General features: G+C 49.4%; 8 protein-coding genes and 1 long non-coding RNA gene across 14 annotated transcripts in view; 4 read left to right on the top strand and 5 right to left on the bottom strand.

Moving 5' to 3' along the window:
* Window positions 1–14714: 14714 nt before the first annotated feature.
* On the top strand, window positions 14715–30321 carry STK38 (serine/threonine kinase 38). 2 transcript variants are annotated; one of them, XM_064399160.1, is made up of 14 exons: window positions 14715–14872; window positions 16639–16771; window positions 19170–19221; window positions 19366–19488; window positions 20434–20517; window positions 21203–21326; window positions 21744–21898; window positions 23431–23533; window positions 24082–24143; window positions 24681–24798; window positions 25159–25282; window positions 25972–26067; window positions 26315–26409; window positions 27204–30321. In XM_064399160.1, the coding sequence occupies exons 2-14, from the start codon at window positions 16641–16643 to the stop codon at window positions 27332–27334; spliced, it is 1398 nt and encodes a 465-aa protein (XP_064255230.1). In that variant the 5' UTR covers window positions 14715–14872; window positions 16639–16640; the 3' UTR covers window positions 27335–30321. The 2 variants fall into 2 exon arrangements, with proteins under 2 accessions (XP_064255230.1, XP_064255229.1); XM_064399159.1 differs by lacking the exon at window positions 14715–14872 and adding an exon at window positions 15715–15864.
* A 2950-nt stretch (window positions 30322–33271) lies between these two features.
* KCTD20 (potassium channel tetramerization domain containing 20) lies at window positions 33272–61464 on the bottom strand. 4 transcript variants are annotated; one of them, XM_064399161.1, is made up of 9 exons: window positions 58840–58923; window positions 57802–57926; window positions 40108–40304; window positions 39185–39461; window positions 38051–38153; window positions 37419–37539; window positions 36273–36470; window positions 35715–35825; window positions 33272–34291 (listed from the first exon to the last, which is right to left on the bottom strand). In XM_064399161.1, exons 2-9 carry the CDS (start codon window positions 57864–57866, stop codon window positions 33999–34001), a joined length of 1365 nt encoding a protein of 454 aa, XP_064255231.1. In that variant the 5' UTR covers window positions 57867–57926; window positions 58840–58923; the 3' UTR covers window positions 33272–33998. The 4 variants fall into 4 exon arrangements, with proteins under 4 accessions (XP_064255231.1, XP_064255233.1, XP_064255234.1 ...); XM_064399163.1 differs by lacking the exons at window positions 57802–57926; window positions 58840–58923 and adding an exon at window positions 61370–61464; XM_064399164.1 differs by lacking the exon at window positions 57802–57926 and having other exon boundaries at window positions 58840–58914.
* Window positions 61465–63015: 1551 nt separating this feature from the next.
* ETV7 (ETS variant transcription factor 7) lies at window positions 63016–70591 on the top strand. The gene is given in 7 exon segments (XM_064399223.1): window positions 63016–66082; window positions 66342–66506; window positions 67187–67294; window positions 68104–68292; window positions 68570–68712; window positions 69036–69136; window positions 69569–70591. Coding segments are annotated over 7 exon segments (1008 nt in total). The 5' UTR covers window positions 63016–65895; the 3' UTR covers window positions 69684–70591.
* Window positions 70592–74255: 3664 nt separating this feature from the next.
* On the top strand, window positions 74256–79017 carry BCL2L14 (BCL2 like 14). Of its 2 annotated transcripts, none has more exons than XM_064399221.1 (6): window positions 74256–74508; window positions 75573–76306; window positions 76853–76987; window positions 77457–77518; window positions 77802–78059; window positions 78568–79017. In XM_064399221.1, exons 1-6 carry the CDS (start codon window positions 74501–74503, stop codon window positions 78613–78615), a joined length of 1245 nt encoding a protein of 414 aa, XP_064255291.1. In that variant the 5' UTR covers window positions 74256–74500; the 3' UTR covers window positions 78616–79017. The 2 variants fall into 2 exon arrangements, with proteins under 2 accessions (XP_064255291.1, XP_064255292.1); XM_064399222.1 differs by having other exon boundaries at window positions 74267–74508; window positions 78571–79017.
* A 3980-nt stretch (window positions 79018–82997) lies between these two features.
* Window positions 82998–96138, top strand: PNPLA1 (patatin like phospholipase domain containing 1). The gene is made up of 9 exons (XM_064399076.1): window positions 82998–83341; window positions 86095–86327; window positions 87793–87858; window positions 93856–94068; window positions 94491–94551; window positions 94630–94770; window positions 95021–95114; window positions 95368–95481; window positions 96002–96138. The coding sequence occupies exons 1-9, from the start codon at window positions 83140–83142 to the stop codon at window positions 96003–96005; spliced, it is 1128 nt and encodes a 375-aa protein (XP_064255146.1). The 5' UTR covers window positions 82998–83139; the 3' UTR covers window positions 96006–96138.
* A 4747-nt stretch (window positions 96139–100885) lies between these two features.
* On the bottom strand, window positions 100886–102595 carry LOC135286198 (omega-hydroxyceramide transacylase-like). The gene is made up of 3 exons (XM_064399212.1): window positions 102393–102595; window positions 102252–102312; window positions 100886–101808 (listed from the first exon to the last, which is right to left on the bottom strand). The coding sequence occupies exons 1-3, from the start codon at window positions 102576–102578 to the stop codon at window positions 101645–101647; spliced, it is 411 nt and encodes a 136-aa protein (XP_064255282.1). The 5' UTR covers window positions 102579–102595; the 3' UTR covers window positions 100886–101644.
* A 202-nt stretch (window positions 102596–102797) lies between these two features.
* LOC135286199 (uncharacterized) lies at window positions 102798–105919 on the bottom strand. The gene is made up of 3 exons (XR_010350656.1): window positions 104643–105919; window positions 103817–104037; window positions 102798–103143 (listed from the first exon to the last, which is right to left on the bottom strand). It is a non-coding gene; the product is annotated as an uncharacterized LOC135286199 (long non-coding RNA).
* A 9120-nt stretch (window positions 105920–115039) lies between these two features.
* On the bottom strand, window positions 115040–116820 carry LOC135286212 (omega-hydroxyceramide transacylase-like). Its single transcript, XM_064399229.1, has 3 exons — window positions 116618–116820; window positions 116477–116537; window positions 115040–116033 (listed from the first exon to the last, which is right to left on the bottom strand). Exons 1-3 carry the CDS (start codon window positions 116801–116803, stop codon window positions 115867–115869), a joined length of 414 nt encoding a protein of 137 aa, XP_064255299.1. The 5' UTR covers window positions 116804–116820; the 3' UTR covers window positions 115040–115866.
* Window positions 116821–125608: 8788 nt separating this feature from the next.
* LOC135286158 (omega-hydroxyceramide transacylase-like) overlaps window positions 125609–128732 on the bottom strand; it is a 3594-nt gene continuing 470 nt past the window's right edge. The window contains exon 3 of the mRNA XM_064399166.1: window positions 125609–128418. Coding sequence (XP_064255236.1) covers window positions 128252–128418 — 167 coding nt within the window. The 3' untranslated portion in view covers window positions 125609–128251. The remainder of the gene's footprint in view (window positions 128419–128732) is intronic.

Genomic DNA, 128732 nt, shown 5'->3' with positions numbered 1-128732 from the left:
CTGCTGTAAGGCGGAGTTTTTGGTAAATTTTATGTCCAGGCTTGGCTTGGCTTACTGAGGCACAAAGGACGGAACTGATTTTTTTTTTTTTTTTTTTTTTTTTTTTTGCGTTTGAGAAAACGAGAGGATTTGAACGAGGAGTTTCAGTCACAGATACGCAGTGCTGTTGATGTGCTTTGCCAAACTCATTCATACCTAATATTTGTACATACAACATGAGTTTTAACCTCTAATTACACAATTAACTTGCTCCAAAGGGTTTCCCTTTTATAACAAACCTCCTGATTTCAGTTATCAGGTAATTCAAGAAATCCACCCAGGGTTGCTGCTGCAAAAACCTCCCAAAAACCTCCCCTCACAGCCAGGCTGGGTTTAATCCAGACTTAACTCTTTGCCATGGGCCAGAGAAGACAAACTTATCTGGTACAGGTATAGTTAATAATACTTTAAATCATATAATATGCAAAAAGGTATTTTGAAGTACAAAATAATGCTGGTTGACTCTGCTTTCCAGGCAGGAGCTGTGCTGAGGATGGGAGGTCCTCATCTACCAGAATTCCAGAAACCCAACTGGAATTAAAAACAACCAGCTGATATAACTAATTGGAATTTTCAAAAATCTTTTGCGGCATCTCCCATAATTTTAAGAGCTTTTTCTCAGTAAAATCCTCAAAGGATCAAAACTGGCCAAGGGACAGAAACACAACAATGATTTTGAGGTAATGACTGCTCCAAAGTATCTTAATTGTGTATACAGTTACGTGAGAGTTACCTGCCTTTAATTAAGGAAATCTAATCCATTGTAATCTAAATTAGCTGATGGCTAATTTCCTGAGGCAACACAAACAAAGGAAATAATTTGAAGGTTGGAGCTGTTCAGCCATTTCACTTTGTGACTTCTTTGAGAAGGTGATTTCCAGCACTCACCTCCCTTCTCCAAGGGGGTTTGCAGCATTCCCGGACCCTCCTCACGTCACATAATGTGCATTTCAAACATGATTTAAGTTTTGCAACAATGGATATTTAAAAAAGAAACAGAACAAATATTAGAGAGCAACTTGGACAACCTTGTAATCCTAACATCACTTTTAATTTCATACCAAAGTTACACATGATGTATGAAGATAATTCCAGGTGACAGACTTGGGAACAAAGGATTTATGCAGAAGTCAGCTCACCTGCTGCAAAGCAAACAGAGCACTAGCACATGTCACCTGCTCTATTCAAGCACTTCTTCCCTGGGGTTAAGCCTGTCACCACATTTTATAAATCACAGTCCACAAAAATCACATCATCCAAACATCATCTCTTTTCAGTTTGGTTTTGGTGTTATTCAGAAGCTGAACATGGCCCACCACGGGGCACAAGGCAGAGGTCAGAGTGCTCAGCCAAATTCCCAGAGCTGGGGTTGGGATGTGCCAGCACAGCCACACAACTCTTGTGTCATTCCAAAGCCAGTGCTTTGATTGAGACCCAGATCTGGTCCCCAAACCAGCCCTGTGCATGTCACATGTGGTGGAAACTTTGTGCTGCATCACTTCCCTCCTTCCATGGTTGTGAGTGTTTGGAAAATCCTGCTGTGTTTGGAAAATCCTGCTGCATTGCACTCACTTGTGTCCAATGTCACTGGTTAAATGTTTTATAAACCCCCAGACCAGGATCCAAGACCACACTGCTCTGGAGTAAGGTGTTCCAGTCAAACTGTTGTCGTGGTTTCTGAGATTTCAGTCTCAGAGGAAAATGAACACATTCTAGATGTTATGATTTCGAAGAAACCTCAGCTGTGTGAGCCAAATTTAAGGGATCACCGAACCACAGAATATCCTGAGCTGGAACGGACCCACAAGAACCATCAAAAATCTACTCCTGGCCCTTCACAGGACACCCCAGAATCCCACCAAGTGACTGAGAGCATTGTCCAAACTCTCCTGAAGCTCTGAAGACAGATAATATTTACCGGAGACAGATAATATTTACTGGAGAACACTTCTATCTGCAAGAGGATCTCTTAGAGCTGCTCCTCAAGCAAAACCAGACACCAACAAAACCAGTTATTTACTGGCACGGTTCTGCCCACAGAAAGGCAGATGTGGGAAATGTCAGTACTCAAACACAACAGGAACTGGTGGAGGGGATGCATCTTCAGTCAGAAACCAACTGCACACGGGCACATCTGAGCCTGCTGTCACGAGGTTCCTGTGGATTCGCCCCATTTTCGCATCCTGCCCATCCTGGCCAACCCTGCTGAAAGCTGTTTTCTGAAGAAGCAGCCTGATCTTTAGATATATTTCAGTGCATGAGTTTATTCCCACACACTCTTCTGTTTAAAGGGTACAAGTCCTGTATTTCCTCACTTTTAAAACATATTTTTACACAGTGAAAGCTTTTCTCTCTACCTCAGGCTTCATATAAAGAGAGAGGAAAACAACAGACTGTAATTTATATGTCACAGACCTAAAGTAAGGCACAGCACCAAGCACAGCATGTCCCCAAGACTCAGCACTTGGGGATTAATCAGTGTGACATTTCTTTACTTGGATGACATTAAATTGCTCTTCCTTCATCCTCACCTTTCCAGGTGTGAGGCTTCTGCCACTGTTGGGGTCTCATGTCTAAGATATTGACAGCACAGTGACATTCTCTTGCAGGGACAGGTGCCAGAGAGCTCCTTTTCATGGAGACAGGGCCTGTGGCACTGGGAGACATCCCTTCTTCTTGTGGTTTCTTTTTTTGTGGTTTTTAATTTTTTTTCTTTCTGTTTTTGTTTTTATTCAGGTGATGTTTTCAGGAGAGTTCTGCAGCACTGTGGAACCTGGGATAAGCTCAGAGACTCCACTGGGTGTTACAGAAGCTGCAAAAGGGACCTGAGGCTTTGTCTCAGCTTCACCTGGATTTGTTTTGCACAAATAAAATATTCCATCTGGAGACTATTTGGGGCAGAAAAGAGAACCAGCTCCAGGCTTGGCTTCAGGGTAGGTTTTGCTTGCTATCATGCTCAGACAGAGCTGTGAGTCCCAGGAGCTTCTGTAGATCTGGCTTGAAATCAGAAAATGGAAAATGAAAACAGTGAGCCTGAGTCACTGCTGTTCAACTCTAATTTTAATTCCCTGGAAGATGGGAGTTTTCTCCGGAATGACGCAGTACACAGTGCATAGGAGCCACGATTTCAAACTGCTCCTGGAACAGTTTTCCCCCTCCCAAATGTGATTGCTGGCACCTCTCCAGATGGCACAGGACTGTCCCCAGTGACATGGAGGTGACACAGAAGAGCTGAAAGCACCCAGAAGGGAGGGGAAGCCTGGAACTCCCTCCTGGGAGCTGAACTTCACCTCTTGAAATGGTTATGGGAGCTGTGGGTCTGCTGGCTCCTTCCCTGGGGACACAGAGCTGGAGATGCCCCTGGAGCACCGAGTGCAGGTGTGATGGTGCCAAAATCCTCGTGGTTTGCTGCGAGGTGTCATTTGCTCTGTGTGTGAGTGGGGGAGGCCAGGGAGGGCACACAGCCCTGCTGCTTCTCCAGCAGCTCGGGGCAGCTCTGTTTGCCCTGAGCGTGGTCAGAGCGTTTCCTCTCGGCAGGGCGGTGCCCGGCTCTCCACACAGCAGCTCACAGGATTTCGGGTCTGCTGGGCTAAGAGCAGTAAGGGAAAAAAAAAACCAAAAAAAACACAGCCCAAAAATAATGATAATGAAAAAAGAGTTGATGTTTTCGTCAGGGAAGCAGGAAGACTTCCGGAGCCCACACTCCTGTTACTGGTGACTAACAGAGAACAGCACACGGAAAAAATTCCTCAGAGCTCTCAGCCCTACAGATAGAGGATCCCTTTGATGCAGCACAGTCTTTGTTTAATTAAGTTTTCAAATCCCAGGCCAGAGGATCCCCCTTACCCTAACGAGGTTATTTGCACATTTGCTTTGCTTTCTGTTCCCTCCCCCAGTTCCTTCTTCCCCCTCAGCTGGGCCTCCAGGCTTTCTCTTCCCTTTTCTTTCATGCCCTGCAGCAGGCCATATTCCCTTCCTCCCCCACCTGGCTCCCAGGGGAAAGGACTGGAAAGCAAAACAAAAGACTCACTCCCTGGGAAACTATAATTGGCACAACCCTCCTGCTCCAGAACTCCTGCTGAAGGTGAGGGAAGAGCAAAAGGCCCTCCCTGGAAAGGCCTCCCATGCAGGGAGCAGGAAAAGCTGGATGTTATGAATAAAAAGTTATCTATTTTTTTTAGGTTGCAGAGTTAAAAACAAGTCAAACCAGTGCTGTTAAGTTAGTTTCATTGTTAAGAGTTCATCTTCAATTACCTGTTAATGGTTGGTGATTAACCATTGTCCCCCTGATGCTTGCCAGGGAGGGACACCGGGACCCTGCAGGTACCAGGAGAATGGGAGTGGCATCAGAGCTGGTGTGCAGATGAGAAATGCATTGCGCCCCGAATTTTGCAGTTTTCCAGGAAAACCCCTAAGAATTACGAGCCAACATAGAACTGAGTGACCTAGGTGACGTCTAAGGATGGGAGCATAGTCCAGTGCATGCTTGGATCCTTTTTGCTTCTCACCCTAACCTCAAAAGATGCTGATTAAAGAGACGCCCTGGGGTGTTAGACAAAAAAGGGGGAATCTGCTGCTCTCCCGTGAGGACGGAATCCCCAGCTCTGCCTGCAGACCAGCGGACACAGCTGCATCACCCTCCTCCTCCGTGCCACGCCTGGGAGCATCGGCAACATCGATTTCTCCCCACCTGAGCTGATTCTTCTTAATAAAGGCATTAAAAAGGAGAAAGATCTCCTGCCCATTTATTTCACCGGAGGGAGGGAGTGAAGGCTTTGAAGGCAAGGCTGAAACCTTTGATGGCTCCAAGCATGCTGTGGAGGAGGCCCTGAGGGACCAAGCTCTGGTCAGCCCCAATCCCTCCTTACCTCCTCCTGCACCGCTCAGGCCTCTCACAGAAGTCAACTTATCCCAGCTAAAAATACCCCCTGGGAGTTCTGGTGGTACGATTTCCCCCTGTGGCATCAGCACTGACCCCATCCCAGCTGGGAACATTTCCTCCTGGGTGAGTGCCTGGAGAGTGCAGTGGACACATTTTATGTTCTCTTTAGAAATGCTGTATCTCTCGTGGATAGAGAGTAACCCTGGCACAGTCTCACCTTGGGGAAATGTCACAAAGTGATGACCATGGTTATTCTGACTTCTGAGTCCTTGGTGGAAGGACAAAGCCATGGCTGTGTGAGATGCCACAAAGTGATGACCATGGTCATTCTGATTTCTTCCAAGTTTTTGGTGGAAGGAAATGGCTGGTGGAAGGGGAAAGCCATGGCAGTGTGCTATGACCACCAGAACCCTCTCCAAGTGCCCCTGTCCTGATCCCACGTCACCATCTCTGCTTGAGGTCACTCAGTTGGTGTTTTTCCAGTGGATATGCTATAACTGCTTCCAATGAAAGCCCATTGTATGCTGGAGACTTGAAAAGTTCATGAATGAATTGTCCCAGATGTTTCTCACAGGACTTTGGCCAACGCTTATTAATCCTTGAAGATGTAACCAAGGGATCCACAGTGGATAATTTGGTGTAACAGTGTAAGTGCTGCCCTGGAGACCCAGACGTGAAGCTGGGCCCTGATCTACCAATATTTAACGAATGTCAGCCTTAATTGGTGACACACTCTAATTGGTGAAGCTCTCCTTAATGATCAGGAATCAGGCAATGAAATCAGGAATGTTTATTGGGTGTCTCGGACACTGTGGGTCTCAGACAAGCTGCCTTGAGGAACACAATGAAAAGCAATTTGGTGTCCATGGGAGATGGAGAACAGAGGCTGTGAAGCCCTGTAAGGGGCCTGTGTGTGCAGGACAACGTGTCTGCATCCACCTGAGCAGGAACACAGCCCTGTGCCTGTGGGAATGGAATCCATGGCTTCGGAAATCACTGAGCACATGATCTTTGCAATCCTCCCAGAGGTGACAAATACAAATACATTCACTGTCTTTCACTTTGAGAAGCGGGAACTGGTCTTCTTAAGTAGTTCCAGCCTAATGATCCAGCCACATCCTGAGTATCCAAATTCTATTGAAATCACCTGCTTAGAGGTCATACAGTGGATATAAAACCTTGTGTGGTGTCAGCTTGCAGGGTTTCAAAACATATTGGAATTTGGCTTTTTGCCTGTATTACCACTTACACTTTTATTGTTTAGCAAGTTTCTCCCATTTTCCAAGATTTCAATTTTTTTTTTTTTTTTTACTGTACAATCAACAGATTTAAATTAAATTTGTACTGAATGTTAAAATCCAGTGGAATCTTATTCTGGTTGCCCAGAGCAGCTGTGGCTGCCCCATCCCTGGAAGTGTCCAGGGCCAGGTTGGATGGGCTTGGAGCAACCTGGGATAGTGGAAGTTGTCCCTGCCATGGCAGGGGTGGGATGGTGGGCTTTAAGGTCCCTTCCAGTCTAACCATTCTGGGATTTTATTATTCACCAGCTCCTGAGATTTTCTGTGAGTAACTTGAGCTTGCTTGAACATGTCCAGAGAAGGGGAACAAGGCTGGTGAAGGGCTTGGAACACAAGCCTTGTGAAGAATGGCTGAGGGAGCTGGGGTTGTTTAGCCTGGAAAAAAGGAGATTCAGAGGTGACATCACTCTCTCCAACTCCCTGAAAGGTGGCTGTGGTCAGATGGGAGTCTCTGCTCCCAGACAACCATGGACAGAACAAGAGGACACAGCCTCAAGCCGCACCAGGGGAAGTTTAGGTTGGACATCAGAAAAAATTCTTAACTGAAAGAGTGATTGGGCACTGGAATTGTCTGCCCAGGGAGGTGGTGGAGACACCATCCTGGGTGTGTTTAAAAAAGCCTGGATGTGGCACTCAGTGCTGTGGTTTAGTTGATGATGAGGTGTTAGGATATAGGTTGGACTAGATGATCTTAAAGGTCTTTTCCAACCTGGTTCATTCTGTGATTCTGTAACTGGGCTTTGCTGACTGTACATTGCAGGTGTCACCAGTACTGTTAATTTAGATCCTCTTACCCAACTCAGGGTCCACACCTGAGCCATGAGAACAGAAAAGGAGCAAAATCTATTTCCACACCAGAGACACTCTTCCTGATCAGCCCTGGAACAGTTGGATATCCCCTGTCCATCATCTTGGGGCAGAGCAAAGCTCTGTTAGAATCAAAAGTTCTCACAAAACAGGAGAGACTGCAAAGGAAGAAGAAACTGCCTGCAAAGCTATGATCTTGTCCTTAGTCAGAGCTGAATATTTTAAAATCCAAGATTTATTATTGCTGGAGCTGTCTCATCTCCCTGGCACAAGGTCTTAGTCACAGAGGGCTGTGCAGCCCATTCCCTTTGTTCCTGAGCTCTCTGGGCTGCTATAAAAGGTGCTCAGGGGCACTCGGTGTCACTGCACTGGAGCATCACCACAGGCTGGCAGGAGACTCTGCAGGTCAGGACTTCCCTGGGACCCAAACACCACCATCAGTAAGTGCATAATGTTCCTTTTGTAGCTGGGAGATGCTTTTAATTAATGTAGAGTTTAGTGTTGATCACAGTAGCAAAGTGTCATTTCTTTATTGTGCCTGAGCAGTTCTGCATTAGCATAACTTCAAATGTCCCTCAGCATTTAATACACACATCTCTATGTATATTTATGTGCATGTATCTGCATTTAATACACATGTTTCTCATCAGAACTAATACCCACTTGTTATTTCACATCTAGTTTGATTTCTGCATATTGCCCAAGAAAATTACTCACAAATTACTAGGGCAGTATTATTAAGAACAAACTTGTTACAAGCAAACACAGAACTGATGTGTATTTATGTTCTATTAATGTATAATTTGCTTTATTATCCAGCCACTGACAATATTCAAGTTAGTATAAAGACAAGTCTTTTGAGGAGATGCTGAGGTTTTTTTATTATCCCAAATTTCTTCTGCACAGAAAGAATTATTCCTACAAAAAATTGTACAGGAACTTGTCTTTACTACTCTCACATAACAATTTAAATGCTACAACTTTAGTTTTGTTGTCCCTCCAGGTTTTGATGTAACAATTAATACAGGAATAAAGGGAGCCAATTGGCTGGAGCCAATCCTAAAGCAGTGTTCAGTCATTAGCACCAAAAATGCAAAAATTTTAGGGCTAGATGTGTCAATAAAGGTGTGGTGGGGTTGAAGGGGTGGGTAGGTATGGGTGTGCCAATGCCATGAGCAGATCTAGAGCTGGATGAAATGATAACATAGATTAAAATAATAATTTTTAATTGCACAATTATATCTTCTAGTTGTTCCTTCCCTAAGCCAGAAATCCACTTCTTCACAGAAAAGAAATCCAGCATCAGTCTAATATAATCCTGGATATTTGGGTGTCAGCACTTGTCTTGCTCATGGAAAAGGTTGTGTTATTGAAGGCCCAAACCCCAGGGCTGTGAACATGTTTTAACTTGATATTCCTGCTCCACCTTAAATACCTTTTGTGTTTCTTGATTTTCAGCAATCCTGATCTTTGTGTCAAATTGCTGTGAAGTTTTTTGATCAGGAGAGTCTCTTCCAAGTCCTAAAATTATTTTCTGTGCTTGCAAATGCACAAGAGTTCAAAATGTTGAGAGGCAGAAGTGGGAAAGGAGATTTAGGACTGTAAGCAAGGAAATGCAGAAATATCCTGTAAATCCTGTCCATCCTTTCCTGTGTACTTTACAAATCCACGGATCTGGGATGATGTGGGAGGTCCTGGGGTGTTTTACCACAGCACAATTCTCCATTCTCACCCCTGCTTAAAGGCTGAAATTCATTTTGTCAGGTGAAAGCAAGAACAGAGAAAAAGATTTCTGATCACATTGTCAGCTTCTGGTCCTGTGGAGCTGATTTAAAGAAGAGAGAAAATGTTCCTGCCCCAGAGATCTCTGCAGACAGTTACATTTTTGGCAATTCTTTTTTTTGCTTGTTTTGCAATGGGCCAAGACCTTGAAAAGTAAGTAATATTACCTTTTTTCTTCATTGATATCATTAGAAAACTGCTCAGTTTTGATTTCATGGGCTGTGTTCTGCACTGCTCTTAGATACTCCAGGCATGGCAGAAGAAAAATTTGATGTATTTGATACAGAACCATTTTACCTCACCCTCTCTGCAGTATAAAATTAGACCAATTGCATTTTTGGATGTGTAACATGGACCACATCTCAGCTGTCACTTTTCAACACAGTGTGGCAAATCACATAAGGATGTTCAACAGAAGCCATGGAGATGGCACATGAAATTCCATATTTAGGTTCCATTCAGATCCAAATCTGCAGTAGGAGCCTATAGCTGCAGTCAGATCTTATCTAAGCAGCCTGGAATCCTGAAACATTTGCATCTGAGATTTAGCCTGCCCTCCTCAGTCAACAGTTGACTCAAAAATTTTGCTGTATCTGAACAAAATAGGAGTTTGGTTTTATTTCATGGACATCAGTGATTTCAGGCAAATCACTCCTGAGTTTCAACTCTGGAAGGAAAGAAACAAACCCAAGAATTCTGTAACACTGAGGTGATGGAAAGGGAGCCTTATTCTGCTATTGAAACCTCTGAAAAGAATCTAAATTTGGGAAAGACCAAACTGTCAGTCTCCCCAGTTTAGCTTCCTTAAGAAAGAGGAGATTCAAGGCACAGCTTTGGGAACAGCACAGCATTTCAGCTCTGTTGGAATCTGAAATGCAAGGAACTCTCAGAACTTTGGGCCTGCAAGCCAAAGCTTAGAATTAAACACAGGATTTGATCTGAGACTTTAGAAAAGGCTTCCAAACTGAGGTGCTAGAAGTGAGAATGTGGATTTATAGTTTAAAGCAGAGACACATTAAACTAAGTAGAAGAAAGTTTAGAGTTTTAGAGTAAAGTACTGTAGGTTTGTATGTCAAAACATAATTGGCTAAGAAAGCTTACACTGTAGCATGAGTCCATAAGAGGAAATATTTAAAGATTAAGTAAAAACCATAAATATCCTTGTTGACAGTGTTTTATTAGTTAATAAATCCTTAAAAAGTCTTATAACTAGAGGTCTTGAGACTTTCTGAGCCTTCTGAGTGAAGATGTGACCCAAACTAACCCTTCCTGCCTATGCAGAAGATTAAAAAAAAAAAATCACACCATCTAAAACTACTAAAAAGTCCCATCTCTAAATTAATTCAAAATTCCTTTAAAGTCCCCACAAGCATCCCATCTGCAGGAATCTTTAGGCTTCCTGACAGGCTGCTGGAGCCTGAGGCACCTCCAGTGTGTCAGAACCCAGGACATCCCTCTGGGTGCCCTGGATGGCTCAAAATCCTGGCAGGGGCTCAGAGACCCTGGCAGGAAACCAAAGACACTTGGGAATTCAATCTCAACCCATGGAGCAAATTACCAACTTTATATGAAGAATTGCAAGTCACAAAAGTTTAAGTAGCATAACAGTAGTTGTCACAGGGTGAAAGGTGAAATTTTGAAGAATTTTACTATGGGGATCTAGGGGACAAGATGGAGGGATTTGGGCATTGTCCTGTCCTTCTTTCTTCTTCTTCCTAGCTTCCATCTTCATGGAGATGGTGGCACTTTGGGATTGGTGTAGAGTAGGAAGTCACTGTCTAACATAGGTATAACATATAACACAGGTGATAGGTATTGGAACATAACTGTAAATATCAAATATGTGGTTTGTAGAATAAAAGACAACACCAGCCCCGCGGGAGTGCAGTGTGCCTCAGACTGACCTGTCAGCAGGCCAGACAGAAAATGTTTTAGATAAGAAATAATAAACAACCTTGAGAATGTGAGCTGAAGACTTCTGACTTTTTCTTCGACAGTTGGGTTGGGGAAAAGAGGCTTTTATCACAGCTCGGGTCCTGTCTTGGCAGACACCCCATGTGTGAGGACACGAGGCTTGACTCCATTTTGCTCAGAAGGCTGATTTATTATGTTATGTATTGTACTAAAATACTACATTAAAACTATACTAAAAGAACAGAGAGAGAAGAAGATCAGAAGGCTACAAAGACAAGAATAGAATAGGAATGCATAACAAAATCCTGTGACTGCTCACAGCCTTGGCACAGGGGGCTGTGACTGGTCACTAATTGAAAACAATCCACATGGACCAAGGGAAGATGCACCTGTGGCATTCCACAGCAGCACACAGTTATTGTTTACATTTCTTTCCTGAGGCTCTCAGCTCCTCAGGACGGGAAAAATCCTAGCAGAGGATTTTTCATAAAATATCATGGCTACACTCGGGGTCACCTCGACCAGAGGCGATCCCGAGACAGCGCTGCTTCCCCAGCGCAGAGAAGCGTCGGGGACCGATGGATGCAAAGCAGCATCCCCGGCCTGACTGGCGTTCCTCCCCGCAGCAGGAGGGCACTGACCGAGCACCAGCTGCTGCACGACAAGGGGAGGGCGGTGCAAGGGCTGAAGCGGCTGCTGTGGCTGCAGCACGCCCTGGGTGCCGTGCACACCGCCAGCAGCCGGGAAATCCCGCTGCCCAGCGCCGGCTGGGACGTGCAGAAGAGCCGAGATCCCTCCGATTCCAACAGCAGCGAGGGAGGTGAGGCTTCCAGCCTGATGAGGATTCCAGCTTCCAGCCAGCTGCTGGGACCGATGGAAGCTCAGGGCCTGCTCCCACTAAAGCAGCTGGATGGGAGGATGCCAGAGGGTAACTGGAACCCACAGCGCCTTTTCGAGCCCCTTTGACCACTCCCAGCAGTGTCAGCCCAGCGTCTGTGCCTCGCTTTGCACGGGCACTGCTGGAGGGAACAGCTCCAGAACAAAGGGGAACAGCAAAATGAAAACCCTTAAGGGCACTCACTCCTCCAGGTGTTCTCAGAGACCCTCCCACAGAGGGTTAGGGTCAGGGTTAGGGTTAGGGTCTTCTCCCATCTGAGCACTCTGACTGTGAGATCCAGAACTCCAACAGGTCCCCTCTCTTCCCCCACCAGGGCCCTCCATCATCCATCCCATCCCCATCCCATCCCCATCCCATCCCATCCCATCCCATCCCATCCCATCCCATCCCATCCCATCCCATCCCATCCCATCCCATCCCATCCCATCCCCATCCCCATCCCATCCCCATCCCATCCCATCCCATCCCATCCCATCCCATCCCATCCCATCCCATCCCATCCCACCCCACCCCACCCCACCCCACCCCACCCCACCCCACCCCACCCCACCCCACCCCATCCCATCCCATCCCATCCCATCCCATCCCATCCCATCCCATCCCATCCCATCCCATCCCATCCATCCCTCTGGGATGTCTCAGGGATGCTGCAGCCAGCTGGGGCTCCTGGAGCTCACCCTAGCAGGAAGTTTGGGTCATTAATCTGCACATTCACAGCCCAATGTTTTGACCAAGAACTTTAATACAGGTTCTCTTCCATTCACACCTGCCTGCAGCAATTTCACACTCTGCTCTAGTAGTCATTTTTCTTATACTGGAATTACAAAGGATTTCCCCTGCTCCCTCAGTGCGCACACTGTTTTAAACATCTCAGACCCTCAGGTTTTCCTTTGTTTTCTCGGGTAGAAGTTGGCAGTGGTCCCCATTCAGCAAAGCCCCAGACACCCACCTTGTTCTGCTGGTGGAGGAGATGAGAATGAGCTTTCAGGGTCCCTCTTTGAGCCTTTTGTTCCACACTTCATTTTCTTTCCTCAAGTGAAATAATCTCCAAGAGATCCCACAGCAGCAGGACAACAGATTCATGAGGCCACCTGTGTGTCCTGAGAGGTACCACTGGATTTTGCTGTTCACCTTTGATAACAAACAGATCATGTCTGTCTAAGCAAAGCAAAGTCCACTTTAACTGTAAAGTCAGTCTTTCAGAAGTTAAATCTGTGATGTGTGTTACAAATATATCAGCTTTTCCATTGTGTAGGGACGCTGTTTTAAATCCTGAAAAATTTCCTCTGCTGCTGATAGATTTCAACTGTGCTGAGTGTAGTTCTCAGTGATTAAAATGTAAATAATAAAAACCCTTTTCACCCTCTTAATTGCACCTGGTTTTTAAGGTTTTTTTTGGTTTTTTTTTTTTTTTTTTTTTTTTTAGAAATGTAAATAAAATGAAGCACAATGACATTTTCCCAATGTCTCCACACATCTGGGATGAGTATGGGATCACATTTCTTTTGTTATGTCATTCCTCACAGCTCCCTATTAGGTTCTCCAGTCAAACCATTATTGAAGCTGATGGTTTCAGACATTTCAGATGAGTTGGGAAGAGCGAGATGAAAATGGGTTGTGCAGCCCAAGCTGTACAATGAATTTGCTTAGCTGGGATGTGAGAGCTCTTCCTCATCAGTCAGAGGATGGAGCCCTGGGCACCCGACTGTGACAGCTCAGACCTCTGGGAAATGATCCTGTCCTGCCCAGCACACTGTGGATCAGCCTCTCCATCCTTGTAGATGCAGTTCCCTTGGGGACTGAGGGGTTTTTCCTTGATCCCTGAGAGGCAGAGGTGGCTTGGTGGCCTCTGTCCCTGGCACACCTTGCTCCTGTGGTATTGGGTGATGTGTATCACCCCTGTGGGGATGGGAAAACCAACCTCCCCTCCACGGTGAGCCCAGGCTGCGTGCTGGGAGCAGGGCACAGCACCACTGTGGGAAGGAGGGACGTTGGAAAGGCAGCCAGGACAGGGTTTCCACGCTGGGAGGAGCAGCCCAGGAGCATCCTAGCAGCAGGGCAGTGTAGACACACAGTTTGTGGTCACTGGGAGAGGGGCTCATCCCAGCAGGCTGCAGCTGTGCAGGCCAGGTGAACACTGCTGAAGGTAATGAGCCATGGAGTGCCCAGGAGCGCTGATCAACCACACAGGGGAAGGAATCTGTGGGGCACAGGGCATCTATAGGGCAGGATCTATGGGACAGAAGGAATCTATGGGGCAGACAGGATCTAGGGGGCACAGGGGATCTATAGCACAGGATCTATGGGGCAGACAGGATCTAGGGGGCACAGGGGATCTATAGCACAGGATCTATGGGGCAGACAGGATCTAGGGGGCACAGGGGATCTATAGGGCAGAAGGAATCTGTGGGGCAGAATTTCAGGATCTATGGAGCAGATGGAATCTATGAGGCAGGATTTCAGGATCTCTGGGGCAGACAGGATCTATGGGGCACAGTGGAGCTATAGGGCAGGATTTATGGGGCACACAGGTGCAGTGCCTGTACGGTACGGGTATAAAGGGTTGCGCTGAAGAACAAGAAAGGGCAGACTCTCGCAGCCTTCTGAAGCGACCTGATGTTACTCTGTATGAGCAGACGCTTGAAGCCTTCTGCTGTGTTACTCTGTACGGGCGAATTAAAGCACGATTCTCTGCGTATCGTGCACGTCCCAACCGTGCCACACGCTGCCACACCGACACCGCCGGCGGGCCGGCACCCCCGAGCTGCCAGCGCGGGCGCCTGCGCCCGGCCCGGCGGAGCGCGGGGGCCGAGCCGGGCCGGCTCCAGTTCCCTCAGCCGGGCCCGTTCCGTTCCCTCAGCCGGGCCGGCTCCAGCCCCACAGCCCGGCCCGTTCCGTTCCCCACAGCCGGGCCGGCTCCAGCCCCCCAGCCCGGCCCGTTCCGTTCCCTCAGCCGGGCCGGCTCCAGCCCCACAGCCCGGCCCGTTCCGTTCCCCACAGCCGGGCCCGCTCCGCTCCCCGGGGCTCAGGCGGGCCCGGCGCAGGCGCGGCGGGCGGGGGCGGGCGGGCGCGGGGCTCCGCCCGGGCGGGCCGGGCCGGGCCAGGGGCGCCTGCGCTGCCCCAGCGGAGCCTGGGCCGCCCGTCCCGGCCGGCTCGCTGAGGCTGCGGGGGGCTCCGGCGGTCCCGAGCCCCCCACCCGCCGCTCCGCGGCCGCCTCGCCTGCAGCTCTGCCGCCCCTCCCGGGGGCTCCGGGTAAGCCGCTCCCGCCTCGTTCCTCCGGGCGCTCCGCATCCTCTCCCCGCCCTCCTCTTTCCCTCTCTGCCTCGCTCCCCGCGGGCCCTTCGCCGCTCCGGGGAGCGGGGGCGGTGTGCCGGGGGCTGCGGGCCGGGGCTCCTCGGGGCCGCAGGGTCCCCGCTCCTGCTCCCGTGCCGGTGGCTCGGGCCCCCTTTGTCCGCTGCCGGGGATGCTGCCGGCCCGCTCGGGGCCACCGCGGTGCCACGCCGGTGCCACCCCCGGCCGAGCCCCGGCCCCGCTCCGTGCCCATCGGGGGCTCCGAGCGCCCATCCCGGGTAAGGGCCCCGAGCACCAACAGGTGCTTTGGCACCGATACTTTCGCTTTTCTTCCCCTTGCTTTTTTTTTTTTTTTTTTTTTTTTTTTTTTTTTTTTTTTTTTTTTCCCCTGGACTCCTTTCAGATAATTTTTCCTGGTTTGTTCTCTAGGCGGTGAAAACCGCCCGTGGCTTTTACACCTCCCACTCGCAGCCGCAGAGTGTCTAGCCCCATCTCCGGGGGTGCAGCTCCCCCATCTCCGGGGCGCAGCCCCCATTTCTGGGAGTGTAAGCACTCATCTCTTGAGTCTAATCCCATATCCAGGGGTACTCTCAGAGTGTGACCCCCCCATTTGTCTCTGCTCTTGCATAAAGCCGTGATTCCGCCTCACATAAAGCCGTGATTCCATCTCAAAAGTCTCCAGCTGGCGATGGTCACCAGCTCCTGTCCCACGGGAGCCTGTGAAGTCAGCACACACGTAACTCCTGTCTGGGAAGGAGGAGGTTGGCAGGGCTCCGTGGTGATGCCTCGTAAAGGTCTGCAAAAAGTGAACAGAAAGAGTCATTCGAGTGTGCTGGCAGCGCCCAGGGTTATAAAAACGGGAAGTGTCTCACCTATTTTGTCTGCAATTTCTAGTAATAGTTGCAAAACTCTGTTACCTTACTGCGAGTTGTGTGGTGCACAGGAGAAGCAGGGTAAGGTGTAATTGTACATTTGAAATCTTTGGGGTTTTTTAATGTATATCTGGAAATAGAGGTGGGGTGTTAAATACACTGAATCTGCTACTGTTTGGGGGTGCCACACTCCAGTATTTATAAACTGTATTCTCAGAAACAGAATATTAATATATATATATCTTTCTTAGAAATAAATATGTCAGATACTTACACTAGGATTTGGGTTTTTGGATATTTTTTAAACTACAACTTGTTCAAAGGCAGTGATCCTCTGGATTTGGCTGAATTTCTGTGAGAAAACATCTAGTAAAAGTGCTTAAGGGCAACTAAATGCCCTTTTTGTTCATTCCTCAGTTGCTCTCTTATTGGGATGACTTTCAGGATTTAGATAGATTTCACAGCAGAAGAGCCAGTGGAATTATTTCTGCAAGGGTTATGGGAAGAATAACTTCTGGATTAGATGTTTCAGTGTGATATTCCTGAATTTTGAGCATTCATTAAAGATAGATTGTGGTGGGAGCAATAAACATTTGCAGTGCTGGCTGAAATTGTGGTTTTTGAGGCACAAAGTTTCTTAAGTTTCCTTCCCTCTAATTTCAGATCAAAAAATGTTCAAAACAGGAAGTTTGACTTGTACCTTTTATTTTGTAAGACTTTTCCCTGCTTAGCTTAGACTGGTGGTGGTTGTTGTTAAAATCTGAACTCTGTGATTAAGCATCACTTAATGGGTATGGATTCTTGTTTGAAGATTATTTGTCATTTATAATGTTTTCCCTTCTCCTTTCCTGCCAGCCATGGCCATGACAGGCCCTACACCGTGCTCATCCATGAGTAACCACACCAAGGAGAGAGTCACAATGACAAAGGTGACATTGGAAAACTTCTACAGCAACCTCATAGCTCAGCACGAGGAGCGAGAGATGAGGTAAAAATCCTTCTTGTTTCCCTTCCATACTGGTTAGGAGCCAAACTTTATATTGAATTGATTTCATTTTAAAAGCAAAAAGAATAAAATTACAGACTGGGTTGTGTTGGAAGGGACCTTAAAGCTCATCCAGTTCCACCCTTTCTCATGGCAGGGACACCTCCCACTGTCCCAGGTTACTCCAAGCCCTGTCCAGCCCGGCCTTGGGCACTGCCAGGGATCCAGGGGCAGCCCCAGCTGCTCTGGGCACCCTGTGCCAGGGCCTGTCACCCTCACAGGGAAAATTCTTTCCCCAATATTCCATCTATCCCTGCCCTGTGGCAGTGGGAAGCCCTTCCCTCTTGTTCTGTCCTTCCAGAGCCTTGTTCACAGTCCCTCTCCATCTCTCTTGGAGCCCCTTCAGGCCCTGGAAGGGGCTCTGAGCTCTCCTTGGAGCCTCCCCCTCTCCAGGCTGAGCATTCCCAGCTCTCCCAGCCTGGCCTCAGCCCTTGGAGCATCTCTGTGGCTTCCTCTGGACTCTCTCCAGCAGCTCCAGCTCCTTCCTGGCCCCGGGGCTGCAGGTGGGGTCTCACCTGAGCAGAGCAGAGGGGCAGAATCCCCCTGAAATGCTGCCCATGCTGGGGGATCAGCCCAGGGGCACGCCCAGCTCTGCCTCAGCAGCACCCCCAAATCCTTGTGCCATTCCCTGGATTTGTGCTGGGATTGCCCTGACCCGTGTGCAGGTGGGCAGTGCAGGGAGCCAAGGAGGGGCTGTTGAGAGGAGTCACTCAGTGCTGGGACTGACCTGAGCCTGGGCACCTCTTTAAGTCCAGTCCAGCAATGGACTGCCCTGAGCTGTGTGGCTTAACCTTGCCTGGAACCCTTTAATTTGCTGAATATCCTCAAGCTGTAGCACTGGGACTTCTGCTGTTCTCCCAGCTTGCCACGGTGTCTATAACCAGAATTTGGAAAATGGTTCAGTGTTGGTTTGGCTTTGCTGCTTAACAAGCTCCCCAGGGAGCTCCCCAATGCCTGCTCACTGCAAGAGCTGCAGAAACAAGGAAGCAATTTAGAAATAAATACTAACGTGCAAAGGTATTTGCTTCAAAGCTTCTGATGAGTAAAGAGAGACTGAGGTCCAATTCAGGTGGAAAATATCACTGATTTAATTAGTTTCTTTCTCCTCACACAGCTCTTACCTTTAAAATTTATTTACTTATTATGAGCCCTGTTGTGTATTCCCAAAAATGTCTTTTTTTTTTCTGTTTAGGATCAAGGCCTTGTCTGAACAAACAGACTGGGCTTTATAAGTTACATGTTTTTTGTAACAACACATGTCTGTGGGTGTGTAATTTGGAGTTTAAACTGTGTTGACACTGTACCCTGAAGTGCAGATTGACCCTGTTAGGGATATTTGGGGGAATTTCAGCATGGCTTTGGCATCACTCAGTCCTGCTGAGCTGTTTAATTCTGTGTATTGCACAGACTTTGCTGCTGGAGTTGCTGGGTTGAGTGTGGGTTGGGGTCACTGGTACTTGAGCAAGGGCATTTTCATTGTGCCTGATTCTGAAGTGATAACCCCAAATATTATCACATCACAGCAGCTGCAGAGAGCCCCAGGAGACAGGAGAAGGTTCTTGCAAAGAATGACTTGCAGAAAGAGAAGGAATTTTTTAGATTTGTAATGTCCCACACCACCAGGCCCTGTTCAGCCAGCTGTTAATGTGACTGGCACTGGGAAAAAAGTTCCCAGAGGAGAATCATTACAAACGTCCCCTGAAGTCATTCCCCTTCTAAAGTCTTGCTTCCTCCTTTCTTTTCTTCCAAATAATCCCTTTGTACTAAGACTGTAAATATTTCTGATTCTTTAAGGGGCACATCATGTACAGACAAGTTTCCTCTTCCCAAATATTTTGAGTATTTCAGGGATTAGGAAAGCTAAAATAACTTTTCTCATCTTGCATGTGAACAGTTTGAGATGCAATTTTAGATGTGTTTAGATACCAATTCTTCCTGGAATAAGTGAAATTTTGGTGTTTAAATGCTTCTTATGGCTCTGGCCTGAAGTGACTTGCCAGGCTGTCAGAGAGACACGAACAGAACCCAGATCTATCAATTTGTATTTGTGTTCAGCAAAAATGTACTGCATAACTTGTGGAACTCAAGGCAGGTTTAGTTTATTAAAATCAGAGAGGACAGGGTTGGAATTATAAAACTGGATAGCAGATTCTTCAGAATTAATTTCCTGTCTGAGTCTCTTGTACATCTTTACCCTCGTAACTTGCTGGCACAGAGCAGAGGCTGTGGATATGTGCACCTTGTTAAGAAACAACATTAATGATTCAACCTGGGGGTTTTTTCTGATTTAATTTAAAAAGCAAGGTTAATGATTCAACCTTTATTTTTGTCTCTGCTCTAGACAAAAGAAACTAGAACAAATGATGGAAGAAGAAGGCCTGAAAGACGAAGAGGTAATGAATATGGAAAAACTATCTTAATGGTTAAATACAAGAAATTTTCTTTTTCTAAATGGAGATCTGGGATGTTTCCTTGGAATTGCTGTGGCCCTGTGGAACCCACCTGCAGAGCTCTGACTGGGGTCTCTTAAACTCTAGAAAAGAATCAGGAGGTCAGCACATGCACAGAAGGAGACGGAGTTCCTTCGCCTGAAGAGAACCAGGCTTGGACTGGAGGACTTTGAGTCTCTCAAAGTCATAGGCAGAGGAGCATTTGGAGAGGTGAGTCCAGAGAAAATGGCTGTGTGTGTTTTTAACTGGCTCTGGTGTTTGTTAAAGACTTGCTCAGTTTATATAAAAGCAAAAGGAACAACCACAGATTGACTTTAGCCGAACAGTCACGTGCAGCTTTTTTTTTACCTAATAAATGCTGGTTTCCTTTAAAGGAAACAGAATGATGTTGAAAATGATCTGATGGACAGCTAAATATAGGTTTGCAGTGGGTTTTAAAGGTGAACTTCTGGGGCTGGACTTGGGGAGGGGTGGAGGGCCCTTGCAAAGTCTCTTCTGGTGGTCTGAAGGGGCTTTGGACCACCTGCTTTAGGTGTTGTCTTTTTTTCTGATTTAGAGATGGGGTAATTGAGAGGTGTTTTAAAAACTTTTATTCTGTTTTTAGTCTCATGTGAAGGGTGAGACAATACAGATGTTATAATTTATGCTATCACAATCAGAAGTTAACTATTTGTTACTTACAATAAGTGTTTCTTGGTCTATCAGTTTTTGCTACCCTATGTTGTAAATGCTTTAAAGCTAGTTATCTAAAATTATTCTTTGTGGGTCTTACTACAATGTATTTATTTTAAAACTTATTTCTAAATCTGTTTTTCTCTCAACAACGTTTATCCTATTCCATAATATTTCTAAGTTAATATTTCTTATCTCAAAGTTTACATACAAATGTATACTATGTGAACTTTCTATTAGATTTGTAGAGAATTCTTAAAAGTTTATTTCCTACAGGTGTGAATCACTTATGGTGCCCTGTAAAAATAACAGCAGCTCTTAGCATTAACTGGATTTTCTGCCATTGCTGTGCACTGTGTGATGCTTCTTTTGTTTTACAATCTGAGATGATTTCATGCAATGGAAGCCAGGGGCTTGATCGCCAGCTTTGTGAGGAGCTGTGCTGGGAGTGCTGGCTTTGATGCAGTCTCTGTGTGCCCCCAGGTGCGCCTGGTGCAGAAGAAGGACACGGGGCACGTTTATGCCATGAAGATCCTACGCAAGGCTGACATGCTGGAGAAGGAGCAGGTGAGGAACACCCCGAGCAGGAGCTGTGCCGTGCACCACTCGGGGTGTGTGCAGAGGAGGAATAGGCTTCTGTGCTTTAGTAGCTAACAATTCTGGGGGTTTTTCTGTCTTTTCTTATAGAGGAAATAAGTCAGAAAAATCTCTGAAGTCACACTTCTTTTCTAGTGGGCTCTTTCAACACAAAGTCCTGTGCAAATGATTCAATGCAGGCTTCAAGGCCAGTGTTTTACTGCACTTCTGACTTACAGGATTGCATGTAAATATCAGAGATAGAACTGCTGGAATTCAGACTCAGAGACATAAAGCAGCAGCATTTAACATATTTAAGGCTTTCCTTTGCTAGTACTTCTGGGTATATAATGATCTGGGACAGTCACATGTTCAGCACTGGGATGAAGCTCTTGTATTTTTAAAAAGAGATCTAATGATTAGGTGTATTTGTAAAGAATTGAGATTTTTGTATATAGGATTTATATAATGTATAGGTTTACTAGGTGCATATATAATAGGTATAAAATATATGTATATAATCAACCACATGTTGAAGTTCTGATAGTGTTTCTGCCCTTGTGCAGAAATTTGTCTTTTGTCTTCTCAATATTCAATGCTGTTCAGAATAATAATTGAATTGCCTGTGAAATAAATGCATTTAATAAAACTCACCCAATGCACTGTGTCTGTCCAGGTTGGCCACATCCGTGCAGAACGGGACATCCTGGTGGAGGCAGACAGCTTGTGGGTGGTGAAGATGTTCTATAGTTTCCAGGACAAGCTAAACCTCTACCTGATCATGGAGTTCCTGCCTGGAGGTAACTCTGGAACACAAGGGCTGCCCTCCTTTTGTTTGGGGATTGCTAATTCCTTCATTACAAACGCAGTCTGGGACTAGAGTGCACGTGGTGTTTGTACTGTACACCTGGAAGGGAACAAGATTTCTGCTTTTTAGGGTACTGAAGTGTTTGGGCAGGCTTGAGGTTTCCTGTTTGGGTCTTCAAGCTGCAGGTATTTAAACTTAGCTTTAATATTCTTCTATTTAAACTTGGCTTGAATATTCTAGTTCCTACCTTTGCTGTGCCCTGGCTGTCTATAGAGCCAGAGCATATCCAGGTTTGGCAACCTCTGACCTGCTGATTTTAGCTGAATGCAGCAGAAATAGCTTTTTTTCTATAAATGTCTTCAAACTCAGTGAGAGTGGAGCCCGTGTGTTCACCTCTGGGGGTTTCCAGGTGACATGATGACGTTGTTGATGAAGAAGGACACTCTGACAGAGGAGGAGACACAGTTCTACATCGCTGAGACCGTGCTGGCCATTGACTCCATCCACCAGCTGGGATTCATCCATCGTGACATCAAACCAGACAACCTCCTCCTGGACAGCAAGGTATGGGCTGGGGAGGAGCCAAGAGGCCTTGTGATTGCTCATATTGACCTGAAGGGGTGTTGACAGTTGTGGAAGAAGATGGTGCTTCTTTATTTAGCCCTGTTCCTTCCAGCTTTTGAGGGATGTGTCTGCCAGATTGCCTGGGAAAATCCCCAAAAGCCAGGAGAGACCCCAGCTCCACTCAGACCTTGAACTCTTCTGACAGCTGTTTAAATTATTTTTGGCTATTTCAGATGCAGTTTAAAGCACGTGGTTTCAGTTCCCTCTTAGGCAAAGCTGTTTCCCTTTTCTCTCACATCTGTTACACTCCCACTTGCCAGCTCTGGTCCTACCAAATGTGAAGGACGTGGCTGTTCCAGTAGCCAGGCTGAGAGTGGAGAATCCCTCAGGATCAGGGTGTACCCCTGAGGGCTGCCCGGGCTGCCTGGTTATTGCAGGCACTTTGCAGAAATCCCAGTTGTTTCAGTGCCCTCCTGTTGCTCACTCCAAGTTTGCCTAAAATCAAGATTTCTTGGAAAGAGTTTGCCAGCAGTAAATAAAGGCTTTCCCACTACTATGCAATGCACTGTTGGAATTACTGCAGAATCCCAGGATGGTTTGGGTTGGAAGGGACCTTGAAACTCATCCTGTTCCACCTTTCTGCTGTCCCAGGATGCTCCAAGCCTGTCCAGCCTGGCCTTGGACACTTCCAGGGCTGGGGCAGCCACAGCTCCAAGCAGTGTGCCCAATTCAGAATGTTCACCTCTAGACATGACTACATTTAGGACTTTGAGAAGGAGGTATATTTTATATATACACTTCTAAAAACTGCTTGTAGTCAGTGTGGTCACATTCTGCACCAGAACAGATTCAATCCCTGAACTGAGGGTGATTTTTATCTCCTGGGGCCAATACACAACCCAGGGCCTGCAGCTGCCTCTGGAGATGTTCCCTTTCACCCTGAAGGGGTTGGGAACTTGCAGAGCAGAGGTTTCCTGAAGTAAGTTGTCACTGGGCTTTCTCTGTGGAGTAGCAATGGAAGTATTGATGGCTTCATTCCCTGTACACATCCAGTGTGAGGTTTACACAAGGAGGGCAAAGGACATTGAAGGGAATGGAGCTGGGGAAGGGTCTGGAGCACCAGGAGGGGCTGAGACACCAGAGGGGGCTCAGCCTGGAGAAAAGGAGGCTCAGGGGGGATTTTCTTGCTCTCCCTGACAGGAAGGTGCAGCCAGGTGGGGATCAGGCTCTTCTGCCATGCCTCAAGTGAAACAACGAGAGGAACTGGCCTTAAGATGTGCTGGGGAGGTTCAGATTAAATTTTAGTTTGTTTTTTTTTCACTGCAGGAGTGGTCATGCATTGGAATAAATTGCTCAGGGAGGGGGTGGAGTCACAGTCTCTGGAAGTGTTCAAGAGGCATCTGGATGTGGCACTTGGGGACATAATTCAGAGGTGTTGATGGTGGTGTTGGGATCTCTTCCAACCTTGCTGATGCTGTGGTTTACTATGATAATGCCTTATATATTTTTTGTTTTGTTTCGTTTATTTCTAGGGCCACGTGAAACTCTCAGATTTTGGTCTGTGTACTGGACTGAAGAAAGCCCACAGGACAGAATTTTACAGGAACTTGAATCACAGTCTTCCCAGTGACTTCAGTAAGTTCTTTGGCTCCAAAGGGTATCTGGTTGGTTGCTCTTGGGTCCTGACAAAACTCATTTCAGTGTGAGGGTGTGGCTGCAGTGAGGAGTCTAATAATCAGCTTTACATCTTGAGGTGGATTTTCATTTTCTGTAAAATCATTTCAGTTACTTTAAACCCATTTTCATTTCCAGAAATCTGTCTCAGAGACAGACTCTGTTGTGGCCTTTGCATGTGTAATGAATTGAGAACTCAGTGAGTTGGTAGCTGCTGCCTGGATCTCAGGTGTTACTGACATGAATAAACCAGCACAGTCTCTGAATATCCAGGATTATTCTGGATGGGAGGAACTTGGATCATGGAGTTACATCAGCCCTGAAAGCATGGTTTGCTCATGAAAGGCTCAGTTAGATATTGCCCATATTTCATAGGTTTGGAAGTTCTGAGAGATTTAGGTTTGGGGTATTGACACACATCTTAAATGAGACCTTTAGTGTAATGGTTTGGGGGCAAAATATATTGGGTGAGCAGGAGGATTCAGTCACAGCTATTGAATCTCCTTCAGCTTTCCAGAACATGAATTCCAAGAGGAAGGCAGAGACTTGGAAGAGGAATCGCCGGCAGCTGGTGAGTAGGTTCCACCTGCTTGGAGATGTTCCTGCTGAGGTGTTGCATCCACGTGGAACATGGATTTACATGAAGTTTTGAATGCATCTGAGTTCTGGACAATCCTGAAAGGAAAAGATTCAGGCATTTTTTAAAAAGAAGAGGAATGACTCTAGTTTGTCCTTCATCCATCTGCTGCACAGCTGTGACATATGTGCTAGAGATAGCACTGCCATAATTATTTACATGGATATCTGAAGTCTCCCAGCCAAAACTATCAGTTCTTGCCACTTCCAGTCTCACAAAGGGCTGCTGACCCATTCCAAGGTGACCCATTCAGGACAGTGTTACCCTTCCCTGTTTTCCTGGTGCTATTTTAAGACTCTATCACGTGAAGATGTTCATTTTGTCTTGGAAGAAAGACTTTAAACACCTTTGCTAAAGGATCTCAGAGACAATCTGGTGTCTTCCTCAAAATAATCACTGTTGTATAAATTCCTGTCTCTCCATGTCAGGCAGTTTTCCCTGCAGATACATAACTGATGGTGTTTGTTCCAGGCTTTTTCTACGGTGGGAACCCCAGATTACATTGCTCCTGAGGTTTTCATGCAGACTGGATACAACAAGCTGTGTGACTGGTGGTCCCTGGGGGTCATCATGTACGAGATGTTGATTGGTAAGGAGCAGGCAGGGCAGGCTGTGGGTGGGAATGGTGGAGCAGGACATCATATTCATAGAATTCATCTGTATTCATAGAATCCCAGACTGGTTTGGGTTGGAAGGGACCTTAAAGCTCATCCCTGTCACCCCCTGCCATGGCAGGGACACCTTCACTGTCCCAGGTGGCTCCAAGCCCCATCCAGCCTGGCCTTGGGCACTTCCAGGGCTGGGGCAGCCACAGCTGCTCTGGGCAGCCAATTTCTGTGCTTGGGGTCAAATTCTCAGAGCATCCACTCCTTGCCTGGTCTCTGAGGTGTGTTCTGGCTTCAGGAATTAGTTTTGCTCAATCTAAGATTATATTTTTGTTTCTTTTCAGGTTATCCACCATTCTGCTCCGAGACCCCTCAAGAGACGTATAAGAAAGTGATGAACTGGAAGGAGACCCTGACATTTCCTCCAGAGGTTCCAATCTCTGACAAAGCAAAGGATCTTATTTTAAGGTGCCAGCCCCATGGTTTGCCAGTTCATACAGCACTAACTTTCTTGTCTTGTCTCTGTATTCTGTGCCTCTCATGGCTCGTTCCACATGATGCTACAAACTGTTACACACATGCATCAAATGCTGAACTCCTTGTCAAATACTTTTGTCTCTCAGGCCATTTAGTGGTTCCCTGACTAAACTGTGCTAAAAAGGAGCTCCCATGGAAGTGCTACTGGCAAAATATTTCTGCTCCTTATTTTGCCTGGAGGCTTCTCATGGAAGGACACAAGTTCAATCCTTTTGACAGAGCTGACTTCTTGCAACAGCAATGATTTTGCCTTTGTATGCACTGGAGCATACAAATGTATCCCAGTGCTTGCTGACTCATTTGTACTTCAGGATCTATTCTCAGGACAGAAATATAAATGTCTGGTTTCTTAGGCTTTATATGTTCTCCTTCTCTGCTCTGGTCCTGAAATAGAAAGGTCACATTATCCTGTTGTGAAGGAACAGCACATCTGAACTGTGGCATTGGACATGACATTCCTGTACATAACTTTGTGTGTTGGTTTTGCTGTGGAAGTTCTTAGTCTGCTCCATTTATATGTTAAGAAACTGCAGCAGTATCAGTTCAGAAAGCTGTTCCATTTCTGATGGAATGCTTTCGTTTTCATTCTCCCTTCATTTTCATTCTTCCTTCCATCCCAGATTTTGCTGTGAATGGGAGCACAGAATTGGTGCATCTGGTGTGGAGGAAATAAAGAGTAACCCATTCTTTGAAGGGGTTGATTGGGAGCACATCAGGTAAGATGCTTTGCAGAAAAGCAACTGCTCTTCTCTAGGGGCTGCTCAGGCCAGCCCTGGTCTGCAGCAGGGAGCAGCTGACTGGCATTTATCACATCCAGCTGTGGGTGAGAGCCTTTTGTTCTCTACCTGAAGCTTGCTGAGGTTTAGGTACCTTCAGTCTTGATTCTGTTAAGAAATGAAAAGGGGCTGAACTCTGCTTTGTCTGCCTTTGAAATCTCAATGCTTCATCTGCTCTTCTTGGCAGAGAGAGACCTGCTGCAATTTCAATAGAAATTAAGAGCATTGATGATACCTCAAACTTTGATGAATTTCCAGAATCTGATATCCTTAAACCAACAGGTAAATGATTGTTTGATTCTCTGTGTAAACCTTCCTCTTCTCCTGTAGAATAATCCTTCCTGTTAGTCAGATTGTACTAGATGCTGATTTTGGTTTTTATCATGACCAAATAGCTTGGAAGCCTCGTGGTGCAGGGGTGCAAGCTGGAATTTGGGTTCCAGGAGATGCAGGGAGTTGCCTGAGAAAGGGCAGCTCTCAGAGGCAGCAGAGCTTCCAGAAAGTTCAGATCTCAGCAGGGCTGAGAGCCCAGTGCTGCCAGTTCCCCTCAGAGCTGATTCCTGCTGGCACTTGGGGTGGGGAAGGGTGGAACTCAAGGGGATGTTTTGCTGTGAATCTCTGAAGCATCACAGCATAGCCACACATTTGCTCAGTGAGTTTAAGAACAGAATCCCAGACTGGTTTGGGTTGGAAGAGTTTAAAGCTCACCTCACTCCGCTCCCCACCATGGGCAGGGACACCTCCCACTATCCCAGGTTGCTCCAAGCCTGTCCAGCCTGGCCTGGAACACTTCCAGAGATTGGAGCATCCACCACCTCTCTGGGCACCCTGTGCCAGTGTTTCACAGCTCACACTGTAATAAATTTCTTCTATGTGGTCTGAATCTACCCCCTTCTAGCTTACAACCCTTGTGCCATGTCCTGTGTCCCAGCAGTTCTTTCCTGGGGTTGAAGCATGAAGCTACATCTGCATTTAGGATATTTTTTCCTTTAGAAACATTCATCCAGTGTTTTGTATGAAAATAAACTCTGCAGCTCCAAAGGATAATTAATTCTGTTTCTTCTATGTCTTCCCAGTGGCAACAAGCAACCACCCAGAGACAGACTACAAGAACAAAGACTGGGTTTTCATCAATTACACCTACAAGCGTTTCGAGGGGCTGACGGCCCGAGGAGCAATTCCATCCTATATGAAAGGAGGGAAGTAACACAGCTTTTCCTGGGACTTCTGAGCCATGGAATTCTCTTGCTGTACTTTGGGTTTATACCCGTAAAAGAACTTGTTCTTTTTTTTTTTTTTAAGGAAACTTGAGGGCTGTCAGCTCTTGGAGGAGACTTCAGGACCCTGTTTTGTTATACACCTTGTTGTTATTAAGGATTTTTTTTTCCCTGCGCCATTGAAAAATTCCCCATGTTTGCATCATCTCTGCTGCCAGCACCTTTTGCTGCTTCAGGAGCAAGAGTTTTTTTTATATTCTTTGCCAGACTGTCCAGTCCATTGGGAAATGAGAGCAAGCTTTCCCTTTGGCATTGCAAAGCATGGGATTCCATAGGATTGCATCCAGTCCTGCATTAAGTGACAAACTCACTCTGCCAATTCTGCCAGCACTGTTTGCCCAGCAGTCGAGGACTCCAGGACAGAGGAAACAAAGCAATAATTGAAGCTTGAGACAGACAACTCTCCAGGAAACTGTCTAGTAGAAGGAGACAACTCGGATTGCCTTAACCTTACTTTGTAGTGCTGTTTTGATAATGCTCCCTGGAAGCCTCTTCAATAGCATTTCTCAGCTCTGTCACTGTGGCCCCCCGTTCTGGTGCACTTTACTTTTGGTACTAAGTGACCCTCAAGCCATTTAATATTTTTTCTAAATTAAAAAAATACACAACACTCTTTCCTTCCTAAATAGTGGGAAAATGGGCCATTTCCTCCACCGAGCGCTGAGTTTTTGGTTACTGTGTGTCAGGATGGATCCATAAACAATGCAGATAAACTACAGCTGGTCACATAAGTGGGTCTGGAATTAGAGCAGAGGGAGGGAAATTCCAGGATCCTGATCCTTGGTGGGCAAGTTGTGCACAGCTGGGCCAGCTCTGAGGTTCCCCAGGCTGGCTGCTGCTGTTTCTCTGCTGCACCTCCAGTGGTTTAAAGGCCAAAACCCAACTTTTGTGGCCTTTTTGCTGTTGGTTTGGAGCAGAACAGGATCAGAGTGTTGCTGATGGAGCCTGCCTGGTGTTCCCTCACAGAGCTGCCCTGCTGCCCTGGCTGTACCACCTGTACCCAGAGTGTTCCATGGATGGTGCTCATGGGGTCACTTTTGGGGCACTGGAACCCAGCGTGTCCACTCGTTGGCTGTTGCCTCCTCTAATTTATAGAAGTACATTCAGTTCTGATCAGGGTCTCTCCAGGAGAGCCCCAAAGTGCCTTTCCTTGCCTAAGCCTCTCTCAGAAATGACGGCATTTTGGGAGGGAGGATTCTGCTGAGCTTTTCCTAATTTGTTTTTCTAATCATAAGCTCCATGTTGTGCCCATGTGTAGTTAACTCTGCACTTCCAGAGGCAGGTGGCATTAACCCTTGGGCCTGCATGGTTCCATTCTGGAATTTACAATCAGATATCAAAAATACAATTCAATGAGTTTTCTAAAATGGTGTCTCAATTCAAATTGTCTTGATTCCTGCAAACTTCTCTTGGTGCTGAACACTAACTCTGGAGTACAAACAAGACAAAGCTCCAGTGATATTACACAGGAAAAAAAAAAAAGGCTTCCAGGTCTGTTTAGTCCTGACTTTCTCAATTAGAAAATGAAACAAAATGGATTTGTAGTGGAATTTTTTTTTACATAGGTGTTTTTAGGGAATGTTTCCCCAGGTGTCTCTTGACTCGAGTGCCATCCTGAAGGACTGGTGGGGACTGCCAGCACTGCCCAGAACTGGTCAGGGTCCTCCCCTCACCACCCCTGTGCTTTTTGTGCATGTCCTACGAGTTTGATTGCCATAAGCAGTTCAGGCAGCAGTTGGATCCTAGCAAGCTGAAATGCAAAGCCAGCCTTAATCAGAATTCCCAGGATCTCTGTGGTCAGAAGGGCTCACTCGGGTGAATGAGGGCTAAGGGAAGGAATGACTTACAGGATCAGGCTGTCATCAGCTCGTCCCCACACCACATTCTGCTCCTTTTTGACTTTGCATGAAGGACTGATACCAGCTTCTCAAACTGTTCCATCCTTATCCTGCAGTTTCTTCTAGCCATTTAAAAATGTTGCCTTATAAACCATTGGAATTAATCTAAGACCATTTTTTTTTCAATTCCTAACAGCTTAGTTACTGCCTTAAAATAAAAACAAAAATCAAAATCCTTTGAAGCTGCTGTGGATTAGGAACAAATGATTTTGAGATAATAGCTGCATTCTTAGCCCTTTACTGAAAGGGACCAGCATTTTTATTTATAAATACCAAAGATGAAGAAGAGAAACAATTTTAAGTTGTGGTAAGTTGCTGTGAAAAACCAACTCTCTAGTACTGTGTATTGTGCATTTTTAGTGCTGTGTTTGAAGTGGGACCCCTCAGGTGTGTCCTGGAGTCCAAGGTGAAGTTTTCAATGGCACGAGGAGCAGTTGGGTACCTCATTCCTGTTGTCTTCCAGCAAAAGTTGGATGTCTGAATCCAGTGCTGCTGGACACACCTTTGCAGTGGGAGGTTCTGTATCCCAGGTGCACTGTAAGCCTGCATCCTGTTCCAGTTTTTTTACCAACATTAGGGAAAAAAAGTGTCTCTTAGAGTATCTCCTTCCCAGGATCCATACTTCACTGCTAACAGGAAGGATTTTGTATGCCTGTTACATCTCCCATGGTAGCCAAATGTTTTTACATTTTTTTGTGTTTTGAAGTTCTTAGTATCTTTACCTCTTCTTTTTATTTTTTAAGCTGCAGTTGCTGGATTTGTAGAAGTAAATCTGAATTTCCAATGGATCTGAACACTTTATGCTGCCAGTTCATTTCTGTATCATGCCTAGCACAAAGCTGCACTAAGTGTTTCTTAGCACTGTGCCCTGACTCTGCCTTAACCTCTAAGTTGAAAAAGTGTTCTGTAAATATTTAAAAGCTGTTACAAAATTGCACTGTACAATTTGGCAGGTGTAGTCAACTTTTTATGGAGCGATCTCATTGTGTTGTGTAAATAAAATCCTCTTAGTAAACACACCCTTGTTGTTATGCTGTGTTTTACAAACAGGAATCAGGGAATCCTGGAATGGTTTGGGTTGGAAGGGTTTAAAGCTCATCCATTCCCAGCCCCTGCCACGGCAGGGACACCTTCCACCATCTCAGGTTGCCCCAAGCCCCATCCAGCCTGGCCTTGGGCATTGCCAGGGATCCAGGGGCAGCCACAGCTGCTCTGGGCACCTGTGCCAGTCCTGCCCACCCTCCCAGGGAACAATTCCTTGGCAGTATCCCATGTATTCCTGCCCTCTGACAGTGTCCAGGTCCTGATGAAGAGTCCTCCACTTTTCCTGTAGCCCCTCCAGACAGTGGAAGGTGCTGTGAGGTCCTCACACAAATCCCACCTTGTTTGAAGTGTCAGTGCCCTTGCCTTCATCAGGAGAAGCCTGGAAGCACACCCAAGGCTGAAGATGGAAATCAAAGCCAGACCTGCTCCAAAGCTGTTTTCTTCTGAAGACCAGTAGGTAAAAGTGAAGAACACTTTTTACAGCACTGACCAAAACCACTGGGGCTTGTTAGAGATGCTGCAGTCCGTGGGGCAGGGAGTGTTGTCTGAGCTGCCTTAGAGCATCACTGCCATGAGCTGTAGGGATGAAGGAAACTTTGAGCTCCTCTCAGCACAAATGGTGGGAACACCTCCCTGCAAACCAGGCTCTGATGCCAAACTGCTCCTGAGACTTTGGAATCACAACCCACACTTAATGAAGCAAGGAAACAAAACCTTGTTGCTCTCTATGCCCTGCCTGTTCTACTCCACATTTAAAACAATTTTTAAAGGAGCCAAACATGTCAGAATTCATACTTTAATAGAGAAACCATACATCTGAGGTTCATACACAGCACAGGAGCACTTCAGTACATCTAGAGTAAGACAAAAGTTGACCTTGTACTTGAAGTAGGTGACTGTGAGAGGAGGAAAAGCAAACACTTTTCAAATTTAATTCAGTGTTCCAATGGAACTCGCTCTACTAACAAAATTTAAAATCCAAAATTATTAATTACTTGGGAAAGCCAGTAAACTACAGTGGGTAAGTAGTAAAAACTGCATGGAAATCATGGGAGCTGGATAATTTGCATTCCATGCTGAAGGTCCAGGGAATCACAAACTCTACAGGCACTGAGAGCCTGTAACTCCCAAGGGGGGCTGCTGCAGTTGAATAAACTGCCTGAATGCTTCCAGAGGCCACACTGACCCTGGGCTCAGGGACACATCAGGTGGGATTTGCTTTGGCTGGACTTGGTCCTTTAGCTGTCAGATCCCAAAAGGTGCTGCTGAGGTGCCACTCCCAGCACCTGATGCCTTGACACAGTCCTGAGTAGGACTCTGAACAACACCCACACTTCAGTCTTCAGAGCAGAACGTGTGGAACCCCCAATTCCAGCTCAGCTGGGCAATACCAACACTCATCTACTTAAACCTGAAATAAACAGACACTGGAAAACACAATCACAGAGCCTGGGGCCATCACTGCTGGGCACTCAGGGCCTAGGGACAAGTTCCACCACTGCTGGGCTCACAGTGCTTCTGTTTTCTGAGGAACAGCTCATCATCAAGGCAAGGACTGGTGCTGGTCTGGCCCCTGGTGGAGGTTCATGGTCCATGTCTCTTCCTTTCTCTACCACACAAACAGCAATTCATCTGGAGCAACAATGGAGTGTCTGCATGTGACCCCAGCTCTGAGCAGCCACCAAAGGACACTTCTCTCCACTGAGCCAACGACACACAGGGAGGAGTTTTCAAAAGTAGTCAAGAGAAACTTAGGCATCTGAACACCTGGGATACTTAGGAGCTCCTGAAATATTCCCACAGGCACTTCTTTTTAGAAGAAATCTATTTGCTGCACTTGGGAAAGAAGCTAAGAATGGAAACACTGAGAGAATGGAACTTGTATCCATACCAATGGAAACTAAAATGTGCCTTGGCAGAGATTTGTTACTTGCAACTAAAAATTTCTGCTTGATCTTGTTATGTTACTTGCACTGAAAACCACAAACACCTTGGCAGCAACCAGCAGCAAACTTCACTGCTCAATCAACCATGCACTTGGCAGTCAGAAGGAGAACAATAAAAATTTGCTTGATGTTGCAGCCTGGCAAAAAAGGATTAAACTTTCTAGGGCCAGACTGACACCTAAACCTCAGTTTTGCCAAGTCTGACCAGATAACAACACATGCAATGCAGGTTTCAACACCTTTGCCAGAGCACTGACCTGCCCAGCCTTGTGAGGAGCTCTGTCTCTCTCCTTCTTGAATGGTTTCAGCCTTTCTTTGCACCAGCACCATGTTTTAAAACTCTGGTTTGGGTACACAGAGCCTTTACAAAGCCATCAGAAGGGATGGCTTTGTGAGGCAGCCCAGTTCTGAGTGCCCTCAGCTCAGCTGGGGCAGTGCAGAACGTGCTGTGTGCTCATCAGGGGTTAAACCAGCTCCCACAGGGAATTCCTGCATGTACCTCCCACAGGGAACTCAGTGCTGCAGGAGCAGGAGCAGTGAGGCTCCAATCCCCCTGAGCTGAACCAGCCTGGAGTGTGCCTGCTCTTACAGTCACAGCTTTGCTGTTCCTGAGCCCAAACTCCCAGAGCCTTACACAGACCAGGATAACACACTCAGAGCACCAAAGGACAGCTGTTCCCAGGTGTGTGCATTTTTCTCTTCTTAGGGTTGGTTTACTATTGGTATTTTTTACCTGCCTGACAAAAATGGTTCAGTCAGTTCCGAACTGGGAAGAAAGCAGCTGGATTTTTAAAGCTGCAGCAGCAGCTCCTTGGAGAGTCTACAGCAATTCTGACTAAGGTTGGTGAGACCAAGGATTTTACTCAGGTAGTAAACTGGGAGCTCCTCCATTGGCTTTATTTGTCTTAGCAGGGGGATGGAGAAGACAACTCAAAGTCTTCAGTATGCACAGTCACCTCTAGAAAGCTTCTTACATCTATTTGGATATTAACAGATTTCTTTTATTGGTAAAATATCAGGTACAGTCTCTTTTGGGTTTTCCTTCAGCATGATCTACTCATTTTACTGAACTTAACAGAAAATATCCCTAAAAACAATGATTCCATCTCATGAAGAAGTACAGACAGGGAATTCCTGTGAATATTCTTCCTATGGAACTGGTTCCTCTTTCCTAGGGCAGCAGCACACCACGCTGGATCCAAAGCCAGGTGGCAGTGCAAACAGATTCCTCCATGCTCAGGGTTTGCTGTCACACTGTGCTACATTTCTGCTGGTTGATATAGAATATCATTTGTCCTGCTTTGATGTTCACTCCTCTGTAACTCACAAAAACAAAGCTGTGCCTAATGGTAAAGGAAACCTTTGTCTTGACAGGCCCAGGATTTCCTCTCTCATGTCACACAAGACGTTTCCACACACTTGTGCTCTTCTTTCAGAAGTTTAGATAAAATATTCAGCACCCACAATCCGGAAGCCTTTGTAGTAGAAACAAGAAGTCATTTCTTTTTGTCTGAGCAGACGTTGCTTTTGATTGCACAATTAAGACTATGGAGTGTGGCTCTTTTATTAACATGCTTGAAATATGACAAGGTAGTAAGAGCATGGACGAGGATAAAGCACCTTGCAGGAGTCTGTGTCCCAGCAGCTGGGATGACACTACGCCGAGAGGCTCCCACATGCAGCAGGACTCTCCACCCTGAGCCGCGCTAATCCGGGAGATCGTTAACAACCATTTGGGAGAAGGGGGCGTTCAGCCTGTCCAGTTCATCCACTTGTGGGGGGTGATGCATGATAACCTCGTGGTCCTCTGACACATCATCCCCCACCGTGACCAGGTTTGTCAGGGATTTGCTCCGAACGCACTGGAAATCCACGTGGCGGCTCTTGCCCTCCTCCTTCTCCCAGGACATCTGGATGAACGGCCGCTGCACGTAGTTGTAGATGACCTCGGAGCGGCCACCGGGCCTCCTCTTCACCTTCTCCTTGCACGTGGGGTACCCTGGAACACAGACAGCCACTCAGTTCCGCTGCACCTCCCTCACTCACCAAGGGACAACAGGATTGCAGAACACACAGGCAGGAGTGACTGTGGGGTCCGGGTGGGAGATATGCACAACTCAGCAGACAAACGCTCAGATTCCACATTTAGCATTACTGGCTTGCAAAATACTGTTTTGTTTTCCCCTGAAAAGGAGTCCTGGAAGGCCAGGCATCCTTCAAGAAGGAATACTTAAAGCTCCAGGAGAAGCTTTGGAGCTTTAAGCTTTGGCACATCCCCATGTGCCAAAAGATGAACCAGTGAGGATGAGAAGGAAAAAGGGCCAGATAAATCAGGAGGGCTATGAGGATGTCATGAGGTTATGTGGGGAGAAAATGAGTCAAGGCTGAACATGAGCCCAGGCGGGCAACAAGGCCATGGGCACCTGGGCTGTAGCTGCCATAGTCTGTCCAGCTGGCCCAGGGCAGTGATTGTCCCCCTGTGCTGGGCACTGCTGAGGCACCTTGAGTACTGCACTCAATTTTGGGCCCCTCACAAGGCAGACATTGAGGGGCTGGAGCGTGTCTAGGGAAGGCAATGGAGCTGGGGAAGGGTCTGGAGCATCAGCAGGGGCTGAGGGAGCTGGGAAGGGGCTCAGCCTGGAGAAAAGGAGGCTCAGGGGGGACCTTGTGGCTCTGCACAACTCCTGACAGGAGGGGACAGCCGGGGGGGCCTGGGCTCTGCTCCCAGGGAACAGGGAGAGGATGAGGGGAAACAGCCTCAAGCTGTGCTGGAGGGGTTTAAATTGGACATTATGGAAAATTTCTTCACCAGGGTTGTCCAGCCCTGGCACAGGCTGTCCAGGGCAGTGGTGAAGTCACTATCCACAGAGGGATTTAAAAGACATGTGGATGTGGCACTTGGGGATGTGGTGGGCTTAGCAGTGCTGGTTTAATGGCTGGACTCAATAACCTCAGAGGCTTTTTCCAATCTAAATCATTCCATGATTCCCTGACAAGAGGGTGCAGCACTGTGTGCAGGCAGCCTGCAGGTGCTGCACAGCACCAGCCATTCTGTGAGCAAACACAGCTACTATAAAAAGAAGTCTCCCAGGACAGAGCACAGCGTTCTCTAAGCTCCCTAAGGGAAAGCTTGGATCAGCAGGTGGAGGCATTTGACTCCTGTTTCCTGTTTACTCATTCCTAAGGAGACAAGTCCTTCTCGTACATGTTATGTACCTTTCACTTTCCTTTAAGCCCCCTGGCCAATTTCAGTGGAACACAGTAGAGGTAAAAGAAAAACACGCCGAGTTTTAACTGGCTTCATAAAGATAGATGTAAACCACAGAGTAAACAAGGCAATGCCTGGAGTCCAGCAGAAAGCAGGCTGTGCTGGCTGTGGAGTCACCTGGGGATGCACTTCCCTGGCTGGAGCAGCACGTTACCTTCGATGCCAATGCGAATGTTCTTCAGGCCCCGCTCCTTCAGCACGGCTTTTGCCACGTCCCGGTTCTCAATGTACTTGAAGAATCTGTACAGCTTGGAACTGTAAAGGACTTGAGAAATAAAAGGGGTGATTAGAATCAACAAATAGGAACCTGCTTCTGGCATGCCCTGCTGTGCCAAAAGCCAGGTGTGGATTCCAAGGATGACTTCAGGTGTCTGTTTTCCTCACTGGGATTAATTGCACTTCCTTTTGGGAGGCACAGATGCAAATCACAGTCTCGATAGACTGGGTGGTGACGGGAGTGTAAAGCAAAGAATGTTGCCTCATTAAGGAGCCTAGAAAAGGCTTAGGGAGAGGCAGAAACAGGAGGAAAAGTGCAGTGAGTGCTGGGATCAGCTCTAACTAGCCAGGCATCCTGCCTCCAGCAGCACCAGCTCATGCAGAGCACACAAATCAGGGCTCCACGTGCCAGCATCTCCTCCTGCAGGAAGCCAGTTTGGGAATGTGTCCTTTCCTTATGGCTGGGTGGGTGTGGAACAGAGTGCAGAGCCCTTACTTTGAGAATACTCCTCTCCCATGGGAGGTGGATGATCCTCATCCCAGTCCACGGTGTCCTCATCGGTCAGCACCACGATGTGACACTCCCGCTCGCCCTTCCGCGCGCTGTCCACCATGATGGGCAGGATCAGCTCCTCCAGGTAGCTGTCAAACTGCTTGTGAGCCCCATCATTGGAGAGCTCGTGTAACAGAGCACCTGAGGAGACACAGAGCACAGCAGCTTTGCTGCAGCATGAAAATATCTCAGCTCTGCACTTCCCAGATCCATCCGAGAGCACAGGCAGAGTTCTTCTTCAGACAAAATGCTCAGCATATGTTCAGACACATCAACAGCCTCCAGATCCAGAACTGGCAAAGTCAGAAGTGCAGACTGCATTTCAAATGGGATGCAAATTGCACTGCAGAACCATTCCATTCCCATTAAAAACCCACCATGCTCTAATCAATACAGTGAAACAGTAACAGACTGAATAATTAATTCATTATGATACTTAACTTGAATTTCCAGCAACAACCTCTGCCCTTGAAAGTATATTTTGCTGTCTTCCCTGTGAAGGCAGCACTCACCAGAGAACAGGGCAGGAAATTCCACCCACAGCCTGTGTTATGATACCACACACCCCATTTCAGTAAAGTGCCTTGCACAGACCTGCCTGTGTTAAAAGTACTTCTTTTTGCCAGCATGCCCACCAAAAAGCTGCTCCCAATCAAATCCCTTCATGACCAGGAATTCTACTGCTCTCCACACATTTGGTATCCTTGGTTCCTGCTCTGCCCATCAGCCTTTATCTTAAATTATTCATGATTCTCTGGTACATTTTGGATAGGGGTTATAATCCTGCTTTTAGCCTTCATTTTGTTGGCAGTAACAGCAAGCTCTGCTCAGCCTCTGTTAGAAAAAGAGGCTAAAATGTTTATAATTTGCTTTTGGAGCAAAGTGCCTGTGTTCTGTGTTCTGAAGGATTCGGTCACTTTGGATTGAAGCAGGCAAAAGGAAGCTGTTTAAATGCAACTTGAGCCCCAGTGAAATCCATGTGTTCATGCTTAAACTAAAGCTCAAGACTAAGAACTGCACTGAATCAGGATCAGAGTGCTCAATGTCCTGCAGATGATCTCCTAAGAGCCAATTTTTCTCCGTACTTACTTAAATCTTGACATTTGATTGTGTTGAAATCAAAGTTTATGCAGAGGTAATCACATGTGTCTCGAAGGTCTGGGATGGAAATCCCATCAGGGCAGTTAATGATTCCAGTTTTGTAATAATCCTGTGAATAAAAGGACATTTTTTGGAAAGAAAAATTATTAATATCTTGGACTATGGTAATTCCTGATTAGTTCTTTATTTTGTTTACTAATAGTGGAGAGATACTGAAACTATTTATAGCTCTGTGCACAGTAAAACAGCTCTGCTTGCTCGAGAATCTACATCTTTTTGCAGATCCTCTAGGGTCTGATAAATGATGAGCTCCAGTTAAAACTTTTCCATGGCACAGGGTTTCATAATATCATAATAAGCAATATGTATTTATATGCAACCACAAGTTCAGGATACAGCTCAGGAATTACAACAGCAGGACACAAAAAAGGTAAAAGGCAACACAAGCAAATATCTGAAATGCGGACTAATACCAAAGCTATGTTTTTTCTTTAGAAATCACAACGCAAAATGTAAAATGAGAATGTTCCAGGGAGTGCAGCTGCCTGGAGATGACTCAGCTGTGCACATGTGACAAACAGATATTTTTCTTTTCCCCCCACCTGCAGAGCTGCCCTTACCAGCACGGTGCGGAACACGGCCGAGCTGATCCCTTCTGCGATCTCGTACTCGCCCTTCTCGTTTGGCCGGGTGAAATTGTATTCTCTGCCTGGCCCAAACATTCTGGAAGAGGTAAGGAACAGTGTAAGTGCACAAGAACATTGAAATGCATTTATTCCAGAGACAAACAGGTGCACTGGGGTTAAAAAATTTTTTCCTGTGAGGGCGAGGAGGGCCTGGCAGAGGCTGCCCAGAGAAGCAGTGGTTTCCTCAGCCCTGGAAGTGCCCAAGGCCAGGCTGGATGGGGCTTGGAGTAACCTGGGCTAGTGGAAGGTCCCTGCCCAAGACAGGGGGTGAAATGAACTGAGCTTCAAGGTCCCTTGCAGCTGAGGACATTCCAGGATTCTGTGATGAAGCCCAGCAGGGACACAGATACAGTAACTCAAACCTCCACTCCAATCTCTTCCTTAGTAAATAAGGACAAGAGCTGGCTCAGGCAGGCCTCTGTTGCTCTGGCTACTGCACTCCAAGGAACAAGCCAAAGGAACAGATCATTCAGTCCTGGGGCAGAAAATCCCCTGGCAATAAAGCCCTTGCACTGACCTATTCCAGATAACTCCACATGACTCTGGATGCCTTGTTTTACACAATAACCCATGCAAGGGTCAGTGACCCAAGAGAACCCTTTGGCCAGAGAGGTGAAGTGCTGGCAATACAGCACAGAGGAGCTCTTGGTGCAGCAACAGGCTCCAACCTCTCAGTAGGAGCTGAGTGACTTCTTTTTTGGAGAGTATCAAGAGGTGGCAGAAGGAAGGGATGGAGCATTATCATATCCCCCATTCAAGAAGAAGGTTATCAGCTGCAGACAGATGTTCAGCTGACACACCAGGCAAACACTTGGGGAGAAGGAAAAGGAGACCACCTTTGGCTAAAAGTGTGCATTTTTTGATGGACACGGACTAAAGGGAGACTTATCCAGAGAACCACCAACTCTCCATCTGGTCAGGTCTTCCAGGACTCATTCACAGCCAAATTCTGACTGAGGTCACCACGTGTACAGATGAGATCACAAAACAAACATTACATGTTTATTCCATTAAAAAAAGTTAACATTGTCTTGAGGTACTACCTTGAAGGCAAGAGAAGTGACCCACCTTCCCAGCATGGTGTCAGGGTGAGCAGTGAAGATCTGGGGATTCACTGCAAAGCGGGTGCCATCCACCACCAGGGTCACCTTCTCTGGAGCTACTGTCTGGGAACTGCTGCTTGAAGACAATGCACAGCCATGGCGTTCCTGGGTATTAAAATATTCCATCTGTCTCTTATTTCCATCTGGGATATGGCAGTTGTGAGGTTCTTCAGGAGCAGACAGCATGCTACAGATCTGGGGATTCACTGGGCAAGTGTTGTGTCGGCATTCAGAATCCAAACCTGAGGGACACAAACAAACATTGTGAGGGGAACAGAGAATTTATTGAAAAACATCATTTCATAGTAACACTTCCTACTGAAATGAGAAAACTGAGTCATGCAATAATTAAGGATGCCATAACTGTCAGGGTGATGTTAGATGACATAAAACTAGACTGTTATTGAACTGAACCAGCAGCTGGATGTTTTGGTGAGCCATGGTGCTTAATGTTCCCTGTTAAAGCAAGATGGATTCAGCTGAAAAGGGCAGGAACCCAGGCATTAAACAAGGCCAGAAATGCAGACCCAGTCTGCTGGCAGGACTCCCACAGGAAGCTGAGCAGCAGCACACACCTCACCAGAGTGGTGTAAGGCAGCAGTGCCCGGTGCCAGGCCGTGGTGGGCACACAGGACTGCCCAGATGCCTGCAGTGAATCTGTTCAGGGCCAGCTCCAGGCTGGCCAGGGCACTCCTGTGGGATGGTTTTGCCAAGATGCTGAACTCTGCTGTGAACTTCTGACCTTTGCAGCAGCCTGGCACAGGCAGGGCACATACTGCCCAGTGCAAACTGCCCGTGATACTAGAACATTTTCCAAAATATTGCACCCCTTAAAGCCCCAAAAATAATCTCCCTCAAAGATTACGAGGTTGAGGGCATTATCCTTACCCTCAGTCCTGGGAACTGCAGGGCTGTGACCTCCTAACACCACAGAACTTTTTTCTGACTCATGGGCTGCTACAGTTCTGTTTTCCACAGGACAACTGGACTCCAGATTCCTCAACCAGTCTGTGCCCCCAGCACAGTTCCCATTCATGCTGGGCCTCCGTGCTGTGAGGAGCTGGTGGCGTTTCCTAAGAGAAGAGCTGCAGAGAGAATCCAGGTTGTTAGTTTGGGAAGAAACTCCCAAGCAATGAAGTTAAAATCTCTGTATTTGGTACTACAAACAAGGTCCCCCAGACTCAAAAGGCATTTCTTCAGGTATTTAACTGTGTTTCAGAGGCTTATGGCTATGCCCCTACCCCCACCTGGGAAGAGGGGAAAAAAAGATTTTAAAGTAATCAGGGGTCTATTAAATCTATTTAATTTATAGATCTTCACTTTTTTAAAGCTAAGTCTAAAGCCACTGATGTATTTACATCGCATGTGTGTTCCTGCAAATACCTTCCTGGCAACTCCTCCAGACCTCTACAGCTCTTTAAAAGTGTTTATATTCCTCTCAGTCCTGGCCAAATGAGCTCTATAACATGGTTACAGCCTGAAATGTAACATTTTCCCAGTTAACAGCTCAGGCATTGCCTCTTAACCACTCTGAGGTTTGACCAGGAGGTTCCCTGCTCCCAGTCATTGCTTGGTTTTGGTTCTTTATTCCTGATTTATGCCATGCTGTCACACAGTGCTCCCCCCAGTATTTAACCCCTACAGTGCCACAACAAACACCTGGGTGGTGCAGAGCAGCCATGGCAGGAGCAGCCCCACACAGGATGCTTTAACCACTGCCACTCACATCTGGAATGCTCTTCCAGCATATGCAGAGACACAGCTTCCTTTTTTTTCCAAGTAAAATTTCTTCCTCCTTCAATCTTTTAAGACCCACTTCACTCCTTTCTATCTCCTAACAGATCAGATCTCTTTGCTGTCTCTTTCCCTCATTCTCTCTGGCATTTGCTTTGCTCTGGACAAGAACCAGCTCTCCTTTCTTGGCTTCAAGTGTTTTCCTTTCACTCTCTCACACATAAAACACCAATTTCCTCGTTAATGAATTTTTCCAATTTCCCCCCTGCAGAACAATTGTCCTGTGTCTTTCCCTTGGCTGCATGATGAGTGCATGGCCTGCAGGTGCCATCCCTGACGCCTGGCAGAGACAAAGCACATAAAACACAGCACTAATAAAACAGCAAAATGCCAAGTCAGAGTTGCTGAGTTTTCTGGCCAGCACCTGCTGAGGTTGAAGGCCTTAATGAGCAGTTCAGTAGTGGGTTTCAAGCTCATTGTTACTGGCAGTCTGAATTAAGCATTTTATTCCTAATGAGAATTTAAAAAATGAGTAACAATTCATTCCTTTGTTCTGTAAACCCAATTCTAAGTTGCCAGCATTATTATATCTGTATATTTTTAGAAAATCTGCTGTTTAAACACCATGTGATGGTCATCCAAAGGAAGATTTTTGCCAACAACAAAACCATTTATTTTTTTAAAGGCCATGGCTGGCAGCACAGTGACACAAGGAGCCCCCAAGGGTGATCTCAGTCCCAGCAACCTGAACAGCACCCAGAGCACTGCCTTGCCCTCTGCCCTCACCAAAATACCCAGTGTGGGAAAACTCCCACTCCCCACACCTCCAGGCTGCTTTCCTGTCCTGGCTGCCTGGACCCTGGAGAAACCCCTCAGCAGGAGCCCCTGTGAATGCTGCCTTGTACCTGGGAATGGACTCATGGAATATCTTGAGTTGGAGGAGAACATCAGCATGAGAGCTCACCTCCCTGCTGCTGCAGGACCACCCACAATGAACTGTGTGACCAGCCATCCTCCAGGGAGAATATGGAACATCCTGAGCTGGAAGGGACCCGCAGGGATCACTGCAGCTCCTGGCCCTGCACAGACAGCCCAACAATCCCACCCTGTCCCAGGAGCTCTGGGGCTGTGCCCATTCCCTGGGGAGCCTGGGCAGTGCCCAGCCCCCTCTGGGGAAGAACCTTTCCTCAGCTGGGATGGATGTGGTTACATGTGAACAAATCTTTCACCTGATCAGAAGTAACACAAACTCCATGTGAACAACCTGAGCAACCCTCTGCCCTCTTCTCTTGTGTGCCAGAGCAGCAAAGGGGCAGGAGAATGTCAGCAGTGCCAGGCACTGGGACACAGGGGCGTAGAGGGAAATCTAAATATGAAGACCCACATACTGTAAAACACCCTGAAGGGAAAAAAAAGCTCATCCCTACCTCTTCCACCCAAAAGCCTTTAAATCAATTCCAGAATTGACAATGCCTAGGGGAACAAAAAGTCAACTTTTCCCCTGTTTCACAGCACTGTAGTTATTGTGAGGAAATGGAATTTTTCAAGACAGCAAATGTTAAAGTGTTTATACAACTAATAATGTGATTTCAGATACATTCACTGAATTATTATATTGTATGGTTTGACCCTGAGATTAGCTCAGTTGGCTGGGGCAGGATGCTGATAACACCAAGGTTGTACATTCAATCCCTGCATGGGCCATTCACTGAAGAGTTGGACTTAAGGATCCTTGTGGGTCCCTTTTAACTCAGAACATTCTGCAACCTGTAATCTGAACCAAAATGCTTTAAAATTTGGTACTGCACTGAAAGCCAAAACCTTTTTTTTTTTTTAAATGCAGTTTGATTTACTTAGGGAAAGGTATTATGAGATAGGGAAAAGAACACCCTTGTTGAGCAGATATATAACCATAACCCTAACCCTAAGGGAAAGTCCTTAAAGGGAGTCATTCTTGAGACCTGCTGGCTGTCAGGAGGAACCCCAGAATGCTCTGGGTTGGAGGGACCTTAAAGCCTCTCAAGGGACACCTGCCACTAGCCCAGGCTGCTCAGAGGAACAGACACCACACTGGGCAGTGCTCAGGAACTCTTTTCCCCCAGCATTAATTTTCCTACACTGAAACAATATCCCTGACAAAGCTGATGCTACCACACTCACCAGGGAACAGGATTTGTTCTGTGAGCTGACAAGAACTCCATTAAGAAAACAAGATAAGCATAAAATTTACTTCTTGGGCCTCTTTCTTCCAGCAGTGCTGAATTGCTGCAGCTCTGCCAACAACCTCCCCTTGCAGTGCCTGAACAATCTCTTGATTATTTAATGCATTACTCAGCAGAGAGGAGAAATTAGGCAGGAAATCAAATCAGTAAGTAGAGTATATGAAGGCAAAGAGCAGAGTTATTCAGGGACACTCAGACTCCCTAACTTCCCCAGAGCTCTGCCTCACAGGCCCCATTTAAGTGATGTCAAATAGCACGAAACACCAACAGATTGAATTTCACAACAATCAAACTGGGATGGGCAAATGTTGAAATCTTTGTTCATCACCTCAAGCTCTGAACTAAATGCAGAGACCCTGCACACCCTTCAGCAGAGTCCTTAACTACAGCAGCTCAGAAATTATTTACAGAACTATTACCAGTTACTCAGGAACTACAATACACTCATTTTCCCTTGTCATTTCACCCCTTCTGCAGCTTCATCTGCTAAACAGGATTGTCAGGGAAAAAATGTCCCAGCTGTTTGACAAAGTTTCCCTTCCTTCTCTTCTGTTTTCTTCAACAAAGTTGAGCACCAGCAAAACCTGCTGAAAACAGCTGCCCTTTGCAATGTGGTGGCTCTCCCAAGCACAAGGTCTGACTTTCCCCTTTCCTGGAAGTGGAACACCCAGTCCTGCTGATCATCGACCCAGCTCAGGCTGATGGCATTTCCCTGTCTCCTGGCATGCCAAAATCCTGCATGTCCTGTGTCAGCAGAATTGAGGGAAATGAGTAAAGATCTTTTGGCACATCTGGCTGGTACAATAAATCCCCAAACTGGTCATTTAATGTGACAAATATATTACAAACACACCCAGAACCCAGTGGGGAAACAAGTACATAAAGACTTCAAGGCCAAACTCCTGCCTGACCAGCTTACAAATGTCCCGGTTTCCTTTCATGCCCAGGATCAAGGAGAACTACCCGTGGTGAGAATGAATGCCTATAAATAATAATTAGCACCATTCAGCTTCAAAGCTTTTTACAAATATGAACTGCTCATTGCTCCTGAGAGCCCTGGGAAGCACTGCAGGGAAGTGTTTTATGAGAGAAAGCAGGGACACAGAGGCAGAGACCTAATCCCCAGGCTGAGAGCAGCAGCCCCACTCCTACTCAGGTGTTGCTGAGCTGGAGCACGTTCACTGCTCACTCCCTGCCCTGCACCAGCAGCTCCCCTGTGCTAGCAGGGTGCCAGGTCACCACCCTCCTCACAGGGCTCCTTCCATGCACGTTTCCACCCTCTGGGAAGTGTGAATTGGCTGGTAGCACGGGATGGCTCAGGAGCAGTGAACAGGCAGCCTGATGTCTTTCCTCACTCCTCTGTGATTTGTTTGCATGCTCAGATCCTGAAGGAGCAGGTAAGGACCAGTCCACAGAGGAGATGAAGCCTCACAGCTGGACTGTGGGAGCTGGGCACGCAGGAGCAGCAAAAGCCCCAGGTCATATTCAGCTCTAAACATCAGAGAAAGGGCTCCTCCAGCCAGAGAAAGGCTGGAATTTTATTTTTTAAAAACTGAATCACTATCAGAATCAAAAACCAAAATTCCCATCTGGCTCTGGCCGTACATGGAGCATGTGGGCCACTCCTTCCTCTGGAACACAACAATGTCAAGAATGAGCTGTGCAACTGCACAAACATCTCTGTTCTCCAGACCCTGTGCTGGTGGTCCCACTGAAATCATCTCTGTTTGAACTTGTCTGGAGCCTTGTCTTTTGCTGAGGGAAAAACATGGAAGTCGTATTTAAGTTGTTTTTAATCACAAAGTGGAAACACTTTAATTTTGCAATGCACCATTGGTACAAACAATTCATGCTGCAAATGAGATAAGAGGCTGATCCCTGTTCGTTGCAATCCTTAAGGAAGTGTTCTGGAATGTAAAGAGGCTGTGACATCTTCAGTACATTATCCTTCCCCACCCTAAGGGATCTAAAGCACATCCAAAGCCACTGCCCAATGCAGCTCTCAGCCCGTTACTGGAAGAGCTGAATGGCTTCACTTGCACAGAGCACCACGAACAAGGTGATGTGTGCCATGAAAAGAAACTCAAATATTGCAAAATGGCCAGCAGAAAAATCCCATTTAGATACAGCACATTTATTAAGCAAGAGAAAACAAAAGCATCAGTACAAACATGCTGGTTTCTACTTTTTATTTATTGTATTACATAAATACAATATTTTACTATAAAGATATACTCACTGGAATTTTTTAAAGAGCCATTAGAGAGTATTTTAGGTATGAATAACTTCACAGAAACTTCAAAGAAAAATCATGAAAAGCCTAGCTGCCAAAATCCACTGACAGCCTATACAGGGTCTCACTGTCATCTGCATGGCCAGAGAGAAGGTGGAAGAGAGTAAGAATAGTAGAAACCAGTGGCTTTACTTCACCATTTGGTTTGCAAACGGTGAGGAAGCACCAGCAGAGAGTGAATCAGCTGGTGAACAATCCTCCCCTCTTCCTAAACCGCAGCCTAACCATCACGACAGAAATAAAACTCCAAACAACTCATTTTTAAGGTGACAACACTCCTTTAAGTCTACAAAAACATTGCCATGTACAATTATTCTCAGAAATATGAGCAAGCAGGAAACACGCAGGGTGTGCCTGACCTAATTCCACAGCCCTGCTCTGAGAACAAGATGGATTTCTAATGGAACTGCACGTCTTTCCACACTGGCTAAAGCCTGGCTTTAATTTGTGTCCTGCTTTAACCCCAGATGGCAACTGAGCCCAAAGAGGCACGTGCTCACTGCTCCCTGGTGGGATGGGGAGGGAACTGGAAGAGTAACTCGTGGGTTGAGATCCAGACATTTTAACAGGTAAAGGAAAAGGGAAGGTGGTGTGGAGACCTCACACACCTTCCAGCATCTGAAGGGGCTCCAAGGAAGCCAGAGAGGGACTGCTCATAATGAACTGACAGGACACAGGGAATCACTTCCCACTGGCAGAGGGCAGGAATACATTGGATACTGCCAAGGAATTGTTCCCTGGCAGGGTGGCAGGCCCTGGCACAGGTGCCCAGAGCAGCTGGGGCTGTCCCTGGATCCCTGGAAGTGTCCAAGGCCAGGCTGGATGGGGCTTGGAGTAACCTGGGCTGGTGAAGGTGTTCCTGCCATGGCAGGGGGTGGAATATGATGAATTTTAAGGTTCCTTCTATCCCAAGGCAGCCTGGCATTCTATGACTCTATAAAAGCTGTGCATGCAAGCAAAGCAAAAAAGGAATTTATTCCCTGCTTTCCATGGGCAGGAAGGTGTTCAGCCATGCCCAGGAGAGCAGGGCTCCATCACCTGGGAAGAAAACCACCATCACTCCTAACATCCCACACTGCTCCTTCCTCCCCCAGCTCTGTATGCTGAGCATGATGCCATAAGGAGTGGAACATCCACCCCTGGGGTGCCACAAGGAGTGGAACATCCACCCCTGGGGTGCCACAAGGAGTGGAACATCCACCCCTGGGGTGCCACAAGGAGTGGAATATCCACCCCTGGGGTGCCACAAGGAGTGGAATATCCACCCCTGGGATGCCATAAGGAGGGGAACATCCACCCCTGGGATGCCATAAGGAGTGGAACATCCACCCCTGGGGTGCCACAAGGAGTGGAACATCCACCCCTGGGGTGCCACAAGGAGGGGAACATCCACCCCTGGGATGCCATAAGGAGTGGAACATCCACCCCTGGGATGCCATAAGGAGGGGAATATCCACCCCTGGGATGCCACAAGGAGGGGAATATCCACCCCTGGGGCTGCTGGCCTGGCTGTGTCCCCCAGCTCCTCTGCACCCCCAGCCTACTGCTGGGTGGGCAGCAAAAAAGGCCTTGGTGCTGTGTGAGCCCTGCTCAGCAATAACTAAAACACCCCTGTGTTATCAACCTCTTTTTTTCCAGCAAAAATTCAAACCACAGCCCCCTATAAGCTACCAGGAAGAAAACTAACTTTATATCAGATAAAACCAGCATAAATTCTTAAAAGGTCTCCTTAGAATATTCCAAAAGTTTCTCTAAACATAAAAGCAGAGAAACAAATTAGCAATGATTGGCTTTCTACTTTGGAGAGAAAAGGGGCAATCCCACAGTTTTAAGATAAATAAGGAGTGTTTCCTGTACTTAAGGATTAGGGGAATCACTGTAAGGAATAAACCATAGCAGGGAATGCAGCACAGAGATAATGGAACTCCCCTGGGCTGGGTAACACTGGTTCAGTAAAAAAGCAGCCATCAAATTTGATCTGCAAAATTCTAATATTGGCAAGTAGGCAGCAATTCAACTTCTAATTTTCATAGTAACTATTTGCTTCTGATCATCAGATGAAGATTTTCCCAGAGAAAGAGAAAAAACTAAAGATTCTGCCTGGCAGCCCAGTTCACCTGCAATAAAACTTCCCAGTGGCAGGGAGGCATTCCAGAGGGCTGTGCACAGTGACAGGAACTCATCCACGAGAAAGAAAGGCAAAAAATGAAACGTTCTCCTCTATCAAAAAATTAGACCAGACCTGATGGCTCATTCTGTAACTAAGAAGACCTTAAAACCCCAGCAGTGTCACAGGCAGGGACACCTTCCACTGTCCTAGGTTGCCCTGTCCAGCCTGGCCTGGGACACTTCCAGGGATCCAGGGGCAGCCCCAGCTGCTCTGGGCACCTGTGCCAGGGCCTGCCCACCCTCACAGGGAACAATCCCTTCCCAATCTATCCCTGCTCTCTGGCAGTGGGAGCCACTCCCTGTGTCCTGTCACTCCAGGCTCTTGTCCCAAGCCCCTCTCCAGCTCCCTTAGTCCCTTTAGGCACTGGAAGGGGGTCTAAGGTCACCTGTCCAGGCTGGACATCCCCAGCTCTCCCAGGCTGCTCCTCAGGTCTCTCCCAGCCAGGGAAACCCAGGCTGAGCCCCCAGCACTGCCCCGTGCCCTGAACCAAAGGAGATGCCCAGGGCAAGGTGAGACTGGGCAGGTGTGGGGCTGCCACTCCCTGGCACCTGTAGATACACCTGGAGCCCTGGAGAACAGCATGGTCCAGGCACGCACCTGGACTGTACCAGAGAGAAAAACATCCAACTGCAGCCTTCACATGCTCTTCACAAACCTCCTACTGATCCTCATTTCATTTTCCCAACACAAGCAGACAATAAAAGCTGATTTATAGGTTGAACCAGCACAGGCACATGACAAAAAGCTTTTCCCTTGTTATGAAATAACTCTATCAATATACAGAGGATTCATTTTCCATCTGGCTTCAAATGATAGATGGAAAATAATGTCCAGCAGGCCTGATGCAATGCAGGACAGCCCGAAAAAGTTGGCAAGAGACAGCAAGGAGGCTGATGAAATGCTTGATTGTTTCTCCCATTCTGTGCATAGTGCTACACTGTTAGCAAAGTTTACTGACTTACTCATTTACTTGAGGCTCAACAAAAATCCACTGTTTCTACAAATGCAATTCAAAACTACAGTTGGCAATATGGGTTTAAGGGTTTAACACTGCACTTGCACACCTTGATTTAAGACCCAGGTCACCAGGTCCCTCTGTCACCACCAGTGCCCAGTTCATGCACTGAACTGACCCCTCACCAGTGCCCCACACTCACAGCAGCTTTTCTTTTGCCAATCTACAATCACCAAGACTGAAACATGCAGAAAAATAATGGATATTTATTAACTGCATGTAACCTATTACAGACTTTCCCAAAATAGGAAGGTCACACCGTGGCAGCCTCACCAACAGAAGAGATGAAATGCATCCAGCAATGTTCCACCACGGGGGCAAAATTCCTCACCACATCAACACCCTACTGCTTTTTTATTTCCCTCTCTCTGAGGCCCAAGGTATTCATGCTAGAGAGCAAACCCAAATAAACTGTAAAGGGTATTTCCTCACAATCATGGAATAAAAACAGTCACCTGAAAAATTAATATTTGATCCTCACAAAGAGCTTCTTACCCCTATGGCAATGGCAGCTTTGCCAGTGCTATCTGATGAAATTCAGCACTTTTAATAAAGTTGGCCATGCCCACAGAATACACACCTCCTTCCTTGGCAGGAGGTTGGACAGTGCAGATCTGATCACAGAAAAGGGGAAAAAACTGTGGCAAAAGATGAGCTGTTGCAAATATAAGCAGGATATTTTTACCTAGAGACAGAAAAAACAAATGTTCCCTGCTAAAATAAACAATACTGAGCCAAATAAAGTTTTAAGGCAGGTGACACCTGTGAGTTACAGTCTCTTCACCTGTGTTAAATGAAGTACAAATACTTAGGTGAAAACCTGCAACAGGAGTGAGTGCAGCAGACAACAGAGCTTGGCTGTGTTCTCTGCTCTACAATTTGCTGCAAAAGTATTTATAAAGATTTCAGAAAATCCCACACACTTCAGCAAAGCATAAAAAAGCAAGAGCTGCCTTATCCCTTGGACATCCCTTTTATTTCTCAGCTTTGTTCTTAGGCAGTTAAATCCAACTTGGTTCCAAATTGCTACTATTTCAATTCCTGCATTGGTATTGTGAGAAGTCCAGTTTTTCAATTATAAACTGCAGCAAACAGGGTAAGGACAAGAGCATTTCTGAGCGAGTACTAACAGAGAATCTGTGTTAACAGAGAATGTCTTCTCATTTGTATTATGAGAAGTCCAGTTTTTCAATTCTAAACCACAGCAAACTACATAAGGACAAGAGTATTTCTGAAGGAGCTCTAACAGAGAATCTGTCTTCTCGTTTGAATTATGAGAAGTCCAGTTTTTCAATTCTAAACTGCAGCAAACTGCGTAAGGACAAGAGTATTTCTGAAGGAGCTCTAACAGAGAATCTGTCTTCTCATTTGAATTATGAGAAGTCCAGTTTTTCAATTCTAAACCGCAGCAAACTGCATAAGGACGAGCATTTCTGTGGGAGTACTAACAGAGACTCTGATCCACCTGCAACCAGCAGAAGTTCTGAGAGCAGCGATCACCCCCAGGTCCTGGTGTAAGCGTGGAGCAAACCCTGTGCCCAGCACCCTCACTTACTGCCGGCTCATCGGCGCTGGGCTCCCCGCACACGCCGCCGAGCTCCCGGGCAGAGCGAAGCAGCGGGCCCGGCCAGCTGCGGGCTTTAAACGGGAGCAGCGCCGGGCACTCCCCGAGCGGGCGCTGATTCATGGAAATATTTCAGGTTAAGAGTCCCTGCAGCCGATTCGTTTGGATATGATCTTAAAGTCTGCTCTTTTCAGTAAAAGCCTCCCGAAAAGCTCTCCAAATTCTTCATTCAGACTGTTTTTGCAGGAATTGTGTGGTAGAGAAAGCCCAGTTTTATTAAACCCTTGATGGCGTTTGGTAAAACACCCTCCTGCCACACATCCCCTAGACAGGCAGAGAGGAATTAACCACCAGAATTTTGGTTATGTACACGTGGATTCCCAAGGCCAGCAGCCCCAGGACTTGGACCCAAACAAATGTACAGTAACTGAGGATAAAAAGAGTTGTTTTGACACATCAGTGCATTGCTGAAGAGCCTCAGTAGGAACCACCACCCCCTCAGTGCTGCTGTGCCATGGCCCAGGCAGTACCTGTCTGTGTCACCTGGAAATGTTCCCCTCTGTCAGCTCAAATATGAAATCAATCGATTCTAGCTCTTACTGCTTCCCCAAAGATACAGCTGGGTTGCTCAGAGACTGCTCCAAACACAATTTCACAAAACAACAGAATTAAATATATCACACATCATCAATAATATGTAATTTTTAATGCAAAGAGAGTCTAAACAGGCAGGAAACTATTTTCCACCTGACTCATGCCAATGAAAAAGCACATGTGTCCTGGCAAGTCTGAATAAAAGATGCCTTTAGAGAGTTCTTAATTAAAAAAACCCCAAGCAATACAACATAGAAAAAAAACCCAAGTCACTAATTTACCAACTTTTGTAGGCAAAAACTTGTTATTACTTTTGATTTGGGGGCAAGATTTTCTTTCTTTAATGCCCAATTCTCTCATCTGAACAGATACAGGTGCAATAGGCTGGGGGACTTCAACAGCAAGAATGTCTAATCACCAAGAGGTGCTGCCACACACCAGGTGAGGCTGGTGGCCATCATCAGGAGAAATAACAGATTCATATATTTTTATATATAATTTACGTAATTTGTGTATGTATATTTATAAATTAGCTTTGATAATTACCCTGTTTGTTTTTAGGACAGCAACTGTCCATTGTGGATCTCTCAAGATGAGCACTGGTGTATTATCAGTGTGTTTTGAACTACACGAGTTTTAATTAATTTAAGTAAAAATTAAAAATTCAGCACAGACAATACCCTAAACCAAAATTCCTCTCATCATTTACATTTTTGCTTGCTACAAAAAGTTACCTGACATTTCACCCACAGCAAAAAGCACCTACTTGTTTGGGCTCTTATTTGAGCAAGGCTGCGAGCAGCTCAGAACTCCGCCTTCCTGCCCTGGAAGGGATCCCAACAAGTAACTGCTCACTCATTCCCAGCTCATCTGCCATTCATTTCTAACCAATGACACGGCAGCAGCTCCTAAACTTACAATAGGTGGCACATTTTTGAAAGTTGGATGCAAGTCACAGGCGCTTTCAAAATAATAACAGTGAAAAAACTCAAAGCAAGCCCAAGAAACCAACCAGGGAGGCTGCAATGGCAGACAATTAAATTGCAGGGAATTATTGCCAGGCTGAGGGAGGCTCAGACTCCAGGTCCAGCAGCAGTTTGTGCCCAGAGGGACGGGCAGAAGCTGGGCTGGCAGTCAGGGTCCCCAGCAGCGGGAATTGCCCCAGGGGTGGCTAGCTCAGGCTGGCAGCGGGTCCCTGCCAGGGGCACCATGTGGGTCCCCACGGGCACTGCCCTATCTCACCCCAGCAGGGCTGGAGGCTGCTTCAGATAAAGCCACAGCTGAACCTTCCTGTGCAGGGGCAGAGATGCTCCTCAGAGCTGGGGCACAAAGGGAACATCAGTGTTGTCCTTATAAAAAACTCCGAATCACACATGGTTTAATTCTCATTAAGATGCAGACAATAAGAAAAAGCAAAACAAACATAAGGCTCCTTTCACGGTGCAGCTGCATTAGTAACTGCAAATAATACTGAGTAATCCGAAACCAAAACAAACACGGGAGTTTTATTTAGCACAATTACTGCTCTTTGGAAAACACCTCCTGGTTTATTTTGAGGAAGGCAAGAGCAGGGGCTACAATTTCATCTAGGTGAGGCCAACCATTAGCACTCTGCCAATTCGTGTCAGCAGAGAACCTGATACCTTATTTTCAAGAACTGAAAAACAGTTCGTGATTTCAAACCAGCCAAGGTTTACAAGGGCACATTAGCAAGACACCTCTTGCTTTGTTTACATGCCTGGATAAATATTTTACATGTCAAGCATAGTTATAACACTTTCTAAGAATACTCCATTACATTCTTTCTTCTATGACTAATAATTCTTCCACAAAAATATTTGGCTAGTGCAGCCTTACAGCAAAATTAGCCAGGAACTGGAGCTGTATTTTGAAGGAGTAAAAAAAGGGAAATACCACCAAAAAAAAAAAAAAGAAATTGAAAAAGCAGAGAAGATGCCTATTTCAACACACATAATGAGGTGTTTGTGCTGATAGGTGTCCATTTGGGTACTGGATAAGGTCACTCTTGAAAGGGGAAAGCTCTAAAATTGCAGTGTATTCCAGAGCAGGCCTCTCTGGCTTGTTTTTACCCTGACAAGCAAGAACCCAGCCATATTCTAGCCAAAACTGTAGCTGGTTTCGTGTCTATCTCAAAGATAACATGCAAAAGAAATTCCAGGAATTTTTAAAAGTTACTTATTTCAAGGAAATGGTCTTCAAAGCCTGTCCTTGTGAGGGATATTCACTCTTCTGAATAATCCAAGAGACTCTCACATTAATTAGCATCTTGCAGCAGCAGAGCTTATGTGTGATCTTAATAAATCCTTACCAAGAAGACAGGTTTCCCTGCAGAGCCTGCTAATTAAAGGGTCTATAAATGTCCCAAAAGCAGCTCCCTCTAACCTGAGGATTTCAACTCAGTGCTGACCAGAGGTGACCACCCTGTGACATTTCAGAGCTCTAAACATGGCCTGCCTGAAATGAGGTGGCTTTTGTCAGCCTGGCTGAAGACACGAGACATCATCACCTCTTCCTGCTGAACATGGAGCACCTCTCCCACAAACAGAAGTCCCAGCAGGGGAACATTTCCTCCAGCCCTGAGTGCCAGACAAGGCCTGGGCAGCATGAGGCTGCAATGCTCCTTGTCAGGGCTCCAGCTGCTCCAGAAGCAAAGCCTTTAAGGCTCATGGTTCTCAGGCTGGTTCACAGGAGGTTTTGTTTGGAGTTGTTATTTTTAATTCAGCTGTGACAGCCTTCTAATTAAAGATAGCACTAAGTGTCTGCAGCACACAGGGTGAGAAGCTAGAGAACACTATTTTCTGCACTAAGAATGATTTCATCTCTCAGAAGTGCAATCATTCTACTCTCCAAGTGGTGAAGTGGCATTTCCTATAGCTGTTCATAACACCTTTAAAATGCTCTTGGAATGACTTAACAGCACAAAGTCAAGACACACAGAGGTGCTACAGCCATGACACATTAACCAATTTTCTGAAAACAATTGATTTTCAAAACCAACCTTAAAAAAGAGGAGCCCACGATCTTGGCAAAGAACATTTTGTAATAGGGACATTTGACAGACAGGATACCTTTTAAATATAGCACAGTGCTAATGCACAAAGCTCTCCACAGCTTTAGAATTATCAATAAACAAACCCAGTTTCCCCCTTGCTCAGCCAGCACAAGGTAACAGAAATCATTAGACTGGTTTCACTTCAGTATCTTGTGCAGAGCAGCCCCAGCTGACCTCCTCTAACCCAGCTGTTTATCACTCCTTGGGCCTGACAGCAAAACTGCACGTCAACACAGCTCCTTGCATCAAATAAACTCATTCTGGTCCTTCTGAGAGCCACCTTGCTCAGCCCTGTGAGGGGACTTCCACCCCCAGGACAGCAGGAGCAGTGACAGAGCTGTCACAGCGCCCCTGCCACCCCACCCAGCACAGCCTGACCCCGAGCCTGAGCTGGGGCAGGGGCAGAGATGCTCCAGCCCCATCAGTGGATGTGAAACAGGAGAAAATGCTGGGAAGGAGAAAGCTCCTCTCCCCCGTGCCCAAGGAATGCCGTGATCAATACTGCTCTCCATTAGTGCAGCATCCCAACCGATGGATTCCACCGCACTCAAAGGGAGCTCTGGAATCGCTGGGCAGCACAGCTGGGTCCAGACATCAGCAGCACTTAGAATAAAAGCTGAAACCTGCCTCTCCCCAGAGACTCAAATTAGCTAATTTACACATGCTTAGGATGGATCTCGGCAAAGCCTGGATGTGGGCAAAACCTTATAGCCTTTACATACTTTATATTAAAGCTGAACCACTTCTCAAATATATCTGACTCATCTGCTTTGCACATCAGTGAATAATCTTATGATTTTTCACATTTGTAACTTGGTCAGTTACAGTCTGAAAGGAAAAAGAAAAATTAGATACTATAGAAAAATGCCAGGTTGTGCTCATATGTATGAAACTCCATGGATTTAAAAAATCAAATTTTAATTGCAAATCAGAACCTGAGGTTTTAATGATCTCTATTTCTTTTCTATTCCTTAGTTGGATTCCTTTCCCAGCACAGGCAGTAAAGTATTTTTTTTCCAAAAGCCCTATCAGTTTAAAGGCCTTTGCTATGTACACATCCATCTCCTGAGGCTGTATCAGCCCCTGACACCTGACTAAGGGCTTCTCAGCAAGCATTAAACTACAGGCAAGTCTGCAAGTGCCTGCTGGAACATTTCTGTCAATGGATTAGGGAACTCATTCATAGCCACCAACTGCCACAGCAGATAACATTCCAGGCAGACAGAAGCTTTTCTGTGGGTAGAGATTATGTAACACCATGATTTTTAATCCACTTGCCCAGAGGAAGAAGAAATGAGCTCACTTTCACGGAGGTTAAAGCCTCCTTATTCTATTTTTCTCCATTATTTGTTCCAGTCATGTTGAACTAGCAGCTGATACTGAGCACATGAACTGAGGGACTCAGAAAATCCACCGTGCTCATCTCCAGTCCATCCAGAAACTCTGCTGCTGCTGCCATCACTTTCTCTCTTCCTGCTTTTCCCACGTTCACATCTTTTGTGGACCTCTCACTCCAATTTATTGGAGTTACCAGAATAACCTGAGAACTGCAGTCATTCAGTTATAAAACAGGCACCACTTAGAAAAAAAATAACGTGAATGGTTATTAAACTGAGCAGATAGCTCAAAGTGGGGCAGATGCTTAATCCTGACAGTTTACAGGACATCCAGAGGCATCACGTGGACACGGATTCATTTCAGGAAACGTGACCAGCTGCTGTCCCTGCACAGCGAGCCACAGGGCTGGGCTCCAAGGGGCTCAGCTATGCCTTCTAGTCCAGGAAATGCATTTCCTGAAAACCCCTCTTTTATTAAACATGCCCTTGTTATTTACATCTTCCTCTCTGTTTTGCAAAGCTACGTAGCTGAAACTTTGCATACAAAGCACGTGGCAGCAGCAATCACCAACTGTTACACAGCACTTCTCCCTGCTGTCACAAGGGTCAGTTCTCCTGGTTTTATGGCTGCCAAGCTCCTCCTGAAAACTTCCTGATTCAATGGGCTAAACCCTGACACCCAGCACAGGTCAGGGACGTAGCACTGGTTTATGGGAGCTGGCTGGGAAATGCATCCATTTCCCAGTTCTTGGAAATGCTGCTGCCACTGAAAGCAGGACTGACTAACACACTCTAATCTAGACTATTTGTCCACAAATTGCAGAAGCAGACCTGACACAGAGCTGTACTCTCATTTCTCTATCTTTAGTCCATTTCCATCACCTCTTTTTTATTGCTTCTTTTGGCTATTTCTGTATTGAACCTCAGGCAGCTTTTTATTCTTGCAGTAAAAAGGTGAGTAATTCTCAGTCACTCTGACAGTGGGATACATATGACTGTTACATTTTATAGTTCACAAGGGTATTTCTGTATTTGTGTGTTCAGTAGCAAAACCAAAGCAATGGCTGAACATTCCTGCTCCCAGGACCAATTCATGGATTAACACAATTTTTAACAGCTGCACACAACACATTTGAGGTTGTTCTGAGGGCAACAAGAAAAAAACAAGCACAAATTGCAGAAGAAATTACTGAATGTTGAGCTTCAGCAACTACAGCCCATGTTCAATGCTGCTTCCAAGACTAACAGACATTGATTTTCCTTCTTGATTTCAGGCCTGTGCTTGTGGACCAGCTGCCCTTCAAAAGTCCTTAGTGCTCTTTGTGCTCCAAAAAGTGGATCCAAAGCCCACAGGGGCCAGTGAAGTCTGTGCAGAGGCTGGAGGACACACTGTGACTGCAAATTAGAACTGGAGCAAGACACAGGAGGAGAAATGCTTGTGAAAACTGATGGAATAACACAGGGAAGGCAGGTTCCAGGACTCAGCACCTGCAATTACTGCCCTGTAACACTCCCAATACACATCCCCTCCCCACTGCCTGGATCACAAATCCCAGCTTCTCTGCACTGCTCAGAGAACAATTCACATGGCAAGGCCATCCAAAAGCCAGAGACCCAAAACTGTACCAGCCTTGGCAAAGATGGTCCAGCAGTGCTACCCAACTGTCATGTTGGAATCAGAGGGGATATTGGGATCAGAAACCCAAAATCAGAGTGGCTTTCATCAGCAGCCTGGCCAGGTCTCCCCAAAAAAGATATTGCAATCACAGTTTCTACAAAAATGTTAATGACTCCAAATTGGTAATTTCTAAACTTTACTTAACTCCAGTTATGCTATTTATGAATAAAGTGAAGAAAAAAATGCTGAGGGCTCACCATTCTTTTACATTTTCCCCCACAGAAAAGGTGTTTATTATGCTGCTTGTCTATGTGGGTGAAATTAGCCAGTAATGTACTGATTCTCTGGCTAAATTCACTTTTTATTAAGAAACTAATTTAAAAATCTGGAGATCCTTTAGACAGCTCAAGTGACCTTTATCAGTAGGCACCAACTCAGCACTTTTCTTGTAAAGAAAGAGCTCATTATCCACACACTCCTCTGGGATCCCCAAGCAGAACACAGCAGTTCCAGAGTCCATCCCAGGCTGAAGCTTTCAGAAGACTCATTTGCATTAATTAGGCAGGATGTGACTTTCTAGGAGGAGGAAGAATTCTCGACAGTGGCTTTGGCAAGCACAGGCACCAAAGAGAGCTCACAGGTGCTATTTCAGGAGTGCTGCAAAGCTCCTTCCCCCAGATCTGGCTGCTGAGCTGGCCTTCCATTGTGCAGTGACTTTCCAAACAGACTCTGCAGCTCTGTGATGCAATTATTAATCCAGTCCCAGGGGCCAATGTCCCCTGGTGATCAGAGCTTTTGGCAAAGGGGGACAAAGGTGTTGTTAACTACAGCACTGGAGCCTTACAGCAAATTCATTACACAGGGGAAATGTTACTTACTTTTCTCTACACCCAAATTTTCTGCTTATGGGTTTTCAGATGTTTAAGTAGAATTAACAGCAAGACTTTTAAGCAATATTATACCTTGGTTCTCCTGAATGTACTGCTACACAGTGAACTGAACACTTGGCTGCCTGTCGTGGGCACATGGAATGAGTTCAACATGAGGTCGAGTGACAAACACATCCTGGCATGGCCCAAACTCAGGGCTGAAAGTATCAAGTAATAAAATGAGATGATGATTCTTACTTCTCATGACCTGTAAGGACAGACTGAGTCACCACACAAAAAATGTTACAATATCCTGAACAGAAAACTCCAAGCAAGTGGTTATGAAACTCTTGGATTCTGAGAAGGCAGGACTGAGCAAGCCAAAACATGAAGGAACTTCAAAGGACTGAGGTAAGATCAGACTTATGATCACATCAGCTGAAGTAAGAGAGTTTCTCAAGCCTGATGGTTAAAAATACTTTGGGGAGGCAAATATTGATTACTGGTGTGCAGAGCTCAGGTAAGGACTCTGGAGCACAGGAAAACAAAGTGTAACTGTGAGTGATTTTATACTGGACACATCCAACAACTCTAGATGGATCTTATATGATTTATTTCTGTTAGCACAGAATGATGAGGCTTCTGGAATCTTATCTGCCACTCCAAGAACTGTCTCAAAACCTTTCCAGAAAATAAACAACCCCAAGAAAATCCCATATTCACTTTCTCTGTCTGCAGGTACATGCACTTCACACCAAACAACTCAAATGACTTTGCTACTTGGTTCTCACCACTGTTAAGAAGGATAGAAATAACCAGTTTGGTTCTTTCACCTCCAACTTCTCCCAGCTGGCCCTGCAGCTTGACTGAGCTCACTGAACTCCACTCATTTATAGACAGCAACTACAAAACAGAAAGCTTCCCCAAAATAAAATGATGTCATGAACTCCTACCAGGAAGATCATTCCTTTCATGCCCAAATCAAACACAAAACTCATCCCCTTTAATTCTGGCAGCTGAAGACAGCATCAACAGATATCAAAAAGCATTTCACATGCTGCAAATTAGTATGTCTTGAAACAAACACAAAAAAAATCAGCACATGCCTATTTTGATGACAGCAGAACTTACTTTAACCTGTCCTTAATTGCTTTAAGATAAGGTGAAGAAGGTCTAGACAGTCTTCTGCACAGGCTTCCCCTGGTTTACATAAGCTGCTGCATTCCAGGCATAAGATCAGAACATGGATGTTATTATGGAAAATAAAGACAATTGTTGTACAGGCTGCTTTGCAAAAGAGCATTTGTTAGTGATGTAAATACAGAGTTATGCTATAAACAGAGTATTTATTTTAGCAAAAGGTGCTGCTTCCCTAAACAGAATAATAATAAAGGCACATGGAAATCCAGCCTGGAAAATAATAACTCTCACAAGCAGCTTTGCCTACACACTAACCCACAGTTCCCGTCCCAAATAATTCAATGTTTTGATGCTCAGATCACTGAAAACACTTCTGAGAACTGAGCACTGAGGTATTTATAACCCTCCAAGCCAGGTGACTGTGAGCAGTGCAGCCTGCACAGGGTAAACAAGGACACACCTGAACAGGGAAAGCTCAGGGTTCCCGTTGATTCCCAGACACAACTTCCTTCCAACAGGCTGTTTGTGGCTGCTGCTACTGCCAGCAGGAAGGACTGGGGCTGAGCTGAGGATAAAGCTCTCACAGGGACCACAGGTGACCCCTGCCTTAAAGCCATAATCTACAGCTACAACACCATTTGGGTTACAGCAACCCCGGCAAAACAATTCAAAACACTCTCCCTACAGAGGTTCTCAATCTGCCAGCTTTACAGAACTCCAGAATGGTTTGGGTGGGAAGAGACCTTAAAGCTCACCCAGTCCCACCCCTGCCATGGCAGGGACACCTTCCACTAGCCCAGGTTGCTCCAAGCCCCATCCAGCCTGGCCTTGGGCACTGCCAGGGACCCAGGGGCAGCCACAGCTGCTCTGGGCACCCTGTGCCAGGCCTGCCCACCCTCACAGGGAAGAATTTTTTCCCAATATTCCATCTAAATCTACTGTCAGGGTGAAGCCCTTCCCCCTTGCCCTGCCACTCCAGGCCCTTGTAAACAGTTTCTCTCCATCTTTCAGCTCCCAGAAGGCCACAATACAGTCACCCCAGACCTTCTCTTTCCCAGCCTGAACAACCCCAAATCTCAGCCTTTCCTCACAGCAGAGCTGCTCCATCCCTCTGTTCATCTCAGTGGTCTCCTCCAACAGCTTCATGCCCTTCCTGTGCTGGACCCCAGGGCTGGAGGCAGCTCTGCAGGTGGAGTCTCACCAGATCAGGGCAGAGGAAGAGAACCCCCCCGTCCCTGCTGCCCACGCTGGGGAGCAGCCCAGGGCTCTGGGGGTTCTGGGTCCAACACTCCTGACCAGGGCACGTCCAAGCAGCTCATGCCCAAGTCCTTCTCCCAGGGCTGTTCTCCAGCTCTTCATTCCCAGCCTGGATTGATACTGGAGGCTGACCTGACCCTGATGCAGCACCTGGACCTTGGTCTTATTAAACCTCATACCCAAGACTGCATTTTTATCATCCCTTCCCTGAAGAGCCTCAGGTCACTGAGATGGCAGAACAGAGACAGGCAGGACCACAGCTGACACAAAAATGTACCTACGAGCAGAGGTGGGCTGAGGTCTCACCCACTCATCCATTCAGGGGAAAACCCCTCAGAAATTCCTGCTCCTTCCAAAGCACAGTGGGGCCAGAAATGAGGGATGAAAAAGAAAGTTAACTCAAGCTTTAAACGTGTTTAAGAAGAACACTGCACTAGCCTACAGCCCCAGAACATGTGTGGGAGGGTGGTGTGTGTCCAGCCAGCACCCCGAGGGGAGGCTGGCTCCATCCTGGGGGTGGTGGGCACAGCACGGGGCACTGGGCACAGCCCCAGCCTCACACACAGCCCAGGAAAATGGGAACACGTCCGGGACACGAGGATGCAGTGCTGACCTGGGGATAACAGTGCCAGCCCCCAGCAAACACACAGCGTAGGAGACCCCCTCTGTGAATAAACACTACAAAGTGGCAGCACCCCCATCCTCACAGGCAGCCCCCCTCAGTGCACACAAGGCACCCTCAGAGCAGCCCCCAAAGCTCTCCCAGCCCCTCCAAAGCACATTCACAATAACAGGGTCCACTGTGACCCCCAAACATTCCCTCAGCCCACTCCAGCACACCCTGTGTGACCCCCAGACACCCCCTCAGCCCCACATCCCCTGTGATAACCAGACACCCCCCAGACCCCTCATCCACGTCCCCTCTGATCCCCAGACACCCCCGAACCCCCTCCAAAGCCAATTCACAACAACGGAGCCCCCCGTGACCCTCAGCGAGCACCTCAGCCCCCACCCCCGGGTTTCCTGTGACCCCCAGGCCCCTCTCGGCCCCGCACTCTCCTCTGTGCCCGCTGGGCCAGGAAAGCCCTCCCCAAACCCCCATTTCCGGACACAGAGCGCACTGAGCGCGCCCCAGGGCCCGTAACCGCCCTCAAAGCGCCGAGGGCACGCAGAAGACCCCCAGAAGCCCAGAGGAGAGCGGGAAGGGGCCCGCAGAGCCCCGCAGGGTCCGCGGCCGCCCCCCGGCCCCCGAGGCCGCACTCACCGCGTCCCCGCCGCGGCCGCTCCCTCAGGCGGGCGGTGGGCGGGGCCCCGCCTCTGAGCCCCGCCCGCCGCCCACGCCGCCCTCTGATTGGGCCAGATCCGTGATTGGCTCCCCAATTGGCCAATAGAAACCAAGAAATCATGAGGGGGCGGGGCGAGAGGGGTTGGCGCCCGCGGGGAGCGGAGCCCGCCCAGTCCGGCCCAGTTCAACCCAGTCCCCGCCCAGTTCCCTCCCAGTCCAGCCCAGTTCAACCCAGTCCCCGCCCAGTTCCCTCCCAGTCCAGCCCAGTTCCCTCCTAGTTCCCTCCCAGTCCAGCCCAGTCCCGCCCAGTCCAGCCCAGTTCCCTCTTAGTTCCCTCCCAGTTCAGCCCAGTTCCCTCCTAGTTCCCTCCCAGTTCAGCCCAGTTCCCTCCCACAAGCACCTTTTTGTCCCTAAAAGCGCCTCCCAGTCCATCCCCGTATATCCCAGTCTATGCCGGTGCCCCCCAGTGGTTCCGGAGCCCTTCTAGTGCCCCTTCTGCTCCTAAAAGTACTCTTCGTGTCCCTCCCAGTCCCATCCGATCCTGTCCTAGCGCCTCCCAGTCTATCCCAGTGCCTTAACAGTCCGCTCCCAGTGCCCTTTTTGTCCTAAGTGCCTCACAGTCCTTCCCAGTCCTGTGCAATCCCTCCCAAATCCCATTCAATCCCCTCCAAATCTTTTCCAGTAACTCCCAGTCCATCCCAGTCTATCCCAGTGCCCTCCAAATCTCTTCCAGTCACTCCCAGTCCATCCCAGTCTATCCCATTTCCCCTCCCAGTCGCCTCACAGTGCCCCTTTTGTTCCTAAAAGTGTACTTTTTGTCCCTCCCAGTCCCTTCAGAGCCCATCCCAGCCCCTCCCAGTTGCCCCTAGAACCCCACATCGTGCGTGTTCCTACATCCCCGGGTGTGCGCGGGGGCAGGCGGGCACCCTCCGGGTGTGCTCGCACCTCGCGTTGCTCCGGGACCGGTGCGCCGCTTCCCCCCTTTCCCCCTTTATCCCCTTTCTCCTTTCCCCCTTTCCCCCTCTCCCCTTTTCCCCCTTTCCCCCTTTCTCCCTTTCCCCCTTCCCCGCTTCCCCCCTTTCCGCCTTTTCCCCTTTCTGCTGTTCCCCCTTTCCTCCCTTTTCCCTTTCCTCCCTTTCCTCCCTTTCCCCTTTTTTCCCCCTTTTTCCCCCTTTCCCCCCTTTCCCCCTCTTTTTCCCCTTTTCCCCTTTTCCCCCCTCCCCCCCCTTTTCCCCCCTTTCCCCCCCTTTCCCCCCCTTTTTCCCCCTTTTTCCCCCTTTTTCCCCCTTTTTCCCCCTTTTTCCCCCTTTTTCCCCCCTTTCCCCCCTTTCCTCCTTTCCCCCTCTCCCCTTTCCCCTTTATCCCCTTCCCCCCTTTCCCCCTCTCCCCTTCCCCTCCCTCCCGGCGGTCAGGAAGGCTGAGCCCCGCTCCCGGAGCTGCTCCCGCCGTGTCCCGGTTCGGTGCCGGTTCGGTGCCGGTGCGGTGCCGGTGCGGTCCCGGTTCGGTGCCGGTTCGGTGCCGGTGCGGTGCCGGTTCGGTGCCGGTTCGGTGCCGGTGCGGTGCCGGTTCGGTGCCGGTTCAGTGCCGGTTCGGTGCCGGCTCGGTGCCGGTTCGGTGCCGGTGCGGTGCCGGCTCGGTGCCGGTTCGGTGCCGGTGCGGTCCCGGTTCGGTGCCGGTTCGGCTCCATCCCGCCGGCGGAGCTCTCCCGGCGCTGCCGGTACCGGGCGGAGCGGGGCGGGGGGATCAGGACGCGGCCCCGGGCGCTGCCCCCGCCGCTCTCCGTCCCCCCGGGGCTCCTTTCGATTTCGCTTTCCGCCGGGATCGCCGCGGGGACGGGAGCGGAGCGCTGCGGGCGCGGCCGGGCTCCGCTCGCACCCCACGGCCATGCAGGTAGGAGCCCGGCCCTTGTCCTCGGGATTGTCCTCCCCACCCCGGCCCGCTCGGGATTTCTCCTCCTCAGCCGGGGCTGCAGCTTCATTCCCCGGGGGTGAGCCCCTGCCCCTTCTCCGAGCGGGCTCACGAAGCCCGGAGCAGCTTGGAGCCTCTGTTCCCGCAATTGGTTCTCAGCAAAAAGCTGCTCTCACACATCGGCGGGTTCCTTTTCACCCTGCTTTTTCTCACTTTCCCGCTCGAACATCCCCAGGGACAATATTTCCTCTTGAAGCAAAAAAAAAAGCCATCTCAGAAAAGTCTGAAAGCAGCTAAGCAGGGATAAAAGAAAGAACATAAAATTAGTATAACATAATAAAAATTCAGAATGTATCTCGAGGCCTAGAAATCTTTAGGAGCAAGAAAAATACCAGATTTGTTCTGGTTTTACTGTAAATTTCGTTTCTAAGAGAGTCACATCGATGGGAGAAAATTAAAATAACTTTTAGAGCGTTCTAGACAAAATACACTGCTGATTTCTTTCACTTTTATTTTCCCCATAGCTTATTGCTTAGAGTGAATCTGAAAGACAGTTTGCATTGCTGCCAAGCCTGCTCAGAGTTTATTCTGGGGTCTCGCTGTTCTCCTCATGCAGTATCATGTAGCTGCCTGCTTTTCAAATCCAATTCAGTGACCACCAAATTGTCTTTCTGCTGAAGAAATCCTCCCACCACCTGCTGCCTTCCTCCTGCTGTAACTCCCAGGGAAGCATTTTCCCCTGGACTGATGCACTGGATTGCTCCTGTCTCTTCTCCTGATTTTGGGAGCTTCAGCTTTGCATTTGTGTCCAGCTCCCATCTCCTCACCCTCATTTTCAGAGGGCTCAACTCTGCCCATACACACAGTTGGCTGCTCTAAATCACCTGCAAAATCCTGCCTGAGCCTGAGTGCTCAGAGTTGGTAACTGCTTCAGAAAATACCATTTGACAGCAAAATTGTTAATTTTCCAGTGAGTGAAGCTGAGAAATTGCTGGGATTCACATTAATAGGTTTTTAAGGGGAAACATTATCTGCTTGGCTGCCAGTAATATTTCAAGATGTAGATGTGGCTGGAAGCAGGATCTGAGCTCCCTTCTGGCTCACATGCCTGGCTGAGGGGGAAAAGTAATTCTTGAGGGGGCCAGAACTCCATGGAGGGTGAGCAAGAGGAGCTTGCATCTCCCCAAACCATGGGATGGCCATTTCCACTTATGCCCAAATGATCACTGGGGACAGAGTGAGAGGCCCCTCTCCTTTCAAGACAAAATCAAAGCACTGTTGCCAGGTTTATTTTCACAGCTCTAGAGAACTGAAGTGCTCTTCTGGAACCTTGAGCATCCATCGGGCATCAGAGGGTCCTGCAGGAGCACAGGCACTGCAGGCTCTGCCAGCCTGAGCTCCATCTCCTGCTTCCCATGGGGAGTGGGGATGGATAATCCATCCAGAGCCTGCATGAGGGCAGGTTCCTCTGCTAAAGAGCTGGAGAATGGGATCTCTTGGCAACCAGGGCCTGGAAAAGTGAGAGGAAGAGCTGTAGACAACACATTATGTCTGTGGTTGCTGAAAGTCTGGTCAGAGAAAGAGTCAGATAAACTTTCTCAAGCATTTCTCTGGGAAGTTTGAGAAAGATCAGAGGCGGAATTAAAACAATCCTTAATCTTTACAACAAGCGTTTTAAACATACTATTTACTTATAAAATATTTGCAAGAAGGATGTTATTACTAATTAACCAATAGTATAAAGAGTATAAATTAAAGACCAATCAAATCCAACTTTATCATAACTATCTATAAAAGAATATCTAGTGTCTAATAAAATTTATATTTACCTTCTAAAAACCTAAGAGTTTATTTATGTCACTTCATTCATCCACCCTTAATACAACAACAACACAGGTCACATCACACTGCTATAAGAAACCAGTTAGGAAATACTGGAGCAGGTGAGTGTCTTGGTTTGGAAAGCCAGGTGTCTGCTAAGGAAGGCAGGAGCCTCCCTTGAAATTGAAAATGGAAACCCCTCCCTCTGAATTGCTATAAATTTTAAGTTAAGGGGCTCTCAGGCAAAAAATTTGGGAGCAGGAATAACAGTTCTTTACTAGGGAAGAAAACAAAAAGATAAAATAAACAATGCAGTAAATCAAAACAGCACTGACAGAGTCAGAGCACAGCCTGACACCCTGTGGGTCAGGGTGCTGGCAGCAGTCCCATTGGAATTGTGGCTCAGCCCTCCTGCAGTGTCAGGGGTGGTTCTGCTGGAGCAGGGATCCTGTAGCAGGGTGCAGTCTTCCTCTGAAGATCCAGTGGAAGAGGCAGCTGCTGCTCCTCTGGGAAATCCAGTGGAGAAGCCGTGCTGGTGTTCCAGAATCTCAGATTCTATCCAGGTAGGAATGCTTGGCTCCTCCCTCTGGGCTCACATCTCCCATGGATGCTGCAGTTCTTATCAGCCATGCAGGGACATTCCACAGCCTGTTATCAGCAGATGTGCCCCCGAGGGAGGAGTGGGTGTGGAAGAGATAAGGAAAACTGCCCACTGAGCAGGAGACAACTGCCACACAGATGGCAAAGAGAATCCAATCTGCTTGGCAATCCAGGACATGGAGGCACCTCCAAAGCAAAGACAGGACCAGAATTTCCCCCACTGATGTATCTGATCTCTTCCCCAGGGCAAAGTGGCCATCAGCTCTTCCAGCCCCGTGGTGGCCGTGTCGGTGCCACCCCCATCCCAGGGCAGACCCTCACCCATCAGCACCGGGCAGATCTTCAGGCTTCCAGGGAGGCTGAGTGAGTAGAGGTTAAGCAAGTCAGTGCTGCCCAGAAAGGAGTTGCCATGGGGTGGGACAGGGTGGGTACAGCCATGGTGTCCCACCCAGGGACCATTCCCTGCTGGCAAGGGGCACAAGGCTTCCTCAGGGGTCATTTTCTCTCTTTGTGGTGTTTTTACCTGTGAGTGCTTAATGTAGAGGGAAAGTTTGGTGATGGAGAAGAAGCCCCACCCTGCCACTCAGCAGTTTTGAGAAGAGAGCTGTTTTCCTGGTTTCAGGAATCCAGCCCTCCCTGTGGAGCAAGGAGGATGTGATCCACTGGCTGCGATGGGCTGAGGAGGAATATTCCCTGCGGCCCACGGAGCAGAGCAAGTTTGAAATGAACGGCAAAGCCCTGTGCATCCTCACCAAGGACGACTTCAGACACCGAGCTCCCAGCTCAGGTTAGAGCCAGGGGCTTGTGAGCACCATCCCAGTACCAGGAGTATTGTATCTGCAGGGACCCTCGTGGCAGGGAGGAATGATGAATCTGACTCCATCTTCTCAGAAGGCTCATTTATTATTTTATGATACTATATTATATTAAAGAATACTATACTATACTAAAGAATACAGAATAAGAATATATAGAATATAGCACAGAATGCTAAAAAGACAATAAGGAAAACTCATAACTCTCTCCAGAGTCCCGACACAGCTTGGCCCTGATTGGCCAAAGAGTCAAAACAACTCATACCAGAATCTAAAGAAACAATCACCTGTGGGTAAACAATCTCCAAACACCTTCCAAAGGAGCAAAACACAGGAGAAGCAAATGAGATAATAATTGTTTTCCTTTTTCTCTGAGGCTTCTCAGCTTCCCAGGAGAAAAACCCTGGGCAAAAGGATTTTTCAGAGAATGTAAATATGACAAAGGAGTGCTCTGCTGAGAGCACTCAATGGGTCCCAGCAGAGTGGGTTTTATGCTGGAGGTGAGGACAGCTCTTCCTTTCTCTGGTCCATCTGATCTGCAAGTACTTTAGGACGGGGAACAACCCCACGCTGTGCAGTTCAGAATCTCAGCAACGTTACCTGAGAGGCACCATTGCCCAAAGGCATCTGAGCAGAGTTTCCTTCCCTGCAGGGGACGTGCTTTATGAAATACTCCAGTTCATTAAAACTCAGAGAAGAGCGCTGGTGTGCAGCCCCTTGCTGAACTCACCCTTCAGGAAAGCCAGGAGCACAGAGGAAGGTATGAGGGGAGAAAAATACCCTGGAGAATGGCAGTGTCCAGCAGGCAGAACCTGGGGCTTGGAGCTCAGCCTGTGAAACCATCCCACGCCACCTGGGAGAGGCAGCCAGGCCCAGCAAAGTCCAGGTCACCTGGGGAGTTTGTAGTGATGCAGCAGGTCAGAACCGGTGCTGTGGGGGTCTGTGGCAGACTGGCAAGGCTGTGACTTCCATAAAAAGTCTGCCTGCAGGTTGAGATTTGGATCAGGGATGGTCAAAGCCAGGCAGAGGCACAGCCCTGCTGGAGATCAGTCCTGCAACATAGCTGGGAAAGGGCTGAGGAGCTGGGCTGAGCTTCCACAGAGCTTCTGGGTCACTGGGTGGAGTGGGGAGAGGGCCCAGGTGAGGCTGGTGGGGGCCAGTGAGGCTTCTTTGAGCCCTTGGGGGGCCCAGGTAGGAGTTAGGGTGGGGTTGGATTGGTGTCAGGGGCTGGATGTGTGTGGAGATGCATCTGGGAGCACTTTCCTGTGTCCTGTGCAAGGTAATTAACACATTAAGTCCCCACAGCAATTTTCCAGGGGGTGCCTGTGCTCTGGGGCCTTTTCCTATGCCAGTTTTTCTTCTGCATCTGACCCTTACCCTAGCTGGCATCTCCTCTAACCCCCCTGGATTTGTGCTTCTGCAGCCTTAGGAAAATCCCAGGCTTTCCTCAGCTGGGCTGGTCCCAGGCTGATAACCACCCCGGGCTGTCCCTCCCCTCCTGTTTCAGGGCTTTGCAAGGTCTGGGACCCTACTGAGCCACAGGGTGCTTATTAGGGTTTTTTTTTGCAGGTGCAGACTGCAGTGCTGAGGCTGGCCCAGTTGTTTCCTCGTGGCTGGGCTGTGCAGAGCAGCCCCTGTTCCACAGCCACACGCAGCCCCTGAACCTCTCCCACCACAGCTCAGAGAGTGGCTGCAGGCCAGGTGCCATCTGCTCTTTTCCTGCTACCCTGTCGGCCCCAGTGGATGGGAAAATTGCAGGTAATGATGAATTTATAGCCATGTTCCTTGGGGAAATGGGATGGTGCTTTGTCCTGTCTGCCCATCTGTCTCCCTTCCCCTCATTCCCTGCTTTTCCACCTCAGTTTCCCCACCTGAAAAAACTGTAATTGCTCTGAGATCTCGCAGTGAAATTGCCGTGCCCGAGCTCTGATTTCTCCTCACATTTATTGTCGCTGCTAAACGCGCATCCCTGCTGCTGGGGCAGCCTGGCTGAGCACGGTGGCAGCTCTGGGAGCAGCAGGTGCCCTGTGCCCAGACTGCAGGCTGCTCTGGGAGTACGTGTACCAGCTGCTGGCCGACCGCCGCTACGAGCCCTACATCAGGTGGGAGGACAGGGAGGCCAAGGTGTTCCGCGTCGTCAACCCCAACGGGCTGGCCCAGCTCTGGGGCAACCACAAGGTCAGTGCAGCTGAGAGGCAATTTGGCGTCCCTGAGGAGGAATTTGTCACTCCTGAGTGTCCCTTTTGTGAGCTGCTCCCTTGGTCTGGGGGACACGGGGGTGCAGGGTTGGTGAGAGATGCCAGCCTGGTGGTGACAGTGGGACCTTCTCACCCCTTGGAAAGGAAACCATGAGGGCAGTCTGGGTTAGGGACCCACACTACAGACCCACGATGCCCCAAACCTCCTCACATGTCCCACGTGTGGCCCTGCTGCACACAGAGCCAGACCAAGGGCTGTTGCTCGCTTTTGCTCAACACCCCACATTCCTGTTCTCCTTCCAGAACCGGATGAACATGACCTATGAGAAGATGTCACGAGCACTCCGACACTACTACAAACTCAACATCATCAAAAAGGAGCCAGGGCAGAAGCTGTTGTTCAGGTGAGGTGAAGCAGAGCAGAGAAATGAGCTGCCTGGGACAGCATGGATGGGGCGTGGAAAGGTGATGAGCCCCAGATGTTGGCAGCTGCTTCATCCAGCAGCATCCTCAGTGGGTTTGTGGCCAGCTCTGTCCTGTGCCAGCTGGGACCTCAGGGCTTCCCGGGATCCTCAGCAAAGCCCAAGGATGGCAAATCCCCTCTGAGCTCCAGAGCTCAGCTGATCACAGACTCACAGAAGGGTTTGGGGAGGAAGGGACCTTAAAGCTCCTTTCATTCCACCCCCTGCCATGGGCAGGGACACCTTCCACTCTCACAGGTTGCTCCAAGCCCTGTCCACCCTGGCCTTGTTGAGGGCAAAGGCTCCAGCATTTACAGCCTGGTTTGGGGCTGGGTTTGGATGTGCCCCTGAAGTCATCACAGAAATGTATTTCAGGTTTTTGAAGACTCCTGGGGAGGCTGGCCATGAGAAATCCAGCAAACTGGAGCAGCTGGAGAGTGAGGACCCTGAAGATTTGAAGGAAGACCCACTGGAGGTTTCACCACAGTAAATCTTTGGAGGCTTCACTTCAGTGCATCACAGGGACCTTGTGCTTTGCTGGGCAGTGCTGGTGTCTCCTGCCTCTCCTGGACAGAAGGCCACAGAGCTGGCCTGGATTTCAAAGCCTGCTGTGAGCCAAATCTGGGACATCTCTGGGGTTTCATTAGCAAAACACACCCAGAAGCTGTCCCCAGCCCCAAGGGCACAGGGGGATGTGTGGGCTGGCCTTCTGCTGGTTCCTCTCCTGCCCTGTGGGAGGGAATGTGACATTTTTGCTCTGAAATTTTGATGCTTGTCTTTAAGGTCCAAACCTGTGGAAAAGATCCCTCTGTTCCTCCAGGGAGATGAGCAGAGCAGAGCAGAGCACGAGCTCTGGGCTGAGCACCTGCTGCTCTGCCTGGGCAGTGGGAGCTGTGCCCAGCTGTGAGCAGGGCACATTGCAGACTGCAGCGTGCTGGAATCTCTGTCTCCTCTGAGATTGCTCCTGGGATTGAGGTTAGGAGTGTGCTGAAATACCTGCCTGATCAGGCCTGGCTGAAGCTCCATGGCTGCCCATAGCTGGTATTCACTTTAACTCCTTTCCCTCCAGGTAATGACTTTTGTAATTAATTCTGTGATTAAATAATGTGAAAAGAAACAAAGCCAGTAACAAATGTGACCCCATGCATGGTCAGATATGTGATTATTTGTTTTGAATTTGAAGCAGGAATACCTGAAGTGAACGGTGTCTGTGTGTGTGTGTGAAAATAGAAAATACCCACTACTATTTTCACTTCGCTTTCCACAGAGGAAATAAAATGCTGTGACTGTAAGGTTGAAAATCTCACTTCTTGCTGTTTGAAGGTCTGAAACTGGGAAATCCAAGCTTTCCTCATTTAAAACCAGCTCCTGTGGGCACCTAGATCTCTCCTCCAACATCTTTTGGCAGCTGCTAAGCCAGAGGTCACCAGTCTGAGCTGCTCAGCAGCTGATGGGTGAGCACAGCACAAACACGTGGTTTCACCAAAACTGGTTACTGCCAGCCTGAAATTACAGCCCCTTTGGCTGTAACTGGTCTTGGTCCTGCAAAACTGCTTTACACCTGCAGCCTGGAGATGCTAGGTGGGCAGTAGGCAGTAAGAGACAGTGGTGGGATGGGTGGTGGCTGGATGGCAAAGCTTCAGCAGTGCCACATCTCTGGAGAGCTGCCTGAGGAGATTCAGTTCCAGGAAAAATCACCAGCTCAGTGGCAGAGCAGAGGTGCTTGAAAATTTGAGTGGGGGAGGAGAAGGAAACGAGGAGCTCTAGTGGGGCAAATGAGTGTGAGGTCACAGCCTGGGGGAGATCCTGGCTGGGAGGGGAGGCCACAGTCCCTGCTAAGAGAGGGGGCTAAAGGCTGCCAGCACCCACCCAGCTGCAGCCTGGGGATGCTCCACAGCAGGAAGGTGCAGTGAAGCACCCAAACCTCGTCCTTCCCTCCCCAAAGGATGCTTTTTGTCCCAGGAAAGAGTCGCACCAAATCTTTCTTGGGGTGAAATCCTTCAGCTTTGGTGGGACAGCAGATCTTCCTTGGGAGCTGTGATATCCATGCCCTGTGACACTCCTGGGATACACACCCATGGGTGCCTTTTTCCTGATCTCCTCTTTCCACTCCACTTTCTTGCAACAGAGCCAGCCCTGATGGCTCCTGAGGATCCCACTGCTTCTTCCACCTGTGTTTGTTTTGTTGGAGCAGGTGGCAGTTGGTGGTCCTGGCTCTTGTGCTGTGCTCACAGGGAGTGTGTGAGGTGACCTCTCTTTACCTGCTTTTCCCGTGGTGACTAAAGATCACTCTGGGCTTGGCTGGGGATTTCCTTTCCTGGCTGGGAAGCTGCCAAAAGCCCTTAACCCCCCTTGTGCCTCCCTGGGCAGCTCTGGAGGGGTCTTGGGCGGTGACAATCCAAGGAAACCTTTGGAAGGGTGGGTTGGAATGATGAACTTTGTCCATGCTCCTAGGAAGCTTTCATGTACCTCCTGGAGAAATACCTGTGCCAAACAGAGGCAGGAGGGCTGTAAACCTGCAGCTTTCCTGGAACAGGAACCCATCCCTGTCAGTAAACAGCGAAATTACAACTGCTTGTGCCAGGAGTTTGGTGTGGGGGTGTGGGGAGGGACAGCACACGGCTCTCGGTGACTTTTGGCATGGCTGGGGTTCAGGGGCTGTGAAACACAGACAGGTCCCTCATGTGGGCTTTCCCAGAGGTTTCCAGGTGCTTCATTCCCTGCAGAACATCAGCCACCCTTCAGCAGCCCCACATCTGCTGGTGTTTGGGGCAGGGCATTGCACGTTGCTCATCTGCTGGGGGAAGCAGCTAAAACCACACCCAGGGCTGGAGGAAAAGAGGATTTGCTTTGGGGGCTGGTGCCCACCACCCTTGGATCAGAGGAACTGCAGAACTGGGCTGAGAGGTTTCCACTGAGGCCATGGGTTGGCTGGGGCAGGGAGCAGTGGCTGCCCTCAACACCCTGCCATGGTCCAGGTGTTCCCCTCAACACCTCACCATGGTCCAGGTGTTCCCCTCAACACCTCACCATGGTCCAGGTGTTCCCCTCAACACCGCCACCATGGGTCATATTCTTCCCTCCTCACCACCATCACGGATCAGATCTGCAGCTGCTGTGTTTTTGTGCCCAGTGCCTGGTTGGTGGCTTGTGCTTGTTTGGTGGCTCGTGGCTGGCTGGTGGCTCGTGGCTGTTGATGACTCATGGTTGGCTGTTGGCTTGAAGGGATCTTTGTGGTCAGCATCAAACACAGTGGCCTCCTACGCTGCGTTAGATTGGCTGTGGCTTTGGCTGGCCAAGCCTAGAAGACTCTCAAGGGTGGTGTTTGCCAACCCCTCCAGACACCCACGGGAGATTGTCCCAGCCTCCTGCACAGGAGAGTTCTCCTGATGTCCAGTCTCAGGCTGTGTCTTCCCAAGGAATTCAGGGGCTTTGAGCCCTGCCTTCTGAACCTCCACACCTTGCAGCTCCATGTGGGGAATGCCTCTCCCTTGGTTTTTTTCTGTCTTCTGAAGCAATTTCTGGCACAGAAGCCGCTTATCCCCTGCTGTGTTCCCGTGGGTTTAGTTCTGCTTTTCCCCCCAACCCCAGCACTGGGTGCTCCCCCCTCACCACTGCATTTCCTGCCAGCTTCCTCGTTCTCTCCCAGCACTGATAAGAAAAGAGGATGAAAAGTTTGGGTGCAGATCTCTTGCCCCCACTCTGGTAATGGGATTTTGGTTTATCTCAGTCTCCTGCATCTTTTTCTTGTGCCTCTCTCCCATTAGGTTTAAACATGTCCCAAATCCTGGAGGGATCTGAGCTTGGATAAAGGTCTCAGTCCTGAATCACATTTTAGGTGAAGATTTCTCCTGGAGTTTGGCTCTCCCATCTTCTGGCTGTGTCTGGAAGAGGCATCAGTGGAATCATGAGCAGGGATGGTGTTTGGATCAGCCTTGGGGAATCTCCAGTAGAAAGATCTCCAAACTGACCCCCATGGTCCGAGTGGATGTGGATTTTTTTTTTTTAATGGAAAAAAAAGAGATTGTGAAACTCCTCCTCATCCCCTGGAATTGACTTGCTCGTGGAAGGATGTGGACAAGGGTTGGGAAGCAGCCTGGAAGTTCCTCACCTGTTTATCAGTCGATGGGTGTGCTGAAAAACTGAGCCAGGTAATTCCTGATCAATACCAGCCTCTGATTCAGCCGTATGGGCTCAGGAAAAATGAAGAGATGCAGTCTGGATCTCTCCCAGCCACAGGAAATTACAGCACAGAGAGTTTATGGAAAGAGAAACAAAACAGCCCTGACTGCAAGCTGAACTCCGTATCAGGAAAAGAAAATTTTAATTCAGGAGACACCTTGGCTGAACATCAGTTCCAGCTGAAAACAGCGCTGCTGTGGTGGAAATGCTCCCGAGGGGTTTTCCAAGACGGGGTTTTCCAAAGCCTGCGTGTCTGCGGCTGCCGCCCCATCCCTGCGAGCTGCAGTGCGGAGTTTTGCCATCAGATGGCAAAGCAGCGATGGGGAATGGTGGGAAGCACCTGCCGGAGGATGCCACAGCCACGGGAGGGGGCACTGGGTGGCCAAAAGGAGCTTTGGTGTCCGATCTGGGTGCAGTTTGTAGGTGTTGGGCTGGCTCTGGTGGGAGATTTTCCATCCCTGGGTGAGGCTGAGCGGGAGCCATGGGAGTGGGAAGGATTTGGGGCAAGAGCTGGTTCGTGTTTTAGGGTGGAAGCACGAGCTGTCTGAACCCAGGGTGGGTTTCAGGGATGTTTCAGCCCAGCCATGCCCAGGGTTGTGCAGGAGCCTGACATTGCCATGTCCCAGAGTGTCTGTGGCTTCCAAGGATCTGCCCGGGAGCTCCAGGGCACTCTGCTTCCTGCACTGAAACCCTGCTCATCCAAGAAAGCGGTGACTTCCCCTCACAGAAACAACCCAGAGGAGCCCACTTCGGGCATCACACCCAGTGAAAAACAAGAAACCAAACCAAACCCAAAGGCAAACAGCTGCCTGAGATAGCTGGTCTCAAAGGGCAGTGCTTACAGCAGGTGACAGGTGATTCTGTGTTGTTTTGCTGCTACTTGTCATAAGGAAATTGCTTTCTCCTCCAGTGAAACTCACGCCCGTTGATCTGCACCACGAGGGCGGTGATAGCGGGATCCCAGGCGGAAGCCTTGGCTGCTCTCCTACCTGGATGGCTGCTAAAAATAGGAGTGAACTCAGCCACCAGGGTATAAAAAGGCACCTCCCAGGGGAGCCTGGGATCACTCAGCACCCGTGGCCCAGGAGCTCGTCTTGAGCTGTGTCCAAAGGAGCACAAAAAGTGATGGAAAGGTAAAAAACAAACCAGAAAATAGCTAACGTTGTGGTCAATGTATTGGAATCAACCAAAGTAGGGTGGGGGTCGTGGCTTTGCCATGAGTAAATTTAGTGGGATAATTTTTTATTGGGGGTTTGGTGGGCTTTGGTGCTGGCTCGCATGAAGGGAACTGATTTTTTGATTACAAAAGCAGGCTGAGGTGGGGTGGGTGGGTGTGCTGTGTTTTGTGATGATCTCTGGATCTCAGCAGAGGCTGATTCCCAGCTCCAGGGTGCTTTGTACAGCCAAGCGTGCCAGATTTTGGTGCTGGTTCCCCATGTGCTGTTCAGGGGTGGAGAAGTCTGGTTTGGGTCTGGTTCTTTGAAGGGTAAAATTGGTTATGGAAGTAAAATCAGTATGAGGCAGGCACCATCCTGGCTCTCTGGTTTTCCAATAGCAGTGTCTTTGGTTGAATTTTGCTTATAGATATAAAGGGTGGTGGGAAAGGCAGGGATTGGTGCTCTGGGCTCTGTTCCCAGCCCTGTGCTGGTGGGAGCTCACAGAAGGGCTGTGTCATCACAAGGTGACCAAGGCCACTTGCAGGAGCCCACATCCCCTGGCCTCTCCAGGGGTTGGAATGATTTTTAGCAGCCAATTCTTTAAGGGGAAATACTCTGAATTCTGGGTTCTGTGGCTCACTGGGTGCTCCTGGGGTGTGGTTTTTCATGTTGGTGTGGGAACAAGTTGCCATGGGATAATGGGATGGTGTCTGGGTGACGTCCTTGCTGGGTAAAACCCCCTGGGTGATGACCAGGCTCCTCCTCTAGGATATGCCCAGCCCATCTTCCCCCTCTCCACAGTTTCGGTTCCTTTACCAAGGAGTCTGTGGTTATAAAACCCTGCGTGAGCCATCTGCATCAGGAGCACTCAGATAACAACCATAAAACTGACTGATCATTAACCAGGAGCGTTAACGACCCCAGACACCCACAGCACCCCTGTGTGCCAGCACGGGGCAGGTTTCCATCCAGCCCAACCTGACTGTGCAGCCGCCTGGGGAAGGCAAAAACCAGGCTGAAAATGTTGTTTTTCTCCACAGCAGCACTCGGGCTCCAGCTGAGGAGATGCCTCAGTGGGATGTGGGGAGGCAGCCGTCAGGCAAGATCCTCTCTCTGGACAGGCGAGAGGCCAAGAAGGTGCTGGAGATTTATGTCAGGCGCTCACTGAGCTGCCATGAAAACTCACTGGTGGCCAAAAAAACCCTCCAGGAGAAAGACAGAGGACGAGGGAGGAAAACGGATGGGCTACAACGGTCAGAAAGTGATTTCTGCACGTACTCAAGTGCCAAAGCCAGCCCCAGGAAGGACCTGGAGGAGAGACTCAAAGCACCAGACCTGGAGGAGACTTTGGGTGATGACAGCAAAGCCGCCCAGGAGGTGCCTAAAGAGGGGCTGAAAGCCAAGAGAAAAAGCACAAAGAACTCTTCCCAGAGCAAAACACAGCGCTCGGGTTCAAAACCAGTCTGGCTGAAAGGTTTCCTAAATCTCTTCTTGAAGAAGAGCCCTGAGGACCAGAAGGAAAACACAGGGCAAAAAGCAAAGGAGAAAGATGTCAAAAATCAGGGCTCCAAACCAGAAGGAGCCAAAAAACACAGAGTAGACTCCAGCACGTCCCCAGCGCTGGGCAGAGCCCTGAAGAAGAAACCCAGCCTCAAGAAGGTTTTCTCCCTGAAGAAGCACGGGGAGGAGGAGCGGGGAGAGCCGGGATCCGGGGCGAGGAGCAAGCGCCCCAGCTGCCTTCCCCTGCGGCACGTCCTGGGCCCAGCCCAGCCAGGTGGGACCCGACCCAGCCCTGGCCCAGCCCTGCTGCCAGCAGGGCCCTGCTGGGCTTCCCTGGGCAAAGCCATGGTGTTTAGTGCTGGTTTCTAACGCCCTCCCAGGGTTTTCTGGGGCCTGGGAGAGGTTTTGGAGACTCCAACCCAAGCTGCTGCCCCAGGAAGGGTCGTTGTGCCCGTGCTTTGGGCACAGTCACCCCAAGTCAGCTGTGGGCAGTTATCACCCAAGGGTGAGCTTTCCTCCTCTGGCAGCCAAGGGTCATGGTGGTTTAGTTAAAACCTGAGATTAGATCCCAAGCCACTCTAGGGCCAATGTTAAGCTGCTTGAGGTTGGCCTTGGGGCTGGGAGCACGCAAAGCCCGCAGGACACCATCCCCAGCCCAGCCCTTCCTGTGCCAAAACCCTGCCCGGGGACCCCTGGGGAGCTCTGGAGGATTCAGGGCAGGTCGTCCATTGCTTCCTTCACCCTCGGAATGCGCTGATCCGGGGTGGGCAGCGCTGGCAGAGCCAGTCCTCACTCCTGGGTCTGTGTTTGTGTCTGGCAGAGGCGGAGCAGCCCGACGGATGCTACACCCAGGTGTCCCAGGACATCGGGCTGATCGTGCAGGGCGGCGAGAGCCGGGGGGACACGGCAGGAGAGCGTGGGGAGCCCCCAGAGCCCCCCGGCACCGACGGGGTCGGTGAGTGTTGGAAACAAACACGGGGAAGACTTGTTCCCTGCAGAGTCTGCATGGCATCCACCCCTGTGTCAGGCCTGGGCCTGGGGCTTTTGTAACCCCCAGAGCTGGATGGAGACTTGGTGGGAGATTTTCAGCATCGGGGTTTGGCTGGGGGAGAGGGAGATTCACAGAACCCCAGAATGGAGTTTGGGTTGGAAAGGACTTTAAAGAATGCCTCATTCCAGCCCCCCTGCCACGGGCAGAGACACCTTCCACTAGACCCCAAAAAAGACAAAATTCAGGGGTAAAAGAGTATTTTTCTGTCTGAGGGTAACAAGGGTAACAAGGCACGTGGCAATAGGCTGAAATGGGTTTTGGAAGGATGGAGGTGGATAAACACTGCTCAAGGAATTTTTCCTGGGGACTAAACAGAGCATCTAGATGAGGCTTGGAGAAAGGGCTGGAGATAACCCGGTGTCTCTCTCTACAGATGAAGCCATCAAGAGAATTGTTGCTCTGCTCCGGAGTGCAGGAGATGAGCTGGACAGGGAGGTGAGAGAGCTGGATGGGGCTGAGCGAATCCGGGCCAAGCTCTGCACTGCTGTAAAATAAACACAGCAAAACCATTGATTTCCCCAGGGCAGGAAAACACCCAGGAAAATCAGGAAACGCCAACTTTTAATTCCTTGCCTGGGTGTGATTGTGCCTGGCTGTCTGTCCTGGTGTGGGGTGAAGGTGTCAGCACGAGGGTCCTGGTGTGGGGTGAAGGTGTCAGCACGAGGGTGGCACACGGAGCCCTTCCCTCACGACGTGTGCTCTCTTGTCTCCCACCCAGGTGAGGGAGGACGCGCGGCTGCAGCTGTTCTTCAGGGACATGTCCTACAGCTCCTTCAAGAACCTGGCTGACGCCTACGTGCAGAGGGAGCTGACAGCCAGCAGGCCCAACGTCAACCCCCAGGAGATCCAGTTTGCCTACACGGTCCATCTCACCGCCACGGTGGCGGGGATCTGCAGCCAGGCAGTGAACAGGATCATGGGCTTCGGCACCCGATACCTGGATGATTCCTTCGCACCCTACGGCAAAATTCTCCAGGTAAGGAGGAGGGTGAGCCTGGGGCTGAGCTCCCAGCAGCAAGTTAGGGCAAGTGCCCTGGGAAGATGTGGCTGCCCGTCTCTGGAAGTGTTCCAGGACAGGCGTGGAGCAACCTGGGGTAGTGGAAGGTGTCCCTGCCCATGGCAGGGGTGGGACTGGGTGAGCTTTAAAGGTCCCTTGTAGGCACACAGCTTGTGTGGGTGGGATGGGGCTGGCCCAGCCTCATCCCCCCTGGGTGCAGCTGAGAGCAGCAGGGGAGCAGCACTGACAGCAATGAGCCTTGGAGTGCCCAGGTGTGCTGAGCAGCCACCAAAGGGAGCAGAGGGCACACGGGAGCACTGCAGGAACCATGAGGGTATAAAAGGCTGGGCTAAAGAACAAGAAGGGCTGATGTTTGAAGCCTTCTGATATTGTATGGTGATACTCTGTGTATTGTGGCTGTCTCACTGTGACAGTCCTTTCCAATCCGAAGTATTCCATGATTCTGAGAATATTTCTTCTGTCACAGCAGAACAGAGAAAAGCTCAGGACAGACCACTGTGACAGCCCAGACTGACAGCTGCTGTGAGGGGCCTGTGGTGCCTGGGAAGCCAAGGATGAATATTTGTGGTGGGAGGACAATCCCTGATGGTGACCTGGATGTGGAGCGACCTTCTGAGCTGTGGATTTAAAATCTTTTCAGGAGAACCAACAGCGTGAAATGCTTGAACTCCACCTGTCTGGGGGTGAAAAGTCAGTAAATCAGAGTCCAAATTTCACCCTGTATTTATATTTTAGCTCCTGCCAACTGCTTGTGTTGAACCTCAGGGGTTGTTGCTGTTTGTACATATGTATTTATTTACCTGTTTTCTAAATGTATTTGTAAATGTACAGCATAATTTTTGTAGTTTCTGCTACCAGCCAAGAATCCAGTTTGAAAAAAATTCTAAAACTCAAATAAATTGGTGCCTAAATGCCAGCCAGGCTTGTCTGCTGGGAGCTGTGTTATAGATGGAATAATGTTTGCATTGCTCCAGCTGCTGTGGGCTGCTCCTTTCCAGCCAAATTCCAAGTGGCACAAGGGACTCTGAGAGCAGACACACAGTGTTGTCCTGCCATTTTTACAATTTATAGGCCTTCCCTTTCCAGCAGAAGGAGATTTACTACCCAGAGCAGCCTGATCTGACACCAAGAACTGGGTAAAGCTCATTCCCAGGCGGTGCAGGAGCTGTAACATCCTCAGGGACTGAGGGGATTTACAGCTGCTGGGGTCTCACCTAGGAGCTCTAAGAAGATGTGAAATGCCAAAGAGATTTAAGCCCTAATCACTGGGAATGTTTCCAGCTAATCTTTGCCCAGACCCCTAAGTAGGGCCATGGATTAAGGCAGCTCTGGGCTGGGTGGGGGGGTTGCCAGGGCTCGGGGTGGTGGCAGCAGCAGGAGCATCTCCTCTGCAAGGGTGGAGCTGTCCTGGGGTGAAGGAGATGAACTTTTTGGGTTTGCATTGTGCAGGAGGGGTGCTCTAGTGGGTTGAAGGTGATGGTGGTGGCAAACAAACGTGTGGGTGTTTGTCACTGCCACATTTGAGGTGAAAATCCCCCACGGGCCACTGGTGACAGCCCAGGTCTGCCCAGCACCTCCTCTCCTGGAGGATCTGAGCTTCTTGGTCCTTTTAAAACCCAAAGTAAATGAAAAAGGGGAAGCAGAGCCCTTACAGGACAGAAGCAGCTCTTCCCCACCCAGATCCACGTCCCCAAAGCCTTCAGGGCTGTGTTTGACAGCCACAGGATTGAGTCACCAGCTGCCGAGGGAGGGGGGACAACATGCAGGGCTCCATCTAATTCAGCCTGGGGTAATTAGAGTGTGGAAAACATTAAATCCCACTCCTGGCTCCTGCCAACAACGAGTGCAGTGTCAACACTGCGATTCCTTTTGGCTGGAAACCAACCCAGGAGATTTTACTGTGGGAGAGACTGAAACCGCCCTCGTCTGTTTGCAACAGCCCCGACATTCCCGTTCCCTGCCCAGACCCGTGGGGCTCTGCTGGGCTGGGTGAGCTGCTGCTGGGATGTGGTTAGAGGGTCACAGGATGCCCCAATTTGTTTTGCATCTGAGCTCGTGCTGTGCCAGGGATGTGTTGGGATTTGCATGGAGCAGAAAAGGGCTTTGTCTCCTCACGGGCTACCCAGTGGAAAGTCAAATATCCTCTGTCCCAGAGGTTATCATCTTCCATCAGCACGTGGGATGCACCTGCCAGGTGAAACAGCAGAGAGGAAGACTCCCATTCCCCTCTCCTGTGCTATTCCAAATACCACAGCTGACCAAACTCTCCTTCTCTGCCATGGGACCTTTTCCCACCCATCGGGGCAGCCGTGCTGGGGAAACAAGGAGCCAAAACCTGCCCAGCCCCTTGCACAAGAGGCTCCTGCTCTCAGAAAACCCAACCCAGAGTGCAGGGATGCTGCTCCAGCTGGGCATGGTGGGATGAGGCGGGGAGAACCACAGCTGCCCTCGTGCAGCACCCCAGGGCTGGTGGCTTTTGGAGCCCACGTCCCTTCCCAGCGCCTTGGATTAATCTCCTGGTTATAAAATTGGGACTCGGTTGCCTGTGACCACTGAAGATATTAAGAAGGTTTTAAAGAAGGGCAAGTTATTAGTCCTGGGGGTTTGAGCCGTTTCCAGCTCTTGGCATTACCTTCATCCTGCCCTAAACACCCCGTTGTGGCTTCCCTCAGCGAAGACAATCGCCTCGCACGAAAATCCCCGGCTCACGGGCACCGGCCATCTGGGCAGCCACAGGATCCTGCCTGGGCAAAACACAGCCCTGCACAGCCCCCAGCCCAGCCAGGGCTCCTGTGGGCTGGGGGCTTCTCCCCAGACCATCCCAGGATCCTGTGTCTCCAAAGCTGTCAGGCCCCACTAATCCTGCTTGGGAGTGCAGGGGCGGGGGGAGGGCAGCTTAGAAAATCAGCCCGGCACTTAATGAGCCAATTAATGCAAAATTTGCTGTCACTAAGAGGATGATGACAAGGTTTCATCTCACGGGAGCGTGGAACTGAGCCAGGCAGGATGATGCCTCCTGGATGCTGTCCTGGGCCATGGAGCTGGCAGCTGGGGAGGGTGCGGGGGAGATTTGGCACCTTGGCCCTGCTGGAGGAGCCCCCGTGACTGAGTGCAGGACAGAGCTGTGTGTGGACAGAGGAGTGTGCTCCCACAGCTCCCAGGGGATCATTTACACCTTTGCCAAACCCTGGCAGTCAGAGCTGGGCATGGCTGAGGAGGTGCACGGGCTGAGTGAAGCAGAAGCATCCTACACCTCTTTGTGCAGAGCCTGATGGAGTCCCGGGGGCCTGAGGCAAGCAATAGGAACAGTTAATGCACAGGGAGCATGGGAACAACTCATTAGAACACACAAACCCTCTGCACTTCCAGTGCCCTGGCGTGTCTAGACCAGTCACAACAACAGGTGATAGTTTTGTCCTTCATGAACTTGCTAGTGCTGGAAGAAAATCCTTTAAATGAGGGGATTTACTTTCCCAAGGGCTGGAGGAGCCAGTGGCACCAATCACACAGATCAAAGCTTTGATATCTCCAGGAGGCTGGAGGAGAGGCTGGGGTGTGTGGGAGACTCACCCAGCAAGGGGATCATGAGAAACATCAGACAGTGGAAAGGCAAGAAATTAGGGCCTCCAGTAAGGCTGTGGATCCAGAAGCCCTAATTCAGGCAGTTGTTCACCTCCAGGATGATCCCATTCATTATTAAATATACCTTGGAGCTGGCAACCTCCTCCTGTGTGTCCTGACATCCAGGGAGCACCAGAGCCCAGCCCTGGCCATGCTGTGATATCTACCTGGGGGGTTCCAGGCAATGTCCACCTGCTGCTCCTGGTGACATTTCAACCCAGGGACATTTTTAAATGTCAGTGTGGGGAACTCTGCTCCAATTCCTGTCTTGGGGACACAGTCATGGCTGGAGAGGGCAGGGAAAATGTATGAAAATTTGGGGTGAAGCAGCACTGCAAAGGTGGTATCAGGATGCTGGGACCATGCTGCACTGTTCTGGCCAGGCTGGTACATGGACACAGGGAAGGAGAGTTTTATTCCTTACCCACATGCCCACGTTGTGTTGTATACACAGGCCTAATTCTAACCCAGGGAATGTTTCCTCTCAGCGTGCAGCTCTATGGATTTGGACAACAGAAACAAGACAATATTTACCAGTACTTAATAAATACATCTGTTAAAATGGCAATTTTTGTTCTGTATGTTGGCAGCAGCATCGGATCATTAAGGCTGAAAAGACAAGAAATCTATGGCATTTCTCCCTGGTTTTATAATCAGGCAGTGAAGGCAGTTCAAAGGCAGTTTGATTCTAGTTCAATAACCACAGGTCTGGGCAATGTGGTGCTGCTGTAAGGCCTTAATGAGAGGGGAGAAAAAAGCAAATCCAGGTCTTTGGTTTTTGCCTGATGCAAACAATATCCAAGGGTCAGGCAAGGGCAAAACCCTTCCAACAGGGAGCAAAGTTAAGGAGTATTTCCAAACCTAACCCAATGTAACGCCCTGCATCCACCCCTTGTGTAACACCCTCTGGCTTTAAGTGTCTTATACAAGTCTTTACTCACTCAGTACTGAGCTGTGCCTAAGCTGGGATTGATGGAGAATCCAATTTAGGAAAACACCCTTTGATGAAGGAAGGATGAAGCGAAGAGGAATTTTTGCACGGACGTTCCCAAGTGTGACGGGCACAATAACACCAGGACCCTCTCTGGGAGGGCTCCTGGGGCACTGCAGACCTGTTGGCACGAGAGGCGAGCCCTGATTCAGCCCTGAGCATCCGAGCTGGCTGTGGTTGAGGATTATAAGAGCTGTTTTGATCAGGGGAAAATTTCTGTTTTTAGCACAGGCAGCAATTAAAATAGCTCGCGAATCTCAACGCCTCGGGGAGCTGTCATAAAAGAAGGCAGAAAATCCTTCTTCTGGACTCCTCTGCAGCTAGAGATGAGCCTGGAGGCAGCAGAGGAGAAGAGAGCCTGAGGTTCACCTGGTGGAAAAGGACACCCCCAAGAGCTCGAGCCAGATCCGCTGCTGTGATCCCGAGATGACTGTGGAGGATCTCCGGGCTTCCAGCACCCCTTTCTCGCTCTCCTTTTCGGGCAGTGGCTTCCTGGCCCTGTACCAGGTTGGGGTGGTGCAGTCCCTGCTGGAGTTGGCTCCCGAGCTCCTCAAGTCTGCCTGCAAGGTCTACGGCTCCTCGGCCGGGTCGCTCATCGCTGCCGCTGTCGTGTGCGGCGTCGGCCTCGGTAAGAAAACCCCGGCCCCGAGTCCTTCCAGGAGCTCTTCTGCTCCATAAACCCTGGGGGGATGCCTCGGGGTGCTGGGGGGTGGTGGGGCTGGTGGAATTCTCCTCGCTCACCAGGCATTACAGAAACCCAAGGTGTCGCCACCTTGGCAGCTAGCACAGCGCAGTTCTGGGAGGTGAAAAAGCCGGTTCTGACAGCCCGAGTGTTCCCTGGCTCAGTGGGCAGAAATTACAGGGGGAAATCTGGATGTGCCTGTCATTCCAAATTCCATATTCCACTGGCTCCTCTTCCTGCTCCTGCTGGAGGAGCAGATCTCCTGCCCTTCTGCTCTGGGGGTGCTGAGGTGTGTCCCAAAGCCAGTCTGTGCAGTCCCAGGGGCTGGATTTACCCATGTAAACCCTCTTTTCCCTATGGATCAGGTTTCTTGGGATGTGTGGCTATGAAGGGACACGAGTGGCTGTCACACAGGTATCTATAGAGCTGACAGCCTTGTTTGCTGATCCCCCTCAGCCTTCCCAGGACAAGGGATTCCCAACTCCAGGTGAACCTTTCCCCGGTGCTCCAGCAGGATATTCCTGGAAGAACAGCAGTCTGCTCCAGACCAGGGCTGGATTTTCTCCTATTTCTGCTAAAGGGGTTTTCCTCTGACCCTCTTTCAACCATGTGGAAACAGGCTCCTCTCGCAACAAGATGTGTAGAATTAATTCACAGTAGTTAATCCACTTTTAATAATCACATCCTCCCATATTTCCAATTAGTGCCCATGTGTAAACAAGTGCCCACAAGACTTAAGGCTCTAAAGCCTGATCCAAGTTCTGCTTCAAGCAATGGGGACATTTAGGAGGAGCAGAAGGTTTTGGGGACCAAACAATGATGGAGGAATCTGGGAGGGAACATATGGCTCCTGAAACCTCTGGTGGATGCTGAAACTGTTCTTCTGCAGCTAAAAATAATTCAAAACATTGGCAAATGTGTTTAGATAAGGCAGAAAGGAACATTTCTACCCACATGGGGATGAACTCCTCCACAAATAAGCAAGGGCCCCAAACTTTCTGGTTCCTCCTGCTAGCTGTAATGGATGGAGCTGGGGCTGTCCAGCAGTAAAAATACATTCAGCAACTGCTCTTGCCAGTGGCACCAGTCCTGAACTGGATCTGAACTGGAATCTGCTTCCCTGGAGGTGGAAATCACCATCCACTTAGAGGGGCTGAGATGATCTTGTGCCCAAAATGTCTTCCCCAGAGGAACAAAAGACACTTTGGATAGTGATGACTCTGGTCAGGTTTCTAACAAGGACAATGCATGTGGCACAAGCTCTGTCACATTCATACTGGGGATGACTGGGTCAGAACGAAGGTGAAAGGTGTGTTTGGTGGCTCACGGGTGGCTGCAGTCAGGTGTCTGTCCCCTGCCCTGGGCTGTCTGAGGAGCTCTGAGCTCCCAGAGCCAGGCTGTCCTCTGTGACCCCACCAGTCACCTCGTGGGGACATGCTTGCCACCAGGCTGGTGCAGGCAGGGACAGTCACATTGCTGCCAGGCTCATCCTTCACTCGCTCCGCAAAGCTGGGCTCGGCTCTCACCTCTTACCCGGCAGCTTGTGGGCAGTTTTTCCATGTTTTCCCCCATTTCCAGGACACAGAGCAGCCAGACAGGGACCTGGGATGCCCCTCCTCCCTGGAGGTCAGGCTCTTTCAGCATCCCCTCTGTGCAAACCCGCCCCGTGTTAATCGTTGCCCCGTGTGGCCTCAGCATCTGCTCAAGCACACATGACCCCTCTTAACGCCTGTGTTGCTCCAGTTGCCTTCAGGACACTGCACTTAATCCGTCTGTCCGTCCACACAATCCCACGAGACCGCACGGAAACCTCTGCCCCTGCAAGGCCTTGGTGCTGAGCCAGGCCCGTGGTCCCGTGCTGCTGCAGGGTCCCAGGGAGCCCACAGGAGCCCTGGGAGCAAGGACAGCTCTTTGCAGCTTTGGTGCTGGACAAATTTCACTGCAAGGGTTTCACTCACCCCAGGTGAGTTTTCCATGTCAGCAAAGGCACCAAATTCCCTCTATGGGATCAGGCTGCCTGCAGATTTTGCTGCACTCCTCTTCCTCCCCATCACTATGAAACCTTTAAAACCTGGAGTCTCCTGAGCCCTCGGCCGGGGCTCCAGGGCTCTGCTCCTTTAACCCAGCTCCTGGCATGTGCTGACACATGTCATGGCTCTTAACACCTGCCTGGAGCTCAGGTGAGCCAGGAATGCCAGCAATGTGGAGCCAGGACACCTGGCAGAGACACCTTCACTCCCCTGGGCAGAGCTGGTGCCCCTCATCCTCACATAGGAGCCAGTCCAGCTCCCTGTAAAGCCTGGGGCTGCCCACGTGGAAAACTGGAGGTGGAAGACAGGAATGTGTCATGCAAGTCACGTTGTCAAGGATAACTCAGTGTCCCCCTTCCTGGGGCTCTCTGGAACCTTTCCCTAATCCCGACCAGGAACATCTTGAGGCCCCATCCCTGGTGCAGGTGGGGATTTCACCACTGGGGTCACATAAAGACATGATGTCCTTTGAGGACATTATGGGGGTCATGCCCCCCTTTCTGCCCTGCCTCAGTGTCCCCCACTGTAGCAGCAGTATCATCCCAGGGTAACACAGAGGGGCTGCAAGAAGCTTTATTTGTGAGGAGTGTTAAAAATAAGATTTAAAATATAACTGTCAGTGCAGCAGGCATATTGACTTTCTCTCCATCTTTCCCTTGCCTCTTTCAGATGACCTAAAGGAGTTTTTCTTTGCACTGGCAACAGAAGTCAGGAAAACCATCCTGGGCCCCCTGTCTCCCAAGTGCAGCTTGCTGGCCAATCTGAAGACGGTCCTGCAGCGGATGCTGCCCGAGGATTCCTACCTGCTGGCCTCGGGGCGGCTGCACATCTCACTGACACGCGTGGTGGACGGCCAGAACGTCATGGCCTCGGAGTTCAGCTCCAAGGAGGAGCTCATTCAGGTGCAGAGACCTTCCTCTGGTGCCATGGGTGTGGACGTGACAGCCTGGTCAGAGAGTGAGAATACTAGATGAGTTTTCCTAGAGTCAGCCTGGGAGACTTTAGGGAGTTGGAGATAAACAATGATAGCCAATTATTAAAAAAAAAAACTGCAGGTGTTGTTTTACTAATGTCTGTTTTCTTGTTATTCTCATAAGATTGTTTATAAATGGGCATCTTGTTAATTAGCCAGTCAGGAGAAATGTATTGATTAAATGACCAATAGGTCCACCTGTATCGATCAGTGTATAAAAGCAGTTCCAAGTAATGACACATGTTTATGGCACTCAGCCTTCTGACTGTCTCTTTGTCATTTCCTACTAAACAGCGACATGGGGAAGGTCTCCACTGTCTGCCTGGGATGGACATACCCAAGTGCTGCTGGCTTTAACTGCACTTTTTCTACCTGAGATGGGGAGAGAGTCAGGAGGCTCTGACAGAGCCATGATCCCACCCCAATGGGCTGCATGAGCCTGAGCGTGGGGAGGAAGGTTTGAGTTCCAGGATCAGATGGAACAAATCATGCTAAAAAAAGCAGCAGGTTTGTTTCCAGCCTGATAGAGCTGATGTTGGGGCTCTAATAGTGACTTTGCAAAAGCCCTGTCAGTGCTGGTGTGACCTCTCAGCTCTCCCTACAGGTCTCTCCTCAGCCATCTGGCAATGGTTTTCTTGTTGCCTCAGCATTTTCCTGGGAGGAAAGAGCTGGAAAAAGCTGCTGCTGAATGACAAGCAGCTCATTAACCAGTAAATTATCTGCTGGGGAGAGAATACCAGGGTAAAATCCTAACAGAGCTGACCCTGAGGTCCTGGGTCCCTTGTCCCAGGGAGACAGCAGAAGATGGCAGCTCCACAGAGGTGTTGGAGTTCACTCCATGGTGCCTCCTCTAGGTAGCCCAGGAGCCTGGGGTGCTCATTCCCAGCTGATGACATTGGTGGGAAGTGGTTGCAAATGCCCCAGCAGTGGCTTCACCACTGACAAATCCCAGCAGGGTGAGGATACCTTGTGAAGGTGTCTTGGTTTTGTCCAAAAACCTGCATAGATGGAAATTGGCCCCAAAGCTTCAGCTTGCCACCATCAAAGGACAGTGTTGGACACAGACGTCCCAACTGTGTCCAACTGTGTCCAGTTGGCACGTCTGTGCCAACTATTCATTATAACTATTCATTACAACTATTCATTCTGGCAGCTATAAAATGTAAAAATGCAGTGTTGCTCCCTGCTCCAGAGAAGTGTTTCCACTTCAGTGAAATCAGATGTTTTCCCTTTCTTGAAGCCTTTCTTGCCACAGTCCCCAGCAAAGTCCAGGTGGCACCAACAGCCTGGTTCCAGACTTTGTCAAGGCTGGATTTTCAGGCACCACATCAGCAGCTTTTGTCCAGAAGAACTTTGACAGGAACACTGACTTCTGCAATCCCTCTCCTCCCCAGGCTCTCCTCTGCAGCTGCTTTCTTCCAATTTACTGTGGATTCATCCCTCCATCCTACAGAGGAGTGGTGAGTGATATTTCCACTAAAACACACACTCCCAGCAGGGTGTTCTTGGTTTGAGCTTTACACTCCTCAGTAAAGGAGGAATGCATAGACCAGGGAGGGATAAGTGTGTCCAGGCTTTTGCTTTAGTTGATGGAGGATGATAAAGCCCATCAGCTTATTCTTCGCCACATCCTAAGATGACAGCTGGGTGGAATTGCCATCTGGAGAGCCCTCTCCTGCTTTGCCCATGGACAGAGTGTGGATGACCTTACAGATGTCTGAGTGAGATAAGAGGACGCCCACAGTGGGACCTTGAGACACAATCCAGTTATCCAGGGCAGGGCCTGGCTGCACTGCAGCTTCATCCCTCGGCTCAGGTGCTGACTTGCACAGCTAAGATATCGAGAGTTCGTGGGAGGATCCTCCCCCAGCCCTGAGCATTTCCATACTCTGCTTGTCTGAGGGAGGGGAAGGAGGAGCTCGGCAGTGTTTTCCATTGGCAGTGTTTTCCAGGGGCAGTGTTCTCCATTGACAGTGTTTTAGAGTGGCAGTGTTTTCCAGTGGCAGTGTTCTCCATTGGCAGTGTTTTCCAGTGGCAGTGTTTTCCATTTTGCAGTGTTTTCCAGTGGCAGTGTTTTCCAGGGACAGTGTTTTCCATTGGCAGTGTTTTCCAGTGGCAGTGTTTTCCATTGGCAGTGTTTTCCAGGGGCAGTGGTTTCCATTGGCAGTGTTTTCCATTGGCAGTGGTTTCCATTGGCAGTGTTTTCCATTGGCAGTGTTTTCCAGTGGCAGTGTTTTCCATTGGCAGTGTTTTCCATTGGCAGTGTTTTCCAGTGGCAGTGTTTTCCAGTGGCAGTGTTCTCCATTGGCAGTGTTCTCCATTGGCAGTGGTTTCCATTGGCAGTGTTTTCCATTGGCAGTGTTTTCCATTTGGCAGTGTTTTCCATTGGCAGTGGTTTCCAGTGGCAGTGTTTTCCATTGGCAGTGTTTTCCTGTGGCAGTGTTTTCCAGTGGCAGTGGTTTCCAGTGGCAGTGTTCTCCATTGGCAGTGTTTTCCAGTGGCAGTGTTTTCCATTGGCAGTGGTTTCCATTGGCAGTGGTTTCCATTGGCAGTGGTTTCCATTGGCAGTGTTTTCCAGCTGTAGTGTTTTCCAGTGGCAGTGGTTTCCATTGGCAGTGTTTTCCAGTGGCAGTGTTTTCCATTTGGCAGTGTTTTCCAGTGGCAGTGTTTTCCTGTGGCAGTGTTTTCCATTGGCAGTGGTTTTCATTGGCAGTGTTTTCCAGTGGCAATGTTTTCCTGTGGCAGTGGTTCCCTGTGGCAGTGTTTTCCATTGGCAGTGTTTTCCTGTGGCAGTGTTTTCCAGTGGCAGTGTTTTCCAGTGGCAGTGGTTTCCATTGGCAGTGGTTTCCATTGGCAGTATTTTCCAGTGGCAGTGGTTTCCAGTGGCAGTGTTTTCCAGTGGCAGTGTTTTCCAGTGGCAGTGTTTTCCATTGGCAGTATTTTCCATTGGCAGTGGTTTCCATTAGCAGTGTTTTCCATTGGCAGTGTTTTCCAGGGGCAGTGGTTTCCATTGGCAGTGTTTTCCAGTGGCAGTGGTTTCCATTGGCAGTGTTTTCCAGTGGCAGTGTTTTCCATTGGCAGTGTTTTCCTGTGGCAGTGTTTTCCACTGGCAGTGTTTTCCAGTGGCAGTGTTTTCCAGTGGCAGTGTTTTCCACTGGCAGTGTTTTCCAGTGGCAGTGTTTTCCAGTGGCAGTGGTTTCCATTGGCAGTGGTTTCCATTGGCAGTATTTTCCATTGGCAGTGGTTTCCATTGGCAGTGGTTTCCATTGGCAGTGTTTTCCATTGGCAGTGTTTTCCAGTGGCAGTGTTTTCCAGGGGCAGTGGTTTCCATTGGCAGTGTTTTCCAGTGGCAGTGGTCTCCATTGGCAGTGTTTTCCATTTGGCAGTGGTTTCCAGTGGCAGTGTTTTCCTGTGGCAGTGTTTTCCATTGGCAGTGTTCTCCATTGGCAGTGTTTTCCAGTGGCAGTGTTTTCCATTGGCAGTGTTTTCCTGTGGCAGTGTTTTCCATTGGCAGTGTTTTCCAGTGGCAGTGTTTTCCAGTGGCAGTGTTTTCCAGTGGCAGTGGTTTCCATTGACAGTGTTTTCCAGTGGCAGTGTTTTCCAGTGGCAGTGTTTTCCAGTGGCAGTGTTTTCCTGTGGCAGTGGTTTCCATTGGCAGTGGTTTCCTGTGGCAGTGTTTTCCTGTGGCAGTGGTTTCCATTGGCAGTGTTTTCCAGTGGCAGTGTTTTCCAGGGACAGTGTTTTCCAGTGGCAGTGGTTTCCATTGGCAGTATTTTCCATTGGCAGTGGTTTCCAGTGGCAGTGTTTTCCATTGGCAGTGTTTTCAAGTGGCAGTGTTTTCCGTTGGCAGTGGTTTCCATTGGCAGTGGTTTCCATTGGCAGTGTTTTCCATTGGCAGTGGTTTCCATTGGCAGTGTTTTCCATTGGCAGTGGTTTCCATTGGCAGTGGTTTCCATTGGCAGTGTTTTGCAGTGGCAGTGTTTTCCATTGGCAGTGGTTTCCAGGGGCAGTGGTTTCCATTGGCAGTGGTTTCCATTGGCAGTGTTTTCCATTGGCAGTGGTTTCCATTGGCAGTGGTTTCCATTGGCAGTGTTTTCCTGTGGCAGTGTTTTCCAGTGGCAGTGTTTTCCATTGGCAGTGTTTTCCATTGGCAGTGGTTTCCAGTGGCAGTGGTTTCCATTGACAGTGTTTTCCAGTGGCAGTGTTTTGCATTGGCAGTGTTTTCCAGTGGCAGTGGTTTCCATTGGCAGTGGTTTCCATTGGCAGTGTTTTCCTGTGGCAGTGTTTTCCTGTGGCAGTGTTTTCCATTGGCAGTGGTTTCCAGTGGCAGTGTTTTCCTGTGGCAGTGTTTTCCATTGGCAGTGGTTTCCAGTGGCAGTGTTTTCCATTGGCAGTGTTTTCCAGTGGCAGTGTTTTCCATTGGCAGTGGTTTCCAGGGGCAGTGGTTTCCATTGGCAGTGGTTTCCATTGGCAGTGGTTTCCATTGGCAGTGTTTTCCAGTGGCAGTGTTTTCCTGTGGCAGTGTTTTCCATTGGCAGTGTTTTCCATTGGCAGTGGTTTCCATTGGCAGTGGTTTCCATTGGCAGTGGTTTCCATTGACAGTGTTTTCCAGTGGCAGTGTTTTCCATTGGCAGTGTTTTCCAGTGGCAGTGTTTTCCTGTGGCAGTGGTTTCCATTGGCAGTGTTTTCCTGTGGCAGTGTTTTCCTGTGGCAGTGTTTTCCATTGGCAGTGGTTTCCAGTGGCAGTGTTTTCCTGTGGCAGTGTTTTCCATTGGCAGTGGTTTCCAGTGGCAGTGTTTTCCAGTGGCAGTGTTTTCCAGTGGCAGTGTTTTCCATTGGCAGTGTTTTCCAGTGGCAGTGTTTTCCATTGGCAGTGTTTTCCATTGGCAGTGGTTTCCATTGGCAGTGTTTTCCAGTGGCAGTGGTTTCCATTGGCAGTGTTTTGCAGTGGCAGTGGTTTCCATTGGCAGTGTTTTGCAGTGGCAGTGTTTTCCAGTGGCAGTGTTTTCCTGTGGCAGTGTTTTCCAGTGGCAGTGTTTTCCAGTGGCAGTGGTTTCCATTGGCAGTGTTTTCCTGTGGCAGTGTTTTCCTGTGGCAGTGGTTTCCATTGGCAGTGTTTTCCAGTGGCAGTGTTTTCCATTGGCAGTGTTTTCCAGGGACAGTGTTTTCCAGTGGCAGTGGTTTCCATTGGCAGTATTTTCCATTGGCAGTGGTTTCCAGTGGCAGTGTTTTCCATTGGCAGTGTTTTCAAGTGGCAGTGTTTTCCATTGGCAGTGTTTTCCAGTGGCAGTGGTTTCCATTGGCAGTGGTTTCCATTGGCAGTGTTTTGCAGTGGCAGTGTTTTCCATTGGCAGTGGTTTCCAGGGGCAGTGGTTTCCATTGGCAGTGGTTTCCATTGGCAGTGGTTTCCATTGGCAGTGTTTTCCAGTGGCAGTGTTTTCCTGTGGCAGTGTTTTCCATTGGCAGTGGTTTCCATTGGCAGTGGTTTCCATTGGCAGTGGTTTCCATTGACAGTGTTTTCCAGTGGCAGTGTTTTCCATTGGCAGTGTTTTCCAGTGGCAGTGTTTTCCTGTGGCAGTGGTTTCCATTGGCAGTGTTTTCCTGTGGCAGTGTTTTCCTGTGGCAGTGTTTTCCATTGGCAGTGGTTTCCAGTGGCAGTGTTTTCCTGTGGCAGTGTTTTCCATTGGCAGTGGTTTCCAGTGGCAGTGTTTTCCAGTGGCAGTGTTTTCCAGTGGCAGTGTTTTCCATTGGCAGTGTTTTCCAGTGGCAGTGTTTTCCAGTGGCAGTGTTTTCCATTGGCAGTGTTTTCCATTGGCAGTGGTTTCCATTGGCAGTGGTTTCCATTGGCAGTGGTTTCCATTGGCAGTGTTTTGCAGTGGCAGTGTTTTCCATTGGCAGTGGTTTCCAGTGGCAGTGTTTTCCATTGGCAGTGTTTTCCATTGGCAGTGTTTTCCAGTGGCAGTGTTTTCCAGTGGCAGTGTTCTCCATTGGCAGTGTTTTCCAGTGGCAGTGTTTTCCATTGGCAGTGTTTTCCATTGGCAGTGGTTTCCATTGGCAGTGGTTTCCATTGGCAGTGTTTTGCAGTGGCAGTGTTTTCCATTGGCAGTGTTTTCCAGTGGCAGTGTTTTCCAGTGGCAGTGTTTTCCTGTGGCAGTGTTTTCCATTGGCAGTGGTTTCCAGTGGCAGTGTTTTCCAGTGGCAGTGTTTTCCAGTGGCAGTGTTTTCCATTGGCAGTGTTTTCCAGTGGCAGTGTTTTCCATTGGCAGTGTTTTCCAGTGGCAGTGGTTTCCATTGGCAGTGTTTTGCAGTGGCAGTGGTTTCCATTGGCAGTGGTTTCCATTGGCAGTGGTTTCCATTGGCAGTGTTTTCCAGTGGCAGTGTTTTCCATTGGCAGTGGTTTCCATTGGCAGTGGTTTCCATTGGCAGTGGTTTCCATTGGCAGTGTTTTGCAGTGGCAGTGTTTTCCATTGGCAGTGGTTTCCAGTGGCAGTGTTTTCCATTGGCAGTGTTTTCCTGTGGCAGTGTTTTCCATTGGCAGTGTTTTCCTGTGGCAGTGTTTTCCAGTGGCAGTGTTTTCCTGTGGCAGTGTTTTCCAGTGGCAGTGTTTTACAGTGTTTTCTGGCCAACCTGTGCAGGGCCTCACCATTCTCACAGGGAAGGATTTCTTCCCAGTATTCCATCTAACTCTAATGGAAGTGGGAAGCCATTGCCCACTTGTCCTGTGGCTCCATCCCTTCAACTCCCTGTCAGTCCATCTTCAACTCTCTTGGAGCCCCTTCAGGGTCTCTAAGGTCCCTGGAAATGTTCAAGGCCAGGTTGGACGTGGTTGGAGCAACCTTGGATAGTGGAAGGTGTCCCTGCCCATGGCAGGGGGTGGAATGGGATGAGCTTTAAGGTCCCTTCCAACCCAACCCATCCCCAGGTCTGTGATTGCTCTGTGAGCCCTCTCTCCCCTGTTATTTCATTTAATTCCATCAGTTGCAACTTCCAGAACCACTGAGGCGGGTGGTAAATCCAGATTTCTTTTGGAATAGAGCAATTGACATTTTCCTTGCCCAGTATGTAATCCCTCATGAATCTGCAGACCATTATTAAACATGGGGGCCCTACTGCTCAAGCTCAGGACTTGAAAGTTATAAAACCCTGTGCATTCGGTGATGTCTGAATTGGCTCTTGACTGCCAAAAATTGTTGTGCAAAGCTTTGTGAATGAAAATAATTATATTTCCATTTTAATAACTGCTGTGGATTACAGACCTGGTCAAGGAGCTGGCTGGGTGCCACAGGCAGGGCAGAGGAAGGAGCTGCCAAAGGGATAAAGAGCACAGGTGGGACAGAAGTGGGGAGGACAAGCTGGGATGGGCTCAGGACAGGAATGTCACCTGTGCAGCTGCTGGCTCCCAACTCAGTGACACCACAGAGGCCCCAAAGCAAACCCTGCCTGTGCTCCTCCCCCAGCGCTACGTGGACGGAGGGTTCACGGGCCTGCAGCCCGTGTCCAGCCTGGAGGAGCCCGTGATCACCGTGTCCCCGTTCACCGGCGAGCTGGACATCTGCCCCCGCGACTGCCCCGCCATCTTCTTCTGCTTCCAGATCTTCAATGGCAGCATCCAGATCTCCATAGAGAACCTCTGCAGGATCAGCTACGCTCTCTTTCCACCCAGCACCATGGTGAGCCCACCAGGACTTCTCCCAGCTTAGTTCTGGTTAAAAGAGTAATGCTGCTCCTGCCCTCTCAAGATTTAAGGTTCAGCTCAATCTCCACTGTTAATTAATGGGATTTCAAAGGGAGGGGAGAGCACCCACTGTTTTTGCAGTACATTTTGGGGAAGGGACACTGATGATGGGTGTCCAGCTTGGGATGGGGTCCACAACCTGCAAAGGACCAGAAAAAACCAGGTGATCTCTAAGGTCCCTTCCAACCCAAATCATTCTGTGTTTCTCTGACTGGTGCTATGGTGTTTGGAAACCAACCAGTGCTTGCTGCCTTCCCAAATGGGCCACCCCAGCCCTCCACAGTCAAACAGCTTTGGACAGATCCTGTAGGACTGGGGTCAGGGCTCTTTAATGACCTCGAGTGTTTCTCCTTGCAGGTCTTGAACGACATTTTCTCCCAGGGGTACCAGGACACTGCCCTTTTCCTGTACAGGAACAGTAAGTGCACCCCAGGACCCGAGGGGCACCTCGGTGTGACACAGACAAACATCATCCCCTTCTCTCCATGTCTCCCAGATGCCTTTGGCTTTAACTACTTCGATGGCAATTTCCGCTTCGGCAGCACCTGTGGGAAGAATGACTCTGGAAAATCCAATGGGACACACCCCGGCCTGTACAAAAGGGTCCCTCAGTGCCTGACCCCTTACTTCCTGCCAGGTAGAGGATTTGGGGTGCTCAGCTCAGCTTTAGGGCTGCTGCAGCCTTCAAGAGCAGCAGTGTTACATTTAAGACATTACTGAGTTATTTATTAAATATTTCTATTGCAAAGAGACTTTGTAAGAGTGGCTCCAGCTGGACGCTGGCCTGGGCTTCAGTACCTACCTGGGCAAGAGGAGTTATTGCATTTATTTCATAGTTTGTAATTACTGGTCTTTATTTCCTTCTGTGCTGTCATTCCTGCGTGCAGGCTTGTGGAAGAAGGAGCAGGTGAATGGACTGCAGGACCCACTGGCAAAGGTCCTGCTGCAGCCCTACAGGCTCCCAGCCTTGTTCAGGAAGGGGTAAGAGCATCCCAGCAGAGGCATTAGGGAATGACACACAAACCAGGGGCTGTGCCTTTAGCAGGGGCTGAAGGGACACATGGAGGGGTTTGGTGTTCTCTGAAGGCAAGATCCAAGGGATCCAAGCTGACAGGAATGCCACAGCATCTCTTGGTTATGGGAAAGATGATTACAGTGTGTATTTACCATGAACACCTCCCCTTTGCTGCCTTCGGCCATCACTAAACTCAGCCTGTGTACTTTGCTTTTGCAGGGTGAAGAAGGTGTGGGGGCTGCTGGAAGGTGTCAGGTCCCTGGTACAACGACTCCACAGGCTCCTCCAAACCTTGGTGCCTGGTTTGCCTAAGACAGCCGTGGACAGGAGGAGGTGAGGGGCTGGGGGGCTGCAGACACTCAGCATAAATAGAGCAGGGTGCAGAGCAGGCAAACTTTGGGAACCTCACCCATTGTGTCACTGATGGTGAGTGTGGCTAAAAACTCCAAATCTGGAGTAGCCCACATTAAAAGTAGCTAATTTTTTATCCCTGTGATATTATTTTGATATCTCAAAGAAGTTACAAACCAGCTTAGTGCTACCTCCCTACTGCAATCCATTTGTGTGCCAGGTATTAACTTGCTGGGCTCTGTCCTGTCAGGAGACCAGGCACATTCACCAAGATCTTGAGAGATGTTCTGGCACTAAGCTCTCAGGGATTTAAGGCATATACCCCCAAAATCTGCTTGCATGTTTCCTCCTGTGCAGCTGCCCAGGAGACTCAGAATGATTTTGCCCTGAGGCAGCTGCAAACTCCTCAGCTGTGAGAAAGCCTTTGGAGTCAAACATTCCTGGGGCTGCTCATCCCTGTCAGTACCTCCACCCTGCCTCAGCTCTCACCTTGCTCCCACAGGTAACAGGGATGGTCCCAGCGGTGCCCTGGGGGTCTGAAGCGCTGCCTCGGAATGTGGTGGGCAACACCAGCACACACCAGCATGGCTGCTGGCTCTCGAGGGAATTTTTGGGGAGTATTTTTTTCTTCAGAACCTGTCTGGTTCGGTCTGCAGTGCTGTCACTGCAGTGTCCCTGCTCTGGCCTCACCTGCTTTTCCATGAAGGCCGAGGCAAAGCTCTGGTGCTGCTCCTGGGACCCACCCCAGGCTGCAGGGGCCACGGGGCAGCTTCACCTGCAGACCTCAGAGCCCAGTCCTTTCCCTGCCTACTCCACCTCCTTCCCACCAGCAGCATCACTTCCCTGCTTTAATGCAGATTACAGGGTGGGCAGTTGCCAGAAAATGCCATGTTTTAAATGTTTTCCTCCCACTCAAAAACTTCAAGAGAGATTCCTCAGAGAGATAGAGAAGACTTAGGAAGCATCATACTGGGCAGGAACTAATTTTTCTACAGTTCCCTGATGGTTTTTTTAAAACAATTATTAATCCTGGAGCTTCACACCTGCCCATAGCCCTGCTTCTCCTGCCTGTGGAGGTAGGAGTGCATTTGGATTCCCCTGGAACTTGCAGCTGTGCAGAAGGATGGAGAAACTTAAAGATTAACTTCCCCCTACTTCTGAGTCCTGCAGGCTGCATCTCCTGACATTTCACAAATATGTGAGTTCTTCTCATGCAATTGTCTGTAACTCAACGGCCACAAACAGAGTGTGGCCCAGGCAAACACACCCTGTGTCACTGGTCTGCACACAGAATTAATTGGCAGCACTCTAAATTATCCCAAAACTGTGCTGCATAGCAGAAGCTGTGGATTGGTTTTGCCCCAGTGTGTCTCCCCTGTTTGTTGGCTCCTGACAGGCAACAAATGCAAATGGATCCCAACAGCAGCAGCTGTTTATTAGAGGAAATGGCCTGCTCAATTGGACAAAGGGAAATCAACAGAGGGAATTTTCATCCAAAGGGCCGTGGAGATTGCAGGAACGAATGTGGGGAGTAGCTGAAGGCAGCTTTGATGTAACCAGACTCAAAGTTAACTAGGAGTGCTCTGTGAAAGAACAATATTCTATGCTATCCATCTTCGGTTAAAATCAGGACCTGGGAATACCTTCACTGGAAGGAGCTTGATAAAAGAAACCTGGATGCTTATTTCATAGATCGGAAAAGGTTTGGGATAAAAGGGACTTTACGATCACCGAGTTCCACCCCCTGCCATGGAAGGGACACCTTCGCTATCCCAGGTTACTCCAAGCTCTGTCCAGCCTGGCCTTGGACACTTCCAGAGATCCAGGGACAGCCACAGCTGCTCTGAGCACCCTGTGCCAGGGCCTGCCCACCCTCACAGGGAAGAATTCCTTGCCAACGTCCCATCTATCCCTGCCCTCTGGCAGTGGGCAGCCACTGACCCTTGTCCTGTCCCTGCAGTTCCTGATGAGGGTCCCTCTCCAGCTTCCCTGTAGCCCCTTCAGCTCCTTGAAGGGGCTGCGAGGTCTCCACACAACCTTCTCTTCTCCTGGCTGAACAGCCCCAGCTTTCTCAGCCAGTCTCCATAGGAGAGGTGCTCAAGTCCCCTTATAACTTTCTAGGGCCCATTTGGATGGATCCTGTTTGCATTGGATCCTGTCTGCTCCTGTCTTCCATCCATCCTGGATGGATTTACACCTCTCAAGCACTGCAGCCAGAGGCAGGCTGCTCCAATCCAGCTGTTGCTGCCACAGGGCAAAGTGGAAGGCTCAGAGACACTCAGGCCTCCCCAGGCAGGAACTATGAGCTCATCATTTGCTTTTGCACCTCTGCTCCCTCCCACTTATCCAACAGCTCCTTCTCCAGGCTGCTGCAAGCACCATCCCCAGCTCCAGGCCGGATATTACCATCTCAGTCAGCCCAAGGCAGTTACCCCATTGAAATGGGCATTAAATCCCCCAAAGAAAATTCTCATCTTGGAACTGGACTTCCAAATCCATTAAATGCATCTGCAAACCTCGGCCACAAAGAGGAGCACAGTTTGATCTGCCCAGTTTATGTCACCTGCCCCATGTGGTGCTTGATCATAAACAATTGTAAAACTTGGAGAACTTCAAGCAAAATCAATCTGCAAGGAACCCCCAAACAAAAGTGGTCTCAGCACAGAATCCTCCTGCTCCAAACCTGCCGGAATGAGCAAGAAATAAGCATTTAACAATTCAGTATTCCAGTCAGCTGGGTTTTGCTTTATTAATCATCTTTTCAAGCAAGCAGAGCTGGTGCTGCCTCCTCTTGGAGGTAATGGCAAGGGAGGCTTTGCCAGAGGCAGTGGATAGAGGCAAAGTTTGGCATTGATTGGAATCATCTTGTGCAGGAGCTTGTTTCACCCCAAGGAAGCAAAGGGGGAAGCCCAGCTGCAGCCAGTGGGGACAGAAGCAGGCTGGAATGCCTCCTCTAGGGGTGGATCATGGCAATCAGCTGGGAGCTGTGGCCCTGCCTGTGCTGTGTCACTGCTGGCACAGTCCATGTGCTCCTTGGGGCAGGTCAGGCTCAGCCTTCAGGCTGGGTTCCAAGTTGCTCTTTGAAGCAGAAACTGGGGTCAAAGGCAGCAGCGGGCTCAGAAATGCTCTTCTGTGTCTGACCTGGCCCTAAAGGGAATGAAGCCACGTTGGTCAGTCTGACAGGCACCTCTGGCAGCTCCTGTGGGACAAGGTGGATTGAAGTGCCTGCTCAGAGCTGCTTCCCTTCCTCCTGTTGTGTAAAGGGCAGCCGGTTTTGGTATCCTGAAAATATTAGCCCTGTACCCCTGTCCCGTGGCTTGTCTCATTCTGCTTCAGACTCAGCAGAAATGTGAAGCCTGAGGTGGATGGGCTGAGAGAGGGGAGACAAGCCAAGGCAGCAGAGCTCCCTCTGGAGCTGGATCCCACTGCAGGTGTAGAGGGAAGAGTCCTTGAGTCTGATGCATGGAACTGAGCCCAACAAAGCCAAGCATGTGCCCAGTCCTGAGCGTGGCTCTGGCTGTTGGCTGCAGGTGCTTTATGCCAGACTCTGTTTCCAGTCTGGGCACTAAGGAGGGTGCAATTCCTTGTGCAATTGTCCTGCTGGGCACGCGGAGAAGTGGCAAGTGCTTGTGGCTAACCTGCTAGTGCAGCCTGAGCTCGGGGGATTGCAGGCTGCAGACACTTGTCCAAGAAATCAGGCTCAAGTTGTCCCCAAGTTTATCCCCCTGCTGCTTTGGTGGCATCCCTGATGTTCTGGCACTGCACAGAGAAACAGTGCAAGAGCCTTTTCCTGGCCTTGATCAGTAGGGCTTTTCCTTCCCAGAACTGGAAGATCTGATGTGCTTCTGCTCTGGAGATGGAGAGCCTGGACTCACCCCTTCATTGCTCTCTGGCCTCACAAAATGAGTCTTGATTCCTCCCACAGGGGGAATTTTTCTCCTGAGACTGGTGAAAAACATTGCAGCCCAGCTGCAAAGCCGAGGCAGAAATTCCTGATAGCCCAGAGCTGCCCAGCTCCCAAAGAAACCTCATTTCCACCTTGTTGCTTCCAAAAGATTCACGTAGGTCAGACTGATGGAGCCTTTAAAAGAGCAACCAGGGGAGCAACTTCTGCAGCCTGACACTGTGTCCTGCCTTTCTTAGTGGGTTGAGAGTTGGTTTGTTTTCAAAGGAAGTATCTTTCTTTCTTCCATTTTATGTTTTTCAAACTTATCTTTTTAGATCTGGAATGGTAATGGTCCTATTCTTTCCCTTTATATTCCTCATTTGTTGTGGGCCTCTTAGATACAAGAGATTGTGTCTTTTTTCACTTTTCATTTAATTTATGTGGTTGTATCATTAATAATCATCATGTTGAAAAAGCTGAGTAATTTTACTTAATTTCATAAATTCTGTAATGTTGAAACACTCATAAGGAAAGAGAAAATAAAGAGTAAAATTCAAAGAAACTTTGCATTTCATTGACTGCTTCCTTGTATATTTTAGTAAACTGCAAACGGAAATTCTGAGGATTCACTGGTTTTCCATTGAAAACTAAAATGGGAGCTGGCATTATTTTGTATAGGATTGCAGAAAATGATAAGTTTTGTATTTAAACCTGCCTTGTGTTCCTTGAAAATGATACTGGTAGATGTTTACCTGCAGCTCTAATATGCTTTCCTTGCACAGTGTTAGGTTAGCAGAACCTGGCTGGTAATGGTGGCAGAGAAAGCCACAGAAGCTGCTTCTGAGGGGGAGGCTCCTCCAGACTTGTACTATGTCCGGCAGAGGCAATCCCTAAAGGCTCTGATGGTTGGTGTATGGGGTGGCCCATTTAGAGAAGTTAGCAATGCTTCTGTGATGACATATTTAATGAGGGAAAAAGATGTGCAATTCCTCTTTCCCTTTCCCTGGAGAGATGGTGGGGGAACCACTGGTCCCCTTCCCAAGGCGGGCTGCTGGGCCCTTTCCTGGAGGGGCTGCTGGGCCATGCCACTGGGGGCAATCCCAGCCCTGCAGCCGAGGTTGAGAGTGGCCAGGGCCAGGAGCAGCTGCTGCCTTCGTGGTCCAGGAGAGGCCACACAGCTGGGACCGCACAGCCGGGGCGGTGCCACATGGCCGCTGCCATCTCAGCGTGGCTCACAATGAACTGTACTTGCTTGGCCGCTTTTAGCCAGCCATGCTGCGGACAGAAGGGCAGAAACGGCAGCAGCAACTTCTCCTTGTCGGTGCCTCACGTGAGGAGAGATGTGAAATGGAGCCGATGACCGGTGTGGCTGTGCAGTGCTGCTGTGGACCACGCCACTAGCAGCGAAAGGCATGGCCAGCAATTCCCCCATGCAGAGCCCTGACAGGAGTAACCTTTCAGCACTCCAGATCTCTATAAAGTTTTCCAACTGATAGAACTTGAAAACAAATGAACCTACAGACACCAATTCTCTCCTGAGTCAGAGAAAAGAAAAAGATAAACACATGAAAGGAGAACAACATGGTGACACTAAGGCTGGTGTAAAAGAGGAAAGAGGAGGAGGAAGTGCTCTGAACATTGGAGCTGAGATTCTTCTGCAAGGTGTAGGGAGGACTATAATACAACAAACTGTTTCCTTATAATTCATGAAGTGCATGGGGCTGATGCAGAATTCACCACTATCCCGTGAGAAAAGGGTGCACGTGCTGGAGCATGTGGATGCTGAGAAGCTGCGTTTGGGTGAAAGGCTTGAACAGAGAGAAGGGAATGAAGTATTTCTGTGGCTGCACTCAGAGTTCCTAAGGAGAATTTTGGATTGGCTGACACAGCAAAAGCAGCTTGAACCCTTGAGACATCCCTAAAGAAGGGATGTGTGGACAGAATCTGTTCTTACCTCACTGGGTGAGTGAATACATGGCCTTCTCCATGGAAAGAGCTCCTTGTCCACAGAACCCTTCTGACCCAGCCACCAAGGAAGTCCTCGGTGCTGACCCAAATTGAGGGTGAGGGCTCAGTGTGAGGCCTCACTTGTAACCCCTAACCTGAGAGGGAACTTTCTCCCATTTCTGATGTTCTCACCTGCCCCAGAACCTCTTTGGGCACTGACAGCCCTGGGCAAGTGTCACATGAAAATTGATGGGGTAAAGGAAGTGCAGGTTCTTTACCTTCCTGGGGGTGGAGAAGGTGGTGTGGGGCTTCCTATTCTCCATCCTCTGCCTGGAGGATCCCTGGATTCTCTTTGGTGTCATCCTCATGATCTGTGGCTCTGGAGCGAAGACCCCTCGGTTGTGGCTTCAGGTGCAGAGTTTGCTCGTGGGCCAAGGAAAGTGTGAAGCCCTCAAAGTAATTCACCTGGAAATCCCCTGGTGGGAAGAGATCCCAGCTCTCACTGCTTGTTGCTCAACTGCCAGGTGTGCAGCAGCAACAGGCATGACCTGGGCTGAGTGGAAATCAGGGATACTGATGACCCCAGGGTTCAGGGAACACCAAACATTGCTGCTCTGTGCATCAGGGGCTTATCAAACACCACACAGGGCACCTGAGCCTGCACTTGTGTCTGGAGGTCCTGGGACCTGTGTTCCCTGGGAAAAAGCTCTGTCATGCTCAGAGTGGAAGAGAAAATGGGAGTGTGGCTCCAGAGGCAGCTTCAGGAGAGGCCAGGACTCAAGGAATCCTAGCAGTGTCAGGATAGAGGCATTTCTCTGTGCCAGATGCTAGTCTGGGGTAGCATCTCTTAGCTTGTGTCATCAAACCAAGGAAGTAAGGGCAGCACCCAACCTACCTGTGCCCACTTCCAGTCACTTACTCAGTCTTTTCAGGAAGGAGATCGTGTCCTGGTAGCCCTCGACATAAAAGCGGTCCATGACCTGTGGGGTGAGGTGGCAGTCAGGGCAGCTGGGCTGCTGCAGGGGGCTCATGGCTCTGGCTACCTGGAGGAGCTGCTCACCTGAAGTGTGGGAAGCTGAAAAATGTACAATAAGCGGCAGAGGTTCATTTTTGAGATCTGTAAGATGCAGTCAGAGAGCTGGAAGGTGAGGAAGGCAGCGGGGCCATCCTTGGGGCAGATGTCGTATTCGCCGGCGAAGGCAGAGATGGTGATGGTGGTGCGGGACACGAAGTCGGCTCTCCACATGGCCAGCTCCCCGTCCAGGTAGCGCTGGGAGACAGAACAGGGAGCCCTGAGCCTTCCCCTCGCAGGGAGAGCAGTGCTGGTCACACGGGCAAACGTGGGCCTTGTTCCCCAGCCAGCCCCACACCAGTCTGAGGTTCTGGGGCCCCGCAGATCCCCCTCCAGGGAACTGCCCCACCCGCTGCTCCTGGGCACCAGGTCCACACCTGCCCTACTCCCTTCCCCCAAAATCCTACAGCAATGAAACTGGGTGGAAAGTGCAGCAGAAAGGAGCTGAGGAAGGGACAGGGGAAGATGGACAATTCAGTGAGAAGCTCAGTCCTGTCTGCAGTGAGGTCAGATTTTGGAGCCCTTGTCTTCTCACTTCAGAACCCAGCCTTGAGCTTTGTTGGTGACAAATCCAGGTAGAAACATCCTTAATGCCACCACTGGAGAGAGGACCGAGGCTGGAGGGGCCCTGGGCCTGAGTTGGACAGGATCTTCAGGCCACAAAGCTACTCACCACCCCACGGTACGTTGGAGGTAAAAACCCAAAATACAGCGGGAGGAAGCAGCTGCACGTCACAGCCTGTGGGTGAGATGGGAAGGATAGAGGTGAGCAAAGAGCCATGGAAACTGTTACCTTTGAGAGGGGTGACTCATCTGTGAGTGCCAAAACAGGGTACCCCAGCTGTGTTATTGGGCACCACTGACTAATGGGCACCAGACCTTGTCTGATACCCACGGCCAGGGCAGAGATGTAGGAAGGAAACCTTGTGGAGGCCTCAAATTGCTGTCTGCATGTTCAGGATAACTCAGACACCAATCAAAAGGGCTGATTTCTTAAAATTATTTCAGCTTGTCTGGATTCAGAGGGTGGCAAGGACACAAATCATGGCATGGACTAGAATGGACCAGGGTCTGTTAGGATAAGACAGTGGGTGATGGTTTTTAACTGCAAGGGGGGAGATTTAGGAAGAATATTGGAAGATATTTTTTACCACGAGGGTGTTGAAGCCCTGCACAGGGTGCCCAGAGAAGCTGTGGCTGCCCCATCCCTGGAAGCATCCACGTCCAGGTTGGACGGGGCTTGAGACCAGCCTGGGACAGTGGAAGGTGTCCCTGGCCATGACAGGGGGAACTGGATGAGCTTTAAGGTCCCATCCAACCCAAACCACTCTGTGATTTTGTGCTGTGGGACATGGCCAGGTAGCAAATGTCACCCAGCTCCTCCCTCACGGGGTGGCTGTGGCTGCTCCCACCTGAATCAGCTCCTCCTTGGAGGCAAACTCGGACACTGTCACACATCTCCAGTCATGCAGGCGGGTGAGGATAATGTGCAGCTTTCCAGACACCAGCTCGTGGGCATTCGGAGGCAGGAATTTGTGTAAGACCTCCCGTAAGAGTCTAAGTGCTGGTCCTCCAGTAAACAGCCCACAGAAAGAGGTTTTCAAGTGATTGAAGATATAGTCCTTTAGCTCATCTGAAGCAAAGCATAGCAAAGCAATCATTCTACATCCCTTATATTGTTATTTATGCACTTTCTGAGGTAGACTTCCACCTGGGTAAGGGGTATTTTATATGACTGCTAAATGCTCATTTAGAGCCACTGTATTTCATTAGGGCTGAAGCTCCAATGTGTGGACCCAATATTTTCAATATTTCAGGAGGCAGAAGTATTTTGTTTTTGTTTCCCATTTCTCTCCATTTTCTGCAATATGTATCTTAAAATTGGTTGGACATATGGGAGACAATGGATAGGAATCTTTTGTATAACGTGTTTTCTTTCCCCTCGTTGTTTTGGGAATCTACCAACAACCCCAAATGCCTTATTACAGAGAGCACCTCTCTTTCTGTTATTAGATATGGTTGCCTTGAATTCCAGTTAATGACTATATCTACTCTGTTTTCTCTGTGCTGCTTACTTTACTCATGTTTTACACTCTAAAAGAAGCCAATAAAGTAAAAATCTGAGGAACTAACCACTGATAATTAAATAAAAATCTTTTGCAACTCTAAATATTTCCAGATATTCCCAGGTATTCCATCTTCTTGTACAGAAAATATACAGAAATCTGTAGCCCTTACCCAGATCACATCCACACAATCCAACTGTAGCTATAATAGATCCTGAAGATGCTCCATAGATCCTGGATGCAGATTTCATTATGTCAGGAGACAAGTCCTGCAGAGCAGATAACACTCCAGCTTCATATAACGTTAAGAAACTACCGCCTCTAAACAGAATAGAGTAAGGTCTTCCCTCTTTTCCACTTATTTTCAACATCTCTGCTAACTCCAAGCACCCCAACCACAAGAAAACAGCTGCCCAACAGCTTCAATGGTTTTTCCAGAGCCAGCCAAACCTCAGCTGTGGTTCTCTTTCCAACCACACTCTCAGAGTCTTATATGCCTTTGTTTGGCATAAATCTCTGAGCCAAAGGTCCAGTGAAACAGCGGCAGTGGGCAGAAGTGGATGATGTGATGTCCTAATGCTCATTAAAATGAGATTACTGCAATGCAGGGTGCCTGAGGTGAGCACTGGCAGCCCCAGGCGATGGGGACAGCCACATGTCACACTGATGTGTTGGGGGAGCAGCCCAGGGGTCGGGTGTGCCCCCGGACTGAGTCTTTGGGAGGGAGAAGCTGCTTCCCAAAGAGCTGAACTGCTTCAGTGATACCCTGCAGTTTCAGCACAAAATTCCAGCGTCTTGGGCAGTAGGAATCCACAAATATTACCTGGTACAAAGGAGTCGTGCAAGCTGCTGCTCAAAACTACCTTGTCCCATTTGCCACACATTGCCAAACCCCATCACAGGGATTGGAGAAGGTGGCTGGATTACTAAAGAAATCACAAGAGAATTTGGAGAAGGTGATTGGGTTACTAAAGAAAGCACAACCCAAGTTGTTTTCCTTGTTTCACAATCTCAGGGCCTGAGTCTGCTTACAAAAGGGTAAAAATACAGAGACCAGGTAAGATCTCATGGTTTCACCTCTCCCCTGTGTAGCTGAGGTAACAGTAGAGCAACAGCAGAGCAACCCTTATTGACCAAGGTAAAATGGTTGAAAAAGAAGGAAAGAAGGGGGGAAAAGGCTGATGAACGCCGGGATTTATTAGTTATCTACGTAGAAATACAAAGCCTTCTTAGCTTTGCAGATGGGTGAGCTATTGGGAGGCTGCTGGTGGGAAAAGCAGTGCTGGGAGCTGAGCAAGGCAGAGGCAAGTGGCCAGCACAGACAACAGCAACTTGGATGCCCCTCTTCTGATATACACAGAAATCTACCCTAGATCTTCAGGCAAAATGCTTCCAAAGCCACCAGGAGATGCTTCTCTCCCTCTTGCTGTGTGCTGGGGCGGTGCTGGAGGGATTTGGATGCAGCTCTGGTCTCTGTGAGGGGGCTGCCAAACAGCCCTGAGGATGACAGAGCAGCTGTGCTGGACATGCTGGGGCTGGCAGGGCTGTGGGCTCCACTAACCCCAAGGCATCAGCCCAGGGTTAATCCAGCCCCAATTCCACATGGCAGCAGTGTCTGCCACCACCCAGGAGCCAAGGCACTGAGCTCCTTGCACACACCTTGCAGGTGCTGCTGCTGAGCAGAAAAATAAAACTGAAGACTCGAGACAAGAGGGCTAAATAGATCCCATGCCTAATCAGGAGGATAAATGCACTGGAAATAATTTCCCAGCTACTCTTTAGTGCACGGATCCCCTAAGAATGGACTGTAAAGAGAAGAATCAACTTCAGAAGCAGCTTGTGGTGCAGGAGGAAAGTGGCATTTGGGAATGCATGGGTGAGGCACACAAAGCTCATGAGCCTGAGGCAAACCTCTATGCCCACTTGTATGGTTTGTCGAAAATACCAGCGCCAGTCTTGTAGAAGCACCAGCATTCCCAGTGCTTCAAGCCTCGGGTTCAAGCCTCCTGCCCTCTGTCAGCAGTGAAAGAGGGAACTAGAAATGTGACACATTATTATTGCACTGCTGTCCAAATACAGCTGGAGAGCTCCGGCAGTCCAATCCCAAACCAAACCCACGGATCATGCTACACAGACCTTGTTTCACTCTTAATTGCACCTCTGTAATGTTGAGATAGTTTGTAAATCCCTTTGTTTTACCTTCTTACCCAATCTTGCAGCACCCAGAAGTAAACAGTGTTTCTCATGGAAAAGCAGAGGGAAGCCAAGAGTGCACCTGCTTATTCCCTCCTCATAGGTAGTGCCACATCTCCCTGGCTTTCAGAGCCTTGGACTGTCCCTGGTGTCTTCCAAAAGGAGGAAGGACTTAGAAAAAAAGTGGTTGGGTGCAGTTTGTGTCACAATGTTGAGGCCAGGACTCCAAAAAGTGTGGCTTGGAAAGAAGCAATGCAGGAGATCTGAGTAGGAGTGACCCAGGTGACATAAACAGTGATTGGGAAATGCTGCTGTGGAAATGCAAAGATGTTTCTTGGCCCCTCTCTGTCCTGCCCCAGTGTGGGACACAGACTCTGTGTGTTCCTGGTGTTTTACGTCTGTTGTTTTACCAGGGCAAACACACCCATGGCATTTGGCATTTCCCCATCACTGGGTCAGAAGCACTGTGATCCCAGGGAGCCTGCTCATCTGTCCCTCATGTCTTCATCCTGGCTTTGGGGACAAAGCCAAGCTTGGCCTTGGGCAAAGAGACCATCCAGTGTGGGCCACTTTGAAGCTCCATAAGGCAAATGAATCAAAGGAACCTGTGTGCCTGACAATGCAGGGCAATAGCCCAAATAGGATCTTCCTCCTATGGGATTCAAATGAAGCAGGAGCCACCTCAGCTGCTCAGCCAGGACACAGCAGGGAGGGCTGGCACCTGCCAGGAGGTTCTCTCACCTCCCCAGGGTGGGGATATTTAACACTGAGCTGACCCCAAACCATTTCTCTCATGGATCTGCTGCAATGACAAAGTTGTGACCTTGGGGCTGCTCTGTTCTGGGAATGCAGTGTGTTGCTGACCCACTTACATTTCTGATGTGCAAATCCTTTCAGGAGAAAGACTTTGAGGAATTTGTTTCTGTGGGACAATGAATTGCCCCAGAACCCAACGTGCAGGTGTCTGACTTCAAGCACTGGCACAGAGCTTGACCAACAGTTCCACTGGCAGTGAGGAGCTGGTGTTGTGCAGGCAGGATCACAGCTGGGAAATGTGCATGTGGTACTGCCCTGCACGGCCAGAAATATCATCTCCTGCACCTGAGAAAAACAGGAAAAGCCACGTCCTAGGTATTTCCTCACACAGCAACAGCTCTGTCCCCCTTAGACACTGTCTAGTGCTCCAAATGCACCTCCCTGGCTGAAGGAGCTTTAGCTGGCCAGGGTTCAGGGCAAAAGGCAGCAGTCAGGAGGGGCTGAGCTCATTCAAGCTGTGCACAGGGCCCTCTCTGAAATGTCCTGCTCCAGCCACACTTGTAGCACTGCCCAGCATTGGTCTAAAAGCCCCAGGAGAACTGAAAGGGTCCCTGTAGACGAGGAAGAATTTGGAACCCTGACACCGCTGATGCAAAAGGCACCTGGAAAAAGGCACTTGCTGACTGCAAGGTGCTGAAGTGGGGAGGGCTTGTGGATGCCAGGAAAGCAAAGCTCCTGGGAGATTTCCAGCATGAGCAGAATATCCCTCTCCGAGTCAGCAGGGATTGCCTTAGGTTGTATCCTCTGTCACAATTCCTGGAACAAAAGGCTGCTTTGCCTTCACATTTCCATCAGCAGCACTGTGCCAACACCAAAGGATTCACCAGTCCTGCTCCCCCACACACCAGCCTACCTGCAGTGCCTCCTGCTCCCGTGGATAAATGGAAACACCCTGTGATGCTGCAGGGTCCAAAACAGGGAATCTGAGCATTCCCTACAGTGACAGCAGGGGGAGAAAAAAGGGCTGAGGGGCAGAAAGACACCAATGCAGAAAGCCAAAAGAGCAGTTCTATTTTGGGTTGAAATCTTCCATGTCTAATGTTAGCAAAAACCAGTTTGTGTTTCTCACCTTCATGAAAGCTGAGTTTTATTATTTGAGTCTAAACAGTCTGTGATTAATCAAGGAGTTTCCATGGCACCTCCCCAGTTTAGTGCACTGGAACAGGAGCAGAATAAAGGAGTGCCACTGGCAGGGATCTGAACGTGCCCACACTGGGGCCTTGCTCACCTGTGTGTGCTCACCTGGGCTCCTCAGTTGCCTCTTGGCTGCTCCATGTTTCCTCACATCCCAGTGGCTGTCTCCATAGCACTAAGGGCTGTCACTGATCCAGGGAGCACATTCCCACCCTTACCTTCCCACCAGGACACAGATTTTAGCAGAGCTGACAACACAAGTGACATTTTTGCCGCTGATGTCACTGACAACCTTTCATCTAAATAGGAAAGAGTGGGGATGATCCACCCTGGACCTTGCCTCACTAATTGGTATTTCTGTGGCTTTGGCAGCTCCCAGAACATGCCCCAACACACTTATCTTTCCTTCTGCCAGGAGTGTGGCACAGGAACCTCCAGCCTATCCTGTGCTCAGCATTAAGGAGAGAAACCTTTTCCCTGTTCCCATGACAAACACCTCATCTGGGGACATGAGGTGGTGATGTCACTGCCCAGGGCAGCTACGTGATGAAACGGTGACTTCAGCACGGTGACTTCACCCTGCTCTGGAGCAGTGCCTGGTGCTCCCAGCCAAGGGCAGGGCTCTGCAGGACAGACCTTCCTGCTCAGCTGCACCCCTGGGCAGAGAGCACCAGGAAATGTTGGAGCAGATCACCTCCAGCTGGAAGGAGTTCTGGCAGGCACAGCTTCATTTCAGGCCAGAAGAGATTCCTTAGCCTTGCCAGACTCTTAGGATCACCCTGTAATACCACTAAGACATTTCAGTTGCAGAGAATGATTTGGCCTGGAAGAAACTTTAAACCATATCCAGTTCCACCCCTGCCATGGCAGGAACATCTTCACTATCCCAGCTTGCTCCAAATCCTGTCCAACCTGGCCTTGAAATAATTGCACACCAGAGCCAAGCAGGAGCCCTGTGGGATACGGGCACAGCTGGCTGCTGGGTTAAAGGAAAAAGGAAAAAGCTCAGCCTAGTTCATTTATACCCAAGTCACAGCCTGGGAGTCTCTGGTGCAGGGGCTGCTGCTCAGCAGCAGGAGGATGATGCTCCTACAAAACTGTGGAATCATCAAATCATGGAATGGTTTGGGCTGGAAGGGACCTTAAAACTCATCTCATTCCACCCCCTGCCAAGGGGAAGGTCACCTTCCACTAGATCAGCTTCCTTCAAGCCCTGTCCAGCCTGGTCTTGCTCCAGGTGCTCTCTGGGGAATCTCTATTCCCTGGATGAATCGCTATTCCCTGGATTAACCCCTTTTTCCTGGGTTCAGGTGCACCCGGTTTATGGCCCGCATCTTGCGCTGCTCTGAGGGCTCGGCCGTTCCCATTTCCAGGGCAGTGACAGCTCGGCCATTCCCGCCCCCGTTGCTCTGAGGGCTTGGCCATTCCCATTTCCAGGGCTGTGAGGGCTCGGCCATTCCCGCCCCCGTTGCTCTGAGGGCTTGGCCGTTCCCATTTCCAGGGCTGTGAGGGCTCAGCCGTCCCCATTTCCAGGGCTGTGAGGGCTGGGCTCGGCCGTTCCCGTGCTCTGAGGGCTCGGCCGTTCCCGCTCGCAAGGTTCGGTGGGCTCGGCCGTTCCCATTGCTCTGAGGGCTCGGCCATTCCCGCCCCCGTTGCTCTGAGGGCTCGGCCGTTCCAATTTCCAGGGCTGTGAGGGCTCGGCTGTTCCAGCCCCCGTTGCTCTGAGGGCTCAGCAGCTCCCATTTCCAGGGCTGTGAGGGCTCGGCAGTTCCTGTGCTCTGAGGGCTCGGCCGTTCCCGCTCCCAAGGCTCTGTGGGCTCGGCCGTTCCCGTTCCCATTGCTGTGAGGGCTCGGCCGTTCCAGCCCCCTTTGCTCTGAGGGCTCGGCTGTTCCCGCTCCCAAGGCTCTGTGGGCTCGGCCGTTCCCGTTCCCATTGCTGTGAGGGCTCGGCCGTTCCCATTGCTCTGAGGGCTCGGCCATTCCCGCCCCATTGCTCTGAGGGCTCGGCCGTTCCCGTTCCCGTTGCTCTGAGGGCTCGGCTGTTCCCGCTCCCAAGGCTCTGTGGGCTCGGCCGTTCCCATTGCTCTGAGGGCTCGGCCGTTCCCGTCCCCATTGCTCTGAGGGCTCGGCCGTTCCCGTTCCCATTGCTGTGAGGGCTCGGCCGTTCCAGCCCCCGTTGCTCTGAGGGCTCGGCCGTTCCCGTTCCCGTTCCCGTTCCCATTTCCAGGGCTGTGAGGGCTCGGCCGTTCCAGCCCCTGTTGTTCTGAGGGCTCGGCTGTTCCTGTGTCTCTGAGGGCTCCTCTGCTCCCCCTGCCCTCACTCCTGCCCTTTGCCAACTTGGCAGCCACGGCAAGTGTTAGCCCTGAACATTCGTCATGGGAGCCTTCAGAAACTCATGTACGGCTTCTTAATTTGTGGTGATTGTTATTAATAAAGATTTTTTTTTGCATGATGTTACATATTCTCCGCACAGTCCCGACCATGTCTGATGCAGATGATGAAGCCAGGCTTGTTGTCACAAACACCCACTGTGTGCGGGTACTCCCAGTCATGGAAGATTTAGAGAATCCCAGACGGGTTTGGGTGGGAAGGAGCCTTAAACCTCATCTCTTCCACTTCCTGCCATAGGGTGAGGATAAGGAGATGTTTGAGCAGATCTCCTTCAGCTAGAAAGTGTTTCGGCAGGCACAACTGAATTTCAGCCTAGAAGAGATTCCTTAGCCTATGTGGACCGTTAGGATCACCCTATTATACCAGAAAGAGACTTGAAAAGTAGATCACAGAATCCCGGAATGGTTTGGCTTGGAAGGGACCTCAAAGCTCATCATATTCCACCCCCTGCCATGGAAGGGACACCTTCACTATCCCAGGTTACTCCAAGCTCTGTCCAACCTGGCCTTGGACACTTCCAGAGATCCAGGGACAGCCACAGCTGCTCTGAGCACCCAGTGTCAGGGCCTGCCCACCCTCACAGGGAAGAATTCCTTGCCAACGTCCCATCTATCCCTGCCCTCTGGCAGTGGGCAGCCACTGACCCTTGTCCTGTCCCTGCAGTTCCTGATGAGGGTCCCTCTCCAGCTTCCCTGTAGCCCCTTCAGCTCCTTGAAGGGGCTGCGAGGTCTCCACACAACCTTCTCTTCTCCTGAATGAACAGCCCCAGCTTTCTCAGCCTGTCTCCATAGGAGAGGTGCTCAAGTCCCCTTATAACTTTCTATGGCCCATTTGGATGGATCCTGTTTGCATTGGATCCTGTCTGCTCCTGTCTTCCATCCATCCTGGATGGATTTACACCTCTCAAGCACTGCAGCCAGAGGCAGGCTGCTCCAATCCAGCTGTTGCTGCCACAGGGCAAAGTGGAAGGCTCAGAGACACTCAGGCCTCCCCAGGCAGGAACTATGAGCTCATCATTTGCTTTTGCACCTCTGCTCCCTCCCACTTATCCAACAGCTCCTTCTCCAGGCTGCTGCAAGCACCATCCCCAGCTCCAGGCCGGATATTACCATCTCAGTCAGCCCGAGGTAGTTACCCCATTGAAATGGGCATCAAAATCCCCCAAAGAAAATTCTCCTCCAGGAACTGGACTTCCAAATCCATTAAATGCATCTGCAAACCTCGGCCACAAAGAGGAGCACAGTTTGATCTGCCCAGTGTATGTCACCTGCCCCATGTGGTGCTTGATCATAAACAATTGTAAAACTTGGAGAACTTCAAGAAAAATCAATCTGCAAGGAACCCCCAAACAAAAGTGGTCTCAGCACAGAATCCTCCTGCTCCAAACCTGCTGGAATGAGCAAGAAATAAGCATTTAACAATTCAGTATTCCAGTCAGCTGGGTTTTGCTTTATTAATCATCTTTTCAAGCAAACAGAGCTGGTGCTGCCTCCTCTTGGAGACAAGAGCTTGGAGGTAATGGCAAGGGAGGATTTGCCAGAGGCAGTGGATAGAGGCAAAGTTTGGCATTGATTGGAATCATCTTGTGCAGGAGCTTGTTTCACCCCAAGGAAGCAAAGGGGGAAGCCCAGCTGCAGCCAGTGGGGACAGAAGCAGGCTGGAATGCCTCCTCTAGGGGTGGATCATGGCAACCAGCTGGGAGCTGTGGCCCTGCCTGTGCTGTGTCATTGCTGGCACAGTCCATGTGCTCCTTGGGGCAGGTCAGGCTCAGCCTTCAGGCTGAGTTCCAAGTTGCTCTTTGAAGCAGAAACTGGGGTCAAAGGCAGCAGCGGGCTCAGAAATGCTCTTCTGTGTCTGACCTGGCCCTAAAGGGAATGAAGCCTCGTTGGTCAGTCTGACAGGCACCTCTGGCAGCTCCTGTGGGACAAGGTGGATTGAAGTGCCTGCTCAGAGCTGCTTCCCTTCCTCCTGTTGTGTAAAGGGCAGCTGGTTTTGGTATCCTGAAAATATTAGCCCTGTACCCCTGTCCCATGGCTTGTCTCATTCTGTTTCAGACTCAGCAGAAATGTGAAGCCTGAGGTGGATGGGATGAGAGAGGGGAGACAAGCCAAGGCAGCAGAGCTCCCTCTGGAGCTGGATCCCACTGCAGGTGTAGAGGGAAGGGTCCTTGAGTCTGATGCATGGAACTGAGCCCAACAAAGCCAAGCATGTGCCCAGTCCTGAGCGTGGCTCTGGCTGTTGGCTGCAGGTGCTTTATGCCAGACTCTGTTTCCAGTCTGGCCACTAAGGAGGGTGCAATTCCTTGTGCAATTGTCCTGCTGGGCACGCGGAGAAGTGGCAAGTGCTTGTGGCTAACCTGCTAGTGCAGCCTGAGCTCGGGGGATTGCAGGCTGCAGACACTTGTCCAAGAAATCAGGTTCAAGTTGTTCCCAAGTTTATTCCCCTGCTGCTTTGGTGGCATCCCTGATGTTCTGGCATTGCACAGAGAAACAGTGCAAGAGCCTTTTCCTGGCCTTGATCAGTAGGGCTTTTCCTTCCCAGAACTGGAAGATCTGATGTGCTTCTGCTCTGGAGATGGAGAGCCTGGACTCACCCCTTCATTGCTCTCTGGCCTCACAAATGAGTCTTGATTCCTCCCTCAGGGGGAATTTTTCTCCTAAGACTGGTGAAAAACGTTGCAGCCCAGCTGCAAAGCCGAGGCAGAAATTCCTGATAGCCCAGAGCTGCCCAGCTCCCAAAGAAACCTCATTTCCACCTTGTTGCTTCCAAAAGATTCATGTAGGTCAGACTGATGGATCCTTTAAAAGAGCAACCAGGGAAGCAACTTCTGCAGCCTGACACTGTGTCCTGCCTTTCTTAGTGGGTTGAGAGTTGGTTTGTTTTCAAAGGAAGTATCTTTCTTTCTTCCATTTTATGTTTTTCAAACTTATCTTTTTAGATCTGGAATGGTAATGGTCCTATTCTTTCCCTTTATATTCCTCATTTGTTGTGGGCCTCTTAGATACAAGAGATTGTGTCTTTTTTCACTTTTCATTTAATTTATGTGGTTGTGTCATAAATAATCATCATGTTGAAAAAGCTGAATAATTTTACTTAATCTGATAAATTCTGAAATGTTGAAACACTCATAAGGAAAGAGAAAATAAAGAGTAAAATTCAAAGAAACTTTGCATTTCATCAACTGCTTCCTTGTATATTTTAGTAAACTGCAAACGGAAATTCTGAGGATTCACTGGTTTTCCATTGAAAACTAAAATGGGAGCAGGCATTATTTTGCATAGGATTGCAGAAAGTGATAAGTTTTGGATTTAAACCTACCTTGTGTTCCTTGAAAATGATACTGGTAGATGTTTACCTGCAGCTCTAATATGCTTTCCTTGCACAGTGTTAGGTTAGCAGAACCTGGCTGGTAATGGTGGCAGAGAAAGCCACAGAAGCTGCTTCTGAGGGGGAGGCTCCTCCAGACTTGTACTATGTCCGGCAGAGGCAATCCCTAAAGGCTCTGATGGTTGGTGTATGGGGTGGCCCATTTAGAGAAGTTAGCAATGCCTCTGTGATGACATATTTAATGAGGGAAAAAGATGTGCAATTCCTCTTTCCCTTTCCCTGGAGAGATGGTGGGGGAACCACTGGTCCCCTTCCCAAGGCGGGCTGCTGGGCCCTTTCCTGGAGGGGCTACTGGGCCATGCCACTGGGGGCAATCCCAGCCCTGCAGCCGAGGATGAGAGTGGCCAGGGCCAGGAGCAGCTGCTGCCTTCGTGGTCCAGGAGAGGCCACACAGCTGGGACCGCACAGCCGGGGCGGTGCCACATGGCCGCTGCCATCTCAGCGTGGCTCACAATGAACTGTACTTGCTTGGCCGCTTTTAGCCAGCCATGCTGCGGACAGAAGGGCAGAAACGGCAGCAGCAACTTCTCCTTGTCGGTGCCTCACGTGAGGAGAGATGTGAAATGGAGCCGATGACCGGTGTGGCTGCGCAGTGCTGCTGTGGACCACGCCACTAGCAGCGAAAGGCATGGCCAGCAATTCCCCCATGCAGAGCCCTGACAGGAGTAACCTTTCAGCACTCCAGATCTCTATAAAGTTTTCCAACTGATAGAACTTGAAAACAAATGAACCTACAGACACCAATTCTCTCCTGAGTCAGAGAAAAGAAAAAGATGAACACATAAAAGGAGAACAACATGGTGACACTAAGGCTGGTGTGAAAGAGGAAAGAGGAGGAGGAAGTGCTCTGAACGTTGGAGCTGAGATTCTTCTGCAAGGTGTAGGGAGGACTATAATACAACAAACTGTTTCCTTATAATTCATGAAGTGCATGGGGCTGATGCAGAATTCACCACTATCCCGTGAGAAAAGGGTGCACATGCTGGAGCATGTGGATGCTGAGAAGCTGCGTTTGGGTGAAAGGCTTGAACAGAGAGAAGGGAATGAAGTATTTCTGTGGCAGTACTCAGAGTTCCTAAGGAGAAGTTTGGATTGGCTGACACAGCAAAAGCAGCTTGAACCCTTGAGACACACCTAAAGAAGGGATGTGTGGGCAGAACCTGTTCTTACCTCACTGGGTGAGTGAATACATGGCCTTCTCCATGGAAAGAGCTCCTTGTCCACAGAACCCTTCTGACCCAGCCACCAAGGAAGTCCTCGGTGCTGACCCAAATTGAGGGTGAGGGCTCAGTGTGAGGCCTCACTTGTAACCCCTAACCTGAGAGGGAACTTTCTCCCATTTCTGATGTTCTCACCTGCCCCAGAAACTCTTTGGGCACTGACAGCCCTGGGCAAGTGTCACATGAAAACTGATGGGGTAAAGGAAGTGCGGGTTCTTTACCTTCCTGGGGGTGGAGAAGGTGGTGTGGGGCTTTCTATTCTTCTCCATCCTCTGCCTGGAGGATCCCTGGATTCTCTTTGGTGTCATCCTCATGATCTGTGGCTCTGGAGCGAAGACCCCTCGGTTGTGGCTTCAGGTGCAGAGTTTGCTCGTGGGCCAAGGAAAGTGTGAAGCCCTCAAAGTAATTCACCTGGAAATCCCCTGGTGGGAAGAGATCCCAGCTCTCACTGCTTGTTGCTCAACTGCCAGGTGTGCAGCAGCAACAGGCATGACCTGGGCTGAGTGGAAATCAGGGATACTGATGACCCCAGGGTTCAGGGAACAGCAAACATTGCTGCTCTGTGCATCAGGGGCTTATCAAACACCACAAAGGGCACCTGAGCGTGCACTTGTGTCTGGAGGTCCTGGGACCTGTGTTCCCTGGGAAAAAGCTCTGTCATGCTCAGAGTGGCAGAGAAAATGGGAGTGTGGCTCCAGAGGCAGCTTCAGTAGGGGCCAGGACTCAAGGAATCCTGGCAGTGTCAGGATACAGGCATTTCTTTGTGCCAGATGCTAGTCTGGGGTAGCATCTCTTAGCTTGTGTCATCAAACCAAGGAAGTAAGGGCAGCACCCAACCTACCTGTGCCCACTTCCAGTCACTTACTCAGTCTTTTCAGGAAGGAGATCGTGTCCTGGTAGCCCTCGACATAAAAGCGGTCCATGACCTGTGGGGTGAGGTGGCAGTCAGGGCAGCTGGGCTGCTGCAGGGGGCTCATGGCTCTGGCTACCTGGAGGAGCTGCTCACCTGAAGTGTGGGAAGCTGAAAAATGTGCTGTAAGCGGCAGATGTTCAGTTTTGAGATCTGTAAGATGCAGTCAGAGAGCTGGAAGGTGAGGAAGGCAGCGGGGCCATCCTTGGGGCAGATGTCGTATTCGCCGGCGAAGGCAGAGATGGTGATGGTGGTGCGGGACACGAAGTCGGCTCTCCACATGGCCAGCTCCCCGTCCAGGTAGCGCTGGGAGACAGAACAGGGAGCCCTGAGCCTTCCCCTCGCAGGGAGAGCAGTGCTGGTCACACGGGCAAACGTGGGCCTTGTTCCCCAGCCAGCCCCACACCAGTCTGAGGTTCTGGGGCCCCGCAGATCCCCCTCCAGGGAACTGCCCCACCCGCTGCTCCTGGGCACCAGGTCCACACCTGCCCTACTCCCTTCCCCCAGAGTCCTACAGCAATGAAACTGGGTGGAACGTGCAGCAGAAAGGAGCTGAGGAAGGGACAGGGGAAGATGGACAATTCAGTGAGAAGCTCAGTCCTGTCTGCAGTGAGGTCAGATTTTGGAGCCTTTGTCTTCTCAATTCAGAACCCAACCTTGAGCTTTGTTGGTGACAAATCCAGGTAGAAACATCCTTAATGCCACCACTGGAGAGAGGACAGAGGCTGGAGGGGCCCTGGGCCTGAGCTGGGACAGGGTCTTCAGGCCACAAAGCTACTCACCACCCCACGGTACGTTGGAGGGAAAAACCCAAAATACAGCGGGATGAAGCAGCTGCACATCAGAGCCTGTGGGTGAGATGGGAAGGCCAGAGGTGAGCAAAGAGCCATGGAAACTGTTACCTTTGAGAGGGGTGACTCATCTGTGAGTGCCAAAACAGGGTACCCCAGCTGTGTTATTGGGCACCACTGACTAATGGGCACCAGACCTTGTCTGATACCCACGGCCAGGGCAGAGATGTAGGAAGGAAACCTTGTGGAGGCCTCAAATTGCTGTCTGCATGTTCAGGATAACTCAGACACCAATCAAAAGGGCTGATTTCTTAAAATTATTTCAGCTTGTCTGGATTCAGAGGGTGGCAAGGACACAAATCATGGCATGGGCCAGAATGGACCAGGGTCTGTTAGGATAAGACAGTGGGTGATGGTTTTTAACTGCAACGGGGGAGATTTAGGAAGAATATTGGGAAGATATTTTTTACCACGAGGGTGTTGAAGCCCTGCACAGGGTGCCCAGAGAAGCTGTGGCTGCCCCATCCCTGGAAGCATCCACGTCCAGGTTGGACGGGGCTTGAGACCAGCCTGGGACAGTGGAAGGTGTCCCTGGCCATGACAGGGGGGAACTGGATGAGCTTTAAGGTCCCATCCAACCCAAACCACTCCGTGATTTTGTGCTGTGGGACATGGCCAGGTAGCAAATGTCACCCAGCTCCTCCCTCACGGGGTGGCTGTGGCTGCTCCCACCTGAATCAGCTCCTCCTTGGAGGCAAACTCGGACACTGTCACACATCTCCAGTCATGCAGGCGGGTGAGGATAATGTGCAGCTTTCCAGACACCAGCTCGTGGGCATTCGGAGGCAGGAATTTGTGCAAGGCCTTCCGTAAGAGCCTCAGTGCCCATCCTCCAGGGACCAGCCCGCAGAAAGAGGTTTTCAAGCGACTGAGGATATAGTCCATTAGGTCATCTGTAGTAAAGGAAAGCAATCATTCTACATCCCTTATATTGTTATTTATGCACTTTCTGAGGTAGACTTCCACCTGGGTAAGGGGTATTTTATATGACTGCTAAATGCTCATTTAGAGCCATTGTTTTCATTAGGGCTGAAGCTCTCATGAGTGAAATCAACTTTTCCAAGGACTTTCAATATTACAAGAGGCAGAAGTATTTTGTTTTCGTTTCCTATTTCTCCCCATTTTCTGCACAACGTATCTTAAAATTGGTTGGACATATGGGAGAAAATAGACAGGAATCCCTTGTATAATATTTCCTCCTGTTAGCTCTGCATTTATCCCCTGCTAATGTGTTCTCTTTCCCCTCATTTTTTTGGGAATCTACCAACAGTCCCTAATGCCTTATTATGGAAATCACCTATCTTTCTTTTATTAGATATGCTTGCCTTGAATTCCAGTTAATAAGATGCAATGGCTGTTTTCCATGTGCTGTTTAATTTACCCATGTTTTTCATTATTCAAGAAACCAGTAACGTAAAAAACTGAGGAATTAACCACTGATAATGAAACAAAATTATAGACAACTCCAAGTATTTCCAGGTATTCTATCTCTTTATAGAGAAAATATACAGAAATCTATAGCCCTTACCCACATCACATCCACACAATCCAACTGTAGCTATAATAGATCCTGAAGATGCTCCATAGATCCTGGATGCAGATTTCATTATGTCAGGAGACAAGTCCCGCAAAGCAGATAACACTCCAGCTTGGTATACAATCATGAAACTGCATCCTCTAAAGAGTATAGAGTAAGGTCTTCCTTCTTTCCCACTTATTTTCAGCATCTCTGCTAACTCCAAGTACCCCAACAACAAGAAAACAGCTGCCCAACAGCTTCAATGGTTTTTCCAGTGCCGGCCAAACCTCAGCTGTGGTTCTCTTTCCAACCAGACTCTCCCAGTCTTATATGCCTTTGTTTGGCATAAATCTCTGAGCCAAAGGCCCAGTGAATCAGCGGCAGTGGGCAGAAGTGGATGATGTGATGTCCTAATGCTCATTAAAATGAGATTACTGCAATGCAGGGTGCCTGAGGTGAGCACTGGCAGCCCCAGGCGATGGGGACAGCCACATGTCACACTGATGTGTTGGGGGAGCAGCCCAGGGGTCGGGTGTGCCCCCGGACTGAGTCTTTGGGAGGGAGAAGCTGCTTCCCAAAGAGCTGAACTGCTTCAGTGATATCCTGGAGTTCCAGCACAAAATTCCAGCATCTTGGGCAGTAGGAATCCATAAATGTTCCCTGGTACAAAGGAGTCGTGCAAGCTGCTGCCCAAAACTACCTTGTCCCATTTGCCACGCATTGCCAAACCCCATCACAGGGATTGGAGAAGGTGGCTGGGTTACTAAAGAAATCACAACCCAAGTTGTTTTCCATGTTTCACAATCTCAGGGCCTGGTTTGCTTACAAAAGGGTAAAAATACAGAGACCCAGTAAGAACTCGGGGTTTCACCTGCCTCCTACGTGGCTGAGGTAAAAGTAGAGCAACCAGTCAGTAAAGAAGGAAAGAAGGGGGGAAATGTCTGACAAATGCAAGGATTTATTAGTTATCCATGTAGAAATACAAAGACTTAGCTTTGCAGATGGGTGAGCTATTGGGAGGCTGCTGGTGGGAAAAGCAGTGCTGGGAGCTGAGCAAGGCAGAGGCAAGTGGCCAGCACAGACAACAGCAACTTGGACACCCCTCTTCTGATATACACAGAAATCTACCCTAGATCTTCAGGCAAAATGCTTCCAAAGCCACCAGGAGATGCTTCTCTCCCTCTTGCTGTGTGCTGGGGCGGTGCTGGAGGGATTTGGATGCAGCCCTGGTCTCTGTGAGGGGGCTGCAAAAGAGCCCTGAGGATGACAGAGCAGCAGTGCTGGACATGCTGGGGCTGGCAGGACTGTGGGCTCCACTAACCCCAAGGCATCAGCCCAGGGTTAATCCAGCCCCAATTCCACATGGCAGCAGTGTCTGCCACCACCCAGGAGCCAAGGCACTGAGCTCCTTGCACACACCTTGCAGGTGCTGCTGCTGAGCAGAAAAATAAAACTGAAGACTCCTGACAAGAGGGCTAAATAGATTCCATGCCTAATCAGGAGGATAAATGCACTGGAAATAATTTCCCAGCTACTCTTCAGTGCACGGATCCCCTAAGAATGGACTGCAAAGAGAAGAATCAACTTCAGAAGCAGCTTGTGGTGCAGGAGGGAAGTGGCATTTGGGAATGCATGGGTGAGGCACACAAAGCTCTTGAGACTGAGGCAAACCTCTATGCCCACTTGCATGGTTTGTGGAAAATACCAGCGCCAGTCTTGTAGAAGCACCAGCATTCCCAGTGCTTCAAGCCTCGGGTTCAAGCCTCCTGCCCTCAGTCAGCAGTGAAAGGGGGAACTAGAAATGTGACACACTATTATTGCACTGCTGTCCAAATACAGCTGGAGAACTCTGGCAGTCCAATCCCAAACCAAACCCATGGATCACGCTACACAGACCTTGTTTCACTCTTAATTGCACCTCTGTAATGTTGAGATAGTTTGTAAATCCCTTTGTTTTTCCATCTTACCTAGTCTTGCAGCACCCAGAAGTAAACAGTGTTTCTCATGGAAAAGCAGAGGGAAGGCAAGAGTGCACCTGCTTATTCCCTCCTCATAGGTAGTGCCACATCTCCCTGGCTTTCAGAGCCTTGGACTGTCCCTGGTGTCTTCCAAAAGGAGGAAGGAGTTAGAAAAAAAGTGGTTGGGTGCAGTTTGTGTCACAATGTTGAGGCCAGGGCTTCAAAAAGTGTGGCTTGGAAAGAAGCAATGCAGGTGATCTGAGTAGGAGTGGCCCAGGTGACATAAACAGTGATTGGGAAATGCTGCTGTGGAAATGCAAAGATGTTTCTTGGCCCCTCTCTGCCCTGCCCCAGTGTGGGACACAGACTGTGTGTGTTCCTGGTGTTTTACGTCTGTTGTTTTACCAGGGCAAACACACCCGTGGCATTTGGCATTTCCCCATCACTGGGTCAGAAAGCACTGTGATCCCAGGGAGCCTGCTCATCTGTCCCTCATGTCTTCATCCTGGCTTTGGGGACAAAGCCAAGCTTGGCCTTGGGCAAAGAGACCATCCAGTGTGGGCCACTTTGAAGCTCCATAAGGCAACTGAATCAAAGGAACCTGTGCGCCTGACAATGCAGGGCAATAGCCCAAATAGGATCTTCCTCCTATGGGATTCAAATGAAGCAGGAGCCACCTCAGCTGCTCAGCCAGGACACAGCAGGGAGGGCTGGCACCTGCCAGGAGGTTCTCTCACCTCCCCAGGGTGGGGATATTTATCCTCTCCTGCAAATGAGAAAAACAGGAAAAGCCATGTCCTAGATGTTTTTACGCACAGCCACAGCTCTGTTCCCCTTAGACAGTGTCTAGTTCTCAAAATGCAGCTCCCTTGTTGAAGGAGGTGGCCAGGGTTCAGGGCAAAAGGCAGCAGTCAGGAGGGGCTGAGCTCATTCAAACTGTGCTCAGGGCTCTCTCTGAAATGTCCTGCTCCAGCCATACTTACTTACATACATACACTGCCCAGCATTGATCTAAAAGCCCCAGGAGAACTCAAAAGGTCCCTGCACTCCAGGAAGAATTTGGAACCCTGACACCGCTGATGCAAAAGGCACCTGGAAAAAGGCACTTGCTGACTGCAAGGTGCTGAAGTGGGGAGGGCTTGTGGATGCCAGGAAAGCAAAGCTCCTGGGAGATTTCCAGCATGAGCACAATATCCCTCTCAGAGTCAGCAGGGATTGCCTTAGGTTGTATCCTCTGTCACAATTCCTGGAACAAAAGGCTGCTTTGCCTTCACATTTCCATCAGCAGCACTGTGCCAACACCAAAGGATTCACCAGTCCTGCTCCCCCACACACACCAGCCTACCCGCAGTGCCTCCTGCTCCCGTGGATAAATGGAAACACCCTGTGATGCTGCAGGGTCCAAAACAGGGAATCTGAGCATTCCCTACAGCGACAGCAGGGGGAGAAAAAAGGGCTGAGGGGCAGAAAGACACCAATGCAGAAAGCCAAAAGAGCAGTTCTATTTTGGGTTGAAATCTTCCATGTCTAATGTTAGCAAAACCCTGTTTGTGTTTCTCACCTTCACGAAAGCCGAGTTTTATTATTTGTGTCTAAACAGTCTGTGATTAATCAAGGAGTTTCCTGGCACCTCCCCAGTTTAGTGCACTGGAACAGGAGCAGAATAAAGGAGTGCCACTGGCAGGGATCTGAACGTGCCCACACTGGGGCCTTGCTCACCTGTGTGTGCTCACCTGGGCTCCTCAGTTGCCTCTTGGCTGCTCCATGTTTCCTCACATCCCAGTGGCTGTCTCCATAGCACTAAGGGCTGTCACTGGTCCAGGGAGCACATTCCCACCCTTACCTTCCCACCAGGACACAGATTTTAGCAGAGCTGACAACACAAGTGACATTTTTGCCGCTGATGTCACTGACAACCTTTCATCTAAATAGGAAAGAGTGGGGATGATCCACCCTGGACCTTGCCTCACTAATTGGTATTTCTGTGGCTTTGGCAGCTCCCAGAACATGCCCCAACACACTTATCTTTCCTTCTGCCAGGAGTGTGGCACAGGAACCTCCAGCCTATCCTGTGCTCAGCATTAAGGAGAGAAACCTTTTCCCTGTTCCCATGACAAACACCTCATCTGGGGACATGAGGTGGTGATGTCACTGCCCAGGGCAGCTACGTGATGAAACGGTGACTTCAGCACGGTGACTTCACCCTGCTCTGGAGCAGTGCCTGGTGCTCCCAGCCAAGGGCAGGGCTCTGCAGGACAGACCTTCCTGCTCAGCTGCACCCCTGGGCAGAGAGCACCAGGAAATGTTGGAGCAGATCACCTCCAGCTGGAAGGAGTTCTGGCAGGCACAGCTTCATTTCAGGCCAGAAGAGATTCCTTAGCCTTGCCAGACTCTTAGGATCACCCTGTAATACCACTAAGACATTTCAGTTGCAGAGAATGGTTTGGCCTGGAAGAAACTTTAAACCATATCCAGTTCCACCCCTGCCATGGCAGGAACATCTTCACTATCCCAGCTTGCTCCAAATCCTGTCCAACCTGGCCTTGAAATAATTGCACACCAGAGCCAAGCAGGAGCCCTGTGGGATACAGGCACAGCTGGCTGCTGGGTTAAAGGAAAAAGCTCAGCCTAGTTAATTTATACCCAAGTCACAGCCTGGGAGTCTCTGGTGCAGGGGCTGCTGCTCAGCAGCAGGAGGATGATGCTCCTACAAAACTGTGGAATCATCGAACCATGGAATGGTTTGGGCTGGAAGGGACCTTAAAACTCATCTCATTCCACCCCCTGCCAAGGGGAAGGTCACCTTCCACTAGATCAGTTTCCTTCAAGACCTGTCCAGCCAGGTCTTGCTCCAGGTGCTCTCTGGGGAATCTCTATTCCCTGGATGAATCGCTATTCCCTGGATTAACCCCTTTTTCCTGGGTTCAGGTGCGCCCGGTTTAGGGCCCGCGTCTTGCATTGCTCTGAGGGCTTGGCCATTCCCATTTCCAGGGCAGTGACAGCTCGGCCATTCCCGCCCCCGTTGCTCTGAGGGCTCGGCAGTCCCCCATTTCCAGGGCTGTGAGGGCTCGGCTGTTCCCGTTGCTCTGAGGGCTCGCCGTTCCCGTTCCCGTTGCTCTGAGGGCTCGGCCGTTCCCGCTCCCAAGGCTCTGTGGGCTCGGCCGTTCCCATTTCCAGGTCAGTGACGGCTCGGCCGTTCCCGCCCCCGTTGCTCTGAGGGCTCGGCCGTTCCCGCCCCCGTTGCTCTGAGGGCTCGGCCGTTCCCGCCCCCGTTGCTCTGAGGGCTCGGCCGTTCCCGCCCCCGTTGCTCTGAGGGCTCGGCCGTTCCCGTTGCTCTGAGGGCTCGGCCGTTCCCGTTCCCGTTGCTCTGAGGGCTCAGCCATTCCCGCTCCCGTTGCTCTGAGGGCTCGGCAGTCCCCATTTCCAGGGCTGTGAGGGCTCGGCCGTTCCCGTTCCCGTTGCTCTGAGGGCTTGGCCGTTCCAGGCCCCGTTGCTCTGAGGGCTCCGCTGCTCCCCCTGCCCTCACTCCTGCCCTTTTCCAACTTGGCAGCCACGGCAAGCGTTAGCCCTGCACAGTCGTCATGGGAGCCTTCAGAAACTCATGTCAGGCTTCTTAATTTGTGGTGGTTGCTATTAATAAAGATTTTTTTTTTTTGCATGATGTTACATTCTCTCTGCACAGTCCAGACCATGTCTGACACAGATGATGAAGCCAGGCTTGTTGTCACAAACACCCACTGTGTGCTGATACTCCCAAATCATGGAAGATTTAGAGAATCCCAGACGGGTTTGGGTGGGAAGGGGCCTTAAACCTCATCTCTTCCACTTCCTGCCATAGGGTGAGGATAAGGAGATGTTGGAGCAGATGTCCTTCAGCTAGAAGGTGTTTGGGCAGGCACAACTGAATTTCAGCCTAGAAGAGATTTCTTAGCCTATGTGGACCCTTAGGATCACCGTATTATACCAGAAAGAGACTTGAAAAGTACATCACAGAATCCCAGAATGGTTTGGCTTGGAAGGGACCTCAAAGCTCATCATATTCCACCCCCTGCCATGGAAGGGACACCTTCGCTATCCCAGGTTACTCCAAGCTCTGTCCAGCCTGGCCTTGGACACTTCCAGGGATCCAGGGACAGCCACAGCTGCTCTGAGCACCCAGTGTCAGGGCCTGCCCACCCTCACAGGGAAGAATTCCTTGCCAACGTCCCATCTATCCCTGCCCTCTGGCAGTGGGCAGCCACTGACCCTTCTTCTGTCCCTGCAGTTCCTCATGAGGGGTCCCTCTCCAGCTTCCCTGTAGCCCCTTCAGCTCCTTGAAGGGGCTGCGAGGTCTCCACACAACCTTCTCTTCTCCTGAATGAACAGCCCCAGCTTTCTCAGCCTGTCTCCTTTCTCAGTCCCCTTATAACTTTCTATGGCCCATTTGGATGGATCCTGTTTGCATTGGATCCTGTCTGCTCCTGTCTTCCATCCATCCTGGATGGATTTACACCTCTCAAGCACTGCAGCCAGAGGCAGGCTGCTCCAATCCAGCTGTTGCTGCCACAGGGCAAAGTGGAAGGCTCAGAGACACTCAGGCCTCTGCAGGCAGGAACTATGAGCTCATCATTTGCTTTTGCACCTCTGCTCCCTCCCACTTATCCAACAGCTCCTTCTCCAGGCTGCTGCAAGCACCATCCCCAGCTCCAGGCCGGATATTACCATCTCAGTCAGCCCAAGGCAGTTACCCCATTGAAATGGGCATTAAATCCCCCAAAGAAAATTCTCATCTTGGAACTGGACTTCCAAATCCATTAAATGCATCTGCAAACCTCGGCCACAAAGAGGAGCACAGTTTGATCTGCCCAGTGTATGTCACCTCTCCCATGTGGTGCTTGATCATAAACAATTGTAAAACTTGGAGAACTTCAAGCAAAATCAATCTGCAAGGAACCCCCAAACAAAAGTGGTCTCAGCACAGAATCCTCCTGCTCCAAACCTGCTGGAATGAGCAAGAAATAAGCATTTAACAATTCAGTATTCCAGTCAGCTGGGTTTTGCTTTATTAATCATCTTTTCAAGCAAGCAGAGCTGGTGCTGCCTCCTCTTGGAGACAAGAGCTTGGAGGTAATGGCAAGGGAGGATTTGCCAGAGGCAGTGGATAGAGGCAAAGTTTGGCATTGATTGGAATCATCTTGTGCAGGAGCTTGTTTCACCCCAAGGAAGCAAAGGGGGAAGCCCAGCTGCAGCCAGTGGGGACAGAAGCAGGCTGGAATGCCTCCTCTAGGGGTGGATCATGGCAATCAGCTGGGAGCTGTGGCCCTGCCTGTGCTGTGTCATTGCTGGCACAGTCCATGTGCTCCTTGGGGCAGGTCAGGCTCAGCCTTCAGGCTGAGTTCCAAGTTGCTCCTTGCTTCTTTGAAGCAGAAACTGGGGTCAAAGGCAGCAGCGGGCTCAGAAATGCTCTTCTGTGTCTGACCTGGCCCTAAAGGGAATGAAGCCTCGTTGGTCAGTCTGACAGGCACCTCTGGCAGCTCCTGTGGGACAAGGTGGATTGAAGTGCCTGCTCAGAGCTGCTTCCCTTCCTCCTGTTGTGTAAAGGGCAGCTGGTTTTGGTATCCTGAAAATATTAGCCCTGTACCCCTGTCCCATGGCTTGTCTCATTCTGCTTCAGACTCAGCAGAAATGTGAAGCCTGAAGTGGATGGGCTGAGAGAGGGGAGACAAGCCAAGGCAGCAGAGCTCCCTCTGGAGCTGGATCCCACTGCAGGTGTAGAGGGAAGAGTCCTTGAGTCTGATGCATGGAACTGAGCCCAACAAAGCCAAGCATGTGCCCAGTCCTGAGCGTGGCTCTGGCTGTTGGCTGCAGGTGCTTTATGCCAGACTCTGTTTCCAGTCTGGCCACTAAGGAGGGTGCAATTCCTTGTGCAATTGTCCTGCTGGGCACATGGAGAAGTGGCAAGTGCTTGTGGCTAACCTGCTAGTGCAGCCTGAGCTCGGGGGATTGCAGGCTGCAGACACTTGTCCAAGAAATCAGACTCAAGTTGTCCCCAAGTTTATCCCCCTGCTGCTTTGGTGGCATCCCTGATGTTCTGGCATTGCACAGAGAAACAGTGCAAGAGCCTTTTCCTGGCCTTGATCAGTAGGGCTTTTCCTTCCCAGAACTGGAAGATCTGATGTGTTTCTGCTCTGGAGATGGAGAGCCTGGACTCACCCCTTCATTGCTCTCTGGCCTAGAAAATGAGTCTTGATTCCTCCCACAGGGGGAATTTTTCTCCTGAGACTGGTGAAAAACGTTGCAGCCCAGCTGCAAAGCCGAGGCAGAAATTCCTGATAGCCCAGAGCTGCCCAGCTCCCAAAGAAACCTCATTTCCACCTTGTTGCTTCCAAAAGATTCACGTAGATCAGACTGATGGATCCTTTAAAAAAGCAACCAGGGGAGCAACTTCTGCAGCCTGACACTGTGTCCTGCCTTTCTTAGTGGGTTGAGAATTGTTTTCAAAGGAAGTATCTTTCTTGCTTCCATTTTATGTTTTCCAAACTTTTCTTTTTAGATCTGGAATGGTAATGGTCATAGTCTTTCTCCTTTATATTCCTCATTTGTTGTGGGACTCCTAGATACAGGATATTGTGCCTTCTTTTCACTTTTCATTTAATTTATGTGGCTACCTTTTCAATACTCGTCACATTGAAAAAGCTCAGTAATTTGCCTCAAATTCTGAAATGTTGGAAGGCTCATAATGAAAGAGAGTAAAATAGAAAAAAATATTGCATTTAATCAGATGCTTCTTTGTTTTTTTTACTAACAACAAAATGCAAACTGATATGATTAAGATTCAGTGATTTTCCATACAAAACTAAAATGCGTGAGGGCATTATTTTGAATATGTTTGCAGAAAATGGTAAGTTTTGGATATAAATCTGCATTTTGTTGCCAGAAAATTATACAGCAACAAGTTTACCTGCTATATTAGTATACTTTCCTTGCATAGGATTAGTATTTCTGTGGCTGCACTCAGAGTTCCTAAGGAGAAGTTTGAATTGGATGGCACAGCAAAAGCAGCTTGAACTCTTGAGACACCCCTAAGGAAGGGATGTGTGGACAGAATCTGTTCTTACCTCACTGGGTGAGTGAATACATGACCTTCTCCATGGAAAGAGCTCCTTGTCCACAGAACCCTTCTGACCCAGCCACCAAGGAAGCCCTCAGTGCTGACCCAAATCGAGGGTGAGGGCTCAGTGTGAGGCCTCACTTGTAACCCCTGACCTGAGAGGGAACTTTCTCCCATTTCTGATGTTCTCACCTGCCCCAGAAACTCTTTGGGCACTGACAACCCTGGGCAAGTGTCACATGAACATTGATGGGGTAAAGGAAGTGCGGGTTCTTTACCTTCCTGGGGGTGGAGAATGTGGTGTGGGGCTTCCTATTCTTCTCCAACCTCTGCCTGGAGGATCCCGGGATTCTCTTTGGTGTCATCCTCATGATCTGTGGCTCTGGAGCGAAGACCCCTCGGTTGTGGCTTCAGGTGCAGAGTTTCCTCGTTGGCCAAGGAAAGTGTGAAGCCCTCAAAGTAATTCACCTGGAAATCCCCTGGTGGGAAGGGATCCCAGCTCTCACTGCTTGTTGCTCAACTGCCAGGTGTGCAGCAGCAACAGGCATGACCTGGGCTGAGTGGAAATCAGGGATACTGATGACCCCAGGGTTCAGGGAACACCAAACATTGCTGCCCTGTGCATCAGGGGCTTATCAAACACCACACAGGGCACCTGAGCGTGCACTTGTGTCTGGAGGTCCTGGGACCTGTGTTCCCTGGGAAAAAGCTCTGTCATGCTCAGAGTGGCAGAGAAAATGGGAGTGTGGCTCCAGAGGCAGCTTCAGTAGGGGCCAGGACTCAAGGAATCCTG

The sequence above is a fragment of the Passer domesticus genome, chromosome 25 (assembly GCF_036417665.1).
Source record: "Passer domesticus isolate bPasDom1 chromosome 25, bPasDom1.hap1, whole genome shotgun sequence".
Classification (NCBI taxonomy): Eukaryota; Metazoa; Chordata; class Aves; order Passeriformes; family Passeridae; genus Passer; species Passer domesticus.
Note: the sequence above shows the minus strand (reverse complement) of the source record. Positions and strands in the feature narration are given on the sequence as shown.

Coding starts and splice junctions, on each gene's coding strand:
- STK38 (XM_064399160.1), top strand. CDS start 16,641: ATGGCCATGACAGGCCCTACACCGTGCTCATCCATGAGTAACCACACC. Junction 20,518..21,202: donor ACATGCTGGAGAAGGAGCAG/GTGAGGAACACC, acceptor GTGTCTGTCCAG/GTTGGCCACATCCGTGCAGA. Junction 24,799..25,158: donor CATGTACGAGATGTTGATTG/GTAAGGAGCAGG, acceptor GTTTCTTTTCAG/GTTATCCACCATTCTGCTCC.
- KCTD20 (XM_064399161.1), bottom strand. CDS start 57,866: ATGTGCCCACGACAGGCAGCCAAGTGTTCAGTTCACTGTGTAGCAGTA. Junction 39,462..40,107: donor TGCAGTTCCCAGGACTGAGG/GTAAGGATAATG, acceptor TGTGTCCCTCAG/GTTTGGATTCTGAATGCCGA. Junction 37,540..38,050: donor CCGTGTTCCGCACCGTGCTG/GTAAGGGCAGCT, acceptor TTTTATTCACAG/GATTATTACAAAACTGGAAT.
- BCL2L14 (XM_064399221.1), top strand. Junction 76,307..76,852: donor CCTGGGCCCAGCCCAGCCAG/GTGGGACCCGAC, acceptor TGTGTCTGGCAG/AGGCGGAGCAGCCCGACGGA. Junction 78,060..78,567: donor CCTACGGCAAAATTCTCCAG/GTAAGGAGGAGG, acceptor CTTCTGTCACAG/CAGAACAGAGAAAAGCTCAG.
- PNPLA1 (XM_064399076.1), top strand. CDS start 83,140: ATGACTGTGGAGGATCTCCGGGCTTCCAGCACCCCTTTCTCGCTCTCC. Junction 94,552..94,629: donor CCTTTTCCTGTACAGGAACA/GTAAGTGCACCC, acceptor CATGTCTCCCAG/ATGCCTTTGGCTTTAACTAC. Junction 95,115..95,367: donor CCAGCCTTGTTCAGGAAGGG/GTAAGAGCATCC, acceptor TTGCTTTTGCAG/GGTGAAGAAGGTGTGGGGGC.
- LOC135286198 (XM_064399212.1), bottom strand. CDS start 102,578: ATGTGGAGAGCCGACTTCGTGTCCCGCACCACCATCACCATCTCTGCC. Junction 102,313..102,392: donor TTCAGCTTCCCACACTTCAG/GTGAGCAGCTCC, acceptor CTCACCCCACAG/GTCATGGACCGCTTTTATGT. Junction 101,809..102,251: donor CTCCTTCCTGAAAAGACTGA/GTAAGTGACTGG, acceptor TCTTCCCACCAG/GGGATTTCCAGGTGAATTAC.
- LOC135286212 (XM_064399229.1), bottom strand. CDS start 116,803: ATGTGGAGAGCCGACTTCGTGTCCCGCACCACCATCACCATCTCTGCC. Junction 116,538..116,617: donor TTCAGCTTCCCACACTTCAG/GTGAGCAGCTCC, acceptor CTCACCCCACAG/GTCATGGACCGCTTTTATGT. Junction 116,034..116,476: donor CTCCTTCCTGAAAAGACTGA/GTAAGTGACTGG, acceptor TCTTCCCACCAG/GGGATTTCCAGGTGAATTAC.